General features: G+C 42.2%; 4 protein-coding genes across 6 annotated transcripts; 2 read left to right on the plus strand and 2 right to left on the minus strand.

The window, feature by feature from the left end:
* Nucleotides 1–6,160: 6,160 nt before the first annotated feature.
* Nucleotides 6,161–14,465, minus strand: Txndc9 (thioredoxin domain containing 9). The gene is made up of 5 exons (XM_051204431.1): nt 14,400–14,465; nt 13,410–13,618; nt 11,684–11,802; nt 7,702–7,956; nt 6,161–6,568 (listed from the first exon to the last, which is right to left on the minus strand). Exons 2-5 carry the CDS (start codon nt 13,596–13,598, stop codon nt 6,451–6,453), a joined length of 681 nt encoding a protein of 226 aa, XP_051060388.1. The 5' UTR covers nt 13,599–13,618; nt 14,400–14,465; the 3' UTR covers nt 6,161–6,450.
* Nucleotides 14,466–15,240: 775 nt separating this feature from the next.
* Nucleotides 15,241–57,983, plus strand: Eif5b (eukaryotic translation initiation factor 5B). The gene is made up of 24 exons (XM_051204460.1): nt 15,241–15,548; nt 25,414–25,539; nt 25,640–25,724; nt 26,426–27,089; nt 29,218–29,435; nt 29,741–29,891; nt 36,399–36,497; nt 37,177–37,266; nt 38,112–38,186; nt 40,464–40,756; nt 41,115–41,222; nt 42,145–42,255; nt 45,114–45,181; nt 45,985–46,126; nt 50,241–50,372; nt 50,917–51,099; nt 51,230–51,391; nt 52,243–52,374; nt 54,876–55,007; nt 55,098–55,174; nt 55,265–55,429; nt 56,407–56,545; nt 57,219–57,380; nt 57,594–57,983. Exons 1-24 carry the CDS (start codon nt 15,514–15,516, stop codon nt 57,699–57,701), a joined length of 3,657 nt encoding a protein of 1,218 aa, XP_051060417.1. The 5' UTR covers nt 15,241–15,513; the 3' UTR covers nt 57,702–57,983.
* Nucleotides 57,984–58,773: 790 nt separating this feature from the next.
* Nucleotides 58,774–120,306, minus strand: Rev1 (REV1 DNA directed polymerase). Of its 3 annotated transcripts, none has more exons than XM_051204457.1 (23): nt 120,212–120,306; nt 102,788–102,851; nt 101,581–101,707; nt 97,077–97,245; nt 91,561–91,713; nt 88,391–89,094; nt 85,806–85,913; nt 84,132–84,248; nt 79,642–79,750; nt 74,899–75,027; nt 74,240–74,394; nt 70,670–70,789; nt 65,480–65,700; nt 64,776–64,948; nt 62,826–62,928; nt 61,797–61,962; nt 61,500–61,618; nt 60,816–61,049; nt 60,435–60,555; nt 60,041–60,249; nt 59,801–59,957; nt 59,586–59,688; nt 58,774–59,184 (listed from the first exon to the last, which is right to left on the minus strand). In XM_051204457.1, the coding sequence occupies exons 2-23, from the start codon at nt 102,839–102,841 to the stop codon at nt 59,073–59,075; spliced, it is 3,663 nt and encodes a 1,220-aa protein (XP_051060414.1). In that variant the 5' UTR covers nt 102,842–102,851; nt 120,212–120,306; the 3' UTR covers nt 58,774–59,072. The 3 variants fall into 3 exon arrangements, with proteins under 3 accessions (XP_051060414.1, XP_051060413.1, XP_051060416.1); XM_051204456.1 differs by having other exon boundaries at nt 79,642–79,747; nt 120,212–120,303; XM_051204459.1 differs by having other exon boundaries at nt 61,500–61,702; nt 79,642–79,747; nt 120,212–120,303.
* On the plus strand, nt 119,539–120,528 carry LOC127236599 (basic proline-rich protein-like). Its single transcript, XM_051204305.1, has one exon. The coding sequence runs from the start codon at nt 119,539–119,541 to the stop codon at nt 120,526–120,528; it is 990 nt and encodes a 329-aa protein (XP_051060262.1).
* The last annotated feature ends 16,295 nt before the right edge of the window (nt 120,529–136,823 follow it).

The raw sequence follows: 136,823 nt of genomic DNA on the forward strand, positions 1-136,823 counted from the left end.
ATACCTGTCAAATAAGACACAGCTTCTGTCTTCAAGAAGTCCAGGGCCAGGTAGTGAATGGATGTTTATGATGTCTCCCAATTTCCGTGTTGGATTAAGTAGGGTTAAGTCGCTGGTTCTCACTAGAGCCAATGTCAAACCTTTATTGCAGGTCATAAAACTCCTGAGAATCTGGCTCGCAGCAAGAACTGATGAGGAAACACCATGGGAAGTTCTTCCTTGTCCACAGGCATGGAAGTGTGAGATTCACCCAGCAACCAATAAAGCTGTCTTTGATGCCGTGACTCATGTGGTTTGTCTAGAATGCCTTAGACATGGGAACCTGTTCTGGGGATTACCCCCATCATACCCCACAGCGGTTGGCTGCTTCCCAGGCTACCAAACACTTTCCCCGGGATGGGTGTAAGGCACACATAATGAATGCCCACACAGATGACTAAACTGTGATATTCAATAGGAGAGTGGATTTTCCAACTTTACTACATGTGGCCAATGGTTGGGTTGGGTAGGGTGGACCCGTTTGCCTTCAGTCATGTGTCCTGTAACACCTCAGAAAACGTAGAAAGCTCTTTCCCTAAATCTTTGAGGGAACATCATAACTTGGGAACTGCTATCAACCAAAGTCATAAAATTTGGTTATTGTGTGGGAGCCAATATGGCTGTGGGGGGGGGACTGTTCTCAAACGATGTGGGGTGTTTCACATGCATAAGGACACCAACACCTAATGAAGTCAGGACAAGGCTAGGAGCCGCCTCTAGAGTGCCAGGATGTGGGCATCACACGCCGGTTCTTGTTTTGTTTCATCTTAAGTCTGTAGTACTTACCAGTTACCCCATTTGATGTTTGACTGCTTTGCAATGAAGCAGAAGTGTTGTGTTGTCCTGCAGCCTTTCAGAAAAGACCAAGGGAGAGTAATTGGGCCACTTCTCATGGGTTTGCTCCGTAGGGCATAATGGGAGTTTTCCCTATAATTTTGAAGGTTGGGATCCTTGCTGTGTTTGGGCATGGGCAAGGACAGTAGCAGATCTAAAGGTTGTTATTAGTCAGAGTTCTCCAAACAAACAGAACCAGTAGGCTGTGTATATGGAAAGAAATCTTTATTTTATTATCATTGAAATATTTAATTTGTCTTGATCTAGTTGTTTCTTTTTATTTTCTTTCTTTTGAAATAAGAGCTTCCTATTTGGTTGTCCTTGAACTCATAATCCTGATTTAGCTTCCCAAGTAGCTGGAATTACAGACAAGCATTCGGATCAGACGTTTATTTTAAGACTTTGCTCACAATTATGGAGGCTAGCAAGTGTAAAGTCTACAAACCAGAGGCCAGGAAAAACCAGTGTTGAAGTTCAAGTTTAACACTTCCTGTTGCTTCTTGCTTAGAGAAGGACCAAGAGTTTTTTCTCGTAGGGCCTGAGTTTATAAGATGGCACTTCCCCCACATTGTGGGGTATGTTTTACACAGAGTCTACTGATGGAATATTAATTTTATCCCTAAACACCATCACAGAAACAGCCATAATAATGTTTGACCATTGTAGAGGTCGGTTTTTGTTATACATGACTTTCCTTGAAGCCAAACAAACCCCATCTTCTGGAGTTCAGTTGGGCCTGCTTGCAAAAGATCTTCCCATCTGGGCTTGTTGATGGAGGAGGGGTGGAGAAGGTCACAGAATCCTTGCCTGAGTATCCAGCCACTCTATACCACCTGCTATATGCATTTCTCCTCTTATTTTATGTATCCTTGGAGAGAGGCTAGACTTTATAGGCCAGAGGAGACTAGTGGAAGGGAGGTTCTAGTTATGTGTCTCTGGAAAAGGCATTATCCCTACTGAATGAAGGTTCTTCGATGCAGCTTTTGGAGAGGGATCATACACACTCCTGCAAGTAGCCCCTTGCTTATGTTCTATAAGTAAACCCAATAAACTCATGGGTTCCCTGAGTAACTTCTGGTGAATTGTGCCCTGCTGGTCACTGGGACGTTATGAAGAGGGATAGAGATTGCTTTTGTCTTCCCCTGGGAAGGGAGTTTAGCAATAGGTTTCTACGGCTGTGGTAAAATACTTGGGATAATCAACTAATAAGGAAAACAAAGCTTATTTTAGTTCACAGTTTCAGAGGTTTCAGTCTATAGTTCCTTGGCCCCATCACTCAGGTCTATAGTGAAATAGAACATTATGTCAGGGAGAGCATGTTGGAGCAAAGGAAAAAATAGGAAGAGGAGATTCCAATGACCTAACTCCTTTTAAATGGATGTCAGTGCCTAAAGTTTCCAACATCTGCCAAAACCATCACCATCTGGGGATTCAACTGATGAGGTGCATCCTTTTGTATATATGTTTCTATTATTGGTTGATGAATAAAACACTGGCCAATAAAGACAGGAGTAGGAGACGAGGAGAATTCTGGGAAAGATAGAGAGATTACAAAGAAATACAACATAGCCCCAATAAATAGTAACAGGTCCGGGCATTCCCCAGTAAGCCAAGACCACGTGGAAATGAGTTAATAATTAAGACAGAGCAAGCCAATAAGAAGCCCTAGTCATTGGCCAACAGTTTTATAATTTACATAGTGTCTTTGTATGTTTATTTGGGGCTGAAGCAGATGAGGGACCTAGCAGGACAAGAAAACTCCAGAAACATTTGACCTCCAATATATGAGGGTTTGAGAGACATTCCAGAACCCAACTATAGCAATCATATATCCGGGTACCATGACCCTTTATGTGGACATGTACAACCAACCATTACTGGGTACTAGTGAGGCTTCTGCATTTATGAGTCAAGAGCTTAGCATGCTGCAATGTTATGAGCAGTCTTATCATCATCTGATCCCAGAGTTGTGTCAGCCCCAAGTAACACACAGAGATGCTGTATTAGATATAATGCTGTTGGTCATTTGCTAGCATTTCTTATTGGCTAGCTCTGTCTTAAGTATTAACCCATTTCTATTAATCTAAGTGTTTCCAAGTGGTCTTATCTTATTGGAGAGAGGGTCCAGACCCTTTCCCTCCAGTCTCTACGTCTTGATTCTCCTCCACTACATCCCCCAGAATCCTCCTTGTCTCTTACAACCACCGATCTTGCCTTCTTATTGGCCAACAGGGCTTTATTCATTAACCAATAAGAGAAACATATTTACAGAATGGCATCTCCCGTCATCTCACTTGAGGCTTCTTCTTCTCAAATGACACTAACCTGTATTAAGGTGACAAAACAAAAACACTGACCAGCACAGAGGATGAATAAGATTTCAATATTTTATGATTTAGCACTGGCCCATTATACATCCCAACTTGCTTATCCATACGTCTATTGGTGGATAGTTGGGTTGGCACGGCAACATCGATTCTGGCAGCTTTGAATTTTCAGTATTTCGGGGGACTGAGGGATGGGTCATCACAGGTACTTTCGCTGGCAAGGACCATTAGTCTTAGTTTTATAGGTAAACATATTACACGATTCCAGAAATGTTATATTGGAATTTCTCTAGTTATTTCCTATTTGAACGTGCAGCCTGCTGCTCCTCTGTGTGGGAGTGAGGGATGCTGAACCGGAGGGCTCTTTTTTATGGTTAAGCCCTGTTGGGAGCGTCTGGAGCCCATAGGGCCTGTTCTACTTCAGTAGCTTCCCTTTTTTGTGTACTAGGATCCTCTACTGGCCACCCTTAGTTTTGCAGTCTGTGGTCTGGCTTTCACTCCCCAGAGACTATTCATTCACAGGTGGATGTCTCCCTGTGCACTGGGAGCACGGAAGCAACCAGGACCACACGTTGCACGTTTTTTGACTCGTACTTTCACTCACCTTACCGGAAGGGTGCGGTTGTCTGCTGGAGCTTTAGTCTCCAGGCATTGCATCTGTACCCACCTGCTGAACACCGGCATAGGGCTACAGTTGATGTGATCGGCTCCTCGCAACCGGGGTAGGACTTTTTATCCTGTGCACCGTACCACCCTAACTTCTGTCCTACATTAGCTGTCAGCATGCAGAGTCTCCCCCCCTCCCCATTCTACATACCTCCTCCCAGGGTTGTCTGATGGGAGATGCAAAATGGGTTAATGTTTAAGACAGAGCTAGCCAATTAAAAAACGCTAGTGACAGGCCGACAGCTTTATATGTAATACAGGTCTCCGTGTGTTATTTGGGGCTGACGCGGCTGTGGGACCAGACTGGCGGGAAAACTGCTCCTAACAGTTGCCTGTCATTCCTGAACTGAACCGCGCTGACTGAACTTGGGCTGGCCGTTGTGTGGTGGTTCTCCATTCTCAGGCTCCCAGTGCAGCTCAGTTCCCCGTCAAGCTGGTGCCAGCAGAGAGAGTCCCCTCTACCGCAGACCTGCCTGCCAGAGGAGTCAGGGTCGCATCAAAGCCCACAGCTGGGTCTGAGGGCTGTGGCTCCCCTGAAGGTGGTTGCGGGACTCTTCACCAGGACTCCTGGCTTAGCTGACATAACCCCTTGCCACTGAGTCACACATATGCTTGGGTTGGTTTTGTCGTTATACCTGCCTTTGTGGATTTCCGAATCGCTCCCCGTCTTTATCTTTAGAAGACAGACTACTTTTTTCTTCTCACTCTTCCTCGGTGGGTCAGAGGCAGCTTTGGGTCTACTGTCTACCCCAGAGCCTGTTGTGAAGCCTCCTGTCTCCGATTGTGCTTTAGGTCAGCTCTGTCAGGGAAGCTGTTCTTACTTGCTTCCCGATTGTAGCTACAGGATGAATGACATCGATTTAAAATGTGTCAGGCGGTAGTGGGGCAAGCCTTTAATTCCAAAACTAGGGAGGCAGATCTCCCAGTCTGAGTCCAGCCTGGTTTACTGAGCTAGTTACAGGACAGCCAGGTATACAGGAAGAAACCCTGTCTCAAAAAACCCTAAGACTCTGTGTGGTAAGACTTGTTTTAAATTATGTGTGTTTCTGTCTGTATTTGGGTATATGCGCACGCATGTGTGGCCATAAGATGCAGTCTTGTTTTCTTATGTTGCTGGGCTTTAGTTTGCTAGTATTTTTTGAGTTATTGGTCTCTATAATTTTGTGATGTTGCAGTCTGGCCTTGGTGTTAGCTTCATGCTAGCCCAATAGGAGGAAATAAAGTCATCTCATGCTTTAGTTTTAAAATTTGTGAAAACTGATGTTATTCTTTAATAATGTTTTGCTGAATTATCAGGATAGTCATTTGGTGTTAGACCTTTCCATTAGAAATTCTCTCTCTTTTACCTGCCTAAATTAAATAAATGAGTAAAGGCTTTCCTTCTTGTATATCTGAGTCTGCACTTGTGTGTACGGGTGCCTGCACAGGCCGGTAAAGGGCTCCAGGCCCCTTTGGCTTGAGTTACAAGCAGCTGTGAGCCACCACTGACATGGGCACTAGGTACCAAACCTGAGCTCTCTGCAAAAGCAGGTGCTGTGCTCTTAGCCATCGAGCCCTCTCCAGATATCTACGCCACTTTTTATTCCTTCTTGGGTACTTTTTTAGTTGGTCTTTCTGGGAATTTGTTTCTTTTTAATTTAATGGGATAGAGATGTTCATGATTAGCCATTTCACTAGGAATTTGTTTCCTTTTAATTTATTGGGATAGAGATGTTCATGATTAGCCATTTCACTAGGAATTTGTTTGCTTTTAATTTATTGGGATAGAGATGTTCATGATTAGCCATTTCAGTTTTACCTGAACCTTTTCTGCTATGCTTTCCTGCTCAGAACAGGGCTGTTGAAGCCCTAGGATCTTATGCATTTTAACAATTAGATCCACCTCAGTTTACATGTACACATGTACCTTGCCTGGATGTGTGTACATGTACATGTACACGTGTGCCTCGTGCTCGTAACTGCTGTGCCAACCACCAGCCCCGCTATGTCACTTTCAGTTTATTAATGCTTGCTCTGCACGTTCCTGTTCTTTCCTGCTCTGGATCGCCTCCAAATCCCAAGTCACCCTTTGACATTCAACTTGTGTTTACTGGACTTATGCGTGTACGTTGTTACACGACAACTTGCAGAAATTGCTTCCCTCCTTCCAAGTGGGTCCCTGGGGGTTGGACTCGGAACGGAGGTTCCTGAAGCACACTCCCCCCAGTGGGGTGAGGGGTCACTGACAAGTGCACGTGGCACACCACGAAACGTCACCCGACTTTCCTATAGGCAGCACGCACTACATCCTGGAATAGTTGGCTGAATTTTTATTTCTAATTCAATAGATTAAAAACACAAGTGTGAGTGGTATAAAGATAATAGAATTATGTTATGATAAAACTAATCACAAAAAATAGAATCCAGACCCTTTCCAGGTAACTTAAAATATCTGTTTCTTAAGTTACACACAATATAGTAATTAATGACGTCCTTCCATGTGGAAGTAGTGTGGGCACTGGACAGAAATCAAGGGACTGTAGAAATACACTTGACTCTGAAGTAAGTGGACAGACAGACAGACGGTTTACAAGTACAGCACAGTCTAGTCATCATCAGAATCAGAATCGTATTTCTTTCCTCGGATAGTTTTCTTTTCCAGCTTTGTGAAGTTTGTCCCAAATTTCTTTTGGCTCTGAAATGGTGGCTCCATTAAATTTCCACTAAAAGTGAAACAAAGTTCAAGAGCATTTTATTTTTTATGATTTAATACATTTGGGATGCTAGACTGTAAAATGCATTACTATTAAAGAGTAATAGTTTCACACCTTACTTAACTGTGTTAGATCAGCATTTGAGTTCCTTGTGTATCACGATCATAACCATTATAAACGTTTTAGGGGCGATGAGAGGGAGCCCTGCCCTCTGCACACTGAGCATTAACATTCCAAAGCAGACAGGATGTGCTGACCCCTGGCTAATGATGATGATAGGCCACACTGCTCTGTTTGTGCTCTTGCTGGGACTCAATGTGTGGCACAACAATGTTTACATTTTTGCACACACCGGTAAAACCCAAGGAATGCACTACCGTCAGCCTGGACTGGCATAAATGTTCAGATAGTTTTATATGTGTGTCTGGGGAGTATTCCTGGTATCCAGGCTGTAGTTACTGGCACATGCCTGTAATTCCAGTTGCCAGGAGGCTCAAGTAGGACTGTGAATGTGAGAACCATTTGGACTATAGAGTGAGAGCCTGCCCTAAATAAACAGTAAATAAATTAATCAATAAATGAAAAATACGAAAGAAAAAGCTACCATTTGCCACTGACAGGAAGCACAACTTCTTAGAAACCCAGCTAATTTTAGAGAGAAATGGACTTCCACAGTACAGGAAGGATTCATCCATGTTTGTGGGAACTCAGAGTAGTGAGCAGAAACAGGAGAGAAAGGGAGATTCTCTGCTTCCTTGTCTGTCTCTCTCTTTTCCGTTTCTCCCTTTAAAGCAAAAATAAGCACAAAACTCGGCGGTACTTTCTATATGGAAGGGACAAAGCTATGCACAAAAAATGGAAGGTGGATTTTAGACTGTCCCACAAGTAACACTCTGTGAGTCTGAGACCAGCCTGGTCTACAAGAGCTAGTTCCAGGACAGGCTCCAAACCACAGAGAAACCCTGTCTGGGGGGTGGGGGGGGGGAAGAGAAAGAAAGAAAAAAACCGGCTTTTCCTAAGCTGTCTACATCTTAGCCAACAGGATTTTATATCACAAAATAAAATAAATGTTAACATACAAATCAATCAATCAATCAATCTCAAAAAGGCCTATTTTTTGGTTTGTTTTTGCTCAAGGTTACCTGTAATTGATAACGTCAGAACAACCAAGTCTCCACTCCAACGTGTCCGTAGTGAAGTCATCTGTATTTCCTAGGTCGGTGAATCCCACAACATAGTCTTGTGTCTTGCCGTCTCTCAGGAGCGCTAGTGTGGGGATGACTTTGATCCGAAGTCTCTCGCAGAGGAATGGTGCCTTTTCCACATTTAGCTTCAAAAACTTGGTTTCCAGATGTTTTTTGGCCAGAATTGCCAAATGTCTGTCTAGTATTTTACACCTGGAAGTGAACAGCCGAGAGGTAAAAGCTGAAGGGATCGTCACAGGGCATCTCTATAGTTTCCGTTGACCCTCCATTTTAGGAGCCGCCGTATCTATGATTAAAAACTAAAGGTTCCCTTAGGATCCAATGTTTCCTGGTGTCTTTTTAAGGGTGAAGGGGGACAGCTCTGAAGCTGACAGAACTCACAGGAGGCAAAAGTTCAGCTGGTGTCAAATTTGGAATTTACGGTTAAAAGCTGGGGTCCCAGAGCTGGGCAGTGGTGGCTCACAACTTTAACTCAGTGCCCAGCAGGCAGAGGCAGGCCACTACAGCAGGCCAGTCTCTGAGGTGGAGGCAAGCATGGTCTACAGAGCAAATCCTAGGGCAGCCAGGGCCACACAGAGAAACACTATCTGGAAAAGCCAAAAACCAACTCCCCGCCCCCCAAAGACTGGAGTCACCAGGAACTTCCTGAATCATGGCACTCTTATCAGGGAAGCTTATCTGTTAAAGGTTATAATACTCTTAAGTATGGCTGTGTGAGGCGGGTGGTGGTGGCGCACACCTTCAGTCATAGCACTCTGGAGGCAGAGGCAGGTGGATCTCTGTGAGTTCGAGGCCAGCCTGGTCTACAGAGCGAGTCCCAAGACAGCTAGGGCTGTTACACAGAGAAATCCTGTCTTGAAAAACCAAAATAAATGAAACATATGGCTAGTGTGGCCTTAAGAAATGAGTGATTATCAGTGTGATTCCAACTCCTTTAACTTCCCAGTGCTAGAGACAGAGCCCAACAGTTCTGTACTGTACAGTGCAGTTCTATACTGATTTTTATTAAACCATCTACTGAAGAGAAAGTGATGCTTTCTTTACATTAAAGCTCCCAGTGTTTTTGAAACAGACTGTCAATCTTTTAGGGTCAGTGGCTCTTAAACACAGGTATTCATTATAGTCAAATCTTACTTATTTGTTTATTGAGATAGGGTTTTTCTGTGTAGCCCCAGCTGTCCTGGAACTCGCTCTGTAGAACAGGCTGACATCGACCTCAGATCTGCCTGCCTGTCTCCTCAGTGCAGGGATTAAGCGCATGCATCACTACCACCAGCTAATAGTTGATTACTTTTAAAACACACAGTGCGTCAGAGTCCTCTGTGGTGGGACTGGGTGTGCACGGGAGTTTCTTGAGCCTGGTGTTGCTCCATAACTAGTTTGGGTTCAGGAAGTTTCCTGACCCTCCATGCCCATTCTTGATCCTGGCTGGGTCTTTTCTGCCAGGAAGCTCAATAATCAGATTTCATAGCTAACATTTGGTGGTGATGGCACACACCTTTAATCCCAGCAACTGGGAGGCAGAGACAGGCACATCTCTTGAGTTTCTAGGGCAGTCTGGTCTACATTGTGAGTTCCAGGACAGCCAGGACTACAGAGAACAGTCTTGAAAAACCAAAATAGTAAACAAGACAAGATTTTAGAGATAAATGGTAAGAGAACAAAAAACAGGTTTGTTTGCTCTAAACAAACAGTAAATCTGTATGTAAGAAGTTTGCACATAAACCCATCCCACTGTAGGAGGAGTCTATTTCAATTAAGTCTCTGCATACCATTTGTCAGTGAACATGTTTTGCTGCTGTGCTGTAAAGATCTTACTAAGCAGCCCAGGCTGGCCTCAAAACTGCCCCTTCTTGCCTCAATCTCAAAAGAAATGAAATTACAGGTGTAGACCACATGACTGGGATCAACCCACGTAGATTACTAATTTTTAAGAAGTGTTACATCTGTTTATGCTGTAAAGGTGTGTTACATTCTTTTATGTTGCATTTGTTTAACTCTGTGCGGCTGTGTTACTGTGCCTGCCTAAAACACCTGATCGGTCTAATAAAGAGGAGAAACAGCTGAGGCTGGCAGGCTTCGAGAATAAATATGAGGAGAACATTCGAGGAGAGAAGAATCGAGAGAGGGAGGGCGAGGAGAGAAGGGCCAGGGGCAAAGGCAGACGGAACAATTTAAGTTGAAAAGCTGGCTAGAGATAAGCCAAACTAAAAACTACGGCCAGGCATTTGTAAGAAATAATAAGCCTCTGTGTCATGACTTTGGGAGGCTGAGTGGCAGGCCTCCCAAAAAATAAAGAGTAATAGAAAACTAACTACAAACCCATTTTTAAAAAAAATCTAGCACACCTTTAATTACAGCACTTGGGAGGCAGAAGCAGGTGAATGAATTTATCTGAGCTCCCTGCCAGACAGAGCTATACAGCAGACCCTGTCTTAAAAAATAAAAATAAAGATTGTGACATGCATGAAACCCTGGATTTGCTCTTTAACACCACAGAGAATACCACCAAAAAACAAAACAGTGAAAGCCTCCACAAACAAACAAGACACCACCAACAACACAAAGAAAACAGTTAAAGCCTCCAGAAAACAAAGAGCAAAGGAAAACATCCACAAAAACAAAACAGAAACCCAAAGCGTTTAAAAATGCAAAAGCGGGGCTGGAGCGGGAGAGGAGGCTCAGCAGGGAAGGGCTGCTCTTCCACAGGGCCCAGGTTGGGTTGCCAGCACCTACAGGGTGGTGGTTCCCAACCATCCGTGATTTTAGTTCCAGGGGATCTGATTTGGTCTTCTGATCTCTGTGGGCAGCAGGCTCGCAAATATGGACACGCTAGCAAGACATAGTTATACAATAGAGCAAAATAAGTAAATCTAAAAATTAAATATAGAAGCACTAGTAACGCTAGTCTCAGGGTTACACATGGATTCAGATCTCTTCTATTATTTAGTAGCTCAGTCACTTCATCTTTCCATACAGGAAACAGAGAATTAGAACCCACACCTCAAAGGGCTACATAAACATTTGATTAACAAAATGTATAGCCAGGAATGTAACAAATCCCCTCTCTCCTAGGACTCTGGGTGTTGTACACAAAAGGTAATGGGCCGTGTGAATTTTGCTCTTCCGGTTCTGCCTCGAGGTTGAGTACTGCAGTTGTTCAGTTTCCTGTCCGCCAGACACATTTACTCAGTCTTCACTTCCTGTCTGCGCTCTGCTCCAGAGCTAGTGACAGGCAAATGCTCTGCTTGTGTGGTCATAAGACAAACAAGTGAAAGCAACCTCAACCTTATCTGCTCTCAGCGGAACCCCTTAGGGAAAGTGTTCAATGCTCTGCTATGTCTCTAATTCTTCCCAGTATTTGCTCTCATTATCTTAGAGGAGGAATCTCAGGCACTCCACCTCTGAGGAGGTGTAGATAACGAAGAGGGTGGGTTCTGAGGCTAAGACAAAGGCCAGATGGGCACGGAGGCTCACAACCATCTGTAATAATCTGGTGTCCCTTCTGGCCTGTAGACAGAATACTGTATACATAACAAATAAATCAATCTCTAAAATAAGAAAAAAAAAATATCAGTCATTTGGGGGTGTGTGTGTGTGACTCCCCCTAAGGGGTTCCTTAGATTCACTGATTGAGGTGCCCTAAGGAAAACTACTCTTAGCCAAACCTGGCAGTTCCAGCTAAGGTTCCAATGAAACGATCAAGCTACTTACTATGTCCTCATCAAGAGGACAGAGTGAATGGATAAACACCATTTATGAAAGCTGCTGCTCCCCCTTCCCAGCAAACACAGCAGCACAGTGAGGGGGCAATCAGGGTTTGGGTTCTACGATGTCTCTAGAGCTACACCGTGGGAACATGGCTGAGGGGCACCATTCCCAGAGGAGCACGGACTTCAGGGAGGGAAAGCAAAGTTACCTGAATGTGGTGTCTCTGTAGAAATGGCAAACCACCTTTTCGCTCTCCTTGACTTCTTGAAAAAAGTCTCTCTCACTGGCAATCTCTCTGTACTCCCCATGTCCTTTAGAGAGCCACTCCTAATGTCAAAGGAAGCACACAACTCAGATGAAAAGTCTTTCGGTGATACTTGGTACTGTAAGTGTCTTAGTCACTGCGCTATCTTCTAAAGAAACCAATTCCATCTCATAGCAAAGAGCATTCCTTTCAGCAATGAACTTGTCAATGCAAAACCATTCTGTGGGCATGTATGACAGTTCTCCATAGCATGAGCTAAGATGATTCCATCTCAGTAATTCATTTGCTTCATTAGAAGCTTCACAGTAGGAATTTAGGTTTGAGGAACATAATACAAAAATACCCGCTTAACTTCCATGTGTGTGTTCTTTAAACCACTAAAATCAGGATCATTTGAGCCAAATTGTTACAAAAGGGTTTTTCTGTTTGTTTTCTAAGTTTTTTTTTTTTTTTTTTTTTTTTTTGTATGTTTCTTTCTGTGATGCTGGGGACTGAACCCAGGAGCAGGCTAGCAAGAGCTCTACCGCTGAGGACTGAGACACACAAACTCAGTTGAATATTCTTACAGGAAACTACGGAAGGCTGAGAATGGGAGCAGTCTTCTTCAGGGAAGAGCACACCAATCGTTACCCAGGACCAAGTGGTCAGCCTTTATATGAACGTAATAACAATCGATAGAAACAGAGGCCATGAATTTGAAAGGGAGCCTATGGGACGGAGGGTGAAATGATGTATTATAATCTCAAAAAATAAGACATAATTACAAACGGCAAAACAAACCATCCCATGAAAACAACCATCGATTTGGGGGGCAGTGTGGTTTCTGCAGCAGCTCAGCAGCCCACCCACTTCCTGGTAACAATCTCAAAAGCCAAGGGCTTCTAGACTAGCCATCGGTGAGCAGAGTCCTCAGGACTACTCACGTGGTGTTCAGAACCGAGGAAAACCTCACCTACAATTCAACTTCACAAGCCAAGGCACGAGCCTGAGAACTTTCAGCCTGTTCCACCTTTCTGGTGGCAGGGAGCTTGTCACCTCAACTAGACACTCACTGTGCCTTTCTGCCAGGTGATTAAAAATTAGAAAAAGAAAAGTTTCAATCCCCTTCACACCACTTACTCAACTAGAAAGAATTTTGATGATCTTTCTGAGCCTTCATGTTCTTTTGGAAGTGGGTATGATAAACCAATCATCTCACTGAGTTTTTGTTAAAAAAAAAAAAAAAAACACGAACTGGGGTGTGGTGGTACACACCTTCAATCCCAGCATTCCTGGAGGCAGAAGCAGGCCAGTCATGGCTGCACAGTGAGTTCCTGCCCGCCACCCCATCCCCCCAGAAAAAAGACAATTTAATAAAAACGTGCACATGCTTAAGCACTAAGAAACATCTTCTCCCCCTGGAACTACTGTGTGCTTTCAGTTAGATATGTGGACACTAAGCTTGGTCTGAAACAAGTTTTAGTCTCTCTTTTACACGTCAGCTCAACTAAACGTTACATCCTGGCTAAGTCTCCCCTCAAGTTATACTCCTGGGAAAACATTTAACGGTGACAGAGTTCAGTTCAGAACACCGTGAAGTGAGGCGGGGAGGTCACATGCCAGCACACTGTGGTCAGGGGTCAGGAGCACAGTGCCAAGGCGACCGCAGGGAGCGGGCGGAGAGGGTTACTTGTTTCTGCTGCTGGGCCTTCCTGAGTGCCGCCAGCCTTTTTTCTTTGAGGAGTTCGAGCTCATCTTCACCGATCTGATCCAGTTTCTGAATTTCAGAGTCCAAGTGACTTTCCACGAGCTTAGCAGCCTGGAGGAACTGGTTCTCTAGGACCTCTGAGAACATGTCGATCGACCCGTTACCTTCCATTGTTCTAACCGGTCCAGAAGCTGGGAGGGTCACAAGAAACGAGCATTATGTCTGCACTTTGGGGGTTTTGCTGTTGTTTAAACACAGGGTCTTGGACACTGCCCTAAGGAGTTTCATTTCTACACTTCCTCAGAAATATCCTAACAAAAGCAGCTTTACAGGGGACAGGTTTATCCCCGCCGGATTCCCGAAACCGAGGCAGGAACTCCATCCTAAGCAGCGGGAAACGGTGTGATGCCTGCCTGCCTGCCGGCCTGCGCACCCACACCCCATCTAGGATCCCAATTCGGGGGACGGAGCGGTGCTGCGCGAAGGGGCAGGGGTCTCCTCGCTTTCATTAACGCAACCAAGCCCGTGCGCACTGGCCCAGCCGATCTCAGGGACCCCACAACATCACGTCACAAACAAGCTCAGCCTGGGCATGGTGGCTGTGCGACCTCACTTCTCCAGGCAGGAGCGGGAGCGGGAGCAGGACCGGGAGTTCGAGCGCACCCTCGCCGCGCGGGGCGGGGCGGCCTAGCGCGCCCCGCCCGTGACTTCCATTCCTACCGGCGGACACCTAGCCCTCCACTGCCCCCCGACTCCTACCGGAAGCCGTAGCCCCGGGCCCCGGAGCGCCGGAGGCAGCTGGAGGAGTTCCGGGTGGGGATGGACCAGGCGATTCCGCACCCCCTCCTCGGCGCATGCGTCCCGGCCTCCGGCTGCGCCAGCCCCGCCCCACCCCGGCCCCACCCCGACCACGCCCGATCCAGCCGGAGGCGGCGGCGGCGGCGGCGCGCGTCTCAGCAGCCCCTGCCGTACCTGGGCTACGGGTGACGCCTCGGGACACAGGAAGCTGCCGATCAAGAATACCGACCGGGTCGCCGCACCTTCCAGCCTCGCAGCTCTGCCGGTCCTTCCTGTTCATTGGCTAACGTCCTCTCGCGAGACAGTGTGAGGCCCCGCCCCCTCCGCCCCCGCGGAAGGGGCGGCCGGCGAGTGACGGAAGTCCTCGGGGAGTGCGTCTCCCCTCCGCCACCCGGAACTACGAGAATCCGGGCCTGTACCTGTGGGCTAACGACTGGAGGGAATGCGCGCGGAGGACCCTGGGAATTGTAGTTTTTGTTCTCGTGCGCAGGCCGCGCGTCCGCGCCCGCTCTTGCTGCCTAGCGACCGCGGGCTTTGGTTGGCTTCGAGCCGAGTGGTTTCCAAAGTTGGAAGTGTAGCTCGCACTAGTAACATGGACCCCAGAACCCGACGGGCTAGCATCTTCCCTCCTGACTCCCCGGGACACACGAACTTTTAGGACGTGCGCACGTTCAGGGTGCATATTGCGGTGGCTGCGCCCTCGCGTCTTTCCCCGTTAATAAATGCACACAGTGTTACGGAGTGGGTGCGTGTCCCTCATCATCGGCTCCTCGCGGTGCCGTAACGAATGAACTAGCTGCAGCCTTGGTCGAGGAGACGCAGGCCGGGTCGAGGGACTTCTCAGCGCGGGCGGGGGGTGGGGGGGAGCGTGCAGCCGCGCGAAACGGAACCCCTCATTGTCCGCAGGGCCCCAGGTTCTAGAACGCGGGAGCCGAGCCGCCGGCCGTCGCCGCGCGGCGTGCAGCAGCCCCCCCCTTTGCCGCTAGGGGGCGCTCGGTCCCCCCAGCCGGCCGGCGGGGGTCGACGGGAGACGCTCTATCCGCCGCGCCGCTCTCGATGAGCCGCGCCCTGCGTCCCCACGCCGAGGCGGCGGGGCGATGCGCTTGCGTGCTGAGGGCTCACACCATATGTGCCGCGTCCCGGTGCGCGCGTCTGTGTGGAGCCGGGTGCGGGCGGCGGCGGCGGCTGCGGAGCGGAGCGGAGCGGGGCGGACGGGCGGCGCCGGGAGACGGCGGGCGTGTGACACACCGGAGCGGGACGCCGGGGCCGCGAGCGCCGCTGCCGAGCCATGGGGAAGAAACAGAAAAACAAGAGCGAAGACAGGTAGGCGGGCGGCGGGCGGGCGCGGGCCGGGCCGGGCTCCGCCGGGACGCGCGCAGGCCTGGTCGGGACGCGTCCCGCGGCCACCGCCCGCTCCTCGGGCGCCGTGGGCTCGGCCGTCGTGTGGGCGCCCGGCCCTCCGTCCCTCCGTCCCTCCGGCCGGCCGGCGTAGGGCCGCTCGGGCGCTGCTCAGCCAGGCCTGCGGCCCAGGCGGCCGGGTGCGCGCCGCCCTCCGAGCTCGGCTGCGGCCGGCGGGCTGGGGGCCGCTCGCTGCCCGGGGCCCTGCGGGCCGCCGCTGCCCGGGGCCGGGGACTCGCTCGCAGTTGCGGACGCGCGGCCCCGCGGCTCCCTCCCCTCCAGGGCCACCTTGGAAACTCTCCTGGGCTATTTAAAGCGCCGGTTGCGCGGACTCCATGCTCTGGGGCTCCGCATCTTCCGGCCCGGCTTCTCTGGCTCGCTTCTTGACTTCCTAGCGCTTCCCTCAGTAAAGGAGGAGGCGAGGAAAGCAATCAGGGTCGCCTTCTTAATAACAACTTGGAAAGCCTCTCCGGGGCAGGGAGTGTGAGAGTGTGTGTGTGTGTGTGTGTGTGTGTGTGTGTGTGTGTGTGTGTGTGTGTGTGTGTGTGTGTGTGTGTGTGTGTGTGTGTGTGTGTGTGTGTGTGTGTGTGTGTGTGTGAGAGATTCGGGGAGCAAGCCTGTGTGTCACCCTTTTCGGTTGAGTTTATTCCCTGGGAGTCAGCGACCATCTGTTTGCTCCTTTTCATCCCTACGCAGTAGCCGCTCAACTTAGCTTAAAACAGCACAGGGTTGTAAACACCGAGTAGGGAGCCAAGTCTGTGGCATGTGGCACTTGGTCGCCGTGGCTGTCACACACGATGCTTTCAAGCTGTAAAGTTGTTAACTGGAAGTTAGGATACTAAGTTTACTTCGCGGTTGGCCAGCTGACGGGTTGAAATAAAGGATGAGCCTTGTGTTTCGGTGTTAGGTCTGTCGGAAAATGTAAGCTGAGGTTTGGAGAACAGGATTTGGGCTTCTTGTGGCGAAGTTGGAGTTTGTGAAGAACGAGGTTTTTTTTTTTTTTTTTTTTTTTGTTTGTTTTTTTTTTTTTTTTTTTTTTTGGTAATGGAAGTACCGGAAGAGCAGAGAGGGAGCTGTAGAGCACGAAGCTGTCTGTGCTTCCTCTAGAATTCAGGCAAAGGTGCTTCTCAAGAGAGTGGCCTGAAAGTCACTGTTTAGCGGGCCAGGAGAATAGAAAAATGTAAGCGGAGTTCTGGGTGGTGTAGTGACACACACATTTCTGAACCTTTGGTAGGAGTTTTGAATACTTTTTTTCTCCTGAGAGAAAAATGTGGGTACTGTCTGTGTGTTTAAAGCCTCGCACATCCTTTACCTGTCTGCAAACGTTATCGTCTTGTGGCCAGTTCTGTTTTGCCCACTTGTTGAATACTCTGAACCAAATCTAAGAGGCCTTTCCTCTGAAAAGGCATCAGGTGTATCTGAAAGATAAACAGCACCAGGCCAGCCAGAAATGAACAGAATACAACCACAGCCGGGTTAGCCCTGGGAATAGGAGCTGGTTCCTCACCAATACCCAGCTAGCCTTTTCTAAGTTGTTAACGTTTCTCACAGCTTAGTCTGGCCTCTCCCCCTGTGCGAGTGGCGGACTGGCTACCTTGAATCTCTGCATTCTATTTTGCTTGTTAAACGCTGGACTTTCAAGGGTGGGCTAGACACATTTATATTATTCAGTTTCCAATTTTTACTTACTTTCCCGGCTCTTTAATTATGGAGATAATTTTTGTCTGTGGCTTTAGTGAAGATTGATTTCCGAAAGATTTCCACAGGTGGTGTGAAGACCCTGTTGTCAAAGGTTGGTTTGTTAGTGAACACACTGAGGAGCTGGATTGACCTCCCCCCTCCCCTTTTTTTTTTTGAGACCGGTTTCCTCTGTATTACTTTGGAGCCTGTCCTGGAACTCAAGAGAGCTGCCTGCCTCTGCCTCTGCCTCCCGAGGCTGGGACTAAAGGCGTGTCTCCCTCCCCTTTTAGTAGCCTGTACTTCACTTTTGGGTCATCTTGAAGGGAAATGTTAGCAGTGTAGTTTCAAAACATTAATTTCCCGGGTTCCATTAATTTCCTGAGCTATCTGGTTTTAGGTTCTTCTTGAGGAACCCTGGTTTAGAGAGTTTGTGTCATCACACCTGAGGCTTTTCCCAGTCTCTGCTAGGCGCATGCTTCTGTCCAGGCAGGAGTAGGTGAGGTGTCAACAGCTTCTGGGGAGATGACTTGATTGTCTTGCCCTTGGCCTTATGTTTAACCCTTATTCTAACTTTTTAGCCATTCAGCATTGGGTTTCAATTTACTCATCTGGTTTTTAGGTGTATGGCATATGTCTTATTCTATTAGCAGCTGAGGTGGTTAGACTATTTTATCTGTATTTTGAATTCTGTAATTCTATTTGGACTTGTGTCATTCTGAGAATGAGCTTTCCTATAAGGTGTTTAGCAAGTTTCTTTGGTTCTTTTTTATTGACTGAGGAAATATGACGAGACAAAACGTAGGATTTTGTGTTCACCAATGCAACAAAAGATGAGGCAGTGTTTCCATGTATCCCTGTAACCTTCCCTGTCATCCAGTTTTCATGTTGCTAGTGTATGGGGCAGTGCGTGCTTTAGTGATAGCCTGTTATTTCTGTGTACAGTACAGCAGATGGCCTCTCACTGATTATATGCTAAGGTAACAAGCATCCAGATTATCTGCCTTTCACAAAAGCTAGCTGGGAGTTGGTGTCCAACACCTTTAATCCCAGCACTCTCTGGAGGCAGAGGCAGAGAGGCAGGAGGATCTCTTGAGTTCGAGGCCAGCCTGGTCTGCAGAGCTAGTTCCAGGACAGGCTCCAAAGCAATACACAGAAACCCTGTCTTGAAAAACAAAGAAACAAAACAACAAAGAACCTATTAGTTTTTCCTCATCCCCCACAATGTCTTTAAAGGTAATAACCAAGTATTGTAGGTTTTCCAGTTTAGAATGAATCTTGTCTGTTTACCTTAATTAATGGAATCTAAACAACCTGTTCTAAAGCTCCCTAGTTACAACCCCCTCCGAAATACAGAGGGAAAGGAATTTTTTTTTTATCTCATTTACCCAGAAATCACTATCATGGAAGTCTGGGAAGTCAGGGTGTTGTTTAGGATGTTGTTTGGGAGCCAGTGTGTTAGAAAGCCATCCTTTGCTTTAACTACCAGCGTTGCTCTGTAATTACAGACAGATCCCTCCCTTGTGACTGTCACATACAGTACCTAACCTTATACCTTGCTTTAGTGCCAGGCATTCAGCCAGGTAGTCAGATGCACAGGATGTCTGTGGTACAAAGTGTGATTTGTGGGTCTAGAGAGATGGATGGCTCAGTGGTTAAGAGCACGTGGTGGTAAGCACCTTTAATCCCTACTTCAGGCCCATGTCTGAGTTGGAGGCCAGCCTGGTCTACAGAGCTTGTCCCAGGACAGCCAGGGCCACACAGAGTGTTGTGGCAGACAGCCTGAGTTCATTTCTCAGCACCCACGACAGGTGACTTCACTTCATCTACCTGCAGCTCCTGGGATCCGACCCTGTTCTGACCTCAGGTGGCCCTGTACGTCACTCAAGTGCATCCCCACATAAGACTAAAGTAGAAAATTGAAGGAATTGTTCCAGAAAGATTTGATTGTGGGGCATTATAGTACAAAGCCTTCTCTAAAAGAAGTTGAACATCTTTAATTGGAATCCAAAGTTTTCAGCACCAGTATGCCCACTACATGGAGAAAGTTCCATACTTGATCTCATGTAAGGTCTTATAGTCCAAACGAAGGTGTGCCCCAAACAGTGTATGATCTTGCCTTCATCCTGTGAGTTTCAGATACATATGAGACGTGAGTTTAGAGTTTAGATTTGTGCTGTGTCTCCATTTGTGTGTGTTCAGATACTGTGAAATCTGAAGTATAAAATTTTTCTGGTCCCTAGCCTTTGGATAAGGAGACAACTTGTAGCTTCAATAATATGATTCAGCAATCCTGGAACTCGCTCTGTACACCAGGCTGGCTTCGAACTCAGAGATCCACCTGCTTCTGCCCCCCCCCCCCACCAGGATTAAAGGCGTGCCCCTGGATCCATTCTTACTTGCCTATATTTTAACTGGTTTTTTTTTTTAATATATTTGTTTAGATGGTAATAAAAAGGGAAACATTAATCTAATGATTTTCTTGGCTTAGGTTTTCAAGTTTTTGTTTAAAATTTTATTTATGGGTGCATAAGTGACAGTGTATACCTCAGAGGCCAGAAATAGTGCATTGCCTCTGTCAGAGCTGGGGTCACAGGTGCCTGTGAGCTAGCCGACATTGGTGCTAGGAATTGTCTTAAACCTGAGCTTTCTCTTCAGCCTCTCAAGTGACATGCAAATGTCTTAACTTGTGCTTTGCAGCAGATAGGTTCTGTTATGAGATTACAGTAAAAATGTCTGGCATTGTGGCACATGCCTTAAATCCTAGCACTCCAGAGGCAGAGGCAGAGGCAGAGGCAGGCTGATCTCTGTGAGATAGAGAGCAGCCTGGTCTACAGAGCAGATTCCAGGCCAGTCAGTACCACACAGTGAGACCCTGTCTAAAAGAACAAGAATAGTGAATAAAAATAATAAAAAAGGATTATAGTAAAAATAAACACTGGATTTTATTAAGCAGTGTCTGTTGAAATTATCACTTACACTATTTGCCTTAGTAGTTTCCACAGTATAATTTTAAGAATTAACACTCAATGCAGAACCTATGGCGTAACTAGTTTGTGCGTTTGGGAGGAAGAGATAAGTGGCTGTAGGAACTATACTATCTATTACTCTCCTTTTATTGTGCTGGGATTTGAGCCTTGGACCTAACCATACCTTTAGCTCTATTTTCTTTATAATATTCTTTGTAACAATGAAGTTTCATGTAATTTTTTTTTGTATGCTGAGTTAGTCTTGCAATTATGAAATAGATTGATCTTACTTGATCGCGGTTGATAGAATTAGTTGATTCCATGTTACTGTCTTAGTTACTGTTCTGTTGCTGTGAAGAGACACCATGACCAAGGCAACTTATGAAAGGAAGCATTTAATTGGGGTCTTGCTTACAGTTTCAGGGGATGAGTCTGTGACCATCATGGTAAGGAGCATGGTGGCAGGCATGGTGCTGGAGTAGTAACTGAGAGCTTACATGTTAAGACAACTGTAAGCAGAGAAAGAGAGGAGGGAGGAAGGACACAGAGAGGGACAGGACAGTAAGGCAGGCAGGCAGACAGACAGACAAGACAAGACAAGGCCTGGTGTGAAACCTCAAAAGTCCATTCCCAGGAATAAACCTCCTTCCCAAAACAGTTCATCAACTAGGGCCAAGCATTCAAATGCGAGCCCTTGGGGGCCATGCTCATTGAAACCACCACACTGAAGACGACACATCTTTTACTTTTAGCCTTTATATAGTTGGCTTAAGTTTGTCATTTGGCAAATAAGTTGGATTAAAAAATAGTTTTGACACCGTGTCTCTTGTTGTTACTGTTTGTTTTGAGACAGGATCTTGCTATGTAGAGCTAGCCAAGTACTAGCTGGTTTTCCCTCAAGCTTGACTCTGATTTGCAGGTTCCTCCTGCCTCAGCCTTTTGGGTGTTGGGATTGTAGATCTGTATCACCACAGCTAGCTGATAACATGTAACTTTAGAGCTTATAGTCACCTAATGTTGCTTGTGATTGATGATTTTTGAAGTCATGATTCCTTCTGCATTTTGACCATCAGTATGCTTACTGCATCTGCAACTGTGGTCCTTTAAGATTGCAGTGGGACAGATAATTTTTTTTACCTCAAGGACTCTTAGTGTGTTTGTAAGTATCACTGGTACATACCGTAGCGCTGCCAGCCATACAGAAGGAGAACATGCACAGTTCTGTATGTGTATAATATTGCGTGATAAGTGCCTGCTACTGGGTTATATATTTATGTATTACAGGTTTTACTACTTTAACATGTATTCTTCCTTCCCCCTCCCCCAGTGTAGATCACTACTTACCTTTTATTAAGGTTGGATGTTATCTTCCTTAAAAGGCATTTGTAGGACTGAACTTAGAAATACAGGCATATATAAATGAATTTTCTGTTGTGTTAGAACTTAATTTGCTCTCATATAATAATAATGTTAAGTGATCTTTTCTTTTAGACTTATCAGACAACAAAAGTTGTAATATGAAATATTGGGATTCTGTTACCTTCTGACACTCTAGAAATTGAATCAAAAGTATCAGACTAATATTTGTTCTTGGATCTCTGAAGGATTTTTTTATTTTTAATGGTGGACATTAAACCCTAGGCCTCACACTGGCTAGGCAAGTGTGCTTGCTACCACTGAGCAACATCCCTAGCTCACATGTTTTCAAAAAAAAAAAAAAAATTGCATTCCATCATACAAAGAAAAAATATTCGAGCATGTTGGACAGTGGTGGGGTCGGTGTAATGGACTCCCTGTACAGGGCCTCGTTCTTTAGCTCTGCACTAAGAGCAGCATTCCTACCTCAGCTTGCCTAGTACTGGAACCCCAGGTGTGAGCCGCCAGAGCTGATATCTTTTTAAATGCTCTCCTGTGTAACACAGTACACTCACCCTACACTCACCCTGTCCAGTACAATGAACACATTACCTCTATGTGTGACATCCATTCCATATTCAGAATTTCTAGCTCATCTTGAGAGTAGCTTTTCATATTTGGTTTGTTTGAACGTGTAAATTGATTTATATTGCATTCTCTTGTGTAGCTTATAACTTTTAAAGGCTACCCTGGAATTATAGCAAGTGACTGAAATTATGACTGTTTTTTCCTATCCTAGCCTGTTAATAATGGAGGAAATAGTTCAGGAAGCCTCAGTGCACTGTGTTTAACACAGTGCAAACTCTGCTTCTATGTGCAAACCTACAAGCCCACTAGTCAGAGTGATGAGAAACTATTTCATTTATCCAAGTGGCATGAAATGTATACTTTTGTAGATATGTTTGATATGTTTAGGTTAGAAGTGTCAGTCTTAAATGTGTAGTCCAGCTTTTACTATATCCCCAGGGTTGTGTAATCATCTTCAGTGTACATCCATACAGTTGCCCTGAAAAGAGGCCTTTTGCTCATACACAGACATTCCCTCTTCTCTCCATTGATTTCTACCCTTTGATTATGTACTCTGGATATTTCATATTCATGGAATCATGCCATGTAGTGTGGCCTTTTTGGAATTTGGGTCATCTGGTAGAGTACATCAGTGCCTCCTTTATGGCTGAGTAATATTCCATTGCTTTGTGTATATATGGATTCCATCCATTGGTGGGCATTCTTTTGGTTAATCTACCTAATGTTAATAGGGACATTTGTTTATAGATGCTGTCTGAACACCTGGTTTCAGGTTGACTAGGCATCAATTTGATAAGTTATAGTAATAATTCTTTAAGTCTCCCATTGCTCTCTAAGTACCTGCACTGTCATGAGCTATGTTTAAGTGCTCCAGTCTCTTGATACCCTAGCCCTCTCTCCTCCCTTCCCTAAGTAGCCCACTTTAATGGCTGTGTGTGGTTAATTGTGTTTTTTATTGTGACAGGGTATAGCTCACAATGTCTTGGGGACTCCAGGTCCTCTTGCCTCAGCTTCCTGAATGCTGCGGTTACAGGTGTCTGTCACTGTGTCCACTTGATGATCATTCTCTAGTTACTCCATGTTCTGTTGGCCATTTTAGATCTTTGGACACAAGTCTGAGGCTGCTTTGCCCAGTTTTCAGTAGGCTGTCTTTTTATTGTCAAGTTGTAAGATAATATAATCATGTGTGCTTGTTTTCATTTATAATCTTGTGTGTTTGCTGTCACATACATTATCATTTGTGTATGTAGATTTGTATATCTATTACCACAGTTAAAGAGAGCATCACAGCTGGGATTGTTGGTATTCTCCATCTCTGCACTGAGACCCTGCCTCTGCCTCCCAAGTGTTGGGATTAAAGGCGTGTGCCATCACCACCTGGCCTAAAAATTTGTATATTAAAAGAATGTTCTATAAATGGAACAATGGATGGATTTAATTTATTTTGGGTAGGGATGGTTGTTTCTTTCAACTCATCCTGGTTGTCTTAAGGTCCATCTAACTTGTGGCATATATATATATATAGTTTGTTTTATTGCTGGCTAGTATTTCATATAATGTTAATGAACCATGGTTTGTTTAACCATTCACCTACTAAAGGACTTATATATCATTTGCATTTTTACACACACACACACACACTCCTCTAAGTGGCCATGGTACTCTGCCAGCTGTGCCCGAGCTGTCTAGTTCTTTCTATTCTTATTAGCATTGTTAGCACTTTTGGGTACACTGATTGGTGTACATGGGTTTAACTTTCATTTCACAAAATGACTAATATAGAGTGCCTTTAATTTGCCACCCTTAAATAAAATGTCTTTTTATACCTTTTGATTATTTTCTAATTGGATCATTTGGGTTTTTGCTGTTGTGTTTTGAGAGTTTTTGAACCACAGTCTAGAATTAGCCCCATTTCATATCATGTGCTTTGCAATCATCCCTACCCCCACGCCGACTCTGGAGCTTGTTTGCTTCATTACACTTTTATGGTCTTTCAAAGGCTTTAATTTTGATGAGTTTCATTTTTCCCCCCCTGTATTTTCCCCAGAGGCTCTGTGTTTTAAATCATAGCATGCTTACTCAGGCAGAGACTGAGACTGCAGTTCTTTTTGTTTGAGGATGTCCATTTGTACCAGCTCATTTTGGGGGAAGGTTAGCCTCGATTTAAATGGCTTTGCATCTTGTACATAGAGGGTAGCCGTACTTCTATGGAGACTATTGTTGTTTTTTCTCTTCTGTTCCAGCGATCAGTTTTATCAGTATACCAGTATAGTTTTGGTTATTTTAGCTATATTGTAAGCCCTGAAATTTGGTAAAGTGATGCCTCCCACCTTATTTTCTTACAAATAAACAAAAATGTTTTCTTAGTTATTCTAAGTCTTTGCCTTCACCTATCAATTTTATAGTTTTCTGTGCTAGCTGTGTCTTAAAATTCTTGCTGGGGTTTTCATTAACTCTGTATGTAATTTTGGAGAAAATTTTGCTAGTGTTGTTAAGTCTTCTATCAGTGAATATGATTCCTTGATCTTCATATTTCTTTCAGCATTTTATAGTTTTAACATACTAGTTATGTGCATACTTTGTTAAATTTAATGTTTTGTTTTGTTTTTTGAGACAGGGTTTCTCTGTATTGCTTTGGAGCCTGTTCTGGAACTAGCTCTGTAGACCAGGCTGGCTTCGAACTCACAGAGCTCTACCTGTCTCTGCCTCCCAAGTGTTGGGATTAAAGGCATGTGCCACCAACACCCAGCCTAAATTTAATATTTTTGTTTGCTTTGGAGTAGATATAAATGACATGATGGCTTTTCCCTTAAGTTTTTAAAAGTTAACTTTTAAGGAGCTGGAGAGATGGCTCAGGAGTTAAAGTATACTGCTATAAACACTATAGGTCCAGTACCCTCTTTTGGTTTCTGGGAGCGCGCGCACACACACACACACACACACACACACACACACACACACACACACACAGTTATTCCTTCATTGCCTAGGATTAGGAACTTGATTTACAATTCTGGTTTTGGTACACTGACCTTTGTGGAAGAAGACAGAGTTTGGTAAGTATGTGAGATTGCTGTTGTGATTGATTGAACTTGAGAGTTTCTCTGTGCTGCTAATTTGTGGAAAGGGTGCAGAAATACCAAGGGATCTGGTAGAGTACTTGCTGTTGAGTAACATTTTGGTTTTTGTTTTCATTTAAGTACCAAGGATGATATTGATTTTGGCGCCCTGGCTGCAGAGATAGAAGGAGCTGGTGCTGCCAAGGAACAGGAGTCTCAGAAACCAAAGGGGAAGAAGAGGAAGGAGAAAAAGAAGCAAGACTTCGAGTATGTTTTTAAAAGCATTCGATTGGTTTTTTTCATATCTTGAGTATTGGGGTCATCTTAAGAGTCCAGTGCCTCAGAATGTGTTTTACTCCTTCTCTAGTGAGAATGATATTCTGAAAGAACTGGAGGAACTGTCTCTGGAAGCCCAAGGCATCAGAACTGACAGAGAAGCTGCTGCAGGAAAGGTGAACGATGCTACCATTCATGTCTCCTGCTCTGTTCTGTGCCTTCTTCCTGGTGATGGTGTGGGAGTTGCATGACGAGCCCTGTGACTGCAGCTATGCTAATAGTTTCTATAAACAGGTCAAAGGGAGGAACCATGTTGTCTGGAAGAAGCAATATTTTTGTTATAACCTTCGACAGGTAGAAATATACTTGTTGGGAATCAAGAGGTAATTAATGTTGTATTGTCTGTTGATAAAATTGGTACATTTGGTGACAGTGACATTTCCCATCTCTACTTTCAGTTTTCTGCATAATTTTTCATTATTGTTGCAGGGCACATGGATTTTGAGATGTATGGTGAATGTGAATTGTGCAGCAGGCCTACACTAATTAATGTCTGTTGTGTAGTTGGGTTTTTTCTTTTTAGATTTATTATTTTATGTGTATTTTTTTGCCTGCATATATGTATATGCACCTTGTGTGTCCCTGGTGCCCAGAGAGGTCAGAAGAGAGGGCATCAGATCCCTCGGAGCTGGAGTTAGATGGTTGTGAATTGACATGTGGGAACCACGCCTGGATCCTTTGCAAGAGCAACAATTGCTCTTAATTGCTCAGCTGTCTCTCCAGCCCCATACTTTTATAGTTTTATAAAACAAGGAGGTCCTGATAATTTTTAAGGGTTGACAATCTGTTGATATTTCTAACAAGGGAAACTTTCTAGCTTACAGAAAACAATGAAGAAGAATCTGCCTCAAAACAAGATAAAAAGAAGAAAGGACAGAAGGGCAAAAAAACAAGCTTTGACGACAGTGATGGTGAAGACTTGGCAGATAAAGATTCAAAATCAAAAAAGACTGCAAAATCTAAAGTGGAGATACTCTCTGGGAGTGATGATGAGGACGACTCTAATAAACTTTCTAAAAAAGCTAAGAAAGCTCAAAAATCAAATAAAAAGTGGGATGGGTCAGAAGAGGACGAAGATAATAGTAAAAGAAGTAAAGAGCGTTCTAGAGTAAACTCTTCTGGGGAAAGTGGTGGTGAGTCAGATGAGTTTGTACAGTCTAGAAAAGGACAGAAAAAAAACCAGAAAAATAAGCCACTTCCTAACAGGGAGAGTGGGAATGAAGAAGATGACTCTTTCAAAATTAAGACGGTGGCCCAGAAGAAGGCAGAAAAGAAAGAACGCGAGAAAAAAAAGAGAGACGAAGAAAAAGCAAAGTTGCGGAAGCTGAAAGAAAAAGAAGAGCTAGAAAAAGGTAAACAGGACCAGAGTAGACAAAAGGAACCCCAGAAGAAATCCGAAGAGGAAGGCTTGAGGCTCAAAGTGACTCCTGATGCAGGAGCTGCCTCTGAAGAGAAAGGAGACATTTCTACAGCTGTGGAAGGTTGGTAATAACCACAAAAGCCTTTGCTTATGTATGTGTGGTCTAAGCTGTAATCATTATGCTGTGATATTATCTTGTGGCATGTATGTGTGGGTACATTCTCCTGTACGCTTGGATATGGAGGTCACAGTCTGATCTTCGGTCTCTGCCACCATCACTCTCCATCCTACGTTATATTTTTTTTTTTTTAGTTATTTTTCTTTTTAGATTATAATATTACCTCATTTTTCCCTTCCTCCTAAAATTTTCCATATGCCATACCTCTTTACTCTCTTAATATTTTATTTGTCTATTCATTTATCTATCCATCTATATCTGTCTGTCTTTTACTTATTTATTTTTTGGCAAAGGGTTTCTCTGTGTAGCCTTGGCTGTCCTGTAATTCACTCTATAGACCAGACTGGCCTTGAACTGAGAGTTTCTTCTGCCTCTGCCTACTGAGTGCTGGGATTAAAGGTGTGTACCACTGCTGGCCTCTCTTTCAAATTTATGGCCTCTTATTTTCATTAGTTGCTGTGAGATTGTCTCTTGCAAGAGTGTCAGAAACTACCCCCATAAAGTCTCATTAACATAGCTGCCTCATCATGAGTTGAATAAAGACAGCAACAAATAGGCATGCTACAGGGGATGGGACAAGCCCAGGCCTCAGCCCTGCACCGAGATCTAGAAGCAACTAAGGGATGCTGAGACCTCGATAAACCGTCTCCTGTCTTACTTTTCAGACTGGGTATCTCGCTGAACGTAGAGTTAGTGTTTCAACCTGGTTGACTGAGGATCCCTACCTTTCCCTTCCCTGTATTGCATTTACAAACGTGTACTGCCATGCCTCGCTTTTTTTAATGTAGTTGCTGGGGACAGGATCTGAATTCCTCATGTTTGCATGGCAAGCACTTTGTTCATTAAATCATTTCTCCAGGCTGTTTATTTATACATTAGAAATTTAGTTTTGTTATGACCATTTTTGCTGTTAATGATGCCCAAGTGGTCAACAGAAAATTTTCCTTCCCATAACTCATGGCTGATAATATCTCTAAATTCTTTCCTTTCTATTTAAAATCCAGTTTAATCTGTGAAATAGAAAAGTAAAAAGTAAATTAAAAGACTTAAATTAGTTAAATCATTTAAGTAACAGTAAAGATGTTTTTGTTTCTCTTTTCTTTTAAAAGGAAATTTATTTCATTTATTTGTTATTCTGTGTGGGTGTACATGTGCCACATTGTTTTGTTTTTTTTTTAGTTTTTCAAGACAAGGTAAGGTTTCTCTGTGTAGCCCTGGCTGTCCTGGAACTTAATCTGTAGACCAGGCTGGCCTTGATTGAACTCAAAGAAATCCACCTGCCTCTACCTCCTGAGTGCTGGGATTAAAGGCGTGTGCCGCTACCGCCCAGCTGTGTGTCACATTGAGTATGTAGAATTCAGAGGATAACTTTTAGAAGTCAATTCTCCTTTCAGTTACAGGGATTAAACAGGCTATTACTTCTACAGCTGAGCCACGGTATTGGCCTCACTTTGGTCTTTTTTTGGTAATTGAAATTAATTGATCAATAATTGAAATCTAAACATCCTAGCTAGTTGCTTATTTACCTAATAGGTGGTTTAAGATTTTTAAAAATAATAGTTTTTCCTTAGATTAGAAAGCTTTTAGTCACAAAAATTGACCTAAATTTTTAGCCACAGAAATTTTTGTCTGAATTTTGAACAGAAACATTGTCACAGGAACATCACCAATTTTATTTCTTTCATGTTTTTGAAGTATAATTATATTTTGGTATTTTGTTTCAATATCTGCATATTCTAGGCATCATCCCCATCTTACAGAAGTGAAATGGACATAAGTTAATTTGATTCCTTAGAATTTCAGACATGTGCTGTGATTACCAGACTGAGAGATACCTGAAATGCATTGTCTGTTGCCTTTTCCTGCTGGTAGGGTCTGTGTGTCACCTTGTCTTCATCTGGATGAACATAGCGCTTGCATTAGAGGGCCCCAGTGGGCCAGCTGTTAATGTCTGACTTTCACCACGATGCATGTCAGTAGAGCTGGTGTCGGAATTCTTGAATACTGGCTAGTGTTTACTCACTGACAGAGAAAACAACTTGAATGCTTTGACCTTTATTCTTTTTGGTAGATGACAATGAAGGGGACAAAAAGAAAAAAGATAAGAAGAAAAAGAAAACAGAAAAAGATGAAAAAGAGAAAGAGAAAAAGAAAGGCCCTAGCAAATCTACTGTTAAAGCTATACAAGAAGCTTTGGCTAAGCTTAAAGAGGAAGAGGAGAGACAAAAGAGGGAAGAGGAAGAACGCATTAAACGTCTTGAAGAACTAGAAGCCAAACGAAAAGAAGAGGTATGTTTTTTCATGAAATTGCAGAACCTGATAGTGAGTTTTACTTTCAACCTATTCTCTGTAAATAGTTCTCTAATGTGCATTTCAGTTATACCAACTGCTCTGACATAGGTAATAAGATGGGAGAGGGACAAGAAACCTTCCCGCTGTCTCCCTGTGTACAGACTAAATTGCATGTGTGTTATGACTAATAATATACCCCGGTGTTATTTAAGAATAACGTACAACATTTGAAGTTATATTGCTTTAAGTTTTATGGCTCATTTAGCTGGTGTAATTTGTATACACCATGTGCTCTTGCACAGGAACGATTAGAACAAGAAAAAAGAGAAAGGAAGAAGCAAAAAGAAAAAGAAAGAAAAGAGCGCTTGAAAAAAGAAGGGAAACTATTAACTAAATCCCAGAGAGAAGCCAGAGCCAGAGCTGAGGTGACTCTCAAACACCTGCAGGCTCAGGGTGAGTACTGATGCTTGTGTGCTTGTGTGTTTCTGAGATGGGGTTTCTCTGTGCTGTTTTGGAGCCTGTCCTGGAACTTGTTAGGTAGATCAGGCAGCCCCTGGAACTCCCAGAGATCCGCCTGCCTCTGCCTCCGCCTCCCGAGTGCTGGGGTAAAAGACGTGATACCACTGCCCAGCTAAGGCAAGTAATAGTATTAACAGCTTCTCTCGTGCAGTCAGACCCTTGATACAGGAGCATTACTAATTCAGGGATGTGGAGTCGAAGCTTTGGAAAAGCTGAGTAACAATGTTTGCAATAGGTGTATAGCTCCGTTGTTAGGAGTGATTTCTGAGCTATGATGGAAATTTGTGTGCAAATGATGAATTTCCATGAAATTTGCTCTGCATCCAAGAAACAACTAAAAATGAAAGATAGACCTTTTACCAGTCTCACCGATTAGCCACCCTTTTCTGTTTCTGTTTAATACCCCTTATCCGTTGGAGCACTGTTTGCTTGTTTTTTTTGTTTGTTTGTTTTTTGTTTTCTGAGGCTCTTTAAAATGAGTCATAAACTCCCATATTATTTGTATATGTAGCAAATCAGTGTTTTATTTAGCATAATTGGAATATATATTATCACTAACAATAATAAATTTTTTCAGAAGTTTTTTGTAGGTTCATGAGTGTGTACTCATGGAGGTTAGAGGCTGACACCATTTCCATGGCTTTTCCACCTTGTGTTTTTGAGACCAGGTCTTTGGCTGAGCCTGGAGCACACCAGTGGGTGCCCAGTGAGCTCGAGGAGTCTGCCTGCCTATAACTCCATTGCTGGGTTCCAGCAGGCTTGCATGGTTTGTGACTGGTGTTTTTGTTTGCTTGCTCTCTAGTGTAAGTGCTGGGGTCTGAACTCAAATTGTCATGATTGCCCTGTAAGCGTTTTCCCAATTGAGCCATCTATTCTGCCCCCAAATTATGGTTATACATCTGATTTTCTTTGTGTGTTCATTATTTCCCTCCTGTCTTTCAAAGATCTTACAGATGGGTTGGTCCCAGTGTGGGTGCAGATGTGAGTCACAGATTGCACTTGGTTGGCAGGGTTCTCTCTCAGTACCACCTGCCTCCATTTTGATACGCTATTTATTTATTGGCAGTGCTGAAGAGTTTACTGGAATGTCTCACATTCTGAATTTGTCTAAGTACGTTCTCTTGGTGTTTGTAATTTCTGAGACCCCACTGCTTGGCTGCTGCTTAGTGCTGCTGTGTATGTCTTCACATCAGGTGATATTGGTCTTTCTGGCTTGTAGTAATGTCAGGTCTGAGGAGCAGCTCTGTTAGAAACAAACCAGACCCCTCAATAATAGTTCTGATGTCTAGTCAGTGGTAACCTTTTATTCAGTATTCTTTACGAATTACAGCATTGGTAATAACGTAGTTTTGCCTTTTAGTCTGTATTCAATTAGCCAAGATCTCTAAATAAAAACTTTTCCCAAGACATAGCTTTCACACAGGAATATCACGATTAAGTGCTTACTTCTTTACCTCCTAAGGATTCAAAATAATCATTCAGTGTCTGACAAGCTTCAGAAGTGGCCCATGAGGTTACTTTTTGTTTGTTTCTGGGAGTATGTAATTTAGTGGACATAATTGATTTTTATTTCCTGAAGTCATAATGCTTTTGCTGCTCATAGTGTCCTTTATCCAATGGAAGCCCTTGTGATTTTTTTTTCACATGGCCGCACCGTTAATTGACTTCTTTCAGGTTCGCTGATTTTCTTGTTGTAGATCTGGAATTGGCTATTTATCCAAAGAGCCTTAGTTCCTGTCCTAGTTAAGGGTATTTAAAGATGACATATTGGTCGTATGCTTGTGTTTTTAACAGTAGGACTTAAAATGCTGCCCTTGCTCCATTGAGAAGACTTTACGTCTGGGTCTGCCCTAATTTCCCCTTTTGCTCAATACGTAAGAGACTTGTTTAGAAATATACCAGTGGCTCACTTATTGTGTACTTTGTAACTGGTGGTGTGCTGATCTTTGACATCACTTTTTCCTCATAGGAATCTAAGCATTTGAGTCTGTGTAGGAAATGGTGATGCACTGAGCTTAAGCAATTTGCTCAATGTTCAGAACTGAAATTTAATTTTTTGTGATGAATTCTTTATGATGATTGTACTTAGATTTCAGAAAATTTTTTCTTATTTGGGAGGTACATTTGTATATATAGTTAGTACCCAGACTTCAGATGTGACTGGTGACTGTCTAGAAAGGTAAAGGCCCTTAGGGGATATTTGAATAGAACAGGATGAGAATAATTTTCCGGGCTCAGAAATGCTGCTTTATGAGATGTAATTAGATGGAAATTAAGATTTAAATTAATTTGCTATCAGTCTTTAGAACCTGATTGGAAAAGATGGTTTGTCAACAGTCACCTTTGACCCTGGTCTCTTTTCTCAGTCTTTATAATGCTGCCTAGTGCCTAACAACTTCTGGTTCCCCATTGTCTAGAAATACAAAGTTGTAATTCTTTAGCTTGAGTAGGGAAGGTTGGGGAGAAAGCTGGAGAAAGAGGGTCTTAGTGGTGTTTCTACCTGCCATAGCTGTGGCACACCAGGGAGCCATGTGTGCTTAGAACAGGCTCGTGTGAAGCACAGCCACAGCTTCAAAAGCCGAGCTGATGTAACTAATTACAAGACTGTTTATCCCAAAGATACAAGGGGAAAAACTACTGACCCAAGTTGTCATGACCAAATTAATGAAAGCTATGTGTGTGGGCACCTAACTTCAGAGTTCATGACTAATTCATACCAAGGTGTAGACTGTGCTTTTTTGAACTTTAAAACAAATGCCATGTCATGTTTTATTGTACTAAAAACAGAATTAAGCTAAAAATTAGTAATAGAAATCTATTGGGAGCTTGTTATAGTGGTACAGACTTGTAACACACTCCATGAGTTGGGTGAAGGACAGTTCTGAGTTTTGAGTCCAGCCTGGACCACCATAGCAAGTTCTAGGTTAGTCTGAACTACACTATAGGACCCTATCTGAAAAAGAAAAAAAATCCCCCCAAAATAAATGTATGGGGAGAAGCTAAACTACATTCATTTCTCCTTACTCTAGATTCAAAGAGGAATGCTTACTGGAGATGAGGGACATTTTAAAAAGGGGGTAGGGGCTGTGTGCCACTACCCACTTTGTGACTTAAGAGCTAGTTCTTGGAAATGATCTTTGAAATAGATGATGAGCCGCTAGCTGCATTGACTAAGGAAAGCAAACATTAAAATCAGTGTTCTTAGTGAAATGGAAGGTGTTACTGTAAGCTGTTACATGCCTGCATATTAAAAACACAGACCCAAATAGAACAACTTAAAACACATAAAGTACCCATGAACACAAGATTTGCAGTTCTGTGGTCTATTTAAATTTTACGAAGTTAATTTCCAACAAAGAAATGGAGCTCTCAGGGAGTGCACTGGACTAGTGTACAGCTCCAGGCTGGCCTGAAACTTCCTTTCTGCTCTTCTCTCTCAGCATCTCGAGTGACTATTTACAAACTAAACGGAAAGTACTTAATATACCTATATATTTACACATATGGTGTATACAGATAATGTGCCATTATAAATTGGGTGAATCCAAGGCTGACTCAGTATTGGAAAGTCAATCACTGTATTTTCTCATATCAGCATTCTAAAGAATTGAAGTTACTTGATACATATCAGCAATCTAAAGCATAAAAATTACATGATACATATCAGTGAATTCAGAATAACCATTGTCATTCAATATAATATTTATAAACAGTATCAGTGAACTTGACATTCTAAGTCTCCTCCTGCTAGCCCCTCATCTCCCCAAAAGGGCACAGATGTTATATCAGTGATGAACAGTTGAAAAAGAAACCTTACCAGTAGGCTGAAAAGATGGCTTGATGGGTAAAGAAAACTTGCTGCCAAGCCTGACAACCCAAGTCTGACCCTGACACCATCCACAGGGTAGAAGGAAAAGAATAGATTCCCACAGACTGTCCCCTGACTGACTCACATATATACACTGTGGTGTGTGCCTGTGTGCACACACAGGACTAATATAATTTTAAAAATTAATAAATAAAAAGGGCCCCAACATAGTGGAAGAGGCGTGGTGTCTGTTCAGGGTTGTGCTGTTGCCCTGGCCTGTGGAATTAGGCTAAATAAATGAATGGCAGGCAGACTGGAAAGAGGCAGTGAGACGGAGGTTGTGATTATCAACATAGAAAAATCAACATAGAAAGACAGCTGTAGAACTAAGGATGAGGTTAACAAGGCTGTAAATGGCAGATCAATATGTATATGCCAGTTGTATATTCATATTATCAATTAGCTGTTGGAAAAAAAAGAGCAAAAGATGAGCAGTAACTTTTACTGAACCAATCTAAAAAAGAAGATGAAAGAATAACCAGCCTATTTTTTGTAGCATCTAAACTACAAAATACCAATGAGTAAATCAAAGGAAGGAACGCCTGTTAACTGTTTTTAAAATGCAGATGTGATACGATTGAGATAGAATAGCCAAAACTTTACTTTAAATCCCTTTTAGGTTTATTGAAGCTGGGCATAGTGGCGGACACCTTTAATTTTGTACTTTGAGAGGCAGAGGAAGGGGAAGGGGATGTCTGAGTTCAAGGCCCCATGCATGCACGCGCACGAACACACACAAATAGGTTTATTTGTTATTTGTATGTGTTCTTCCTAGTATCCACAGAGGTCAGGAGAGGGCATTGGGTCCTTTGGAACTAGGGTTGTAGATAGGTTGGTTGGTTATGTGCCCTCACGTGGGTACTGGGAAGCAGATCCTAGTCCTCTGCAAGAAGTGCTCGTAACCACTGAGCATCTCTCCAGTCCTACCAAAAATGCTTCTGAAAAAGGAGAGTAATTTGGAAGTCTCAAAATAACTCTTTCAAGATTTACTTTAAATAAAATTTTGTTGGCAAATGGGCAGACAAATAGATTAACAGAACAGCATCTGTATTTGACAAAGTGACATTACTTTCCCTGGTGTTGGGAAATTCAGTGGATGAAATATATATAACAAATGGTACTTGAACTATTGAATTTCATATGCAGAAACTTGTCTTTATCTCCACTTTTTATCTAAATATTAATTCAAAATGAATCATAGTTCTAAATATCGTAACCAGAAGCTTTTAGAGAAAATGTGTTAGGCAAAGAGTTTTCAGATAATAAGGGACTGGGAAGATAGCTCAGTGAGTAAAGGTACTTGTCACCAAACCTGATGAGCTAAGTCCAGCTCCCGGAAGCCAGAAGGAGAAGACAACAAGTTGTCCCCTGACCTCCACGTGTGCCCTTGGCATTGTTGACGCCTACATATACACAAATGTATATACAAGTAGCCCATAAAAGGAAGGAGAATTCACAAACACCTTCCATTTGAATATTTTACAAAGACTATCAGAGGTATGTAAAACTTTATCATTAAGTAGTTGAAAAACCAGCAGCTCCATATAAAAGATTTGAATGGCCACTTCAACAGTAACCGTGCACAAAGAAAGAATGTCCAGTCTTAGTGCGCTTTGAAGAACAACTGAGCGTTTAACTTCTGTCTCATCCAAGAGGAATACTCATGAAGAAGCCTGTGGAAATATTCACATCTGCTTTCCTCATTATTACTGTAGACTAAAAATGAGCAGAAACACTATAGCTATTAAATGGATTAATGGACTGGTGCGATACAATAGCTCAGCCATTAAAAGATGAAGTACTGGGCCAGGCATGGTGGGCTCACTTTTAACACCAGCATGCTGGAGGCAGAGGTGGTCAGAACTTTGTGCGTTCAAGGATAGCCTGATCTACATAGTGAGTCCCAAGTTATCCAGGGCTATACAGTGTGACTTTGTTCAAGATAAAACAAATGAAAAAGAAGTACTGATGATTTACATATCCATTATGATGTCAAAAGCCAGACCGAAGATGCCAGTTATTGCACATTTGCGGAGGTTTGGCTGCTTGAGATAGTGCATGGTAGCTGCTCTGCTCCCTCATGCCAGTGATGTCTGCAGGACCTGTGCAGTGTAAGCTCTCAGTGTGCTTAAATGTGAATGCACGGACACCCTGTGCAGAAGCCATAGGTTTCCCTCAGAATGATGCCCTTACTTTGGTTTCTCGAGACAGGGGCTCTTCTGTGTAGCCTGGCTTTCCTGGAACTCACTCTGTAGACCAGACTAGACTCAAACTCATGGAGACCCACCATTCTGTACCTCCCAAATGCTGGGATTAAAGGCATGTCCCACTACTGCCTGTCTTAAAATGTTGTCTTTTAAATTTGTTTTCCTTTTTTAGCAGTGTTGAGATGAAGCAGGGTCTTACATGTAGCCCACATTGACCTTGAATCTAATAGGATAGTGGTCCTCCTGCCTTTCCCTCCCAAATGCTGGGATTACAAGTATGCTACCATGCCCCACATTTTAAATACTTTACCTCCAGTATCAAGTAAGCCATATAACATTATAAGTCTTTAATTCTGCCCCTTCCAGGTGTTGAAGTGCCATCAAAAGACTCGTTGCCAAAGAAAAGGCCCATATATGAAGATAAAAAGAAGAAGAAAACACCACAGCAGCCAGAAAATAAAGAAGGTTTGTATATAAAGTAGCCTTTGGTTTAGAAACAATTACACATCTTTTTCTCTCAGCTTTCAGCAGAAAGTGTCTTTCTACATGATGCATGTATGTGGATTTTTGAGGCCAGAGCCTAGGACCCTGCTCAGCCAAAGGGTTGTATTACTTGGTTATATCCCCAGCCCCAACACTGCATTTTTTTCTACCGTCATTTTAATCATTCTCTCTTGATTCAAATGAGAGGCAAAAGGAAAAGTACTTTAGGGATTACAGAAGAGTGTTCAGTAGCTAAAGAGTGCTTGCTGCTCAATCATGAGGACCAGAATTAGGATGCTAGCACCCCGGTAACAAGCCAACATCCCACAAATGCCTAGAATTCCAACTCTCAGGGACCCAATGCCTTTTCTAGGCGAGTGTGCACTCACCTAAACCTTCAAAACAGTCACACACATAAATACACCTTCAAAAAGATGCTTCAGACCGAAATATCTGCAAAAATATAAATTATTTTTCTCCTTGCCCTGTGATTTTTATTTTCTGCTTGAACAGAAACAATGATTTCCTGTATAAGTGGTGTCAAATGTTTCCAAGACTTAGGGTTCTTACATCAGCGATTCTTATACTGTGCTGAACGGGATATTTGAAGAGAAATTACAGACTGCAAATGTGCCTAATACACTTTCTGCTCCTTTTTTAGTATCTGAAGCTTTGGAAATAAGTTCTCCTGTGGAAGTTGTGGAGCAAATAATACCAGAAAAAGAAGAGATAACCCCTTCAGTTGGACCAGGCCAGTAATACCAGCTTTTCATTAACTCATGTTATATAGTGTTCATGACTCATAAGCGACCATCATTAAGTAGTTCGGAGCCAAATATCTTACTAGCTTAGAAGGTTTTCTTCATCATTCTTTTCTTTTTTTCTTTCTTTTTTTTTTAAGTCCCCTTCTTTTCATTTCCACTTCGAGAAAATATCCAAGTGCTATTTGGTTTTGTTTCTCTTTAGTAATGTCTTTAAAATATATGTTAGAGACACCGAACAGTTTTGGAATGTCTTTATGGTTCAAAAATCTCTAAATCTGAAGTTTTAACCTTATGATGTAAAAGCAAATTGGAACCATCTTTAGTTAGAATGGTGTAAGAACCATAAAACAAGATCTTTTGAAACCTTAGAAGTTAACTTTTACATACTAATCCACATATGTTCAGCCTATTCATCTGTGTGTTTGTGTGTGTGTACATACAGCTTGCAAACAGTGGCAAAAATTTTTGCCTTTTTTTCTTTTTTAAACATTGTTCTGATAAGAGCAAAATAAAAATTCTGTGTACAGTGTATGAGTTGAAAGTTTTAAAGAACTGAGTTTATTCATCGTTTTAAAATCTAAACAATTTGTTGTTTAGGTTTCTACTTTATTCAAATACAAAATCTGGCTTAAACGTAATATGACATTGAAACTATATTAAGAAATTGTGAAACAGTGAGTCATAGTAAATTACAGCATGCTAGATAATACTGAAAAAATAATTCTAAAGAAAACAGTTGCATAAACATTTTTTCATAGTTGAAGCATAATTCAGTGTACAGCCTCTCACTCTCCAGTACTTTCTTGTCATAAATGGTACCTTGTCCTTACAGAGGAAGAAGAAGAAACTGAGGATGCTGGCTTAGATGACTGGGAGGCTATGGCCAGTGATGAGGAGAGAGAACAAGGTAGGTAACCACGAGGACATAGTGATAATCCATTGATGGGTCTCGTGTGATTCTCAATCCAAATGAATGTTTTTTCAGAAGGCCATCTTTAAGGTGACAGCTGCCAGCATGGTATGAGTAGCTTGTCTGAAGCGCACCTACACAAGTCTAGCAGCGTGAGGTGAAGATTGGCGCAGCCCTGCTCACTGAATAAGATGGAAATGTTTGTCTTCTGGTTGTTACACTTGCCTTGTTTGACTATCACCCCTTTCTTTGAATTTAATATTTTACAGTTTTCTTATATTCTTGAGAATGTTTGGCTCTTTGATTTTTAAGGTCCCTCCTCCTTTTTTTTTTTTTTTTTTTTTTTTTTTTTAAACGGAAAGTTTTAGTTAACCAAGGGTTTCACCAGGTTTGTAAGTTTTGATGTTAATATTTTCTAGTTTCCAGTCTTTTATCTATTTTATTTAGTGTGTTTCTTAACCTACATAATTTGGTGACCAGAGAATACCCATGATTCTCTGTGTCTATGCCTGTCTGTCTATGTGCTGAACATTGACCCCAGGACTTTGCCTTTAGTAGGCAGGTGTTGTCCCCTGAGGCATTTGTCAGTGACTCTTTGTTCTCTATGGAAGTGTGGCGGCTCTTGATTTACAGCCCAGTACACGCCCAGACATTTTATTTTCAAATGTGATTAGAAACTAGTTTGTACAAGTTGCCTTGGCTTTTGTATTGAGACCAAGTGTGGTGATTGTTTTATCCAACACTATAATTCTGAGTTTGTGTGTTTACATATGAGCCCACATATGTATGCACATTCTCTTACAAGCCCACATGTTGAAAAGGTCTTCCACTGTGATTATAGATTGTTTATTTTCAGAGTCTTTTAATTTTTGATACACACACACACACTTCTTTCCAATGAATTGGGCCTTTTATTGTAATTGTTTCCAAGTAATGGCCATTTTCATATTAAGCATCTCATATTTATCTAAATTACCCTTGACTTAAAAGGATGTTTTCTGTCTGCCCCAGGGAGACACTTTGCTGCTGCCCCCTTGGGGGGAAGAAGCACTAGTCTTACTGAGTGGAAAGGGTTAAAGAGCGAGTTGCATAAACTCTTCCAAAGATGTCTTAGGGATACAAAGCACGATGACTTCCGCTTCCCCAAGGCTCTATGGCTTTGTTTGCTTGTTTGTTTTATTGTTTTTTGAGATAGGGCTTCCTGCGTAACAGCTATGGCTGTCCTGGAACTTTCTTTGTAGTCCAGGCTGGCTTCGAACTCAGAGATCCGCCTGCCTCTGGCTCTGGAGTGCTGGGGTTAAAGGCGTGCACCACCACTTCTTAATAGCACCGGGGTGGAGGGGACAGCATAGTTTACCTGGAGTACTTGAAGCAGTGTGTTAACACCTAATATGATTTATGAAGTACATTTTCTTTTAAGCTTTTCATTTTCATTCCTATTTTGATCTGTTTCTGTTTTTCTCTTTTCGTTTGTTGAATTTTGTTATTCATATTAGTTCATTCTCCAGCCCTTTTACACAGTGTCTGAGATAGGATCTCATTATCCAGCTCAGGCTGTCCTAGAACTTGGTATTAGAGATTTTTAACTTGAACATTTCAACTAGCAGTGTCTAGTGTTACCTCTTTCCACTTAGACTACAGGCTACTTTAGGGTACTTAAGTGTTTATCCAACTCCCAGTTTATATACTATTCTCCCCCCACCCCCCATTTAATTTGATACCTTTTTTTTCCTATTTGATACTGGGTCTCAGTCTGTATGCACCAGTATTCTCAATCACAAGTGCATAGACTCTTTTCATTTAGATGATAATAACCTTTAGATGATAATACCATTTATTTCTCATCTGCTCTTATTTCTAGGGTTTATAATACAGGGTTTTAATCACACAGTAATAGTATTATAATCCAGCTATTGCCATCCTCTCTCTCCCTTCTGGTCTTGGTATGTCTGGACTCCTAATGTCTGCCAGTTAACCCTGAGGCAGCTTCAGATTTCATCAAAGCACCCAAGGGGAAGGTGTGCTCAGCATTACACTCAGCTGTCCCTGTTGTCCTGCCATGAGTCCTGGCATAGTAATGTTGCCTCCGTCCTTAGTGCTCGGTGGTGGTCTTCACTCTGTCAGGAAAATGTTTGGCATGAATTACATATGAAGTTAAGGTGACTGCCGTAATTATTGTACCCATTTTCCCCTTACGTTACAGTCTCTGTTCTTTTGACATAATCTATGATGTTAGCTTTCATTTATTTTCAAATCAATTCCTTTCCCTCAAAGAAGGAAATAAAATTCACATAGAAGTACAAGAGAACCCTGAGGAGGAGGAGGAGGAGGAGGATGAGGACGAGGAGGAGGACGAGGAGGACGAGGATGAGGAGAGTGAAGACGAGGACGAGGAAGGAGAAAGTGAAGGCGATGAAGACGATGAAAAGCTGTCAGATGAGAAAGACTCAGGGAAGACATTAGATAAAAAGCCAAGCAAGGACGCTAGCTCAGACTCTGAATCTGACTCTGATGACGACAGAACCAAAGAGGAGCGGGCTTACGACAAAGCGAAGCGGAGGATTGAGGTATTTCCTCCTTGTTGTTGCTGTCCGCCTCTTTAGCCCTTTGTGTCATTAGCATACATAGCTAAAGGACACCTGTGATTCCAGCACTGGGGAAGCAGAGGCCAGCCTGGTCTACAGAGAGTTCCAGGACAGCCAAATACACATAGAAACCCTGTCTTAAAAAACTTAGAAAAAGGAAAAGTATTGATGATGACCAGTATGTCTAGTTTTTGAAGTATTGGACCATGGTGTTTCTGACACCGGTCTAAACCAGGGAGCCCCCTCCCCCTTTTTTTAAAGTCAGGATGAAGCACAGAAAGGACTTGAAGCAGTACTTAATTTGTCCTTTTGTTTTGTTTTGTTTTGACCCCATATCTAGAAACGACGACTTGAACATAGTAAAAATGTAAATGCAGAAAAGTTAAGAGCTCCTATCATCTGTGTGCTTGGACATGTAGATACAGGGAAGACAAAAATTCTAGATAAGGTAAGAAAACATATACGTTAATAGTTCTTTGAAGCTGGGTGGTGGTGGTGCATGCCTTTAATTCCAGCAATCAGGAGGCAGAGGCAGGCAGATCTCTGTGAGTTCGAGACCAGCCTGGTCTACAAAGAGTGAGTTCCAGGACAGCTAGGGCTGTTACACAGAGAAACCCTGTCTTGAAGAAAACAAAAACAAAACAAACAGACAAAAATAGTAAGTACCTTTGAAAAGCTTTAATATCATTCAGCATGGCAGGTTCATAAATCTGCTGCCTGTTCCTTTATATTTCAAAGAAATTAAGACATAGGAATTGGTAAAGGAAAATGGATTATAGATTTATTTACAAGTTGACCAAATGGGATCATGGGGAGAAAAGTGGGATTAGTTTTTGAAATTTTTGCAAAGTATCGTAGGGATTTTGTGTAATGCTGTAATTCCCTTTTCCAGCCTTGAAGAGTTCTTTGTCCTTAGCCTCTTCCTTCGTTAGGTGTAGTGTGGTGTTGTGTGCGATAGGGTGGTGTCGTGTGTACTGTAGGGTAGTGTGGTGTGGTGTCGTGTAGTGTGGGGTGGTGTGTGTGTAGTGTGGGGTGATGTGTGGTAGTGTGGGGTGGCATGGAGCGGTATACTGTGGGATAGTGTGGAAAAGCAGGGGAAGCCTTTCGCTCCTTCTCAGAACCCAGCTTCAAGGTCAGGACTCCAGAGTGCCCAGAGTTTTGTAAATGAGTAAAGGTGACAGACAGCCTGGAGATTGGGGGGAGGGGTGTATGAGTGTCTCTTTTCTTGAAGCTTTAGTTTGGGGTCATTGTAATGCAGCACTGTGTACCCAAAAAAAAAAAAAAAAAAAGAGTTACCAATTTCTTACTGATCATGTTTTTTATCTTTTTCCATGCCAAAATACCAATGTTAATTTGCTGTCTTCTTATAGCTGCGTCACACACATGTCCAAGATGGTGAAGCAGGTGGTATTACACAACAGATTGGTGCCACAAATGTTCCACTTGAAGCTATTAATGAACAAACTAAGATGATTAAAAGTGTAAGTTACATTATGTTACTTATTTTGTTGATGTAAGAAACAGCTCTCACCTCAAAAGGCATATGATAGTTTATTTTGAAACCAGTTATTAGTGTGCATGGCTCAGAAACAGACTCAGAGGAACCAACATGGTATCAGTTTTATGAAGTTTTTATAGAACAAGTCATAAATCAACATGTTTTACAAATATGTTGGTGGAAATTCCTGGTATGAGAATTTCTCCTTTAAACTTCAGGTGTTTTCTGATGACATTCTAGCTTTGGGTAAATTCCCAGAGGACAGTCCCTTTGGTGGACACCACTGTCCGCCACTCTGAATTGACATCTTCATTATTTTGCTCTAGATCCCTTTCCATTTTTCCCTTTTCTCGAGGCATCATTGTTCTGAAAGTACTTCCTTTCACATTTCTCTACCATTACCCAGGATCTTCATATTTTAAAGCTGATCTCAGGTTTGGGGCTTAAAAAGGGACATTAACTTTTTTTGCCATGAGATTTATTAGAAGAGCTGTGGCTAAGTAAGGATACCTTGTCTGGGAAAGCAAGGGTGTTCAGTGAGGGAGTGTTTCGTTACTCAGGGCTCAAAAGCCGAGGGCACAGCAGCAAAAGTTTATATTCCAGCGTTTTGGTGTCATAGGCAGGATTACTGCATGTTGGAGCCCAGTCTGAGCTTCCTGGAAGTTCTAGACCAGCAAATTAAACTAACGGGTTGTTTTGTGGAATGTTTGGATGTCTTCAATATTTTAATGTTAAATATAATAAAGTATATAACACTTAATGGAGCTTATAGTACAAATCCTGTGAGTGACCTTGCTAGGACATAGAGCCTTGCTAATTAACGGAGCTACATAGAAAATCCTTAGTTCACTTTTTTTTTAAACTTGAATTTGACTTCCTTCTTGCAAGTTTGATCATGTGGCATGTGGCTGTTTTGTATCTTGGTGTTGGTTTCCCTGGCCAGTTTTCCAGTTAACTTAATGTGGTATTGTAATTTTGCAATTCATTGTTTTGAATCTTTAATTTATGACTTTTCCCCTAGTCCAGGTTGGACTTGTACTTGGCAAGTCCTAACCCTGCCTTCCGGTTGCTGGGATTGCAGACACAAAGCACCAATCCTCACTTAACTGTGTTTGTGTATGAGCTGCCTGTTCCATCTTCCTAGCTCTGGGATCACATATGCATGCCAGCACCCCAGGGTTAGGGCATCATAACGAGGGCCCTCATACTTGATACAGGCTCTTTCCAAAGTTACAGCTTCCAGTCTGGTTCACTGTCTTTTAAATAGTAGTTGCTTTTAATTAAAACAACAACAACAAAAATAAGTTGTGTGTGTGTGTGTTGCTTGTTGGCCTATATACGCTGTCTTATTTATGTACCCACAGAGGCTCGAAGAGGCAGTGGGGGTCACATGGAACTGTAGTTACAGGTGGTGGGAAACTATCCAGTCTGTGTGTGTGGCCCAAACCTGGGTCTCTAGAAGAGCAGCAGTGTTCTTGACTACTGAGCCATCTTTCTGGCACCCTTAAATAGTACTTGTGGACGTTGCTTGTTGGAGGGTTCCTAACAGTTTACTTTTGCTGCAGAACTTGAAACCTTCTGATTTTGGTACATAAAGACCAAACTCACCATTAGGCCTGTCCTGTAGCTCTCAGTATAACTCATACATTTGTGATTTAGTTTGTATTCAAGCACTGAAATGTGGAAATTCGGTTCCTAGTAAATGTTCATTTAAGGCAAACATGTGGACTTGAAACATTGTCCATTTCATTCAGTTTGACATAGAGAAGATAACATTTTGAAAAATGAAGAGTAGGAAAATGCACAAAACGATTTAAAATTTTGTTTGTGAGACTCTTGTTTATTGTTTCAAGATAAAAGGGTATGTGCGGGTTGGGTGTGGTAGGGTATGCTCTTACTTGTAGCACTTGAGAGGTTGAAAAAGGGCAGTTGCACATAGGAGGCCAGCCTGAGCTATAGGGCTGGGGATGTGCATCATTGCCAGAATGAGTTGCAGAGCCCTGGCTTGGATCCACCACCCACCCCTGTAGAATAAGTGAGTGAATGGACGGACATTGCATCATGCACTTTTTTGTCCAGATAATCAAATGCATATACTCTTAACAGTTTTCATCCAACTTTTTGATTACTTTGGTACTTTAGATTTGCTTAAAATTAAACCAGATATTTTTATGTTGTACTTATTGTGTGTCTGTGGGGGTGAGTACATGTTTTGGTGGGGATAACTTTCAGGAGTTGACTCTCTTGAGATCTGCTGATCCAGACACAGTAGTTTGTTCATCAGGCCTGTCTGCAAATGCCCCTAACCATTGAACCACTCCACCCCCAGATAATTCTGTAGATAGTCAGTTTTTGTAGATTACATACATACATATCAGTCATATATATGGTTTTTCTCTGCTTTTGTATCATTAAATTATTAATTAAACATTAAGATATTTACAGACTTATGTACAATTTCAAGAAGAAAACTTTTTTTCTATGAAACTTATTTTTATGTTTGTATCTGTATTTGTGTGGGCTGCCCCATGGGAGGCTAAGAGCAGGTGTTGGACCCTCTGGAACTGGTGTTACAGATGTTTTTGATTTGCTTGATGTGGCTGCTACGAATCACGTTTGTAAGTGATCTAAGACAGCAAGTACACCTCCAGCCTCTGTGAGACTTTTATTGATAATAAAGAAGATATTAACCATTGTACTATTTGACTCTTGTTTTAAGATGATTCCTTTGGGAAAAGGAAGTACTGGATTTTTCAAGGTTGGAGTAAATTGTTTTGTAATGAAGCTTTCATTGTTTTGACTTCCCTTGAATTCTACTACATCTTTCTCTACCATTTCTAGTTTGACAGAGAGAATGTCCGGATTCCAGGAATGCTGATTATTGATACTCCCGGACACGAGTCCTTCAGGTAAGACGAAGCCTATTGCCATCAAGGAAACCACTTAACTCAGTAAGCCTAATATTGGGATTTAGTGATAAACTTTGAGGAGTTCTTTCATATCTGCAATGCTGTAATCTTTTGATCATCATTGCTTTGTATAGTGTCATATGTTCTCTATGATTGGAAAGAACACCCTTAGTGTAGAAGGCACAGTGGTTCCTCATGAATTCCTGCATTAGCCCCCCCACCCCCCCCCACACACATATGCATTTCTCCGTGCCAGGTGATTGTTTGGTGAGTTAAGGACGATGGCATGATGGGACCCTTACAGCATACACAGACTCCCCTTTCTGTCAGCCCTCAACAGTGTGGTATAACAGCTGTTCATAGAGCACGCAAAGGGCTGCTATCCAGTTGTGTCCCCTTCCCTGATGTGCCTGGCAGTGGACATGTTGCACATTCCAGGCAGTTTCCATTTAAACTTTATGAAAGTCTGAAATTCAAAGTGCCCTCAAATTTGAAAGTGTACAGCGATCATCATATCTGTTCTTAGAAGGATTAGGATTTTTGCATCATGGATGGTTATCACATGTATGTAACCTAGAGGTGACACTGTGTGTATGAGGGTTGTGCAGTTTGTATGCAAACGCTATGCCATTTTATGACACCAGATCACTGTACATTTGGTGTCTGAGGTGATGAGCACCAGTCCATCCCTGCAGACCTAGAGACTTGTTTTCTTCTGTTTGTTCAGGCTTTACAAAGAGATATTCAGATATTCAGAAACGGTGAGAAGCTCTCCACTGACACCGCTCTTTCTTCTTTGACAGTAACCTGAGAAACAGAGGAAGCTCTCTTTGTGACATTGCGATTTTAGTTGTTGACATCATGCATGGTTTGGAGCCCCAGACAATTGAATCTATCAACCTCCTCAAATCTAAAAAATGTCCCTTCATTGTTGCACTTAATAAGGTAAGCAAGCCCTCGTTTGAAAATACTCTTTTCTAAGATTATGTTATTTTAGATTAACTTGTATGTTCTTGTGTGCATTTGTACACATGTGAATGCTGGCTTCCAAGGGGTCCAGAAGAGAGTCACTCCTGTGGAGCTGGCCCTACAGGTGCTTGTGAACTTCCAGACAAGGGTATCTTATTGCAAGATAGTGTGAGCTTCTAATTGCTGAGCAATTAGATTAGGTGGAATGCTCCTTAATTTTTTTTATTAAAAATTTTTTATTATATTCCTACGTGCCCACTCATGTTTTTATTATAGAACTATGTATAGTCAAATTATGGACTCAGCTTGTGTAACCATTAGTGGATAAAGAAAATATGCCATATGTATAAAATGAGATACTCTGCTATAAGGAAGAATGACCTGGGGGATATATGTAGCTCAGTGGTGAAATGCTTGCATAAGGTATACAAGGGCTGCAATCTGCAGTACAGCCAACCCATTATCAGTGAGAAGTTGTCATTTTCAGAAAAATGGATAGAGTTGGACAGCATCATGTTAGTAAGCAAGTTCATCATATTTTCTCTCATATAGACTCTAGATTTAATTTTTAGGAAGAGGAATGAAATCAGTCAAGCAAGTGGAGAGATAAGGAAGATTTGTGGTCAATTTGTTTAAAGTATAAACAAATGTATGAAAATCAGATACTTATTTTATACAGTTAACATGCTTATTTTTTAAAACAAATGTAGTGTAATGTGTTCAAAACCACTTGAGACTAGTTGTACTACTTAGTGAGCTTTGTCCATTTCATACATCTGTGTGTGAAACCATCACTACCCAAAATGTAGACGACCCTCCATCTGCAGAGGTCCTCACTCCTTTGAAGCCATCTAGTCTTGCACCTGGAGCCCCAGGCAAATGCTCAGTTTTGAAAGAAAAAAAAAATTATCAAATCTCCGTACTAGTTTTGATAGGACTTGTGTGTGTTGTATTCTCATTTGTCATTTTGTTGTTCCTGTTGCTATGGCTTTTTATTTTTTCCTGCTAGGTGAGTTGTAACTTTTACTTATAGAGTAATACTCCATTATTAGGTAATATCACACCCGATCAGTTCCTGCTGTAAGATATCTGAGTTCTAGTTTCTATTAGTAAGGTAGCTGTGGACATTGTATATAGTCATTTATTTTTGTTTTGAGTAAATAGCAATAGAATTATTGCATCATATGTATAGGTGGATGTTCAATTTTATGAGAAACAAATTTTTCAAAGAGTATCATTTTACATTTTTAACAGGATTGTATCTATATTCTGTACAACCTGGCCAGTATTATTTTGGTCTGGCTTTGGTTTTTTGGTTGTTTGGAGATATGCTCTCCCTATGGAGTCCAGATTGTACTTGAACTTGTTAATTCTCTTGCCTTAGTATCTGGGTGTGCCGTCACATATGGCTGTCAGTTTGTAAACTTGTGTCTTTTGTTGGCATTGGTAGTTTTCTTTTTCTAACACCCCCTCCGCTTTTAAAGATTTAATTTTAGGTGTGTGTGTGGCGGGGGTTAGGGGGAGGCACACGTGTTTACATGTGTTGGAAGGATCTGAAGACATTGGATAGATACCCTGGAGCTAGAGTTACTGAACTCACGTCCTCTGCAAGAGCAGCAGCTGCTCCTTACTACTGAGCTAGCATCCACCCAACTGGTTTTGTTTTGGGGGAGGGGAATTTTAAGGCAAGTATCCCTTGAGGTCTTGAACTGACTGTGACCCTCCTGCCTTTGCTTACAAGTGCCACTATGCCTAGCTTTCACTTTAAACATTGCTTAGACATCGTTTTTATTTGCAATTGTCCTTGATCTAGTTATCATTCAGAAGAATGCTAACATGCAAGTGCTTTGTAATTAGGAGTCATTAGGGCCTGTTTCCGTGGTCGTCTGTGACCAGTCTTGATGTGTAACGTTTCACTTGACTGTCTGTGCTGACTGAGTGTTCCCTGTGGTTACTCGTTTCTTCTGTATTCTTACTGGGCTTGCAGTGTTTGGTAAAGCCTTGCAGAGCGCTGTGGGTTTTCTGGTCATGCCTTTGCTTTTGTCTCCTTACAGTGCTGTGCATCTTTTCTGAGTGTGTTTTGAAGGTATATATATAATTATGGTACACACACAATTAATTAAGATGGATTCTTTATACACTGCTTTTATCTCTTCGTGAAGTTTTTTATCTCCAAGTCTTCTGCGATAGTATAGCTGCTCTCCTAAGCTTGCATGCATGGCATTTTTACTGCCCTCTTGGTTTTTGTATCTAAGATGGCTTTTTTTGTAGACAGTGTTTGTATTACTTGTCCAAAGTGTTAGTCTTTCGATTTCAGCCGTACCATCTTTGTCTCTGTACCCACTGCTCAGTGGCCTCTAGTTGCTTTACTTTATTGTCTCACATTTGGCTGTTTCTTAGTATTTCAGTCTTAGTGTCGATACTGCGATGTGAAAGAAAGCTTTACGTCTTTTGCCATGGTTGCCTTGGGTTTGCAGTCTGCACGTGTAACCTGTCCCGCACCTTTGGGGCTGTGAGAGCCTTAACAACAGTTCCGCTGCTCACTTTGTCTTCTCCTTTTTTGCTGTTGTTTCTCTCCCAGGGGACCTGGGTTCAGTTCCCTGCACGGGTGTCAGGTGGCTCACATGCACCTCCACACAGACAGAGACACAGCGAGAATAAATATCAAAGTGTCTTTGTGTTTTATCCCTACATTTACTATCGGGACCTTTCATATGCTCCTGAGGATATGCATCATTTTTGCTTCACTCTTAAAACTGTATTTTAAGCTTTAAAAAAGTGTAGCCCAACCAATAACAATTCCTGTTACCTTTTATGAAAAAAAGTGTTATTTCAAAACCTTCTGTTCTTGAAGGTATTTTCAGTTTTTTTTTTTTTTTTTGGTTGCTTTCTGCTTTTATCTTCTTTGTTCCTCATGGCTTTTATGTTGCTTACTTTAGAATTTAATCGGTGTGATTGCATAATAGTTTAGTTTTTAATCATATTTGAGTTTTATTGGATTTATTATGCTAAATTTATAGTCTTCATCTAATCTATCATTTTTGGTGATTAGCTAGCTATATTTTCTTGTTCTATTTAGCTGTTGGGCAAAATTACAGGACAATGTTGGTAATCGAGCTGCTTTTCTTAATCTTTTCACATCAAGGCAAGTGAGATTATTCCCACCCCCCTAATTTCCTGTATGCTTCAGTTTTGTTACGGTTTAATGCTCTGTCTTCAAGATCACTAATCTTTTTCAGTAAGATTGGGCTTTGAGTTTACTCTGTGGCTTTCTTTTCAGCTCTACAAATATTAGGCCTTTCTCTTTCTTTGCCCTTTTTCAAGGCTATAACTTTATGTTGAATGTATTTTTAGAAATTATTTTAAAGACCTCAAGCAGTGATTTGATGCTGCTGATCATCTCAGGTCTTTTCCTCTGTAACAGACTAACCGAACATGCCTTTTTACATTGTCAGCATAGGCTGAGCTCAGATGCCACACACTGCCATTGTTTTGGTGATTAATTCCCTCTTATTCCCACCACTCACGGGGGGAGATAGATTATAAAAAGTTAATATCTTTTAAATTGATGCATAATTATATAGATTATGATTCAGTATATTTTGATACGTTTGCAATTAGCACTTCAGTCACCTGAAACATCCCACAGTTTGAAAACTGAGGAGCAATAAATTCCTCATTTGATTTTCCTGACAACAGCACTTGCCATAAAGCCCTTGTTCTGTCTGCTGGTTTGCCAACTCATTTGGAACTTTGAAAACAAGACGTGTTAATGTTTACAGGATAATTCTAGGACCTTCCATTTTGCAAAGAATAGTTTTTCATGAACTCACTGGAGGCTAAAGTGGACATGTACTCTCAGCAATTTCTCTCTCAGTCAAGAGGTTCTGTTGCAGCTTCTACAGTGGTCTTTTGTACAATAAAATGTTTGAGTACTTTACACTGTGTGTGTATGTGAGACAGAGAAATGTATTAGGGATTTTTGTGTGTGATTATGCAAGTGCTTGTAAGAGACAGAAACATCAGGATTTTCTGGAGTTTACACCCTTTTGTGGTGCAGATTTGAAGTGTGTCTGATAAATGTTTCCAGATTGACAGATTATATGACTGGAAGAAGAGTCCTGATTCAGATGTGGCTGCCACTTTAAAAAAGCAGAAGAAGAATACAAAGGATGAATTTGAGGAACGTGCAAAGGCCATTATTGTAGAGTTTGCACAGCAGGTAGGAGAATTTCTTTCTAAATAACCTATTGGAATGTTTGCTTTTGATTTGTTACCTATTTAGGGAACTCGCCACTTTCATTAATGCAGATGTATTCTCCTGTCTAGGTACTTTTTTGTTCTTGTTGTTATTGCTGCTTTGGTTTCTTCTAAGATGTTGTTTTGCTGTTTCCAGACTGAGTGAAAACTCTAGGGTTCATAACCTTCCTCTCTGTCTTCTTTATAACTGGGTAGTGGGTCTGTAATTCTGTGCTGGATTCCTTTCCAACATGAGAAATTGGTAAACTGCACCTAGATGCTGCTCTTCCTTTCTGAACGTCACTGATTATTACTAGGCTGTGTTTGTTCAGGGTTCTTTGTTATGCAGGAAGATGGTCTCGTACTTGCTTAAATCAGCACATTACCACTGACCTACAATATCTCAGTTCTCTGGGGCTTTGTGCAGTTTTAGGATGATCAGTCATTTGTTCATCTGCTTTCTGTTTAGCCATCCTTTTTACATGCCTCTTCTCATACAGTGTTTTTGGACTGACTTTTGTTTCTAGGGTTTGAATGCTGCTTTGTTTTATGAGAATAAAGATCCCCGTACTTTTGTATCCTTGGTACCTACCTCTGCACATACTGGCGATGGCATGGGAAGTCTCATCTACCTTCTTGTGGAGTTAACTCAAACCATGTTGAGCAAGAGGCTTGCACACTGTGAAGAGCTAAGAGCACAAGTTATGGAGGTAATCGTCGGGCTTCCTTCCCTGCCCTAGATCCCTTTATTAGTTCCTTTGGTAGTAGATATGTGCTGCTTATATATTTGATGGTATGCCAACATAAATGCTTTGTTTCCTTTAAAAACATGTCTGTTAGGTTAAAGCTCTTCCAGGAATGGGCACCACAATAGATGTAATATTGATCAATGGACGTTTGAAGGAAGGGGATACAATCATTGTCCCTGGAGTAGAAGGACCCATTGTCACTCAGATTCGAGGCCTCCTTTTACCTCCTCCTATGAAGGAATTACGTGTGAAGGTAAGCCAAGATGGGGTGAGCTTGGCCAGGGGACTTCACAATGTTTGTTGATGATGATACCATTCTCTTTGAGCGCTGCTTAGCTTAATACATAGCACACATTTGTCCCTGTCCTTGTTTTATTGTAGAAGTATACATAGGTGACAGGATCTGTTTAATCAGACTAAGATTTCCCTAAGGACACACAGCCTTGGGTGTTACATGAATGTTATTGAATAACAGAATTTTAGGAGGTAACCAGATCAGATAGCATTGCTGAAATCCAGAAGCTCGCTACATGCTTTTTTCCTGATTGTAGCCTCAGCCTTTTCCCTAATGCTTAATTGTTGTATTTTTCTGATAGTAAACCACAGCCTACCTTTTCTTTATAATATCAATTTCTGGAAATGTCTTGCTAAAAATGGTGTAAAAGTAGAGTCATTCTTGGTGCTTGCTGTTACACCTAGGCCTTCTGAACTAAAGAAATAATTTCAGATTAATATTCCTCTGCGATTTTTGTTGTGCTGTCCATTCTTCTGGGCAAGAAATGGGTGGGCTTCCATGGCGTGCCATGGACGTGGTTTCTGCACCTTCTGCTGAACTTGTACATGTTTCCCCAGGGTGTGTGGGACCAGCTCAGTGATGCCTTGGCAGGAGTTACAGGTCACCCCTTTTACAGCAACTTTTCATTCTCTCACATCTGCCTGCTAGGTGACACCATCACTCGAGGAACTGAGTTATTTTGAGAACCACATACTTTAGTTGAATTTATCAGTTGGGTTATGTTGACCACTTTCTTTCTCCCAAGGTCACTACTGTATGTAGTGCCGGCACCATTGAGTTAACTTCAGTGACAACTCTTTTGTCTCTAGAACCAGTATGAAAAGCATAAAGAAGTGGAAGCAGCCCAGGGCGTGAAGATTCTTGGGAAAGACCTTGAGAAAACACTTGCTGGTTTACCTCTCCTCGTGGCTTATAAGGACGATGAAATCCCAGTTCTCAAAGTGAGTTCATCAAGTGTGATGCATGGGTTTTCTTCCAATGTTGTGTGGACTACTCAGTTTCTCTCCCAGTAACTTTGGAGTCATGATCTTCCTGCTTCAGCCCAAGTATAATTACATCCCTTTTCCCTTCCCTCCCTCTAGCTTAACCCTCAAGTATAGTTCTCACCCTTCATTCTCCCAAAGTGATGGCTTCTTTCTGTCTTACATGCACACAGAGCACCTCCTGAATTTATTTAATGTTGCATATATATATATATTAATATGATTTCAGGTGTGATCACTTTGTATTGCATAGCCAATTTGGGATTTGTCCCTGGAGGAGTAATTCCCCCTCAACAGTCATTAGTTGTCTGTATTTGATTATCTAGGATAGTACTCCTTTCTTGTTACCAAGTCTGTTGATATTGTGATTGTTGGGTCTTATTTTTGCAGCTATACTGTTGAGGTATTATGTATGGGTAGCTGGCTTGGTTTCTAGTATGAGACATGAGTTCCCTATTGTTGAGTGAGTAGGCCTTAAGTACACTTAGACAGCTTTTGTTTACCATCAACATATAGGATGCCACCATTGTAATCTCTTAAGAACATTTTCTTATGCTGGTCATTGTGGTTCGTGGGCATCAGGACATGACTCTGGGTTGCTTCCCTCCCTTGGTTGGTGCAATGGAAGCTAGATCTTGAGGTTTTCTGGTTAGATCCAGCTCGGTTTTTTCCAAGTCCTTTGTCTTTAATTGTGTGGCATCTTTGGCACCTTCAGCCTCAGAGAGACAACCAAGGGCAAAAAAACAGCCTGTACCTTTCGGGAAGTCTCTGTACTATCTTGACCAACAATCCATGCCTGAGACTAGTTTTTGTTAGTCTATTGCTCTTGTGGGGAGTATTGTCAGCCTATGGGGCATAGTTTCATGTGTATGCTCATATATTCAAATTCCTGTGGTGCTGTTACTGTTTGGGTCCTGTTTAGGCAGTCATACTATTGAGATATAACTTCTGCTGTACTGTTGAGGTATTATAAGAATGACTTGATTCTACCATTAAACATGGCCTACAGGTTAATCATGATTCAAAGCACTTTACTCTTGCAGAGGACCCTGGTTTGATTTCTAGCACCCATGTGATGACTCACAACCATCTGTAACTCTAGTTCAGGATATGGCACCTCTTCTGCCTTTCATGGGCAGCACACATGCATGTGGTGTACACATACACATATAAGCGAAGCATTCATTTTCATACCCTAACATGAATGTGATTTGTAAAAACACCCTCGTGTCCTTTCCTTCTGTACTGACCTCTCCAGCATCTCCTTCTGTTCTCCTTATTGAGTTTTGTTGTGCATCAACAGGGATGCTCACTAAGGATATCATCTGCTGTCCCTTTTCATGAAATTGCTTTCAAATTGTTTATACTAACATAGGAAGTTGCATACATTTTATCAATGACTGGTACTGTTCAGTTGTTACTAAGCTTGTGCACATGACGCCCTGGCTTGGATCTCAGCACTGGATAAAAATTGGTATATGATCTAGCATCTGGCAGGTCGAGGAAGTTAGATCAGCAGCTCATGGCTATCATTGATTGCATCAGTAATTCAGGGTGACCTTGGGCTTCATAAAACCCCTGTTTCAAAGATGGGGCGTGGGGTGCAGGGGTGCAAGCCTTTTAAAAAATCAAATGGGTTGAAGAGATGGCTCAGCAGTTAGCATATTGATTGGAGCCAAGAACCTCTGGGTGATCCACTGCCTCTGTCCTTGAAGGGACCAGCACTTTCATGTATGTATCCACACACAAGTATACACATACTTTTAAAGCCAGATGTCAGTAGGTTAGATATTGCTGGCCTCAAGCTTGTTGTGTTGCTTAATCTGGTCTTGAACTTGAGGTTTTCATGCGTCAACCTTGTATGTGCTGGGAATGTGCCATTGAGTTTTTATTTAAGTACTGTAATATATAGATCAAAAGAGGAATCATAAAGGAAATCTTAATTTGATACCAGTAGTCATTTTCAAGTCCAGTTGTCTGATTGAAAGATCAGTTGGCCCATATCCAACGAAAAGCAAGCTGCAGCCATAGCTTATGTTTTTGCTAAAGAGGAACTACAACTGTTGTAAGACGTAGCTGCTAGATATACTGTCTTGTAGACCACCTTTAATATTTAGGCGGGATCAGGCCATAGCATTAGAAAATACACTAGGCCTGAGTGTGGAGTGATTTATCTTTCGTGAAGTAATGAGTTAGGTGATTCACAGGTGAAGCAATTGAACTCTGGGGCTTCCCTCATCTCTGTGACCCTCAGGAAGGGTGTCGCTCTTTGCAGTCATCTGCTCTTTTTTCCAGTGCTGTAAAGCAGAGCGATGAAATGGGTTAGGATAGGGCTAGGTTATAGTCTGTCTTCTAGAACAGACCGCCATTCTATCATGAGTTATTAGCCAGAGGGAAACAGTTTAATTATAGGTTGCTGACAGCAACCTATAATTAGTCATGTGTGATTTCTTTTCAAGGACGAACTCATTCATGAGTTAAAGCAGACACTAAATGCTATCAAATTAGAAGAAAAAGGAGTTTATGTCCAGGCGTCTACACTGGGTTCTTTGGAAGCTCTTCTTGAATTTCTGAAAACATCAGAGGTGCCAGTAAGTAACACATGAGCTTGTAAGCATGTGGCCTTCAGGGTGTATTCCATTGCTTGCTGCATGCAGCTAAACCTGAAAACTTTTTTACAGTATGCGGGAATTAACATTGGCCCAGTTCATAAAAAAGATGTTATGAAGGCTTCAGTGATGTTGGAACATGATCCACAGTAAGTATTTTTTGCTTCTGATTGTCTTCAGGGTGTTTGATGTGACTTACTACTTTTCATTGAATGATCTTTGATGTTTTCATGTTTCAGGTATGCCGTGATTTTGGCCTTTGATGTAAGAATCGAACGGGATGCGCAAGAGATGGCTGATAGTTTGGGAGTTAGAATCTTTAGTGCAGAAATTATTTATCATTTATTTGATGCCTTTACAAAATACAGACAAGACTACAAGAAACAGAAACAGGAAGAATTTAAGTAAGTTACTGTTTTCCTTCGAATCTTTGGTAATAATGCAGGTCATGGAGGATTTCTGAATACTGACGGAATGCAGACAACAAAGAATGGTGTTTGTGTCACAGGTTTTGCATCCTGAAGTGGTGTTCAGGGATTGCGGTCTGGTGCCTTTCAGTTTATTACTTTTCATTCAGCGTGGTGGGCTTAGGTGTCTTATGTATAAACTGGGAAATAAGTCAAAAAGGGAGACAAAGCCATTCCTCTACAGACCTTTCAAGTTGGTTGTGTCCATACTTTCTGAGGAGTCTGCAGAGCCATAGGTAGGGCCTTTCATGCTGTCATTGAGGGAGATAGATGAGTGCTGTGATTGGGATGGGCATCTCTAGGCCTCTTATTGGGAGTAACAGTATATAAAACAGACTAAGTAGTCAGGAGTGTTTGGTATATACAGGCAGAACACTTAAGCACACTGGCAGTGAAAAACTTGGGGACAGCAGTTAGAAAGTTGGAGAAGTAACAGGGTCCTCATTATAGGAGTTAACCTCATAGATTGTGGGAAAGATTGAACTTTTTGGGGTTTATTTTTCCTAATAAATTGTGTAGTCATCACGCTGGGGGATGAACCTGATGTTAGGGAAAGATTACCAAGGTTGCCTAGGGGACAGTAGCTCAGCACTTATTGGCATAGTGTACTTCCAGGATGTGATAGATTAATAAGGACAGTCTCCTGTTGCTGGATGACTGCACACTCTCAAAGTAGATTATTGTCCCTATTCTAACTCCAGGATAGGACTGGCAGAAATGTTCATATTCAGGGGGTAGTCTCCATCCTTTAGTTTGAGCATAGAAATGTTCCTTGATGTGGCTTTGAGAGAAAATGAGGAAGGACATGGGCTTTTCTCCGTAGCTTCTGCAGAAGTGCACCCATGTAATAAATCTCATGGTCGTTTACATTTGCTTTCTGTTTTACGATTTTTGTGCTTTCTCTTTACTTTCAGGCACATAGCAGTATTTCCCTGCAAGATGAAAATCCTCCCTCAGTACATTTTCAATTCTAGAGATCCAATAGTAATAGGGGTCACGGTGGAGGCTGGTCAAGTGAAACAAGGAACACCTATGTGCGTTCCAAGCAAAAATGTAAGTTGCAGGCCTTCATCAATGTTCTTACTTCAACTGGGAAAAATATGGGACACTAAGTCTCATTTGCAACCTTCCTCCTTCCCTCATGTGTTTCCCATTGGAATTGCGGTGGAGAGTTCATTTGAAGACTTCCAGTCAAATGTTAACAATTTTACTCACTTGGATTTGCCTGTTCCCTCACTATGGAGACTTACTGAAAAGTTTTGCTACAGAGCTCTCACTGGCCTGGGTATGGTTAGTGCCCAGCTTGGCCAATGGTTTCTGGTGTTGGTGTTGGTGTTACCTATTGTTGTTGTTGTTGATACACAGCCTTTGGGTCTTCGTTTTGGGACAGTGACATGTTTTCTAAGCTCATGTAGTAGTCTTTCTGCCTATATATAAATCGATTGTTTTTCCACTCAGACCCCCCCCCTTTGTGTTTTCACCTTGACTTGTGACTGGGTGTATGCTGCTTTTCTATCCCAGCCCCAAGAGTTTTATATCAGGCAGGACCCTGATAGTGACACTGGATCAACACACATGTACATAGTCAGAACATGAAAGATCTTTCTCGGTGCAGGATAGATGGGTGTGGTTCTGCTGTGGAGACTATTTGGGTTTTATTAACAGTTCGTCTGTCATGGAGCCTCTGGAGAGCCTCAATCTGACACTGATCTTTCTGTTTTTGCAGTTTGTTGACATTGGGATAGTAACAAGTATTGAAATAAACCACAGGCAGGTGGATGTTGCAAAAAAAGGACAAGAGGTCTGTGTGAAAATAGAACCTATCCCTGGGGAATCTCCCAAAATGTTTGGGAGACACTTTGAAGCTACGGACATTCTTGTGAGCAAGGTGAGTATTAGCAAAAGTGCCTTTTATGTATTGATTTGGGAACATCAGGTGGCGCTGCTGATGGAGGGTAGTACAGTTGACAATCCCAGGGACTCACTCCATAGCCACAGCTCACAGATGTGGGTTCTGCCCCTAAAGCAGGCTCCTCTTTTGCTGAAGTGACTGGCACACCTTACCTTTGGCTTACCCTGCTTTGTGGCTTGGATATTGCAGATCAGCAGGCAGTCCATCGATGCTCTCAAAGACTGGTTCAGAGACGAAATGCAGAAGAGTGACTGGCAGCTCATTGTGGAGCTGAAGAAAGTATTTGAAATCATCTAATTTCCCACACGGGACAGAACTTGGAGTAAATGTGATGTATATGCTGTGATATTACCACCGGAACAGACATACTTGGACGCTGATGAACTTACGTGTATAAATGTTTTCCATGAGAAACCAAGCAACTTACACTGGTTTGACAGTGGTCAGTTCCCTGCCCCACAGCCCAGCGTGCCTGCACTCACCCTCCAACGTTTGCCCTTCCTCAAATTTGGATTTTTATTACAAATCTAAATCTTTCAATTTTATACTGATTAAATCAGTCCTACAGTATTTGATTAACCAAGCTTCTAAAGATTTTGTGATTCTTGGGACTTTTTTTGATCTAAGAAATACCCTTATTATCTTTCCACAGTAATGTCCCTCTACGTCCAGTTCCAGCTTTCCTCTGCCATATGCCCTTAGCAAGTTTTCTAAGTAGAAGACTTAGGCAGTCTGCTATTTCTTTATCTGCTTTTTGTGCAACCAAAAGTTGGCTGCGTTTTACTGCTTGTACTAGGCACGAGAGTTCATTGTAATCATCACAGTTCCAAACTGCCAATAAAGACCATGCAGCTCAGTAGCTCTGCTAGGCTCCATGCTAGTACAGCGCTCACCTGTCCTAGGAGGGCATTTCCGTACTCATTCCACTGTCTAACATTCTGTTAGAGTTGCAGTAAGTTATTGGAGGTAAGTGCTTCTCTGCATTGTTAGATCACATCATCTTCTCAAGAAACTGGTTGTAACAAAACTTGTTCACTACAATGTAATTTGAAGTGTTACCACATACATATGAGAGAGAAGCAAGATGTTTGGAAAACCCACTTTAGCCATTCAGTTTCCTCTCAAAACTGTTGTTGGGGAGCAAATCCCAGGCCAGGATTTTACTGGTTTTGGTGGCTCAAAAAAAAAAAAAAAAACTAGTAAAATCCTGGCTGGGGTGCCTCAGTGATGTGATAGCTTTCAAACACAACCTGCAGGAGGTTGGTCTGAAGCTTTTTAAGTATAACAAATTGTTTCTATTCTTAGTTCCTAGAGCTGAGGTTTTTATTTTAAGTATTCACAAAAAAAAAAAAAAAAAAAAAAGCCTGTACAAAATATACATACAGTTCTTTAATAAACAACTGTAAACACTTCACTGTAAAAATCCATAAAACTTTATAAACAAACATTTTGTAAATAGAATCTATGCTACAAGTAAAAGAAGTTAACACAATTATTTACATGCAATACTGACAAATTTGGCACTTTTTGAAAAGAAATGTACAAAACACTTGCTTAAAAAGAAATTTAAAATTATAAAAACTCAGAGTGTCACTATCATGCACTTTCCAAATACCTCACAAGCACTGCTGGTACAGCTAGCAGAAAGCCCCAGGCTCTCTGGAACGTTTAGGTAACTTTCAGTGTGCTCCCGTACGTCTGCTGTAAAACCACCTGAACATTGTCAAGAATAAAGTCAAAGGCCATGTTCCAAACTGACTCCACCGACTGCTGCATCAGCCTGAGGGGAGGAAGACCACCATTAATAAAAGAAAACTCCCGGCAGTTTCTTTTTTCGAGACAGCTTCATGCTTGCTGGTTGGTAATGTATTTTAAATTTTGGATTGGACAGGGTATGGCTCACTCCTACAATCTCAGCACTCATGAGACTGATACTGGGAAAGCTACTGAGAAAAGCTAGTAACCCTGAACGGGGTGGGGGTGGGGGCTACATATGACACTCAGAAGTATTTCATGTTCAACCTTGGGAGTGGTTATTGCAGGGATACAAAGTAAAATGTTTTTACGTCAATTAAAAAATTTATACAGGAAGCATAAAATTTGCTCCATCTCTAGACCCTCAAAAAACTGTTGGCATATGCTGTTTTACTTTTACTGAAAGAAAAAGTATTTAATAATTACCTTTTCATGTATTTTATAACTAGATCTAATTTTTCCAAATCCTTTTCCTCTATAAGATCAGTGCAGTATTTCACAACTTGTAGGATGTCTTCCTCCATTGGATCTAGAAAAGAAGGAAAACCTAATAGTCAGAAAATCTGTTGTTAACTATAGCCCCAATTCACAGCTTTCAGAGCTGTTGCAGTTGGTTCCTGTTAGAGATGGGCCACACCAACCTGAGATAGTAGTTATCCATTCTTTGAGCAGGGTCTTCACATCACCGAACTCAACAGCTCCAGCTAAATTGGGTGCCGCTGGTCTAACACAAGTGGACTGATTGAGCTGCAAACTGGCTGGGTTCTGTGCATCAGAGGTGGAAGCTGAGAATTCTTCCTGTTAAAGGAGAAATGCTGTGTTCAGCCAGTGTCGGGTACATCAAAACCTTATAAATAAAGGTTAGTACTTTTTCTAGTTACCAGGGGTCTCTCGGCAGCTACTCCTTCAGGTTTTAGAAAACTGTCCATTAACTTCTGTGGGCTCCCACAGGCCCCCGGCAGAGTTTTTGCAGGGCTGCTGAGCAGCTTATTTTTCAAAGGACTCTTTCTGGGAGAACCAATGGGATTCTTCTTGTTTCTCTTGTCTTTCACTGCTGGCGGCTTTAGCTGAAGTAAAGGGTTCTTCGGCACTAAAAGAGGAGGCATGAGATCCTCATTATTCCTTCCAATACACCCAATCAACAGGCCAGGAATGCAATGACTTTAGGCTCCATAATTCCTTTCAGCTCAGCTATACAACTTGGTACTTTGACTCTGGACAGGCTGTGTATCTATCTATAGTTGAGTGGGTCCTAGCCAGTGAAGGCAGTCTTACCAGATGCACTGGCTGTCTGCTGATGAGCAGGGTCCTCTCCCTGCCTTTGTCTTTGATCATACGCTGCTTTCAGCTCCCTTTGAAGCTCAGCAGGAAGGGCAGCGAAGACATCAGGGTCCACCTGGTAGGGAGAAAAGGTGCCGTGAGTTAACTCTACATGGTGGCTAGACTGTCATGTCCTCCTTTGTGCACCTCCACGCTGTTTATGTGATGCAGTGACCCTGCAAGGAAGCACACACCGTGCAGCCTCGCACTCGCCTTCCCTCGACTGCTAACTTGCTTGCTTTAGAAAAGGGTCAAGTGGCCACCCAGTGTTGCAGATAAGTGTGTGTGGTAGTGCGCACAGTAGGTGCAGAGGAAAGGCACCTAACATTAATTTACTTGTGAACATGCTGGAAGGGCTATGACGTTGATCCCACTGTCACTGTTGGCTTCCTGAGACGCTGGTATCTGTAACAGGACTGTGCCGACAGGGTGTGGCAATACCGCCGAACCGCAGCCGTTTACTGGTTCTTTCTTCTTGGTACCACGGGGCTCTCCTTGTTGAGCAGCATAAACTTGTTGTATTTGTTCCCGGAGATCAGGTGGTAGTGCTTCTAAAACAGACTGATCAACCTATAAAATAATACCAAATGTGAACCTGGTGCTCAGAATTGGAGATTTCAGGAACACCACAAGTGCAGACCAGCCGCCTCCTGCTGACTGACAGACACTGCTGTGAAGCCCGAGGTACAGAGTGAAGGTTAGTGTGCCTCAGGAGCCAGCGGCACATACACAAAAACAGAATACCTGGTGCTAAGAATTTGCTCATGGAAAGGGAGCAGGAAAATTGACTTTTCAGTTGGGAGACTGCCCCAAAGCTAAGTATCCTTGCTCTTTTTGCCAGCCCTCCCTCCCTCCCTTTCTTGTCACCATCAAGGGGATCTAATGTTAGTGTAGGAACTGCTCCTTTCATGAGCTCTGTCCCCATGTGAGCAGAAGCAGACAGGGAGCACACCTGTGACACAAGGCAGGGTTAACTAGCAAACCAGCAGAAGCGTAACCCACAGTTTCCCAAAGCCATACCTGGGATGGTGACGGAACCTCTATGCTCAGGTTAAGTCTTGACTGTCCACTGACAGGAGAATGCAGACCATTCCATTTCCTTGAACATTCACCTCTGCTAGTGTCATTGCTGACGCTTGCTGCCAGATGTGTAGAAAAGGGTGACAACACAGTACAAGCTTTAGCGGTGGAAGATACTCCCAGATCCACAGCAGCCAGAAATACTATCATTTCAGGAATAAAAAATCAAAGTCAAATGGCCTCTTTAGCTGACAGCCTCCCCATCACTCAATTCTTTGTTTCTTCCTGGCTACCCACCTTCCTTGTGTTGCTCCTCTGTGGGTTTCTTGGCTTTCTGAACTTGGAAGAGATCGTGGACAGAATGGGATCGACCAGGGACGAGGCTAGACTGAATTGATGGGCGACTTGAACATGTGGACGGATTTGGATTAGTAGGAATCAACTGATTCACTTGAATCCCAACCTAGAACCAAAAGAAAATAAGAATTCAATTAAGCAAAATTCTCAGTTAATATTTTGGTACTACCATCTAGATCCTGTTTCTAGAATAAAGGAGTAATTCAAACTATTTAAACCAACTTATTTATGAGTTATCCCATAAGATTTATTGGTGAGCAATTTAAATAGCTTTTCTTTATCCTGACAATATCTACCCTAATATGTTAAGACCTATAAAAACAAGTGGATTCTTGTATTCCACAGGTTTTCTGGTTGTCTAAGGTTTACAACATTATTTATTAGAGGGGAGGCTGGTACAGGGCCAGGTGGAGATCACAGAACAGGCTGCCAAGTAATGCTCAAGTAAGTATTGAAGCAGCCCCAGCTGAGGCTTTAAATAGCATCTGTGAAGTGGGCAGGCTGGATGCTGAGCGGCACAACATGTACTTAGCATAATCAAGCTAATAGGCCCCGTTCTCCCTAGTAACTTCATCAGGCTGGGTTAAAGAGCTCAGTGGTAGAGCTGCTTTCCCAGGGCTGTGCATGGAGAGGGCAGGAAGGAAAAATACAAGATTTGAATAACAAATCTCGCCTCTCACAACTAAGATGACCAGGTCTCCCTCTTTGGGCAGCACATAAGAAGCTAAAGGCCTGCACGTATGACTGCACTGTGCCCTGACGAAGCCTGGGCTTCAGTGTGCACTGGCTGCTCTTCCAGAGGCCCAGAGTTCAATTCCCAGCAACCACATAGTGGCTCACAACCATCTTTAAAGAGATCTGGTGCCAGCTTCTGGTAAGATGACATGTACAGACATGTACAGGCAGAACATCATGTACATAATAAATAAATCTTAAAAAAAAAAGGGGGGGGTTCAATGTGATACTCACCCCTCTCATATCCGATATATTTAGTTTCATCGTATGAAACATATTTAGGGTAGCCTTTCCAATTACTTTTGCACTATCTGTTGCCTGGTCCAGCGTTATAGTCCTGAAAGTATTAGAATTACTTTCCTAAGCAAATAAATGTACAGTCTATAAACATTCAGTAAAATAGTATGGAAACATTGCAGAGTCACTAAGTGCATAAAAGCAAATGAATAATGGTTACAAGTGGTTATAATCACCCTTCCACACCCACAACCATAGAAAACATACTTTAAATAAGCCATGGAAACTTGTTCAAAATTTGATTTAGGAGAAGGAAATTTTTAGTTACTGTACATAAAAATATACAATGTTAAAACAGACTATAAGGTAGGTTGCCTTAATATTTGGGAGTCCAAGGGAAATTTATTTGAAAAATTATGCTGAGAACAATGATACCGACAAAAGACATATCAACTGTTTTATTGGGGCTGAATGACTCAGTGGTTAAGGAGTTTAGTTACCAGCACCTAGACTGGTCAGCTCACAATGACCTGGTTGCCATAGCATCTATATTGCCTGTGTGCATATATGCACTAAGAATACATTATTTTCAAATTATGTACATAAGTACGGAACCATCTCAAACCTCTGGTATTTCCACTGAGTATTTCCAATATTTAAATATCTTTAATGTTACTTTCTCTAACAGCTTTTATGAATGCATAAAATATAAATGTATAAAAAATATATGCAGCTATTATGACAAACACTGTAGGCTGGCATAAGGCTAAAGACTAGAATGGACGACTCTGGACCTTAGGTGGTAGCAATGGTTTTAACTCATCCTAACAGAGTGTCATTGGGGATTACAATACCACATCACTCCCACTTCATCCAAGATACACTGTAAACTAGACAGACCTGCTTGTTGTTATCACCCTGTCTGGCTGCCACTAAAACCAGACATGTACATTACTGTTGCATTTCCATGTGATTTTATATATGTCAATTTATATAAATTATGTTGTTTGACTTTGCCTGTTTCCACAGTACGTAATGCTTTTAATATCCGTATTTGACATTTTACAAGATCACAATACAACTTATGAGAAAACCCTTGCATACAGCTTCGATGTTGATTATCTTACCACTTTGGTTTGTCAGAAGAACTGTAGTTTGCTGAATAGAGAGGATACATACACTCTGAAAAGTGATTTCACGTTGGTCACAGACCTCACATGAACTCTACCATTAAGTGATGTACAAGTCAAAGTGCATAAAGAAAAGCTTTCTACCAGTTTTCAGAGATGATTCTGATTTGATTGCTCATTTCACAAAGAGAAATGCTACCTATTTACTCATGGAAATTGGGAGAATCCTTAATCTTTCACAAACCATATTGGTCCCCGTGGCTTGCTAATGTGCAGCACTTTCTTATTTACACACTCATAACAGCTATGAGCCACAGACTGCCAACTGGCTTGGATGTGGTCTGTTCAGTCAGGTTGGAAACTTGATACTCAGTATGGTGGCAGTGATTTAGAGGACCTAAAGAGCCAGGGACAGAAACTGACTGGGTCATTGCTGTAGGAAATAACTGATGTTGTTATGGGCATTTGGTTAGGTGAGATGATTGAGAGCTTCCTGTCTCACTTTGTGACTCATCTGGCCTATGTTCCTGCCACTGGCCAACGGAGGCCTCAAAACAGGGCCAGCCTCTCGAATGGCCAGGAACTGTGAACTAATAAACCTTTTAAGAAGTATCCATCCCTTGACCTTTGGAATAGGTATGAAACCTAACTCCAATGACCATTGGCTATAGCCTGGATCAGTTTGTATTTTGTTTTAAAACTATAACTACTACTGACTTATATGACATAATAACTTGCACAGATTATTTTTCGTTTTCCCGAGACCCACCTGTCTCTGCCTCCCCAGTGCTGGGACTAAAGGTATAAAAAAGCTTACCTGGCAATGTTATCACAAATTCCATGACCTCCAAATTTTGCAGTTTCTACAGGGGCCCCTGTCTTCCGTACCATGATTTTCAGAGTAATCCGTTTTCCCTTCATGCCAACAGCTTCAAGTCGTCTTTGAATTTCTTCTGAAAGACTCAGAAGGAAAGCTTCTGCCTCTTTTGTCTACCAAAAGACGAAGATGAAAAAGAAAAGCCACTTCCATGTTATTTTCCTTAACCCAATAGTTTTTCTCTATATCTTATTTCCCTAGATAAGCATGCACCCTGAAATGTGTGCGCTTATGTACATACATGCTCATCGCCTTTCTTGCTTTTTGATGTTATTACTGACTTGCAATTCCCTAATAAAGTATGAATTCCAACGCAAAAGCAGATCCCTGCTGTTCTACGTGCTAGTTCAGAAGACCAAGCACTCTTCAGAATCCTTTTGGCACGCTGTGTTTACAAGACTGATTCCAGAGACATATATTCTTAAGGAAAACAAACACTACCAACATCTAGAGCAGTGATTCTTTGGGTTGTGACCCCTTTAAGTGTGGGACGAACCTTTCACAGTAGTAACAAAAATAACTATGGCTGGGTCACCACAGCCTTACAAGTCTCCAAGGTTCTGTGTCTACCAACAGTTTTAGTATTTATTTCAATCATCAAGAACTGTAGAGATTAGAAACAGGAGCATGTAAAGACATGTTACCTGGGTGAATCTTATTCCATAGTTGATCTCAGCTGACACAGACTTCCTTTCCTTCTCTGTTCTGACTGGTCTATCATCCAAACCACGGCAGAACCTATATAGCATCTGACCTGTTTTGGGGCCAAATTCTTTCTGGAGTTTTGCCATGGCCATATACTGCAGATCTCCACAAGTTTTAATTCCCAAAGATGCTAGCTTAGATTCCATTGAACGTCCAACCCCTAGGAAAAGGAACACATAAACAGTTGGTGACAAGCTATTACAGTTTTGGTCATTTGTTTATTTATGCATGTACGAAACAAAACAAGTTTTATATAAAAAGCAAATTCTGGGAACAATTCCAAGAGTACTGTCTTACTCACAAATCAATGAGTGAGCGGAGACGAATTTATGGTCTGAGTCTGTAGCCCAGACACAAGTACTATCCAGCACAGGCTAAGAAATGTGCTGTGACAACTCCAAGTATCCGTGATGGCTTCACCACATTTGCTCTGGCCGGGAACTAGAATGGGAACTGATGATAGACTCCTGTATCACATGACATGGGGACTACTGCTAAACAAGGAATGGTAGTGCAGCAAGGAAGACCATTGCTTTATCAAAAGCTAATTGACCACCTTGAAGAGGTGACATTAATCCTTCCTACAGCTGGGACAGCGGACAGCAGTCTCCTTGGCCTCTCATACCCTGTGCACAAAGTTTCAGTGCTAGCCAGGACACAGATGAGCTCTGCTGCCCGACAGCACATCCGAAGAAAATGTTAAAAAGAAATACACATTTGAGAAAGCAGTTTAGACTAACTCAGATAAACTGTAATTCTTATTTAAATGACAACATCATAGTTACTAGCAGTGAAAACCATGCATCTCTGTGCTTTATGTTATCAAAAAAGGAAAGTCAACTGCTATTCTTTGCTCAGTTATGTAACTTTCTTCTAGCCTGAGTGGTCTCCAATGGCAGGAAGAACCCAGTGCATGCTCTGCCAAGAGACCCCTGGGGACAGTAAAATAAGGTGCAGGTCAGGAGTTAATAAATTTTAAACGCATCTGTGGAATGGAAACATGAGGAACAGTTCCTCATGTTGTGATGATCCCTGGAATTTTGCTGTATGAACTGTAATGAGTATTTCTGGAAATAGGTGTGTCAAAGGGGTAGCAACCCACAGGTTGAAGTTGCTAATCCATATCTTATTGGATGCTGGATCCCACTTGGACCATTTACAGTCCAAGTCAGAAGCGAAGGCAACACTGACCCTGAACCGTGTGTGTGTGTGTATTCATGTAAATGTGATGGGGGAAACATCACTGAATTAAGCAATCAATCTGATCTAATGGAGTCATTGAGGAAGAGGTAATCTGGTGGAACGAAATGGTCCTATAATGGAGGAGCTGGGGAGAGAAAGATGGAATTCCAAGACAGGACCCAAAATGGCGCTAAATCAATGCAATACACCTCAAAGCTCATTAGGAAAACCCTGTATGGAGAAATGAACAGGGCTCAAGGCCAAACAATTGCACAGCCAACCAAGAAGGAATAAAAGATAAAAATGGAATGTGCTAGCTTAGAATCTAACAAGGAGAAAAGCCGTAGAAGCCCCTGTTCAAGAACCTGGGGCATGATCTGCACCTGCCCTCGAAGGGAAACACATTAAATATGGATAACGATTCCTACTCAGCCAGACCTCAGTGGCCCACTTGATACAGAGAAGAGAAATGGCAAAGAACAAAGTGTCTGTCCTCTATGTTAGGTGTGTTCAATGAGACGTCAATCGTGACAGACATGCTTGTGTCACTTGCTGAATGAAGTCTTCAGAGCACAAGACATATAGCAAAGCCAAAGGAGGAACTAACTCATCTGTGGGGACTGTAAATGTAAGGTTGCACATCTCTATGAACAGCTAATGATTATGTGCAGTTGGAAGGCACAAACTAGGTGCAAACCCCAGACCAAACCTTGTGTACAGGGCCCATAACCGAAGATTATACCCACAGGGTTAACAGCTTTGTAAAGATCCAAGAGTGCTCAGTACTGGCCTAGTGATTAGGGACAATCTTTTCTTTCACTACACACCTACATTGAACTAAGTAATACACTGTTCACATAACATGTCATCATCATGTTGTAGAGTCCCCAAAATAAATGCTGTCCTTTTCCTGCTTAATCAACTCTGAAATTTTCCTAGTCTACAGGGTATGTTATGTGAGTGCACAGGGCTGAAGAGAGGCTGGGGTGCTATCAATAAATTTATTCTCACTATCATCGGGATAGGAAGTTCTCCTGAAAGTATGAGCTACGAGATAGAAAACAGGTATTATATCCACTAACAACATTACTGGGAAATTACCTGCCACTAGCAAATTAAATATGAGTCTTTATTATTACAGTGTTCAGAATTTCTAATGCCCAGGGCCCTCAGTCCTTTATAAAAAGCCAGGCACAGGGCTGAAGCAAAGGTTCAGTAGGTAAGGGTACTTGCTCATCTTGCAAGAGGACTGGGGTTTGGTTCCCAACAGTCACAAGACCGCGCACAAGTCCACACCTCCCATTCCAGGGGACTCGATACCCTCTTCTCATCTCCATAGGAAGCACAGGTATTCAGGTGACACACACAAACACACAGGCAAGATATCACACAAATAAAACTTAATAACGCTAGGCATAGCCACACATTGCTGAAAATTCACACAGTGAGGAGGTGGTGGAGGAGGAAGACATGGGTCTTAGGAGCTCACCAGCTAACTAGCCTATCCAAACTGTTTTTCAGGTCCAGTGAGAGGCTATCTTAAAAACAAAAGAGAGATTGTTTTAACTGATACATACATCTGGACTCCACATTCACTCACACATATACTATTTCTGCCTCCCAAAGAATGCTTTATGTGCTTTCAAACATACTTTGGGAAAGATGAGTAAAATACCATCTTGAGAACAGGGTTGACATGCAGAAGACTGAGTAAGTACATACGAAATCTCAAAGTAAACATCAGAAATTGACCACACAAAGCTACAGTAAGCATTCAAAACTAGTCTACATAAAATGGCATTTGAGTCATTTAAAATTTGACGTAATTTCTAAGGTAGGTAGTTCATAGACATTTTCAGTAGGCGTAAATATACATCTGAAAATTCTACTAAGTCTACTTGTATACACACATCTCTAACACTGGTCTCCATCTCTAACAACTTCCTGCCAAGACAAAAATTTTTAAAACTAAAAAATATATACAAAAGCATTTAAAAAGCTGACAAGAAGAAGAAGAGGAAGAAGGAGGAGGAAGAAGGAGGAGGAAGAAAAGAAGAAGAAGAAAAGGAGAAGAAAAGAAGAAGAAGAAAAAAAGACCTTCCAGGTTTAACTTTCCCTAATAAGGCGCATCTATTTTCTACTTTTGAAACTCAGAAATCTATCACTCACCTGGAAGATTGAGTTAAATATATACATATTTTTCAAGACAGGGTTTCTCTGTATATCCCTTGCTGTCCTGAACTCTGTAGACCAGGCTGGCCTTGAACTCACCGTGATCCACCTGCCTCTGCCTCCTGAGTGCTGGGATTAAAGGCCTGTGCCACCATGCTCGGTGAGATTACATTTTTCTTTTCTTCCTCACTTCCTCCTCTTTTGTTTTGTTGAGATGGGGGCTCATGCAGGTCAAGCTGGATTTGAATTCCTAACCCTCTTACCTCAACTCCCAGGCACTCTTATTACAAACACACCCCAGTGTCCTTTTCTTTTCTGGAATTTTTCTTTTTTAAAACCAGTATACTAGGTGGGACTAGAGAGTGGCTACTTCTTGTAGAGGACCTGAGTTAAGTTCCCAGCACCCAAGGCAGTTAACGCCAAGACCTATGGCCTCCATGAGCAACTCACATCCCACCCAGACACACATTCATAAATACAATTAAAATAGAGAATACAAATCCATCTTTAATGTAAGCCAGAGCGTCACAGACACCTATTGAGTGCTCCGCTACTGAACTCCACCTGCATTTGAGAGGCTCTCAACCTGTCTTCAGCTTAGAAAGATACTGTTTGGATTATGGATTTAAAAGATGGAAGTTGGGCTGGTGAAAATGCAGGTTCACTGGGAAAAAAAGCCCTTGCCTGAGACAGCTGATGATGATGGGAGATGTCACTCTGTAAATACGTTTCTCTTATTGATTAATGAATAAACGCACTGTTGGCCGATAGGAAAAAGCAAGATATGCGGGACTAGGAGACAAGGAGGATTGGGGAAGTACTAGGAGGAGATTCAACATGGAGGATGGAGAAAGCAGAACGCTGGCCCTTGTCTCTGGTAAGACCACATGGAAATATTTAGAATAACAGAAATGGGTTAATATTTAAGACAGAGCTATCCAATAAGAAATGCTAGTAACTGGCCAACAGAATTTTATCTAATAGAGCGTCTCTGTGTATTATTTGGGGCTGGTGCAGCTGGGACCAGCCTGGCAGGGAAAAACTGCTATTAACACGATGACCTGAGTTTAACCCATAGTTAGAGAGCACTGGTTCCCCAAAGTTGTCCTCTTACGTCCATAAACCATGGCACATACACGAGCAAACACAGACACAACACAATAAAACAAATGTTTTTAAAGGACTGCGTTAATTTCACATTTCCTTCAAAACTATGTCTCAGAGTCCTTGCTGTTGTTACTTAAGAAATTTTTCCCGACTGTTTGCTTTTGCCTGGGTGGCCTGGTGGTGGCTGAGCCTCGAGATACTGACCATCAGTCTCCCAGCTTCCACCCCTGGAATGCCTGGGTTATGGGTCTCTGTGTTAACTGGTGGCTTTTATGACAGTGGTGCTGGGGATGGAACTGGGGCTCTGGCAGGCTAGGGCGCTCGCCTAACAACTTAGTTACATCAGTGAGAAATCTGTAAAGCAGAATCCACTAGGGAAAAACTAAAATGTGTAATTAAACAAAACAATTGATAGGATGTTCAATGTAGTACTTTGTTTTCTTTTTCATAACCCTTAATATTGTATTTAAAAAAGACAAGAGAGAAAGGAAGTTGAGCTCGTTAGCAAATGCATGGTATTGGGATGACTCCGATAGTCTAAGGCAACCTCAAGTCACGTACCAAGGCCCTGCCTAAAAACAAACAGCCCCACAAGAACAAAAACAAAGGCATGCAAAGTACTTATAAATGTCTGTAATAATCTCTCATAGCCAAAGGCCTTCACTTACCCGGCAGGCTAGTGACAAGCTGGCCTCTGATGAAGTCATCTACTTCGTCTGGTTGCAGGTGGTACTGTCCGTCTGGCTTTGCTTTTCTCGTTGCCATTCTAGCAAGAAGAATATTAGAACCTATGAAATTGAAAAGGGAAAAAATACTAATTAATATTCTGAAAAATTCATAGACAAATGTAGATTGTATCATTCATATCTTAAAATGATGATACTAATTCAGTTTTGATACATGTACACAAGGTATATATTTGGTAGTTTTTATTTATGACCAATATGGTTGCTGAATAGGGGTTTTAGTTTATTTTAAAGCAAGTATTAAATAATATCCTGATGTAGAACAGAGAAAACAGCTGTTATCTTACAGGAGAGGGGTTTAAGCTGGGTGTGGTGTGGCTCATGTAAATAATCTCAATACTCAGGAGGCTTAAGTAGTCCATTGGCTAAGAATCTGAAGCCAGCATGGGCCACAATGTGAGATCCTATCTCAAGTTCCCTCCCACTCAAAAGTGTGGTCGGTTTAGAGAACACCAAAGGCAAAATAAAAACCACTTAAATTTCTCAACCCCAGGATCAATGTGTGGGAAAACAGGCTAGCAGATAACAGGAACAAAGTTGACGAATCAGAGCACTGATATGAGAGGGCTTCTAAGGTCTTCAAAGTGCAGGTCTGGTGAATGCATGGCCCAGGGACCACTGGTAACACTTGACACAGACGTCAACACGGTTCCAGGCCGTGTTGATGAGGGTGGCCTGGCAGGCCGCCTGACTGAGGTCATGTTGGTGTGCATGCTCCGTGCTGCCTACAAGGACTGCGTGCGTGGGGACATGTGACGCCAGTGCAGGCTATTCGGGTGTCCTTGACCATACTGCTGGGTCAGTGACAAGTGCTGATGCCAGAGACCATGCATGGCGGGAGCCTCACACCTGGCTTTCTCTTCTTATGCGGGAGGGGATCACAAGGGGGGAGGACCCTGGAAGACAGGCAAGTGTAATGGGGGGCATAATGTGAAATTCTCAAAAAAAAAAAAAAAAAAAAAAAAAAACCAATAAAAACATGTTAGGGAAGTAAGGGAAAACTGTGGCGGGCACATGGCCAGGCACCATAAAAGCAGCGGGGCACGGGTCTACAGAGGAGGCCTGTTAGAGCTGGGTTGACTGACAGGCAAGCTTTCCCTGAGTGAGACACCAGGACACCAGGGAAGTCCTGCACTAACAGCGTAAACATACGCCTTCCTCGGCTACATCTACTCTCATAAGGACAGGAGAGTGAAAAGGCCAGGCCAATGTGCTCACCTGTTCTTCATGCTCGCTATTCTATGATGTCCCACACCTTAAAAAGATTGCTGGAAGATGTATTCAGCGCAACATTAGGAATGACTGCTCCAGAGGTTCAACCCTGCTGCTCCACAGGAGAAAATTCTAATCTTACTAAATCCCATAGCTGGGTAGGGCACAGGACAGAGGTGGGTTAAGACCGTGTAAGTAGGATTGTTTATTCCCTAAACTATCTGTGGTGGTATTCTCAACCCTGGTCAAAGAAGTTTCTTTCTAAAGGGGCAGCAGTGAACGAAGACACTTAATTGGTCAAAAGTACCAAGATGAGTGTGACTACCGAGTGCTTAGCCCTAAATGGGACATCTACAGCGCCAGCGCCACCCACCCCAAGGCTCTGGGAGCGTCTTGGAAAAGGTGAAGTTAGGAGCTGGGCAACAGAGAGGGGCACTGAGAAACGCCACCCTCTGCCCATGACGAGGCACAGTGCATGTAAGAGCTCACAGTAGCTGCACTTACTCTTGACCTACTTGGTCAGAATCCCAGAATGGATAGTCTCACCCCTAGCTGAGAAGCTACCGAGTTTGGGATGCTGATAGGTTGTCCACGTTCGGACGGATGGTCCCACAACCATGCAAATGTTGAGTCATGTACATGGAACCAGTAGATCATTTAAAACGCACACAAACACAGGACATAAAGATGGGAGGGAACGTGGTAGTGGGTATGATCAAGAGACATTGTATTTATGAAAATTGTCAAAGGATTAAACAAAGAATATTTCTCATTTAAAAACATACCGCTTGAGCGAGATGAAAATTGCCTTTTGAGCTACCTGATTTTCAAAAATATGTAAGGGAAAGGGAAGTAAATCTCCGGTGCACATAGGCATTCCTAACCACATCATTATCACAAATCTCACACCAGGTGTGGTGGTTTCATTAGATGCGCATCAGTCTCAGGCATTTGAGCATGTGGTCCTCAGCGGGTAGCACAGGAAGTGTTACCAGTAGGAGGAAGTATGTTACTGGGGTCAGGCTTTGAGATTCGTTCTCTCTGCTTCCTGTGTGTGACCCAGTGCTCAGCTCCCAGCTTTCAACTGTGTTGCCTGGAGTCGTGTCCCATTACGAACCCCTAACCATCTAGAAATGGAAGCTCAAAGTAAACTCTTGTGTAATCTGCCTTACTTTTAACCACAGCAATTAAAAAAACAAAACATACCAACAAAAGACCTAATATATATCAAGAAATTAGTGCAGCTTCTCTTCTTAAATCACCTCAGGGCCAGGCACCAGGCAAGTAAGACAGACAAGCCCTTCAATGCAATGCCTTTCCCACTGAAAGCTCCATCAGAGTTCGCCCAGTTTTCCCAAGCTTTTCCTCCTCACACACATGCCCACCCCAGTGCTTCCCCAGGCGTCAGCACCATGTTCGTCCCCATCTCCAGAAATGCAGACCACTGGTCCCTCCTTTCTCCCCCAAACCCCCATTTTGAGACAGGGTCGCACCATGCATTCAGGCTGGTCTGTACTTCCCTCTGCCTCGGCCTCCTAAACACTGGGATAGCAGGGTGTCATCACACCTGGCTTCTAGTTCTGAAATCAATGTAGTGCTGTTAACCCATCTAAGATGTCACTGAGTTACCAATCTTAATCCTATTGATTCAAAAATCAAGAATTTGAGGGGAAAGGTTTATGAATGAGAATTTGGAACAGGTGGAACCGCGAACATGCTTAGAGAGCCTGCAGAACAGAGTGTGAAGCAGGACAAACAAAGGGGCAGGGAAAGGGGACACAGAAACCCTGACTTCAGTTCTAAAAGCCACGGCATAAAGTCAACACGAGGAGGACGGCGGCGGCAACAGCTGAATACACAAAAGACAGAGCGGAGCGGAGAGGAGGAGTGGGAGCCTAGGCTTAGAGAACACTGTGACACCCACCTACCAGGAAAGCAAGGGGAGACTAAAGAGAAACTGCAAGTTCCATGCCATGCACCTGTTTATAAGGTATAATTTCTCTTCAAATTTGAGGAAAAAAATAGTTGAGATTGGATCTGTCCCCCTTTTTGAAGAACAAGAATTATTCTAACTCCTTTTCTGCAAAAAATAACCACTAACCATTATTTGCATTTCCAACATTTTTATCTTATTGCACATTTATTTGTAAGCAATGCTAAAGGGGGGAAAAAAAAACAATTCTGCAATATGTACTAAGTTACTAAAATTCCTTTAAATTAGGGGATTAAAGGATTCCAAGCTTTGAGTAAAAACGAGGACACGACAAGCCAGATACTAACCAATCCCCACAGAGGCGGTACATTTAGTCTTGTCTTTGATCTCCATTCGGAGGGCACTGGCAAATTCATCAGGAGTGAGTCGAGTCTCTGCAAGGATGTCCGTGATGTCCATCAGCGCTTCGTCACAGCTGACAGCCTCAATGCTGTGTGTATAGCTGTGGATACAGAGCAAAGGCAGTGAGTCACAGTACCGAAGGCCTGCTCTGGGAGACTCTGTTTCAAAACACACAAGGCATTTGTAAATACTGAAAAACAAACTTCTCATCTTAAATAACCCATCCAAAGTGACATTACCTCTGCCTCCTGAATGCTGGGACTAAAGGCAGAAAAAAGATTATCAAATGCCTCTCTGTTGCTGGCTCATCAATTACAATTACAATTCTTTGTCTATGTGGTTTCTTGGGAAACACACATGCATATACTGGCAGATTTCACACCACAGTCGGCAGCCACTGAACTATGCAACTTTCCCTTGAGACTAAACCCCCTGTTACTGAAGCTACATACAGAGAGGCAGTCAAACTGTCAGGCTGAGAAAAAGGGTATAGGAGACAAAATCCAGTGACTCTCGAAATGCTAAAGAAAACTGGACTCTATATATAGTACAACAAGAAGCAGAACAGAGGAACTTAACATGACAACATCGGAGGACACAGTACCTTGCCAATGTTTCATACATTGCTTGGGCAACTTCCTTGTATGCATGGAAATCATAAGGAACAGCTTGCAGGTTAGGACACAGCTGCTTAGCATGCCCAAAAAACATCCCATTTTTAATGCCAAATTGTCTAAAAAGAAGAGAAAATACAGTGGAGATTACATTAGGAAGTCTTAAGCTGACAACCAAATAGCATGTATGTGTGTCTCCCCATGCCACTAATATACAATTCCATGTGACTCCCCCTCTTGTTAGGGGTTAGCAGTAGGTGTTAGGCTACTTACAAGTCTGTCATTCCCCCCAACAGAAAATAATACAATTGTCTCACTATAGGAAATGACATCTCTTTTTTGTCTATAGCTAAACACTTCTAAAACTTGACCTCTGGCCCCTTTGCAGAGATGCCAGCATGCCATATGCTGGTGATATCACAACCACCACAGAGCAGGAATGTGCTGTCAAAATGGGTTTCTTCTCCTGATACATGGCACAGTTTAGCCAGGACTCATTCCCCAAAGACAAAGCATGTGAACAAAAGAACTACACAAAACAGTGCTATGTGACAGACAGACAAAATGTACTCATCCTATTACCACCCAATTCCCAATTGACCAATTCCAATGCTCCTCAAGTAGCTCCGCAGTGGTTGAGATGCCAACAGCATTGTATGGTAGGACATCACTCTGGGCAGGAGCCAGGGTTCCAGAACTTTGAGGGACCTAATTGAAAATGGTAAATTTTAAATCTACTGTGTGTCTCAATGCCCCACATTACCTTTGATATTTGGAGCATTCAGCATAAAACTACAATTATGGAATTATACATAATTAGTAAAATTCCATTTATCACTCTGTAAAGAATCAAGAAGAAAACATCACAGTAAAAACACAAGCAAAATAAAGCAATGTTTCACCAGATTATACAATATTGCATAGAATGAACATGGCTATTCCATTCATCCATTCAGGTGTGGCTGCTTAAAAAACAAATACAATTATTTGTTTTTTTTTTTTGTTTTTTTTTTTTTTTGCCTGCTGTCTAAGATCAAGTGAATACACAGTCTTCTATTGCTATCAGGGGCCTCTGGGACTCTCCTAACATTCAGATCACCACTGAGAACTATAATGAATTAAGAAACCTCTCAAGTTAGTTATTCAGAGGCAAATCCAAAACTACATGCATTGTTTTCCATGTGGAAAACAAAATAAACTATTTTAGTATGAAAAGTCAAGTGGACAGAGTATCTAGTAAGAACAAACAATGGCAGGAAAGGAAACGGTGACTGACAGCAAACGTGGAGCAGCTACGGAGTCACGTCATCAAGCGTTCTGTGGGTTGCCAGGTGGGTAGACCCTGCATCTACTCACTCTGATCTCATTAGTCAGCAGGCCTTAATAAGCCAATATGCTTATCCATACATGGAGAAGTATAAAAACAATAGTTTAGATAAGTATATAGAAACTGTAAAAATGTTTTTTCCCCTAATGCTTAGCTTTGAAAAAGGGTAAAACTTTGTAATAAGACTATAAAATATTTAAGTTCAACATTCAAATTGAAGGTAATAACCCAGTCTTTAAAGGCACATGTTACAGTGATCCTACAAATGCTTTCCAGGAGGAAAGAGTCTATGGTTAGCTGAAGGTGGGAGGTGGGACTTCTGGTCCCCTGCTTCCTTCCACCTGCCAGGTGCCGGGGAAGTGCAGGTGCAGCCACCACACCAGGTGTGGCTGTGTTTAAAGATCTAACCACGGTCTTGTGCATTCTGGGCAAGCATTCTTCCAACTGAGCTACATCTCCCACCACAGAGGAAAGTCTGAGGCCACTCTGGACACCATGAAGAAGTTATAAACAAAAGAAACAAATCCAGGAAGTTTCCCATCACTAAGGGAAACATACACTTTCCGTAAGTAGATGTATGTTCAAAAGATCAGGATTTGTTTCACAGAGAATAAACCCATACGGACAGTCAATCACAAAAGAGTCTGCCGGGCGTCACGGTGCATGTTGGAATTGCAGCACTACGTGGCAGCAGCAGGGGATTGAGTCTGAGAGCAAGCTGGGAGACAGAACATTTCCACACCAGCTGAACTATACAGTGATGACCTATCATAAAGCAACCAACCTTCAAGTGGCTAACAGAATGATAAATGTGGTCCTCGTAACTAAAATTCAAAGAGTAAGTTACCAAAGCTGCACTTTTAAACATGTAGTACAAAATAGAATGAATGTCCCATTTTAAAGTATACAGCACACATTCTTACTGCAATATGCTTGGCCTTTAGCGTTGAATTAAACTCTCTAGGGTTGAATTAAACAATATATAAAGAAAAAAAAAGCATCAAATCACTACTGACGATCATTCAATATATTATATAAATCCATAATCATTAAGTAACAGTGAAAGGTTCATAAAAAGCATTCATTCTGGAAACAGAGGATAAAAAATTCTATTTCACACTTTGAGGGATGTATTTGAGGTACAGCCTTGAATGTTGAGTTTTGTTTTGTTTTCTCTGTATGGCTTTGGAGGCTGTCCTGAAACTAGCTATTGTAGACAGGCTGGCCTTGAACTCAGAGATCTGCCTGCCTCTGCCTTGGGTGAATGCACTAAAGGTATGCGCCACCAGCACCTGGCTAAGGATACACACCGTCTTTAATACACAGAATGCAGCCTTGAAAGTAGCAGGAAAATGACCCTGACTCCTGCCTGATCCCCAAGGGTTAGAATGACCGTCTTGCACCATGTCCATCACTTCAGAATAAAAACCCAGTTTCCTTCAACACATCTACCTCCTCTTCATGCACAGCACTTATGCTTTAGTGCATACAGTAATCTCTGCACACACATTCCACCGTCCTGTCACGCTTTAGTCTCTGTTACTTCACTATTAGCCTGTGTCAAGGTCAACAATGCAAAGAACTAGACTGATCACCTCCATAATCTATCACTCCAACTCAAACACTTTCTGATAAAATTATTAAATTTCATTAGGAAAACAATGGGGAAGAAATTGTTCTGAAGACCTGCATTGGGAATAGCATTCTAGAAAATAGGAAATGGCGGTAAGTGATTTACAGATGTGGGTTTACTGGGCTTCGGTTTTCAAACTCTCCGTCACTTTTTAAGTCAAATCTGAAATAACTAGCACTTAGGTGCCCTGTCACGGACCACTCGGTGCTCATCCCCCGTAGCCCTATTTTGGTCTTCTGTGTGGTGATCACCACCTGTGGGTCAATACAAACATACCACCAAACAGAAGGCCGGTGAGTTCAGGGCCACCAGAGCTGAGAACACACCCACTCAGCATAAAGCATTGGGACTCCACCCAGCATTTGTCTCTGAGGCAGCTGATGCCGACCAAGTCCTTTTTATGAGAGCAAGTGAGGCAAGGCCCAAGACGGCCCTTTACCAACCTGCAAGGATGCACTCCTGGGCACCTTCACACTGTCTAGCTATTAGCAGCCAGGCTATATTTGATACACTATATACACTAAAAGCTCTGAATTGCCTGCTAGGAACCATTTCCAACAATCCTAAGGCATTTCTATTTCATTTTATTATCTTTAGTAAGGGAAGTTTCAAATTTTTGGCCACATTATCAATTGTCATCATAGTAAAACAGTCTTCTTCATGATGTAAGTAAACTTAGTAAGTTTAAGTTTGATACAGCAAATAAAGGGATAAGAACAGAATGTGCTTTGCATTTAAGCATGTTTGAATAATTTTAATAAAATAGCATTTTAATAAAACTCTGATTACATCATGTTGAGCTCATATATTTTATGATTAGATCAGACTTCCTTGAATAACCCTAAACTTGAAAAATCAAAGTAATTTAACACCTTTGCCCATAATTAGTAAATTCTTTAACATGTATCAGTGATATGATCGCTCACTATCATATGAAGTTGAAAGTGTCTGAATTCAATTAGTGAAAAAGAAAAGATTTCTCAAACGAATAATTATTATTCCTACTTTTATGATTATTATAATTATTTGTAATTTTTCATTCCTAACAATTATGCATATGATGTGTCTATGTAGGCACACAAAGCGTCGGTATGCCTATGGAGGCCAGAGGATAATTCTGTGGAGTCAAGTCTTTCTTCTTTATATGAATTTCTAGAGACTAAATTCAGATCATCATTCTTGGGTGTCCTCTTGAACCGCTGAGGCATCTCACTGGTCCTTACTAATTTTCTGACACATAAACATAAGGAACATGAATGTATCCCTCTCATATTAAAAAGGCAGCTTATGATTACAGTTCCAGTTTACTGTAAAGCGAGTGGTTTCCAAGGGCGAGAAGAACTGGATGCCCTGAACCTGGGGTCAAGCGGCTGTGACCTACCACGAGAGCACTGGGAAGTGAACCTTAGTCTTCTGCTCTTAACAGAGCCATCTTCCCAGCAATTATCAGTTTTATAATGAAGAGCCTTTCTTATTTGTGAAAAGGAAAGACTGAGTAAGTAAGGCCTGCCAACACCACTAAATATAAAAATGAAACTAACTTTCAGTTTTATGACTGGAAGACAATAAACATGAAAATGCCAAATGTCTTTTTGTTTTCACTGCAGAGCCTATCTGGACACACTGTTACATTATTCTAAATCATTCTCATTGTAGAGTAAACGATGGCACTCAGGCTGAAATCAGAGGCTTGACTCACAAGACTCAATCTTTCTAAAAGTACATAAGATTAACTATTCATTAAGAATTAGAACTCACTTAGCGTCTACATACCTGGCTTCATAACTACAAGAAGCAATTTCAGCTTTGGACAAAACAGAATCAATTCCATTTGTTTGTGTAGAATCTTGATTCTCCCATACTGATGAATCTGGTATATCTGCTTTAAAATAAAATTTAATTATTATGTTAAAAATGTATTATTTTCAAATGCAAATGTTTAAGTTCCAAACACCTATTTGAATTGGTATTATTTCTATATTTAGTACTATATTTAGAACTATTAAAATTCTTTTCCTATATTCTTCAGCAACAGTCAGGTAAAAATGTCATAATACATTCAAATTATCCTGTTTTAATAACTGTAAAATATCCTGTTACCCTATAACACATAGTTGTTCAGGGTGAATAAGGATTAAAGTGATCAGGGAGATGAATTTCCTCCCCTGCTTTAGGAGAATTTCGTACCTCACTGTAATGGGAAAAAGTTAACAGAAAACACAAGATTCTTGGAACATTTTTTTGTTACTTCCTAAAAGTACTCACTACAGAACTTAAAACTAATGTTTAAGGGAAATCAAATTTCTTCCAGCCATTTGATTAAACAATAAATTAGTACTCCTTTTTAGAAACTTTGATTTCTTGTTTCTCATATTCAGAAATTAAGCCAGGGTAACCAGATGATCTCATCTATATATGATATACATACGCACAGGTACACACATAAATAATATGTATGTATGTACATTATATAAAGATGTTCGTCTTCAAGGTTTTTCTTTTAAACACATCACAGCCTCACAGCATTATTTTCTACTTTTCATTTAACAATTGTACCCTCAACTTAAAAACGTGAGCTCAATTACAATCAATAGTAACTGCTTTACAGAACATAATTCTAGCCTCAACATAACAGCTCACCAACATTTCTAATATCCAAACCAAATTTACAATTTTACTGAAGCATATGAAAGTATATGGCCTAGAGAGGCTACTGGCTACATGAACCATACTGAGATTTACTAATAATTAAGAAATAGATTAAAGGAAAGTTTTGGTTATATATCTCTGGATAATACCAGGTTAAAGATAAAGTTTGCTTTTATTGAACTTTTTATCTAAAAAGAAAAGAAACCTGCATTCTTAAAATAAAATTTCAGCCATGTTTCTACTCTATAAACAACATGGTTCGTAAAGCAAGACCCAAACCTATCATCACTTTAGTAATTTCCAAACAACCTATACCATAATGGGACAAAGCTAACAAACACAGCACCTCTTTTCCATTTAAGAGACTCAATGTTCCATGAAAAAACAGCCACGCTATTTCACCACCAGGAAAAAACACAACACAATATCTGGTTTTATAGGCTACAATAATTCTTCCTTATATGACTAACAGCAACGAACATTTTTACCTAATACACAACCTATACAAGTATTTCCAGAATCTAGCACCCAATACATGAGCACCATGAATCAAGCCAAACTCAGAACTGATATCTTGTGGGAATTAACTGCTACTTGCATCTAAAAATAAAAACAGGAATATGCAAAGTGAGCTATGATTTCTGGTAAAAATGTAAATAATATATGCCACACGCTTACAAACTCAAGACAGAAAGTGGTAGATTATCAGTGTTTCTGCAACAGTTCATTATCCAATCTGTAAGAATTTAAGGATTGTCAGTAACAGACCAACAGAGGGTGCCACTAAACAAACGACCACAGCCACAATCTGCTTTCTTTCAAAGTTCTAACCACGAATTGTGCTTTAAAAGGAAGTTACATGACCTTTACATTGGAGGGCTACTTAACCTAGGAGTCTCATGTGGACATCACAGAGCTTAAGTCTGAGTGAGAACACAGTGTGGTCCATGCGCCCCCAATGCCCTGGCCTGAGAGGCAGCACCAAGGTGTTCCTCTTCACTGGGCTGGCTGACCTGTTCCACAGTGCAGCAGAGTGCGTGGGTCTCTCCACCAGCGGAGTGAGTTGCTTCATGTGAGACTCGGGGAAATGCAGGGACACACTGTCCTCACTGGAGGGCAAAGTAGAGAACTGCTGATCAAAACTTGACAAACTAGACGGGCACATGGAGAATGTGGAGGAACGGTTGGAGAAATCAGAGGCCAGGACACAAGTCTGTGAAAAAGAAATCGCTGAGAATAAATCTATGACTAAAACGGTTTTTAAACTGTTGCTCTTTAGAATGAAAACTGAAGTTGTTGAAGGGATAGAAAACATCTGCATCCTGGGAATCCAGGAAGGGGTAAAAGGCCCCAACCATGAAGTGCAGAGTTAAATGGCTCTGAATGAAATCATCAATGAGATGATTCAGGAAACAGCTTGCAAAGGAAGTTAAGTCATAGAGGGATGAAATGCCCTGGTTACATTGACTTAGTTTCTCAATATAAGGAACAAGAAATCACTTTCCAAAAGGCCAAAGATGCTTTTTTTTTTTTTTTTTTTTTTTTTTTTTTTTTTCCCTTTTGGTCACAGTATCTGGCTAACCTAACCAACCACACAAGTCAAAATATTAGAACTGATTTTTACAAAGCTGGTGTGTTGAAGCCCAAGAGTCTACCCTCTAAACTGAGCCTTAGTACTTTTACTTTTGGTGCTGCCTAATAATGATCCAGAGAAAGAGGTCAGGGAAAGTGGAACAAAAGCTTTGGAAAGCAAGTTCTGACTGGGCACAAGGCTTGACTATAAGCTTAATAAAAGACAATCCTTTTATGTATAGCAAATATTTTTATAGGCTCCAAATGAGTCAAAGTGCTTAAGATACAAAAATGAATGTCATCAAGTTAAAACAAGAATATCAAGGTATTATAGTAACTTTTTCTAAGGAGAGGAAAATTTCCAATGGCAAGTAGAACTTAAACATTTCCTCAATTATTTGGCTTCTGATGCACCACCGGCAGAAGTAAAAGAGTTATGAATTATAAGAGGCTGTTAAAATATAAAAATCCAGTCGCTACAAAGATGAAGATAATAAGTAAGTAACCAAAGAAAATATTCTGCTGCAAAATCATGTATGGCCAGACAGTGATGGTAAGCAAGAAAAGAAGACAAACTCTCTGCCACTTTCAAAGAACAAGTGCCTGCCAAGGTCAGAATCTAGATGCAGACTGCTCACATAAGCAGCAGGCTTTGATTCTACTCACGAGAATCTGAGCACAAAGGAACTTAGAGATGCCATCAAACATACACATCTGGTATGGTTTTTTTTATTTTGATAATTGTTCAGTAAGTATTCACATATGACAAGTACTGTGATTTCTTTCACATACATATTTCTTGCTTTCCAGAGCAAAGTTTTATCTTTTTAATAATACCACATAGAAAACACAGAAAAACAACCTTGTACAAAACTACACGTAAGAACCTAACCACAGACCATGAAGCAAAGTCTCAAGTAGTTCAGTAAGTTACCCTTCTATCTACTGACAAAAAACACAAGGAACTCAAAAATCTCTGAAAACATTTAACTAATAAAAGCCATAGAAAACTTGAGAAATGGAAACATTAAAAAAAAAAAAAAAAGAAAAAAAGAAAAAAAGGAAAACAAAAACAAAAAACAAATGGGTCTAAAGAACCCTTCCCAGTGTACACTGTGTGACCAGATGTTCACAACCAACGAAAAGACAAATTCCAGAAAAGAAGTTCAGAGGGCCAGACTGGACTCTTGCCTCATTGTGTGAACTGTTTGTATCTGACCAGGAAACCTAAGTGTCCGGATAATACCAAATGGGGCCTTTTCACCGAGCTGTAGGTCTTCCTTCCTAGGAACATTCTCCTAAAAGAATGTTTTGTTTTTTAACTGTGTTTTCACAAGACATTCCACAAGAAAACCAATAAACATGAAAGACTTTCTAAGTAAATACTCTTTGGAATTTTAAGGCAGGAGCAATAAAAGAAAAAAATTAAAAATGAAGATCTCATTGTGAATAGGGTAATTTTCCAAGATAGCTATGAAAACGTTTCTTCTAATAAAAAAGTTCCCTTAACATGAGAAATCATCCTGGCATTTAGATTACGATTCCAATGGAGGTTTGTCTGTTTTCTCTAGGTTTCCGGTGAAAGCATCGCTCCCCTGCTGCCATCTCCCAAACGCTAGTCTTAGAAACCACCACGCCTACCTTTAAATTCAAAGACTACTGAAGAACACAAACTTCAGTGTCTTCACTGGAACATAGCCAAATGGCTGATAACTCAAACCCAGGTCAATGCTTTTACAAAACAGTCATAATTTTCTCAATCTAAGTTTATAAAAACAGATTGATCACTATTTTAAAATCCACACCTCACTCAGTTCCAGGACAACACCACCATCCAGTTTCAGAAAGCGTAACAATAACCCTTCATCTGTTTTGATTCAGCTTTTGGTTTGCTTCAAGTTGTCACTAGCATCCTTAAAAACCTTCAAATTTGAAAAGAGCTAATTACTCTAATCACGCTTTCAGTTCTAAAACACCAATACCAACAGTAGTATCCAGAAGTCATCCATAGGAGCATATGGCTTCAGAGAACTCATTTGTACCTGCTTTTCCTTTCAGGATTTTATTCTGGTAATACTGCCACTCCAGCTGGGGGTTAGCACCAGGACGCAAAGGTGCCCTTCCTGTACCTCTGTTACTTGTAACAGCCACTGGTTTTCCTGTGAGAAAAAGATTATATTGTTTCTCCAAATTCAAAAGGATGTTAAGAGCATGTAATGGATTTTTCCCCCATGTGATTTTAATTATATAACATTTTTTCCCTTTGATCACGTAGGCTATTACATCCTAAGCTAATACACTCATTATCATCTAGCATCAGCTTAGGTTTTCAGAACAATTTTAGTAATTTTTATTTCTTTCCTTTCTTTCTTTCCTTTTTTTTTTTTTTTTTTTTAAAAAGGTCTAAGTAATTCTGGAATCCTCTACGTAGACCAGGCTGGCCATGGACTCACAAAGATCCACCTGCCTCTGGAGTGCTGGGATTAAAGGCTTGTGCCGCCTAGCCATGTCCCTAGTGATATTTCTTCTGATAAACTGACTCAACCTAAAAGCAACGTAGTCAGTTTTCCATGGCTTTTGATTTCTTACAATGAAAAACAGGTAACTCAGATCCCAGGTTCAGATTGTAGGGGTGGACAGTGACAGACAAACTATAGACATTTTATAGTTCCAGCATATATAGGCTCAACATCTATACTATCTGTTTAAATTTTACAGCATAAGAAATAATCAGAGATTCATGCATAGTCATCAAAATCTGATTTAACATGTAACAAATAGGGATTTTCAGTCCCCGGTTTTTCCTTTGGTTAAGTTAAGAACATTAATGTATCATTTCCTTTTATGTGTGTAGTAAGTTAACAAGACAGCTATAATGTTGTAAAGTGGTAATATAAGAAAAAGAAATTGATTTGCAGAGCACATGCTTAAAAGGCAGGAGACTCAGTACAAAGAAAAGCATAATATACACAGAATATCCCTGCCCTGCCCCTCCACACAAGCTAAACAAAACCTACAAAGTACTAGACAGTAACTTACCCATAGGCTATAATCAATCTTTCACATCCTAAAAACACCTTTCAGAACTGGACAAAAATAAAGCCCTGTTGGGAATATAGAACTTTCTAGAATTTTCAGTCCTAATTACTCTTTCTTTATATAAGAGAAAAACTGCTAATGTAGCTACCTCCTCCAGAAACAACTACTGAAAAACTCTGAATAAATATTTCCAATAGTAGTAAGCAGCGTGTAACCCTTGGTAGACAGACTGCCCAGATTACTTAATACTACAAAATTACCACCAACCAAAAGTTAGGATGTTTATCTACACCAAAGGAGGAGAGTTATTGAACAGGAGAAATAATAGAACTCTAAAAACACAGAATATCACAAATAACAATAAAAAAGGGGAAATACCTAGAAGTCCCCCCCACCCCTACGCAAGATAAAAGAGCCCTTAGTTTAAGATATTCTTCTCTGCAGATTTCAACTTACATCAAACAGGTTTTCTAATTTCCCTACACCTCTGATAATGGAGTCCAGACAACCTGAAGGAACTGATCTGACCAAGAAAAAAATAACAATACTTTCCAAAGAACACTTTGTTATCAATAAAGACATATGTGTGTATATTATGTACATAATATGCATATACATACATACACACACATTCATAGTCACGTATCAATTTCCTTAGAACAAACAGGAATACAGACCTTTGAGATCTGGTCTATCTCGTATACCCACTGATACAAAGAAGCAATCCATATCAACATGCATCACACAGCTCTGATGTCTGGGTGAGCTCATTACTGACATATTGCCTGGAAGGAAAAAGAGAGTATTCAAACCCAAAACTAACTCTTCACATTAAAAACAGGTCTAGTTAACTTCAGAGATCATATTTAAGAAAGAATGACATCTTAACATAATAGAGAATACATTATGGACTACCTCTGTACCACCTCAATAGTCAAGTTTCAGTTCCTTTTAGTTTCCTATTTAATTTTAAACCAAGTTTCACCATACCATGGTATCATTCTACTTTCTAGCAGTCTCATTTTAAATTTTTGATTTATTAGATAAATCTATGATCATTTTAACAACTTTGATGTCTACAGCTACTTAGTTACATGGAGCTAAGTACCCTTTGATAACAATATTTAATGAAACAACCATTACAGTGGCTACTATTACACAATGCGGCTGGTAGGTGTGAAGACATGAGAGGTTTACAGGGGTTAACCTAAACACTCACAGCACTATGTGGTAGAAGTTACTCTGATCCCAACCATTTAAGTTCCACAACCAGTGAGTGCCCAAGTTGGGATTTAACTCCAGTTAAGCATGATTTCCAAGCTCTTAAACTATTATGTTGCTGTTCTAAATAGACATGCTTCAAAGAGTAATCCACAAAACAAAAATCTGCATACTAATGGGATCTTTCTTATACCATTAGATGCTACTAGCTCTGCAACAAGTTTATTACATTTATATAATGAAAATTAAGTATTATTTCATGAGGACAATTAATAGTTTTGAGTAACCTAAAATGTATTTGTAAGGGTTATTATGACCCAACTAGTAGGACAAGGTTATCTATTTTTTTTTTGAGGGGGGGTTGACAGGGTTTCTCTGTGCACAGCCCTAGCTGTCCTGGAACTAGCTCTGAGACCAGGCTGGCCTCAAACTCTTTGAGATCCACCTGCCTCTGCCTCCTGAGTGCTGGGATTAAAGGCGTGCGCCACCACTACCTGGTTTGGGACAATATTACTTTAATAACAGTATTACTATTACTCCACCTGGTGCTTCAAAATGTAATAGTACTGTCCCGAAATTTAAGAAACACAGGCTCACAAGAAGTTCTGATGTCAAAGAATATTCTTGATTATCAGCTTTGATAGTTTAAAAAAAAAACTTACTCCCTAGTAATTGTGCTACTTCACGTATTAACTGTGAGACATTTCCTTCCTCTCACTATGTGCAAGGCACTGAATCTTTCTTCATGCTATCTCCAAGTGGACACTCCATAAACTGACATCACTGATTCTTATCACTCCTTTTGCAGAGAGGAAGCAGACAAGAAAGGCAAAAGCCAATGCATGCCCCTGTTACGTAAGCTATGTGATTCAAACCCTGCTGCCTCCTATGCCACCTTCAGAAAGACTTATCAGGTAAATTTAACCATCATAATCTTTCTTTCTTTGGCAGTGCTAGACATCAAGCTCAGGGTATTGCACATGTTGGGAAAATAGGAATCGCAATTCTACTGTATAAAAACATTACCAAACAAAATGTAAACAACCCAAAATAGTATTAAATACTCAAGGGACACAGAATGTATACGTAAACCAAATACCTACCAAATGCTTTCTTACAACATAAAAGATTATGAATTTATTCCCATCAATAGACCTAATTCATAAAAATATTTTAAAGCTTTCAAAATTAAGTAACCTTCAGGTTGTAAGGACCAAGACATAACATAATCTAACAACTATGACATTATTCTGAAATATTTCAGAAATACTGAAAAATAATTTTGGCTAAAAACATGTTGGAATATATCAAACAAATATAGCAGCAACAAAAACTCACATGGATCTAAAACACCATTTTCTTCTTTCTCTTTATGGACACCCCCTCCCAGAGTTATAAAGATTATCACATAATCTTGGAACTTTCTTAGTGCCATGCTCACAAAAGAAAAAAGCCAAACCCTTCGTCAAAAACAACTCAAACTTCAAACTAGGTCTAAACTAGACTCTAGTTTAAGTAATGACTGTCACAAATAGATTCCTGTTGGATTTGGATGACAACATTAAGCAGCAGACACAAATTATAAACCATCTGTACAGATGTGAAAAAAACCTCACTAAGTTCATCACTCGAAGTACAGTAGTTACGTCAGTGTTTAATTTTCTAAAAGTGAATTATGAAGTAAGCTTCAAGAACTTCAAAATTACCCTTACCAAACAACTTCACTCTCATAGGAGATTAGGCACGGAATAGAAAAGGTTATGTTTATACAGTTCAAAACTTGGACGATGTGTGGAGTCTGCATGAGGAAGGAATACTTGACATCCCAGTTCTGACAGCACTGGAAGGGCCTAACATTTCCAGTTAGCCACAGTTACATCTAACATAAAAGAGCAAAGTTCTCTGTTATACTTACTGCAGCTGACATAGCCTGGCATCTGGAGGCTTTTATATTAAGAAGTTTGTAATGATTAGAACACCAAGAAAGCATGAGAACAAAATCAAATGTAACTGTTTTGAAGAAAACAATTTTAGTATCTACCTGTGTCAGTTACAACAAGGGAAGACCTGCCTGCTTTCAGTTTTTTTAACTTTTCCCTTCCTGGAAAGATACCACTACTTTGTCTTTGTAGGGTATTGACAAACTCAGTCAGTTCACACTTCCATGTTGAGATGTGATGCAGTCTTGAATGAGAATAGAAATCTGAGATAAAGTTGCAGTCTGACGGTCTGGGCGGCACTGACGGCGCAGCCTTCCTAAGAGTCAGAACAGAAGTGCTTTTTGTGCTTGAAGGCCCCTGAACAGTGGAGTGGTGAGCACCATTGAGTTTAACGTTGCTGTGCAAAGATGGCGGGGGAGAATTAGTTCGGTGCGGGTTGCGCAAAGCATCTGTGTCTCTGCCGCTCTGCTGCACGTGCTGTCCTGTGCAGTCTCTGCAGTCAGTGCCGCCCCTCTCTGCCCTCTTCTCCTCCTGGGCAGAGTCTACAGAAAGCCTGCCAGCAACACTGGCGCCCACAGGCACCACGCTGTCCTGCGTCTTTAAGGCACCGTTAGGGCTGCGAGTGTGTCCATTACAAATGGCAGAGGTGTCTCTGGGATGCAGTATTCCGTTTTGTTTCCTTCCTGGAAATGTCTGCTCCAGATCCACAAAGCTAGGATCATCATTTGTGTCTTCTTCATTCCAGCTGCTCAGTCCGTTTGCTTTCACTTCATTTTCCGTCTCAATGGTCTTAATTATGTGATTTCTAAAGTAGAAGAAGAATTTAATATATTAACTTGAAAGCTTAAATTCAAATTCTCTTTGTGATTTACTGTTTCCCTCTTAAATACTGAAGTTAGACCACAAACACTATATTCTTAGTTGAACAAAGGATAATTTTGGCCAAACTAAAGAAACATGAACTTTTTCTTCTTCTTCTTTTTTTTTTTTTGTTACTCACTTTTTTTTTAAATTATGGTCTTAAGTTACTGACTACTTGCACAGCCTTTTACTGAAGTTTATCAAATACTGGAATTACAGGCGTGCACAGGCATGTCCACTAGTTTTCTGTACTTTTAACACAAAAACTAACTAGAACCTTCCACCTCTAAATTCCAAAGCACAGTAGTTGCCATTTATTTACTGTGAATAACATCTATTTTGCATAAAATGAACAGAAAGTTTCCCCCGAGTTACTGCCCCTGGTTTTACACTTAGTTTTCGTGTAAGCCATTCTCTAACACAGGAAACCCAACAAAACACGGGTTAGCACCCTGACTCAGTTAGCTTTTCAGTCAGGATGAGAGCTGACATGGCTGTACTGAACCACGCATTGGACTTACTACTATTCTAGATGATATAATGTAAGAATCAAGTGTAGAAAAGTGTATTTAGATGCCACAGACAACCAAAGGCAATCTAGATAAAATTTATAGTCACAGGGTTACTAAGAAATGCAGGCTCTAACACTTTATACTAAATTCATATTCTGGCTACTCTACATTTTTAATAATATTAATGAGGACAAAATTCATTTGTATTCATGACAACATTTAACAAAATCCAAAACTGCATTTTGCCAGTGATTCATTCTTTCAAATGTTTGCAGCATTACCCCATTAGTTCGGACTGTAGCTAATGGGGTAACACACACAAACCATACACAGGGGCAGATTCCCTCACCAGCAGATGCTGTCTCAGGGTCCTCCCCACAATGTCAATCTGACTTATTAGTAATGATGGGTCGACTACAGGAAAAGCCCATAAATGTTGTCTACTTGTCTCAGGTTCTGGCTGTATCTGTATCATGCATGGACTATGATAGTCAATTCTGAGTACACCCAACTCCCATAAAAGGCCAGTGAAAGACGAACACAAACTGAAAATAATTAAGAGACAGCTTATTCAGAAGAAGCCCACCCCTTAACATAAAGAGGGAGCAGGAAGTGAAGGATGACTTAAATTTATTTAAAATGCAAACTATAGCTAGTCCTCATCACACCCTCAGGAATTAACTAAATAGAAGTAACACAAAACAAACCGACAGCTACACACAGCTATGCGTTCTATATCAAAACATTATGACTCTTTACATGCTCAGAAGTAGTATATGCAACAAAAATGCATACATATTCTTTCTGTGCTGATATCCCAGACTAGACAAATGCACATTTGGAAAACAGTTGTGTAAAAAACACAGTAAAACAAATTAAAACAATTAAAATTATTTGTACTTGTACCAAGAAGTCAGATCTTAAAAGTAAATTCTATAACTATTAACAGAAATAAACAAGAAGAAATCTCTTTTCTACTTGTATTAATCTAAGGGGGGGGAAGTGTATTTTGTGGATTTTCTTCATGTTATTAGTGGGGATTTTTTGGACAGTATTTTGAAGACTAGTAGTTTGAAGCACATTAAAAAATGAATAGACAAATAAATAAATAAATAAATGGAGCCTGGTCTACAGAGCGAGCTACAGAACAGGGTCCTAGACAGAACAGAGAACCCCTGTCTTGAAAAACAAAAACAAATTGGGGTTAGAGTTCTGAATGAATGTAAGTTCAGTAACAGTGACAAGAACAAAAAAATCGTAGCAGGCAGCGATACTGGACCTCCCAGTTAAATTACGTGTCTTTTGGAAAAAATAAATCCAACTCCCAAAGCAAGCAATTAATAACAGAGAGAAGGCTAGTGAATGACGAACCAGTCAACACACCACTTTAACTGTGAAACCAATTAATGCAGGGTTACTGCATTTAAAACTTCTATTTCTGAAACCACACAATAAAGTCTAGATTCACTCCACATTTGTAAGTGAGACCCAATAGCCATATACTTACTTACATACTTAAAATTACAAATGCTTAATTTTTCAAAAGTAACCTGCAAATTTAAGCATTTTCATTATTCTTCTATGTATGTATGTTGGTACAATTAGTTGTTTTTTTTTTGAGAAAAGTAACAATATACAGAAAATTGCTTTTGAAGAAATACTTATTTTCATGAAAATTCACAAAGAAAGAAAGATCTAAGAAGAGAATGTAGTATAATTAGAAAAACTTGCAATGTACTTCTGAAACTTTATCACAAAACTGGTACGTTTATAAGAAAGGTAACCCTGAACGTATTCTAATGTTCATTGATGCTGAGTGCCCAGCCCTTAGAATGGCTTCTATCTTCTGTACAACAGGGACCACAGTCATTGCTACAATCGTCGTTACACAAACTTACACCCTGCTGTTGAGATGCTTGGCTATATTGCTTGGGCCTGGCACAGGCTCCTCAGGTCTGCACACGGGATGGAAGCTGAGACTCTTCTGCGCACTGGATGGCTTGGTGAACAGCTGATATGGGATGTAGGACAAGAGTCTCCCAGCTTTGATGCTGAAACAAAAAGGCAACACAGTCAGTTCCAGAGTAGGTGGGCATGAGCACGTCTGCCTTCAATGGCTCCCTTCCATGTAGTAAGATTATCTCTCAGCAAATGTTGTGTCTCAGTCTTCTGAATCATATCTATTCTTATCAACTGCCAGTAATTTTGAATTAGCAGTTATAAGCAGATTCTAAATTTTTTCAAAAATTAAAATAAGAAATATTCCTGCATCCGTAACAACAGTGCTTTCGCTACATGAAAGAATTCTGCAGAGTAAATGTTGTATAGATCGAGTCACTGCTGTAGTCATTCTCTACCAGAAAACTATCACTGATCACCTGCAGAGCCATTCAAGGTATGGACTTTTTCTAAAGGGGCTGCAGGTATCAAACAGTCTAAGTTACGTGTCAAAAAAAAATAACTATGGCCTTCTTTACTAACTACCTCACCACTAAGCAAACTCGTTTGCTCTTTTGAGACAGGATTTCTCTGTGTAGCCCTGGATATCCTAGAACTCACTCTGTAGACTGTGCTGACCTCAAGCTCACAGAGACACACCTGTCTCTACCTCTCAAGTACTGGGATTAAAGGTGTTCGCCGCTGCCGCCACCACCACCAGCTTATTAAGCAATCCAAAACTGAAATCCACTTTGCCCACCCTGAATTACCTAAACAAGAGAACAGTACAGGTATAGCTTCCTGCTCTTTCTCCTAAGTAGTCCACATTGTTTCCCTCATTCTTTATACTATGAAGAGAATGGATTTTATTTTACTTATTTTATTCACATTTTATGTGTATAAATGCTCTGCCTGCATGTGTCTGCATTGTATGGATTCTTGGTAACCACAGAGGACAGACATGCCGGTGCCTTGAACTGGAATTAGAGGCAGTTATGAGATGCCATGTGAATGCTGGAAACTGAATCTGGGTCTCTAAAAAGAACAATATTCTTAACTGCTGATACTCCAACCCCAAGAGCCTAATAATTAATAAGGTGCCACCTACAAATGGATGAGAGTTAGACACCCTAAAACGCCAGTGCTGGCTAGAGTTAGTCTACCAAAACTGGTATGGGAAGAGGGCTGAGTGCTGTCAGAGAGTGTAAACATCAAGACATGTGGGATGCCCATGTAACCCTGAGTAAGTGAGAAGCCCAAGTTTTGTCCATGTCAGACACAAAATCTACATCAATTATGAGTATATTATAAATAAGTTAATGCAGTAGTGTTTATTAGAGATTTATGGGGGGAAAAGGGATAAACCTTGGGAATCAGTCCTGCTAGCAAACTCCAGTGAGTTCGCGTAACTTGCAACAAACCAAACAACACCTTCACCTATTCCCACTCACACCCAATCTATGTATGACCTTAACCACAGGAGACCAATTCCCATGGCACAAAATTGAATACAAAGATCCTAGCTAAGAAAACCAAAACATAATCAATAAAAACTTAGGACAAAATTTTTGGATTGTGCTCCCATGGCAATGACCGGGTTCATGGGCCACTAGGATGGTGTTATAAAAGCATGTGTAAGCTACATTCAAAGTTTATATTAAGTCTGTCTCATGGAGACAACAAGACAAATATTTCAGTGGAAAAAAAATCTTGTACTTTAATGTACACAGGCTTCTCATTAAAGGACTCCCCTGCCTCTTGGAAGTCAAGGCATTATTATCATGCCTATATTAGCTTAGGTTTAATGGCACACTTAGGGGATTCTAATGAAAGCAACACTCTAAAAACTGCTCAAAGTTAAAGAGAAAAACCAATTACAGAATAGTATTACCAGCTATTAAATAACAAACAGTTTTAACAAAAATTTCCTTCAAATGCTGCTGAGATCAACGTGTCTGTGAGTAGTGTACAAAGGTCTTCTAATTTAACCAAAATGATTTCATGCAATAACGACATACATTTGGCATTTATTTTATGTAAGATTTATGACTCCACACAAAAGATATACGTAAAAAATGACCCAGTTACACTTGACTCTATCCCTCTATACCAAGCCCAGATAAATGGTATAGATTACACACACACAGGAGTCAGAAAATCTGAATTCTAAATCTAGCTCTATTTCTTGGGCAAGCCAGTTAAAGTTGAATGTATTTTTTCATCCAAAAACAAGGCCAATAGGCCACCTAAGTTACTTATAGTCATTTAAAAAGATGATTGAGCATTAATAACTTTAATAAAACCCTGCTTTGACATGTAGAACATGTCAGCTGCTTTACCTATTGTGCTATCTTCTTAGCTGTATTCGGTTAGGGCTGGTGAAAAGAATCGCTATAGTAATGAAAAATATCAGAATAAGCAGATAAAGCCCCACTCAGAAAGAGACATCTCTTCCCTGTTTCTTACTGTCCAGTTTCCCTCTATCTTTCAAACTCAGACCCAAATTATAGCTATGTGACAACGGAACTGTCCATGATAACATACTTCCTCTCTAGAGCAAAGCTAACTTCTTACCCTGAGAACTTTATAGAAGTCTTATAAGGAGACGCATGGGTAAAAGTCACCTAACAGAACGTAGCACAAGAGAAGGGATCAGTGAGGGTCTAGGGATGGGCCTTCACTGTTGAGTCTCTCTCAAAGTTTACAGACCTTTTAATCTACTAGATATGTCTCACTTTCTAGTAGTAAAGGCATTAGTAAACATTTACAATTTAAATACTAAGTTATTAGGGTTATAGAACAAAGAGTAGTGACAGTAGTTTCTTGTACAGTGAGCTTCGCAAACACCACTAACATTATGCTTGATCTGCACAAATGATTTCTAGTTTTCACATAACCCCAGAGACATAAATAGCATCGATTTTACATTTATTTGAGAGTAAGTGTATGCAGGTTTAAGTGTGTGTTTGTGTAGGTATAAGTGTGTGTAGTTATAAGTGTGTGTGTAGGTTTAAGTCTGTGTGTACATGTAAGTGTGTATGTGGGTGTGTAGGTGTAAGTGTGTATGTAGGTGTAAGTGTGTGTGTGTAGGTATAAATGTGTATGTAGGTATAAGTATGTGTATGTAGGTGTGGGTATTTAAATGTGTGTGTAGGTGTAAGTGTGTATAGGTGTGTGTGCATGTGTAAGTTCTAAGTGTGTGTGTGTGTGTGTGTGTGTGTGTGTGTGTGTGTGTAGGTATGAGCATGCCATAGAACAAACATAGAAGGTCCAAGAACACCTTGCAGGACTCAGTTCTTGCCTTCACCATGTAAATCCATGGGGACCAAACTTAAGTCCCTGACTTAGAAGTGAGTGACTATCTGACAAACCAACTCTCTGCCAAACCCACATTCTTTTATATAATAGGAAGCAAAGATTACAAATCCAGATTATATTGATAAAGAATTATTAAATTTGGAAATGAACCCAAACACAACCAACGCCCAGAGCACAAGGACAGCCTTTTCCACTATCAAGGTGCTTCATTTTTCAACAGTTTATGTGACTACTTTGACTATATAATGATGAATACTCTGTCAAGTAAGTTCATGGATTATGTTAGCATTAGTTAAAGATATAATTACAGGGGAAGGGGGGGGGTTGGAGCCTGGAGACGGCTTGGTGGTTAAGAGCATGTACTACTCTTGAAGAGGACCAGAGGGTCTAACGCCCTCTTCTGGCCTTTAGGGGACACCTGCATCCACCCGGTGCACATTAATTTATGTGCCCCCCCACACACATAGAGCAATGGACTTAGGTTTCTAAGTTTGCTTCATTAATACCCCATTACATGCACAAGCATTCATGTTGTGAGCAGTAGGCGGTCTCAAGTATCAACTCCTGGCTTTCCATCTTCTTTAAGGAAAGGTCTCTTTGTATACTGCTTCTGTATACATAAAACTGGGTGGTCCAGGCGCTTCTCAGGGTTTACATCCTCTACCTTCCATCACTTTACAGGGGTACTGTGATTACAGATGTGTGCTCAGATGAGACATGGTTTACCTCCATCACTTTACAGGGGTACTGTGATTACAGATGTGTGCTCAGAGGAGACATGGTTTTGGATACAGGAATGAAGGTTTTCACACTGCTGCTGCAAGCACATTGCTGAGCCATCTCTTAAGTACTTCACAAAACTGACTATAATTTATCCATGTATAAAGTTATGATTGTGTTCTTAATTCAAACTTACAAACTTGTATGTTTTAAATTGTGTTATTTACATACACACACACACACACACACACACACACACACACACACACAAAATTTTAAGTTTTGGTTCAAAGTTCCAGAAAACATACTTTAAATTACACAATAATTCTAACTACACTGGCTCACTAGTTACATTCTGTATTTTAAAGCAACAGCCAAGATAGGACAGTGTGATCACAACAAACTAACAGGAGCTAAACACGGTAGACTGGTATAGGAGGCTGAGGTGAGTACAAGGCCAGCTTGGGTCACTTTAAGACTCTAACTCAAAAATCCAAACCACAACATTTTTAGAAAGAAAAGCTGAGGGGGTGTAATTCAGTGCAGAGCTTCTACAATGTCCTAGGATCTACATTTTGTTTGTGGTACTTCTAAAACTAAACAAGGTGACAGTATTACAAACTCTTCTCTCTTGACCCTACTCTCAGAAACTCATGTCCACCTTAGCCTGCTATATTGCCATACTAAGGGTTTGTCTTTTAAAAAGCTGTACTACTTAGTTTGCTTTCTATTGCTTTAACAAACACCACGAACAGAAGCAATTTGGGGAGGAGGGTGTTATTTCACCTTACTCCATCATGAAGTTAAGTCAAGGCAAGAACTGAAGCAGAGGCTACACAGAAATGTTACTCAATGGCTTGCTTTGTTCCACATCCCAGGAGCAACAGCTCACACTAGACTGAACCATACCACAATCATTAGTAAGAAAATGTCCAGATTTGCCTATTGCCAATCTGATGGAGAGAATGTTTTGAGGTTCCCTGTTCACAAATGACTAGCATGTGTCAAGTTAAGAAACATTAACCAACATAAACATACTACAACAACAACAACGATACAATTTACTCTGTATGAAGCTGACTCTTCTGCCTCTCCTAAGAATGAAAGCTCCATGAGGGCAGTCAAAGGGTTTCTGTTAAGTACTATTTCCCAGGTACAAAGAACTCTATCTAGCACCTAAGTACACACAATACATTCTGTCAAGTCCTGCTTATAACTGCTTCCTGTGGCTTGTTTGTATCCTCCTCTGCTTTCTGACATCTAAGGCTGCAACGTTATTTGCCACATTTTTGTATTTAAAATGCCCTCTCCAAGGATTACCATGTGATTAGACTTAAAGGTAGAACCTTTAAGAGGTAAGACCAATGTTATAACAGAAATAAAAAGCAATGCAATTTTTAAAAAAACTTATTGAAATTTATCCAAAAGTTAAACTTACCTCTCCACAATCCATTCCGGTCGGATTACTTTTTCCCCCTTTAATTCTTTAATTTTGGCATTAGGAAGGTTTGTAGCAATAATGTGTGTTGTTTTGGATCTAGAATAATACACATGGTATTGACCTCCATGCAACATCATTAGATTTCTCAATTCCTCAGCAGAAGGATCTGGGGAAAAAAAAAGCATTAAAATACATTAATAGTTTAATGTACAAGGCACAAGAGTGTTGACAATCTCTAGAACACTGCTAGTTCGCTTTGTCCTTGGCTATGCTGTCATTTACCCAAGCTGGGAGATAAAAAGATAAAACCATGCTGCTTTTGCATAGGATTTCCTTCTGGCTGCAACAGACACCACAACAAAAACATTTACTGAGAAATGACATCCAGCAGAGCAAACAAGGACCTCAACCAAGAACCAAATGTATGAAACTTTTTAGAACATCTAACATTTTTTATACTAAGATTTCATGCTTGTAAAAACTAACTAGCACGGCCCCTCGCGGTCTTCCTTGCACTGGTAGTGAGTCCCCTGCCTTGACCTGAAAATGTGTGCCTGCTCCAAGTTCATCTCCACCTGCTCCTTTGTCTGCGGTCTGAAGCCATGTTGAACCGACCACAGGCCCCGACACAAGGCCCTCAGCAGCTTGGCAGCCCAGTGTGCTCTGACCTCAGTCATCCGCAGCTACAGCTTCCCCACAAGGGACATGGGAACAGCCACCGAGCTCCCTGGAGCTGGGGCTGCTACAGCTGGGGAGGCTGGCTCTGGCGCTGCAACTGTTTGGGGCCTCATCACTGGCTGTGCAGGAAGCCTCTCTGAAGCAACAGCTTCTCTCCACACTGCAGTCTTTCCTCTCCAATGGTGGCCTTTCTCGTCCTCCTCCACTGCCTACTCCCATATTCACACCCGCCTGCCCTGGGTGTCCCTCCGCCTGTGTCTCCCCGGAAGTCTGGGGAAGGGCTTGGCTCGGGGTTTGACAAAGAAGACAAACACTGTCTTAATACGAACATAACAAAAGTAACAGCTATGAATTCCTGCCCTACTTTCCAGGCTTTAATTCATTACCTACTTCAGAGGGATAAATACAAGACTTAGATAATTACTTATATTTACTATAAATAGACTCACCATATATTTTTCCTCTTGTGAAAGCTTAATCTTTAAAAATGTCTTAAAATATTTAAAAGTTATCAGTTAATATTATCCAGTTACCTAAAATTATGTCAAAGGCAAAAAAGTTCACCTTTTTGAAAATATGACTAAGAAATATTTAAAATTTTAAGTTATTATGTGTAATGTACATGATATGCGAGCATGATCTGAGCCCGTGTTACACAGAACTAGCCTACTTCCCATAGACAGCTGTGTATCAGCAGGCCTTGACAGGCCCATTTCTCTTCAATTTTCTCTTGTGTGTGTGTGGCTGCTGAGCATTTTACATTAAAGAAAATGGGGATGAGTGAAGCTGGATAAGTAAGTTTTACTAGACAGCCTGAGCCCTATTCCTGATATATAATTGATTAATATATTAATATCAAACAAGTCAGTCAAACTCTGGTCCCATCTTTCACGGTAAAGCCTCAATTTAAAAATAATGCAAAATGGTCACCTTAGGACAACAAAGTGTCTTAAATGACAATAATCAACATCAGTCATGGCACCTTTTGCATTTACCTAGAACGGAGATTTTTGAAATAACCAAGAGTTACCATTCTTGCTTTGTAGCTGTCGCTGCTGCCAGCCAGAACGCTTTGTGTGTCAAAAATGTCCATAAAGCTTCAAACAGGTTATTCCCACTGTCACAGAGTAATCTTCCAGGGCATTTCCCACACACGTGCACTAATGAAGGGTCTACTCCCTCAAGGCCCAGCTTCACTATAATAATATTTACCTTGTGGAACTGAATTCACCCTTACCATTTCCTTGTGGGCTTTCCTACAGGATCCTGGGAAGAAAAATCTTAAAGGCCTTAAAAACCTTATGAATGCCAAAATGGAAGCTCCACAATGAAGAATTACTGAAGTGCTCCCCACCCCTTCAAGGGGGCTGTCTCCAATCTCTTTTGAGAACGTATACTGCCTTGTTTCTTTTTCTTGGTTTCACGTTTCTTCCCTTGTTACATAACTCATATTGACACCATGTTTTTGTTTGTTATTTTTTGAGACAGGGTTTCTCTGTGTAGCCCTGGATGTCCTGGAACACACTCTGTAGACCAGGCTGGCCTTGAACTCAGATCAGCCTGCCTCTGCCTACCAAGTCCAGGGATAAATGGCATGCACCACCACAGCCCAGCCAAAAAACAAGTTTCAAAAATCACAGTATGATATTGTTTTGTAAAGGGTAATCTTAGAATGTTTGTACTACAGAATTTTAAAGTATGTGTCAACTACAATAAGTAAAAGGAACAGAGAATAAGAAAAAAAATGGCAATTCACATAAGCATATAACCAAAAATATCTTAACATTCTAATATAGAAATACAAAACAATTTTTTATCCATTTTTTCTCTCAACTAACACTAATTAAACATAAATGTTATGGTGACTATTGATGATCAACTTCATTGGATTAAGGGGCACCTAAGGAATTAATGAAGCACATTTCTAGGTGTTGTCTACAGCGGCCACTGCAGAGATAATTAGAACACAGGAGTCTACCTCATTAGTGGGGTTTATAGCGGGAGGTCATACTTAGGCAGAAGGTGGGGCTGTGTGGAGGGGCAGGACATGAGGGTAAGTCACTGGGGTGATGATCTTGCTGTACTCCATGCTTCTTCTGTGACGTGACGTAAACAGCTCTTCCGTTGTCATTATGACCTAGGTCCAGTCCAAACACAAACCGAGTCCTCTCAAACTGTGGGCTAAAACACCTGTGTCCCTATCTCCTTAGGTTGCTTCTACCAGGCACTCTGTCACAACAGCCCAAGAAACTCTAAGAAGCCGACTCAAGCCTGTGCCCTACATGAAGTCAGATAAACAAGTACAAGCCTACAACAAAACCCAGTGAACAGAGATAAAGCTCGGCTGGGCCTCAGCAGCTGGGAGGCAGAGTATGACATTCCTAAGGGATGGGCATGTAAAAACAAACAAACAAAACCCCAACAACTCAAAGGCTCTATAGTCTACCAATTCACAAAAAAGCCTTTCCTGGCAAAAAAAAAAAAAAAAAAAAAAAAAAAAAAGATGAAACTCAGGTTTTAAAGAAAATGTTTCTAGCAGTGATGACATACAATTAAATACTACAGACTGGCTTAGAGAAATGAAAAAGGAAAAATGTGATTTTATCTGGGTCTTCATGGATAACTCCCAAAACCAGTTCACAAGAAAAGGGGAGTAAAGGGAATTCTCATCAGAGGCGAAGAACAGAAACAAAGCTCTACAAACACAGACAGGTTAATAAAATCTGAGTAACACTACGGCGCCTTTAGTCATTACTAAGATGCTGGAGGTACCAAGGCTGTGTGACATCTGCCAGGAGAGGGTCAGCCTGTGAGAGACTTTACACAGGCAAAAAAGCTGGAGGGGTGGGGCCAGCTACGCCTTCTGAAATCAGATACAGGGTCTAGAGCAGTTCCGAACAGTCCTAATGCTGTGACCATTTAATACAGCTCCTCATGCTGTGGTGACCCCAACCACAAAGTTGATTTCCTTGCTACTCCCTAATTTGGTACTGTTACAAACTGTGATGTGCCTGCTTTCCGGTGGTCTTAGGTGACCCCTGTAAGGCTCTCCACCCACAGGTTGGGAACCACCAAGGTAGAAGATTTGGTGGTCAGCCCAGCACTTCTTTTGCATTCTTTCTTTTTTGGTTTTTGAGACAGGGTTTCTCAATGAAGCTTTGGCTGTCCTGGAACTAGAACTGTAGACCAGGCTGGACTCGAACTCACAGAGCTCTGCCTGCCTCTGCCTCCCAAGTGCTGGGACTAAAGGTGTGCGCCACCACCAACCAGTGACCCAGCATTACTCTTTTTAGGAATATCCTGTGCCACTGAATGTTGGAAATTATTTATCTTTTAAATTCACAGGGTTTTACTGGGACCGAGGAAGACTATGGGAGCTTTACAAGTCGGATTAAATGCACTTTGCATTATTATAATGGCCAAGCAGCCTTTGGGGGACAGGAATGTAACGTAGTGCTTTGAGTGAGAGTGCCTCCCATAGGCTCAGATACCCGAACACTTGTGGTTACAGGACACGCCTTGCTTGGGGCAGGCTGAGTATGGAGCCTAGCCTAATTTCAGTTCGGGGTTGAAAATGTGACCTCTCAGCTCCCTGAGCCTGCTGTGAGGTCTCATCCCTCTGGAGAGGTAAGCAATGTTAAACTCTACAGTATTTTATGAAGAAAAGTAAATAGATAAGTAATTGAAGTTAGAAAAGAAGAAGGAAGAAGGAGGAGGAGGAGAAGAAGAAGGAGGGAGGAGGAGGAGATCTCAATCCTAAAAGATTCATGATAAAACCGAGCATCAAAAAAAAAAAAAAAAAAAAAAAAAAAGAGTACTCAACCTGTGTATCCATTAACATAGATGGCAACTCCACTAAATATTGCAGATGGCGTCCCATCCTTCTGCTTAGCAGCATCTGACCGGAACTGCTCCTCCAGCTTCTGGACTTTGGCAGCCATGTACCCACCCTACAACCCAAGAAAAGGCAAACCGATCAAATATAGTTATAGTATTTCCCTGACACACATTTGTAAGCTAAACAAAAACCCCACCATGACAGATTTATGAATACAGTCTCTCTTTTAACCTTAAAATAACTAGGCTTGACTGCTTGATGACTGTTCTCAAAGCAAAGCTACAGGTGACATTAGTGGCACACGGTTTGTTCAAACTGCAAATGACTGCGTTTACTATTTATTAAAACTGCATATGCTCACTATATTTTTTTCAGACTATAAATATTTTTAAAAAGTTAAAACTGTTGTAACCCCATTTACTAGCATTTTGGGATGCTAATCTCAAGCCTTTCAATGTCTCACAACACTAAATTAAGAATCATATGTAATACTTTATTCACCACGTTTTAATCAAGACTATCGTCCTAGGTTAAAATATACAAAGCTAAGTAATAATTGCACAGTGTTTATTATGAACAAATGATTAACTGACAACACGCTGATGGGAGACGTCATTCTGTAAAGAGGTTTCTCATGCTGTTAATGAATAAAGCACTGCTGGCCAATAGGAAAGCAAGACAGGTGGGACTAGGAGACAAGGAGGAAGAGGAAGGAGGAGGGAGGAGATTCAAGATGGAGGACAGAGAGAGAAGAACACCAGGGCCTCTCTCCGGTAAGATGAGACCACGTGGACACGCTTGGATTAATAGAAATGGGTTAATATTTAAGACAGAGCCAGCCAATGAGAAACTAGTAACTGGCCAACAGCTGTATATCTAATACAGCGTCTGTGTGTTTTATTTGGGGCTGGCGCGGCAGTGGGTCCAGGCCGGCGGAAAAACACTCATAACAACACTCTACTTACTGGGTACCTACATGCCTTCCTGTATCTTAGTATTATTAGCAATGCCGAGATAAACTATATTAAATTGTTATGCCCAAGAATATTTACTTTCTAAGGACAAAATCCTTGACAGTGAAATAAAATTTGAAGGCTAAGGTTTTCAATGCATTATAGAAACACAAAGAGCTGGTATACAAAGTCACATATTATATCTAGACATTCAAATATCTATATTCACTAAAACATACCCATTTTTCCCAGCCATCATTTTCAGCTCGCTTCCTCCATCCACCTCGCCTCATAGTGGAGCTTCTATATTGGAGAGAGAGAGAGGGGAAAAGAAAGTCAATTTTATACCATAATGTTCTCTTCATAAATTATTTTATCAAGGAAAATAGGAAATAAAAAGTTCAAATGTCCAATTAATGCAAGACAAAGTATAATGCCAAGTAAACTTCAAACTTTTCAGAATGCTCTGGAAGTGAAATCTGTCCTTTGAACACACTCTCACAGGCTAAGCTTCATACTTAAACACTTTCAACTATGTGGAGGGTAGTCGGGGAAGGGTCTATGCACTACTAAATACCACTAACACAGCTCCACTCTCTCGTTACCACGTCTATGAGTGTCATCTGTCCTATAATGGCTCTTACGTGTGTCATACTAGACATTCCATAATGCACGCACAACTTACATCTGTCCTATAAAATGTCGCCAGTTCATTAAAAGAATACATCATAGGGGAATGATTATCCTGATAACAAATTAATAGACCTGGCTTTTGATAACTTGTTTTTATTTTACGTTCAGTGTTTTGCCTGCATGTATGACTGTTGTGAGGGGGTCAGAAGCCCTGGAAGTGGCGGCCATGTGGTTGCTGGGATTGAACCCTGGTCCCCTGGAAGAGCAGCCAGTGCTCTCGACCACTGAGCCATCTCTCCAAGCCCAGGATCTGGCGTTCTTAAGGCAGCACTTACTCAACTGTACCATACACCACACTAAGATTACCAAAAGACATCAAGCTTCAGGCCTAAGGAACAGCAAGACAGTTAAGTCAAAGCGCATTAAGTGAATCCGTACAAAGTCAAATTCCTGTAGTTACAAGTGGGACTATAGTCGGGAAGGGGTGGTGCAGGCCTTTAATCCCAGCACTCGGGAGGCAGAGGCAGGCGGCTCTCTTGTGAGTTCAAGGCCAGCCTGGTCTACAGAGTGAGTTCCAGGACAGCCAGAGCTGTTGCACAGAGAAACCCTGTCTCGAAAAAAATAACAAAAGAGTTGGCTGCATTATCTTTCACAAATACAATTTTTCCTACAATTACATAATTTTATATCAAAGATTATTATTATTATATAAAGATATATATATATATATAAAATCAAAGTAAAGCTTTATATATACCATCAAAGTAAATTAGTTTTGGTATGGTTTATGAGAATTTTTAACACTCAAAACATTTTATCCATACACATTAGCAGACACTTTGTTTCAAATATTCCTGGTTCTTGAAATGCCCTGTGATTGGTTTCTCTGATGTTTTTATTAAGAACATACTGCACTCATAAAAGATGACAAAAAGATGGACACAAGTTTGTCAGCTAAGTCCCAGTAGTGAGATACACAACATCATGTGTAAACTGCCGTGAGAATGAATTACTAACTCTGTGGACAGAAGAAGTTAGCCTTTAAGTTTACTGTAGGTAGGTGCATGAGTGTTTAATGCATTCATTAGCAGGCCCAAAGCTGCCAGGTTTCTCTTAAATGCTTGTTCTCCTTAAGTAGCTTACTTTGCCAGTCTTTAGGACTGGCACCCTTAAGAGTTCAAAATATTCATAATACAAAATTCCTAGTGTCAAGTTTCTCAATCTATACACCTGCTTTTACAAGCAAATAACTTGGGAATTCTGGCTCTCGTTTATATGCTAATATGTAGTCACAACAATTAAATGTACCTATTTGCAGTCATCTGAATGCGAATATACCCACAGGTTCAGATATCTGAACACTTAGTTCCCAGCTGGAGGTGCTGTTGGCCTTGCGGGCCAAAGTGCTTCCCTGGGGTGAGCTCACAGGTTAGACTTGCATTTTCAGATTGCTTTCTCTGCTTCGCGCACTCTGCCATGCCTGCGGCCTGCTGCTATGATCCCCATCACAATGGACAGTTATCCCCCTGGAATTACACGCCCAAATAAGCCTCTCCTTTGGTAAGTTGCCTTGGCCATGGTGTTTTCTCACAACAGAAAAGTAAGTAATACACTATTTCCCTGCTAAATGAAAGTAAATAAAGTAATAAAATACATCTTTAAATTTAAAGCCAGGCATGGTAGTACACACCTGTAATTTCATTGTCTGGGAAGTGGAAAGACAGCCTCAGTTACATGATGAGTTCTGGGCTAGCCTGGAGTACAGACACCCAAGTGCAGTCGAAAAGAAAAACAAAGAAATAAAATATTAATTTATGAGTTTACTTGTGTAAGAGTGCCTTATGACTGCTGAAGTTTCTGCTGTGAAAAGCCAGTAAGGAAACCCTTGCTGATGGTGTAAATAGGGCGAGGGCAGACAAGTGTGAAACTGAGGCCGATGGATGCTAAGTCCACGGCTGGGGTGTGCACCACTTGCCTGGTCTCAGTCTTGAATAAAAATACCCAACCAAGCAAAGCCCACAAGAGATGAAACAATACTGTTTCCTAAAGAAAACTGCCCCAAAGCAAAGAAGCCTACCAAACAGTGGCAATTAGACAAGAATCAGAAGAGAACAGACATTTACAAAGATCAGCTACTTTTCCACAAGTGGGATTCTGTCCCCTTCGAGACCACCTGTCAACTCCAGAGGAGTTGCTGAAGGGGGGGGCCAATACCATACTACAGTAAGAAGTAGACTCTAAGAGTCTAAGAATACTGATCTCTGTATCTGGGGTTAGGATCAGAAATAAGAACAGACTAAAGTAAAGCAGATAAATTCTCCAGAAACTGACTGCCCTCGCACATGATTTTATCTGTGAAGTAGGCTGAGGTAACCCGGCAGGAGCAACTGTAGCCCACTACGACAGCACTTTTGACATATACAACCAATTTACAAACACGACCGCAACACAAAGAAATAAACTACACAAATGAGAGCCAACGAAATAACACAAATTTTAGTAGGTACTTAACTTTAAACTTTTAAATAACCATGCTATGTTCAAGGAGATAAAACAAAGGAGGTTACAAAAGCTTTTAACTTTAGAACAAATTACAAACATAGTGGTTCATGCCTGTAGTTCAGGAAACTGAGACAGGAAGACAGCCAAGAGTTCAACACCAGCCTTGGCTAAATCGAGTTCTACATTACAGGCTAGCCTGGGCTACAGAACAGGAAATTTAACTTTATTATGGTGGGAGAAAACAAAGCAAGGGAATACTCATGCTATAAATGAACTCAAGGTAGAGATTTTTCAATCAAGGTGCTGCTTACTGGCTTGCTCCCCATAACTTGCTTAGCTGCTTTCACTAGAACCCATGACCACCACCCAGGGGAGACCACACACCACAATGGGCGGAGCCCTCCAGTCAATCACTAATTTTAATAGGCTTGTACAGCCTGATTTTATGGAAGCATGTTCTCAAACAAGGTTCCCTCCTCTCTGATGACTGTACTTTATGTCAAGCTGACATAAAACTAGCCAGCAGTTATATATACTTTATATTTCACTGAAACCAGCAAAAATTTTGTTTCACATACTCAATGGTTGTACATGTGATTGGGGGGGGTTGTCGTCAATGAATACCTATTGAGTAAAGACAATAAATTTACATGTAAGCTATAAAATATGGGAACAATAGGAATACAATCCAAATATATTGTGACCAAATATTGGGAAAGATACTATGAGGATTCATCACAACCACCTCGATCTCCAACTCCAAGAGATCTGACACTCCCGATGCCTCCAGCACCTGCATTTACATGTGCACATGCCACGCCCTCCCACCAAGCACACGCTACACACACACATAACTTAAATAAAACAAGGAATCTTTAACAAACAGTACTATCATTAAAAAATCTCTCCTTAAAGTGGTACAGGCAAACCTGGCAACTGGACCACACTTGATACCAACTAGAACTACATAGCAGATGAGAGTCCATTACCAACCATTTCCAGGGTTAGCAATACGGTATTAAATAACAAGAACGCTCCTTTTAAAAAGGACGGGGAAGCCTATTTTCATCCTCTCTGGTCCAAACAACACTCTGAATTACAGTGTGTCCTCTCTGTATGAACTATGCTTGTTCATAAAGAAGCAACATCCTGCGTCACTTATCAGTCAAGATTGGCAAATAGAAACCACCCTGTGTCCTGGTCAGACTCTTGCAGACTGGGCTTTCCAAGCTAATTGCACAGTCATGATCATCTCAGGTAAAGTGAGAGCAGTTTCTAAAACTTAATACAAACTAAAATAGCCTACAACTGCTCCATATCCTGCAACATTAACACAGAGAAGCTATCAATAACAGTGTCAAAAAAATTAAATTCCAAAGCAGATAAGGGATAAAGTCATGAATGCAAAATACCCCGGTTCCCAGCATTTGGGGTATGGTATGTCTTAGATAAACTTTAGTGTTACTTATTACAGCATTCTATCCTGCCAGTTCAGAGTGAAAACTAACTTACAACATACTTAGAAACTCTTTGAAAACTATAGAGTACACTACTTTAAACAAGCAGCTAATGTCTCGAACACAATGGAAAGGACTTGCTCAAAGGACAGTTCGAGGACTGCTGCCGAGTGATACAGGGTGAGCACAAGAGCACTAGTCTGACATCTCTTCCCCTACAAACAAGAAATGTGATCAGATTCCTTTATGGGGTTATAATCGACATAAGGTAGAGCTGTGCCCAAAGTACAGAGCTGGAGGCAAAAGCCAGCACGGAGTGTTGACTCCTAAAACAAGCTTTCAGTAGTCACTCATGGTTTGAGTTTAGGGTCTGAATAAAGAGTTTCCTCACAGGTTAAAAACAAACAAACAACCCTTGGGAGAGGTTGGACTAATTTAAACTAATCAATTAAAAATAAGTCTAAGGCTTCTCAGTTCTTGCTTCTTGTTTCCATGTGACTCTACAAAACAGGACGGAAACACCTCAAACTGAAACTGTAAGAAAATACTCAGGTAAAAAAAGACCAGTCAAATTAGTGATGTCAAATATAGCTGTCCCCGTGCCTTGTCAACACGCAGCAGCCTAACCGGGTGAGGCCAACAGAAGGGAGACGGCAGGGTGTCTGGGACTGAGTGCTCACAGCAGCTTCCCCTGACTTCCCCTGTCCTACAGTCTTACCAGAGCCTGCCTGCTTCTTCTCTGTAGCGTGTGCCCCTCTTGCTGGCCACACCAGTTAGCGCCTTGTTCTGATTTCAATGTGCATGTCAAGGGGCTGTTCACACACCATCAAAAAGCTTCATTTTGCTTGCTTCCCACAGTTATTGCTAAGTTTTATTTATTTTTGCTTTTCTGACACATAGAGTAAATAGCCCAGGATAGCCTGGAACTCACAGCTACCCTCCTGACATTAGCCAGTAAGTCCTGGTATTAGCCAACACATTTATTCTTAATTTTACTATTTACCAAAGAAATGATCTTCATCAAGAACAAAAATTTTCATGCAAAAGTTGTACTTCACTTATTTAATACCATTGTAACAATTCATCACATACTGGCAAAACTCTCCCAAATACATATGTACCATTAATCTGATGGTTACATATTTGTAACTTTAAATATGCAGACAATTAGTAAATAAACTGAAGCTTGATGGTGCACACCTAATTTTGACACTCGGACGATGCTGAAGGAGGGTAGGTGTTGATGGGGGTGGGGTGGGCAGAGAAGATGGAAAGGGCAAGCAGACCAGGTGTGGTGAACCATACCTGTAACCCAAACCTCAGAGAGCCAAGGCAGGAAAACTGAGTTCAAGCCAACAGAGGCTAGCTATGTAGCCAGATCACGTCTCGAACACAAATAACCAAGCTCAATGCAATTACCTTTGAGTGACTTTTAATCAGTCTCATTACTACAGTCATATCCACATTTAAAGTACTATCTTTCCTTTCCTTTCCTTAATGGTCTTAAGAAATATTTGTTGACTAAAACAAATATACAATGAATAAATGAATGTGCACAATCCAGTAATATGACATAATCATGATGTGACACAAATATAAAGAAAGTCACCTGTGCCACCCACTTCTAGAGAAGGCTAAAATAAGCTTGGCCTAGGCTCACTCCCGTCTCTACTCAATACCTTCTTTTCCCCTTGTGAACCCCAGGCAAGTGCTCTGCCACTTAGCTATGGTCTCAACCCTTGCTTTTATGGTCACTCTATGCAGCCCAGATAGCCAAGAACTCCTGATCCACTTGTTTTCATCTCCCAACAAGGAGAATAAATCATGAAAATGGAAGGTGGAACCCCTTGTGCACTGCAGGCAGGAATGTAAAATGATGTTTCGGCTGTGGGAAAAGAGTGGCAGGAATTCAAAGCATTGTAGCAGATTATATATCTCTGTGCACTTCTGAGTAGGGTAACAGATTTATCTATACACCCGTAATTCACAGCAGCAGCAATCACAGCAGCTAATTTAAGGTGCAAACAACCCCAAAAGTACACTGGCCTAAAACAACATAAAAAGTGGCATACATACATATGAAATATTATTTAGACTTAGGACATTTAAACATGATACAACAGTCATTAAAAAAAAAAAAAAAGCAAAAGAGCTAGAGGAAAAAGGTACTAACTCCACTCATAGCAGACACTAGTTACATTTAGAGACTGTAAGTAGGATGGTGGGTTTTTTTTTTGGGGGGGTGAGGGTAATAACAGGAAGCATCTTAGGTCAAGATCACAGGGAACCAGAGCTGAATGGTGATGGCTGTTGCACACTGCACTAAGGCTGCTGACCTTCACATTTAAAATTGGTTGGGGACTGAAGAGACGACTAAGCTGCTCTCTTGCAGAGCACAGGATGGATCACAATGGCCTTCAACTCCAGTCCCAGGGGTATCCTATGCTCTCTTCTGGCCTCTGAGGTTAAAGGGACAAATGTAATGCAGAGACATACAAGCAAAACAACTTTACTCATTAAAGTCAAAATTAAAAAAAAAAATCCATTAAAAATGTTCAGGTTTATGTAGTAAGTATTTTGCTGTAATTTAAAAACTTTTTAAGGACAGGAAGTCAGCACGCCACAGGAACAGAAAATGGCAAGTAGGAGGGTGGGGAGCAGGAGGGTGGGCGGAGTCACCCTCGCACAACCAGTGAGTGTGCAACAGTGACTATGACTTTCTTTCTTTGAATGGGGCAGAGCAAGACCAAATGCAAAGGCAATTTACAAAAACCAAGGACTGCCCTCAGGAGTGAGTAAATACATTGAATACAAACCCAAATGGAATACCGGCCCAAAACCACATCAACAGCCTGCTGTAGTGTTTAAATACAACAGTACAGCTGCTTTTTGAGGCTTTGTTTTGACTCAACTATACAGATCACCAATGTCTCACAGTTATATGGTTCTCAATAACCTAATTTTTTTTTTCTTCATTTTGTGTTTTCGAGACAGGGTTTGTTTCTCTGTGGTGTTGGAAGCTGTCCTGGAACTAGCTCTTGTAGACTAGGCTGGTCTTGAACTCAGAGATCCGCCTGCCTCTGCCTCCCTCTGCCTCCTGAGTACTGGGATCAAAGGCGTAGGCCACCACCACCTACCTAAATTCCTAAATTTTAAGAGCAGTACAGACATACTTCAATCCCATAATCCATGAAGCATAGCAGATACAATCCATATATGAACACTAGGTTGTAATTTGAAGTGATAACACATCAAGCTATTTAAAATGAAAACAAAAGCTATAAACCCAAGTGAAAGCCCAGTAACCAATGCTATAAAAGAAACACTAGCTTTATTTCTAGACTTGTCTTTAAGGACTCTCAACCAAGATATAATGCATTCTAAGCTAAGTGTTATGTGTAAGATGCCCGTTAGGAAAATATAAGCAGTACAATCAATGCTGGGATGTTTTAGTCAAGTTTTATACTGACTACCTCCCCCATTCTTTAATTATGGGTTTTCTTCCCCACCTTTAGTTTTCTGTGATTTTTCCCCTACTAAAATAAAGCAATTCCTATACTAGACGGAATATTTTTACTGTTCTAGGTCAGGGTCTCCTAACACCTTCCCCAGCCTCCTAAGCAGCAAAGACGGTTTCAAGTGCCACCACACAACAAAGCACCACGCTGACCAGCTGCACAAAAGTGTGGAGCTCTGAAGGCTTTATCCTAACAGTGGCTACAAGCACTCTCCAAAACCAAAGCACGGGAATGGGATTTCGGCCTTCTGGTATCCTTTTCTGAAAGTGAGTCTGAGCTATCCTTTCTTGTGCATATTATTAAGACTCCCCCCATTACTGACTGGTATCAATCCGTGCACTGTCACGTTGACAAAATACTCAGTCCTACTATGTCCTCCTTACTGAAAAGTTTTCCCTTTGTTTCACTTGTATAAAAGCTTACTTTGTAAAAAAATTAGAAAAGAAGCAGGAAGGGGCAGAGCAAATAACCATGTTTCTACCTTATAAAAAAATTCATTTTACACCTTTGTAGTTTCTTTTCAGTGTTCCTTAAATTATTAGGATTTAATTCTTTACATTTATAGCAACTACTAGTAAAGTTTTATTTCCATACCTTTTTCTAAGGATTCTATTATCTACACCTGATCTTTACAACAACTCTACAGAATAGACAGGCCAAGTACTATTGCCTTCTAGGATAGAGAAGCTACAATACTGATGAAGTTGAACTGCTAGCTTATGATACAAAACCATACTTTTATTTTTAAAACAGATCTCACTAACCTGGAAACTTGCCATGTAGACAAAGCTGCCCTAAAACGCAAGAGGTCCACCTGCCTCTGCTTCCTGGATGCTGGTTTAAATGGTCTGTGATGTCATGTCCAGTTATACTTATTTTCTTCATGTGTTTCCTTTAGTCCTGCATTACCCTGTCACAACTCTACCAAGAGAAAATAAAGATCTATGTACGCCATGCAACTCTTCCCTTGGCTAATTTTCATCTGTTTCCTTCACTCAATGAATCCAAGCTTTCATGAGTTCTGAGCTCATCCAGATTCTTACTGAACCACAGAGTGGTATGATGATCCCCAAACTTAAAGTTGGCATTACAAATAAATAAGACCAATCCACCCCACTCCCTACCAGACCAAAATACAAGGTATCTGAAAAAAAAAAAAAAATCTCTCATGTTTCCTGTATCTTTAATGGGATATAGCTGGCAACTATATAAATTACATTTCCTAGGCTCCTCTAAAGTCAAGAGTATGCATGCCAATAAGTTCTGGCCAGTAAGGTATATAATAACATGGGCAAAATTTTTGCCATATTCTTCATTTTTACTCTCCCTCATATTGGAGATCAAATGTCCTATACCCCCCCACCCCCTGCTTTGGAGACTGTCCTGGAACTCCATCTGTAGACCAGGCTGGCCTCGAACTCAGAATCCACCCGCCTCTGCCTCCCGAGTGCCGAGATTAAAGGTGTGGGCCACCAACGCCCTGCCAAATACCCTATATTCTTAAAGAAAACTGCTTAATTCTTTATCAAGAATGAATTTGTCAAGTAAAACAATTTCAAATGTAATCCTTAGAGAATGGCTAGCTACGCAGAAGCCTGAGAGTGGGCAACAGAGCAGGAGTAAAACATCGCAAAGTTTGAAGTCACATACAAGTCTAATGATAGGGACAGAACAGGTACGGAACAGAAGAAATATCTCTGGAGCAGTGGTTCTCATACCTGAGCATCAGAATCATATAGTAGGCCCACAAAACAAAACAGACCACTGAATTCCAACTTAAATGATTCAGACTCAAAAACTGGTTGGTTGGGTAGGGCTGGGAATTGTTATTTCTAAGAAGGTCCCAGGTAATTCAGAAACTGCGGGTCTGGGAGTGATTTTGCTGACATTTAAAATGTATGCAGAGGGGAAATGACCTGGAGAGTAGGGCGGAGTCAGAGGTAAGGAGGGTATAGAAAGAGAGAATGTTGCCACAGTCCTGCCTGGAAAAAATGCATGAGTAAACCGTATAGTCTCTCATAAGCCATATAGTCTCTCCTATACCATATAGTCTCTCATAAACCATATAGTCTCTCATAAACCATATAGTCTCTCATAAACCATATAGTCTCTCATAAACCATATAGTCTCTCATATACCATATAGTCTCTCATAAACCATATAGTCTCTCATAAACCATATAGTCTCTCATAAACCATATAGTCTCTCATAAACCATATAGTCTCTCATAAACCATATAGTCTCTCATAAACCATATAGTCTCTCATAAACCATATAGTCTCTCATATACCATATAGTCTCTCATAAACCATATAGTCTCTCATAAACCATATAGTCTCTCATAAACCATATAGTCTCTCATAAACCATATAGTCTCTCATAAACCATATAGTCTCTCATATACCATATAGTCTCTCATAAACCATATAGTCTCTCCCTCCTCCTCCCCCCAAATCCAGATCAGATTACAGTTTCCTTCATACTCATTGTCATTTGCAGTTTTCAAGGTAAGTAAACATGAACCACAAGGAAAGGGTTATCAGAGAATAAAGCTAAATACTAGGTCCTACATTAGGGGCACTGACAGACTACAAAGCACAGAGAGAGCAAGGAAACTCAGGTTGGAGAAGAAAACCAGCACAACAGCACCTCAAAGGCGATATAAGCGTCAGACAATGAAATAATGAAGTACTTTTAACGGTGGAGCAGGGCAGAGGTAGCAGTGATGTCAGAAAGAGAAACTCATAAACCTACAAAAAACTTACAGGGATGCTGAAGGCAACATTCTAGAATTACCTGGGATGGACACAGGGCCAGACATAGGAGATTAACAGGTAGCTGAGAAATGTAACAGAAGGCCTGGAGCATTAACCTCAGAGGCTCAAGTTTTACTTTAAGGAAACAATGCAGAATGGGGATAGCTCCTCATCTTGTGCATCCCACCGTACATTTTACTATCTTTCTAAGCCTCACAGGTAAATGAGCACGGACATTCAATGAAAAATAAATCCCACAGGACAACGGAAGTCCAAAAGCATGACCTCCCTTGGTGTTGGGGAGAGATGGCTCAGTAGCACAGTGAGTGTCCTTCAAACACGACACCCCGAGTCCACATAAAAACCAAGCATGGCAGCATGCACCTTTAATCCAGAACTGTGAAGTCAACCTCTGGAGCCAGAGGTTTCCTATCTGTCCCAATTTCCAAGTCTCTTTCCTCACTAATCTTTAGATTCAATGTAATTGCAAATGAACATAAGAAAATTTTCAGACAACTGAGTGTGTGTGTGTGTGTGTATATATATATATTTATATATATATTCTATAAACCCAACTTACAACTGAAACTATGTAAATAAAATGTTTGATTGAAGCAAACCATCTCGAGTTTTCTATTCAATCAATAGAAATGTTACAACCCTCAACAGAAGGCAATCCTTTCAGATTATGTAAGGCAGGGGACAGCAATTTCCTCTGTATTCAAACAGTCCCTTTTGGAGAGAGGAGAGGAAGCCCTTGAAACCCAGGAAGTAAAGCTGAAGCCTGGAAGTCCATGGGGTCTTCCCCACCGCTGCACAAGCAGTAAATGATGCATCAGAGCGTGGCTCAGAGCAGTTGCCTACTGTCTGCTTCATAGTTCAGATCCCAGCAGCACACAGATCCTGAGCACAAAGATTCAAAATCAATCCCAGCTACACATTCAGTCTAGTGCCTAAAACATAAAAGTGAAATTAAGTCCATTCTTAGTAAGCTCTCATGTAAGAACGATGGAGTTCAGAAAATAAAACGCCAAAGGGCGTGGTGCGCTGGGCTTTAATCCCAGCACTTGGGAGGCAGAGGCAGGGGCAGGGGGATCGCCCTGAGTTCCAGGCCAGCCAGAGCTGTTACACAGAGAAACTCTGTCTCGAAAAACAAAACAAAACAAAAAGAAAAAAGAAGAAAAAATACACAACCATTGTTTTATGACTAAACCTTCAAGAAGTTCCTCTTTTAAACTTTGAATGTGGTCAAGAAAGACTAAGTCAGAAAGCAGCATTCTGGTTTACTTTCTAACATCCACCACAGACCTTTTTTCCCACCCCACTCACATGGAAAGCCATGGGGCCAGATGATCAGACGGTAAACTTCGGTTCAAACATCAGAACCCACATTTAAAATAATAACAACAACACAACAACAACAAGTCTGGTTTGGTGGTACTCTCTTGCATTGGGGAGGAGACAGAGGACTCCATGTCCTCCCTAGCCAGCCAGCCTAGCCTACTCGTCCAATTCCAAGCCAGTGAAAAACCCTGTTTTATAAAAACGGTGGATGGTACCTGAAGGCTGTCCTCTGGGTTCCACATGTGTAAGCACACAAACATGGGGCCAAAGGGCCTTTCTAAAAGATCCCCATAGTGGGACAGCTCAGTGGAGAATGCCTGAGCCAAGCCTCCTGAGTAAGTCCGATACCTGGGAACCACACAGGAGAAACCTGACTCCTGCCAACTATCCTCTGACCTCCACACATACAGGCCCATCCATAACCGTACAAATAAATGTAAATTTTTAAAGAGGGAAGGGGGAGACAGCTCAGTGGGGTAAAGCACTTGCCATCAAGCATGATTATCCAAGTCTGACCAAGTATGATCCCCATAACCCACATGGTAGGAGGGCCAACTCCCCACAAACTGTCCTCGGACGTCCTAACCCATGCATTCACAGTGTAGACACGTGCACACAAATGAATAAATTAAAAAAGGGGGAGGGCTCTTATATCATCTCTACCTGGCCAGATAAGAAAACACAAAATTTAATATTATATGGCAAAAGTTTTAACTACTTCCTAGTGCCAATTTTCTAAGACTACAGTTCTCAGAACAACGTAAATTTAAAAGCCACAGCATTATCACCCATATAACCGTTAAGTCATTTAAAAGCTGACATTCTCTCTTGAGAAGCCCAGACTCTGAGGGTTACTAAGCTGGCTGGCATGAGTGCATGCTGGCTCTCCCTCTGACACTCCCTCAAGCCTATCGTGCTTTCCCTCCCTTAATGTCCACACCTGAATCTGTGCTAAACTCTATAAACTACAGCTCTGGGGGCCAGAGAGAAAGAACTTGCTGAGAGCTCATGAGGCCTGGAGTCTAAACCCCAGCACCCGGAGACACCTGCAACTAACTACAGCTACCCTCTTCTTAGGCAGAAATAATTTAAAAACACTGCCTGTAATTAGGAGGAACATAAACTTACAAAACACATGACAAAAAATACAAACCTTTGTCCTTTTTAAATGTAGCTCACAAAGAGTTAGGACCCTGGGTCACGAATCAGGTGTAAGTGAGTAAAAACCCGGGTTCCTCTTGTACCCTGTGACCCAGCCATGTAGTATCATCTCTACAAATCTGTTTCTTCATGAATATGCCTACTCTATATGGTACTTCTGAATATTGAATGAGAAACCACTTAGCAAAGAGCCCAGCAACATAGTCCACACTTAATAATTTTGGAACAAATGTTGAACAGACAAGTAGTATTTCATATTCTTTTTTAAGTTTCAGGCACAAAGCTTAGAATCTTATGACTTACAGTTGAGACTGAGATATAAAACAAATTATAAGAAGCCATTTTGCCAAGGACAAATGCTAAGTAAAAATGAACTAGTGTTATACAAGTGTAATTGTCATAGAATAACTCAAATGCATTAGCTCAAAGTATCATTACAAGGTCATGGTCTCATTTATTTCTCTAAACACTAACGTAAAAAACAATACATAAAAACAAAGTCAAAGGCAGGTATGTAGAATGTTGCTAGATTGCTTTAAACTTTGGTTTGTTAGAACCAAAGCACAGAATGCGGGGAAAACTTCTTGTGAAAGATGGGAGAAAAAAAAAAAAAAAAAAAAATCACACAAAGATGACAAAACACCTCTTTCCTAAACACTACAAAAACCAGACTTCCATGAGATCTTCAAGGGTTTCCTCTCAGGAGACAAGACGCCTCTAGGGATTCCTTTCATCACCACAATCATATTTCTAGCAGAACCTCAAAGCAAAAGCAATGAAAACCACACTGTAGGTTAGGTGGCTGTTGGCAATAGTCACTCTTAGACAGATTTAGATTGGAAAAAAACCTTACATACACAGTGAGAGAAAAGAGGCCACTCCGTCTCAACAGTTTTACTTTTTATCTTATTCCAGATACAGAGAAGCTATTTAAAAGTCAAATTCTGGCACACACACACACACACACAGACACACACCCACACCCACCCACCCCTAGGAGCCAGCCAGTCTAGTCCAAATGGCAAGCCAGCTCCAGGTTCAGTGAGAGACTTGCCTCAAAACTAAGATAGAAACTGGACAAAGACCTCTGATCTCCACACAAAGTATAGAAACTTCAGACCTGTTCTGTACATGCATTAACTCAATTACTCACTGTAATGCTTAAGGCAGGTGATATTATAGTCAACCTGTCCAATCATGCAGTCAGTAAGTGGTAGCAGGCAAGATCCTGACTCCTGACACAAGCTGTCAAATGTTCAAATCAACTACAACATTCATTTATTTAACAATCTTTACTAAGAGGTTATTAGGTACTAAGTACTGGAGATAAAATTACAAATAAATTTATTAAGGTCTCTAACTTGTTAGGAAGAGTGAGTCCAAAAAGTCTAATGGAAAAAGCATATCTGTGTAAAACATATCTGGTAAGTACAATAGGGAAAATAAAATTAAAAATAAAGTTAATTTAAAAGGAAACAAAGTCATCAAACAGGAAGAGAGGCACCTGCTTCTATTTTAGGGACCAGGAGAAGGTTCCCTGAAGAAAGAACAGAAGACAAACAACTGACTTCACCCACAAGAGGTACCCAGTGTTAATTGCCTGGGTAGCATCCTGGCCAGGTAGTGAAAAGTCACAGGGTTAGGTTAAGCTGGCAGCTGGCAAATCATTCAGTGCCCTGATGGCGGGGATAAGGGACTTACATTCAATTCTGTATGTAACCCAGACCTTTGGGGAGATTTTTAAGAAAAGATCAACCCAAGTTATTTTTTCAAAAAGATCATTCTGTTATGTGAGGAATAGCAAGCTAAATAAGGACGCCAGTGAAGGCACCAACCAATCAATCCCACAATCCAGGGAAGGTAACACTGAAACTTAAAGACTTGTGTTTGCATGTAGTTTACGAGTAGATGACATACTAAAGTCTCTAAAGACTTGAATTATCATACTCTCCTATTGTGTTCCAAGACAAATTTGTAAAATATTCACTAGTATCCACATTAATGTTTCAGCTGGCGGTTATTACAAGAAAGAACAGTACCCTGTAGGTCTTTTCTTCATATTTCAATATTGGTTTAACCTGCCCTGTGATTTTTTTTTTTTTTTTTTTTTTTTTTTTTGTTTGAGAATGAATCTCACTATGAAGGCCATAACTGATCTGGACCTCACTCTGTAGACCAGGCTGGCCTCAAACTCTGAGAGATCCAGCTGCCTCTGCCTCCCTAGTGCTGGGATTAAAGGTGTGCATCACCACCAGCCAGTTCATGCTATGATCTACAATCCCTTGCATTCTAAAGCAGAGTCACACCAACCTTCAGGGTCTTCCCTGGTAGACAGGTGCCTGGGGTCTCCTGTGCTTGGGTTTATCTCTAGCACAGCAGACCCTACTTAGGACACAGCTACAAGAGCATACCACAGGACACACTGAGTACATTGTGTACACAGACTCATGGGCGTATGAAATGCCTTTCATTTAAGAACTAACGTACTAGTCAGCTACCCAACCGGAAAGTAGTGTCTTCAAACTAAGACTGAGAAGCTGTCCTGGATCATACGGCTGGCAGACAAAAATTCAAACCCCCATCTAAATGCTTTGACCTCTCCACTTCAGAAGCCATGAAAGGTAATCTGTAATCACTGCAACTTATTAGAGGCAACATAGAAACTCTGACAGTGATTCCCACCAGGGCGCTGGTGGTGGCACACCTTTACTCCCAAGCACTGGGAAGGCAGAGGCAGACAGATCTCTGTGAGTTCGAGGCCAGCCTGCTCTACAGAGCAAGTTCTAGGACAGGCTCCAAAGCCACACAGAGAAACCCTATCTCGAACCCCCCCACACACACACCAAAAAAAAAAAAAAAAGTGACTCTGGTATTTTAAAACGTAAATAATCTTAAGTGATTCCCTACATATTAAAGTGAACAAATAAGCATGATTTACCATAAAAAGCAGTAGTGTACAGACTGACCTGAAAGAGGCTAAAAGACGCGAGAAATCACAGTAACTCAAGAAAAATGACAAATAACTAGCCTAAGCAGTGAACGAAGTGCGTTTTTGTGGGCGGTATGGCTGGGTGGAGAGCTTAGTAAGATTTCCAAGTGTCCAGCACAGGAAAATTTGGGAGAGAGGGAGTGGTACTCTATCAGCTAGCCTGGGCAAGCCCTGCCAATGTGGGAACTACGTTTGAAGGTAACTTCATGCTGAGCTAATGAGAACTCCTCACTGTGCTATTCTACCTAAGGGACATGCTCGGAAGTCTAGAGAAGTCAGAGAGCAGACTAGATAATGTAAGAGTTGTCACATAGCCCTTAGTAGTTACAAACCCTTCCCGTGATGTGCTTCTATGTTTACCTACATATACACTATTCCTAGTCGTATGCACTGGAGTGTATCACCTGTAATGTTTTCTAAACAATTAGCTACTACAGAGACGTGGGAGCCGTCCAAAGAGCGGGCACGGGAAGGGGGCTCCCGCCAGACAAGTGACCGTCGTCTGGGTGAACAGTGTGGCGGGAGCGCCCGTAAAGCCCCTGGGGGACAGGTGTCCCGAATACGATAGGAACAGATAGATACACAAGGGGGAAAACCGCCAAGAGGGAACCGCCGCCTGCCGGATGCCGGATGCCCAGGCCGGGGAGCCGCGGCGGCGCCGGCGGAGCGAGCACTCCAACGCGCGAGCGAGCGAATGAATGGATGGACGGACGGACGGACCGAGGGGACTCGCGAGCTGGGCCGCGGGCGCCCGGGGATCGGCGGGCGACGGAGCCGGGGTGGCTGCGCCGAGGCCGAGAGGGAACGACGGGAGGCCACGCGTTACATAACCCGGCGGCCCGAGGCGCAAGGGCGGCGCGGCGGGGCGGGCTGCAGGCCTCGGAGCGGCCCGGCCCCGGCCTCCCTGCTCCCCAGCCCCGGCCTCCCCGCTCCCCTGCTCCCCCGGCCCCGGCGGCCCCGGCCCCGGCCCCGGCATCCCTGCTCCCCTGCTCCCCCGGCCCGGGCATCCCCGCTCCTGTCTCCCCGGCCCCGGCCTCCCCGGCATCCCCGCTCCCCGGCCCGGGCCTCCCCGCTCCCGGCCTCCCCGGCCCCGGGGCTCCCGTCTCCCCGCTCCCGTCTCCCCGTCTCCCGTCCCCCCGGCCCCGGCCTCCCCGCTCCCGTCCCCCCGGCCCCGGCCTCCCCGGCCCCGGCCCCGCGGCTCCCCGCTCCCCGGCCTCCCCGCTCCCGTCCCCCCGGCCCCGGCCTCCCCGGCGAGCGGATGCCCGGCGCCCCTCCCCCCACCCGCCGGCCCGGGGTCGCTCACCTCCCGCGCCGCCGCGGGCCACCATGCCCGGGCCCAGCCGCTTCCTCGGGCCTCGTCGCGGGCGCCGCCGCCACACAGCGTCCTCCGAGCCGCGCCGCGCCGATCCCCGCCGCCCGCGCCGCCCGCACTCACCGGGCGCGGCGCACGCGCGCTGCTCGCGCCCGGCCCGAGGCGACCCCGGCCCCGCCCTCCGCTCGCCCGCAGGGGCAGCGCCTGGGCCGCACGTGACCCGCGTCGCTGGCTGGCTGGGCGGGGGCAGCGCGGCGACGCACGGCGACGCACGGCGACGCACAGCCGCGCCCCGGCGCCCGGACTAACCCGCTTTACGGCCGGCCGCCCCGGGTCCGCCTGTGCGGGCGCGAAGCGCGAGCCCCGCGCTAGCGATTGGTTTGCAGCGCCACCTAGCGGCGCCAAGGACGCACGCGGCTAGCACAGGCCCCGTCCCGGAGAGCGCGCCGCGCCGCGGGGTCGCTTGCAGGCAGCCGTCCCTGGCACTCGCAGCCCAGACCCGACCACAACGCCGCATCTTTCCTTCCCACACGCGGCACACAGACCGCCACAAAAGTCGCCTTTCCGTGCAATGTTAAGAACACCCATGTGCACGCGCGCGCGCGCGCACACACACACACACACACACACACACACACACACACACACACACACACACACACACACACACACACACATTTAACAAGCCCACTTTCTAGCCAAAACCAGTCGTCTCATAAGGATCATTTCCCCCGCCTCGATGGTGTCTGCTCAATGGGATAAAATCAGTCTCTCTCTCCCTCTGTGTGTGTGTGTGTGTGTGTGTATGGTTTTTTTTTTTTCTCAATTTCAGTCTACCTCCCTCTGCTCTCCTTTGCAAATTCAACTTCAGTATTCTCCACCTTCCCATAGAAAGTTGTGTGTTTCTCTGGGTCCACAACGTAGAAGATACAGTAAAGCTCCTAGATGCAACACCTGCCTCAGGGTGACACCTCACCAACTATCCATCAAGGAATGCCCCACAGACTTGCCCACAGGCCTGTCTGACTGATGAAGGCATTTCTCAGCTGAGGGTCCCTCTTCCCAAACGACCCTACTTTGTGTCAAGGCGACAAGCAGTAACCAGCGCATGAGCCTTGGCAGTGTCTTCATAGACTACAGAAGAACAGTATAAACTGTCCCTCAGAGAGTACTAGTTTGCAGCCTCTTAGGAAAGAAAAAAAAATGTTTCTTTTACAGAGAAAGACATAACAAAAGAGAGACAAACAGAAATAAAATGTAGACAAACTCTGGAGTCCTTGTTATTAACGAGTTTGCCCAGGGGTTATTCTTACCTATTGCAAAATGTTCTTATTTTTCAACTTATTTACTCAGCCATTTAATTATTCTTATCAAGACTATTCTCTAAGGTGAGCCAGGCACTGGAGACAGCCACTAAGATGGCCAATCTGGACACCCCCACACTTGGCGTCCTTTGGAGAATTGTCCTTTTACCTCTCTCCTTTCTAAGCTTCATTAAAATAGTTTTTTGTTTTGTTTTGTTTTGTTTTTTTTTTAACGCCAGTCATTACTAACACCTTAAGAGGACCGTGGGCACGCAGGCCAGTGGCCTTTCAGGGACAGGGATGCAAGGACATCCTGCTACTCAATCACCTTGGTCTACTGCAGCAAATCCCTTGGAAAATTCACATCTCACCTCTACTCTTTTAAGTTTGTACTCAAGCCCCTGGGGTGGTCTGCTCACAGCCACAGGTTGTGATGATTATTACAAAACATTCTATCCATTATGCTGAAGATGAACTAACAAGGGGGCACCAGCTCAAGCCCACCTGCGCTGAGGATGTTGGAAGCAGGGTTGAGTTGCCTGGGTATAGTTCAAAATTTTACTCTTTGGCCTTTTTGAGGGGCCCACCACCCCCCAGATCCCAAATAAATTGCACACAGAGGCTTACTCTTAGTTGTGAATGTCTGGCCTTAGCTTGGCTTGTTTCTTGCCAGCTTTTCTTAAGTTCTTTCATCTATCTTGGGCCCTGAGGCTTTTATCTATTCCTGTACACCTTTTCTTTCCTTCTTCCTCAGGACGTGGCCGGGTAGGTGACATCCTCATTTTCTTGCTGCTCCTCAGTCCTCCTTCTATTTATCCTCTGCCCATCAGCCCCGCCCATCCTAACTCCAGCCTCACTGCTGGCCACTCAGCTCTTTATTAGGCCACCAGGTGTTACAGACAGGCAAAGCATCACAGCTTCACAGAGTTAAACAAATGCAGCGTAGACAAAACTCACACACCTTAAAGCAATATTCCCCAACAGCCAGGGCTTAATTCTTTCACACACACACACACACACACACACACACACACACACACACACACACACACACGTTCGTATTTAACCAACACACGTCACAAAATTCATTGAAACCCAGCAGCTTGTCATAGTGTGCATTCTGTATGCAGCCTACCGTACACCATCTCTTGTGCCAGCGAACAAACGCACTGATTTCCTGTCTTGGAAAAGCTGTTGGAGTGGCGAGAGAGGTAGCAGCTGCAGGGTAGGTTCAGGGCTACCACCTGAGGGCAAGCTGTGGGGCACGGTGGGCAGCTGTCATTCGGGAACAGTGAAGCCTGAGGGGGAGAGGAAGCGAGGGAGCTAAATGAGAGATAGGAGAACGAAGGGCCCCGCAAAGTGTGGCCGTGTGTTTTACCGATGCTCAGGGCAGGGAGTCAATGCTAGGGTTAAGCAAGGAAAGCAGCTCTCGGAAGTCACCCGAGCTGCAGCCAGGAGAGGAAGCTGGTCGCTGCAAGCCAGATGATTGGATGTGGCCAGGACGTGGGATTTGGCAGAGCACTATAACGTGATTCCCTCCCCTGCATGAAGCAATGCATTTTATTTATTGCCACCTTGGAAAAGCCAAAGTTTGTCATAATCGTTTTAAACTGCAAGGTCCCAGCACGGGGAGATAGCTCAGTATTTCCCACACAAATAGGAGAGCTGAGTCCACTGCAGGGCAATGGGGGTACAGGTCTTTAATCCCAGCACTCGGGAGGCAGAGGCAGGCAGATCTCTGTGAGTTCGAGGCCAGCCTGGTCTACAGAGCGAGTTCCAGGACAGACTCCAAAGCAATATAGAGAAACTCTGTCTTGAAAAGCAAAAAAAGAAAAAAGAAAAAAAAAGAAAAAAAGATCTGAGTCCAGTCTGAGTCCAGTCCAGTCTCCAGAACCATATAAGAACTAGGCACAGAAGGCTGAGTCTGGAAGCTTTAGGTTCAATTAGAGCCTCTACCTTAAAAATTATGTAGAGATATTGAGGGAAAACACCTGACATCAACCTTCTGGCTTCCACATGTGCATGTGAGAACATACACACACACACACACACACACACACACTTCAAGGACTGTTACTTAGACCTTATGAGTACATACAAATGTTTGTAGGTTTGGGCATGTTTGAATTCGAGCCAATAATCTTATAAAACTTATTGATGAGAGTCACATGCACATACGCACACATCTATATGCACTTGTCATCATTCTGCCGCCATTTATCTTGAATCTCAGTTGGATGGGTACCTGACTCACTTAGGAATCCCTTAGGACCTCTTTAGGAAATTTTAGGCTTAGGTGTGGGCAGAGAGGTGTGGGGGTGAACCTAAGAAACCCATTCTTGCAATGTCTTGCAGCAAAGCAACTAAAGGGAGGAAATCCCTCTTGATTTCCTACTGAGCATCCTAGGTCTGGTCCTTTATCTTCGTTCAGATTTGTGTCTGTCTGGGTCTATGCCAGGCCTAAGTCTTTGCCTGTCTCCCCCTTCCTGTCTGACTCAAGTTGGCTTCAGCTACTTCAAGCCAAGACAGACTTAGAGCAAGGATGTGCCTATCAACATTTCAGCATTTCAGGGTTCAGGAAGGCTGAGCAAACTTTATGTAGAGAGCTGACGTGACTCCTCGTTCTCTACTGACCAACAGCTCTCATCACAGCTTTCCCTGGGGACAAGCACATCCGTGGTCCTGGACCACTCACTGGATCTCAGAGTCTGGCTGCCCCACCTCACAGAGAAAAGCCACATAAGTTTTCAGAGGCCTTGCTTATCAGCATTTTTCTTTTCATTTCTTCGTCAAAACTATAGACAGGAAGTGAGGGAAGCAGAGAGGGAGGGAGGGAGGGAGAGACTACAGTTCTCTAAGTCTGGAGGAGATTGATGAGGTTTAGAAATCCACCATTAACATGAAAGGAATAAGGATCAAATTTGTAGATTAAAAATAAGTGCATTTGCCTACACTGAATGTCCTAATGATGCTGAATGCCTGCTTCAGATACAAGGGGTCTTTCATAGACTCTTCCTATAACTGCAATCCAACACAGGAGAAAAGCCCAAGGGGCAAATATCCCCGAAGTTATGCACCAGATGAAGGAAGGACTGGAAATAAAACCCAGGGACTTTTACTGCCCATGCTGCCAATAACAACTCCAGGGGCCTGTAGCAACATTGAAGGATGGAGTCTATTTCTGGTTTTTATTGGGAGATCTTTCTTTTGTGGGTATTTCAAGCTCAAATACTAAAGGAGAGAAGGGAGGGATGCACACAGTATGAAAATGGCACACAGATGGCCAGCAAAGACAAACAGCACTTTAAATGGAGAGCGGCCCCGTTGCGGGAAGAGCACCAGGGAAAGCAGGGTTCCAGTCCTGACCCTGCCACTAATACACTACTTGCTTTTTGAACAAATACCTCGGTTGACTTCTTGGGCCTTGAGGTCATGTTCTGTAAAATGAAAGCACCGGTCATAAACAATGTCTCCTCCAGTTACAAAATTCTATGAGAGTTTAAAGTTGTTTTTAAGTGGATTAAATTAAATCAAAGAGATGGTTATATCACGTGGAACAGAAATTGCCAAAATAATATATTTAATGCAATTTCAGAGAGCTGAAACGGCCACAGGAAAATATATTTAATTAAAAAACAGAACAATAGAGGGATTTTTGTTTCTGGCCTAAAAAAAAAAAAAAAAAAAAAAACCTGGGAACCTAGTAAGAATAAAGATAAGGGAACTGTAAAAGACAAGCAGAATTAATCATTATATGAATTTAATCAGGGGAAGATTAAAAAAATCAAGAGACTCAATATTGCAGGCAGCATCCATAATCACAAGCTTTTTAGCCACATACACAAGACATCAAAGACATCACATAGGAGAAAAAAAGGGTTCCGAGGACAAAAGGCATAAAGAAAGGAAGGTTTTGAAAAGGCAGTCTCATTACTCACACAGGGAGAGAGGGTGCTGGCTAGCCAGATGAAGACCCTGGCGTTGGGAAGCTTAGCTGACACTCAGGTGGCAGAATTAAAGGGGTGTGGTGGTAGAAGAGAGTATTAACAGGCAGAAGGCATTCCAGCTAAGCCACGCACGGTGCTCAGATGTTATTGTCTCAAGAGCATACGACACATAAGCAGCATGATAGGAGAAGAAATTGTGACACAAGAAGGTAACAGGAAAAGGAGGCCAACACAGTGCAAAGTAACATTAAAAGGGGGGGAAAAAACCAACAAAAACCAAACAATGCCAAAGGAGCCAACAGCCTAACAATGCAGAGGGACTGTAGAAAAATGGCCAGAAAGAAAGGAGTGTCAACGGAAACTTCTGGAAGTATTATTTGTTCTCATTTTTTAGGCATGGGCTAGTTGCATTATCCCAAACTTCATATGCTCCCAGATGTCACTGCTGTCATTACCGAAGGGGACATTTTGCACACGGTGGTTTGGGGCAAGGAGAGGGGAAAGCAAGGATTACTGGGAAATTGCTACATGGGAGCCAGAAGGAGCTGACATCAGAGCCAATCCAAGACCCAGGAAGGCGGAGAAAGGTGTCTTCATCAGTAACTCTAGGGTGAAGACCCTGCAGCTCAGAAAGCCTCCTGACACCAAGGAGAGGGCATGGAGAGAAGACTGAAAGTTGAGAAGAGAGGTTTCTCAGAGGAATCGCTTCAATCTAGGTATCAGGTTTCTCTTCCTTAGCAACCAGCATCCCATGGGCCCTGGCTCTAAGGCATCAGGTTTCTCTTCCTTAGCAACCAGCATCCCATGGTCCCGCCCCTCATCCCGTGTCCTCTTCCCTTGCCTTGTGCCTTTCCATGACTCCATGGCTGGGCTTTAGGGTTTTGCACCTGTCACAACGATTTCCTACCCTGGCTAGGCCATAGCTCACCGTGTAAGAACGACCTGACACCATGATCACTTTTCCATTGCTCTGATGAAACACCACAACGAAGGCGATTTAGAAGGGGTCGGGAGAAACGGGTTCCTGTGGGCTTACGGTTCTACAAGGTTCCATAATGGCAGAGGCAGCATGACAGGTGGGCGGCAGAGATGGCAGCTGCAACTGCGAGCTGTATGCCGAGCCAGAGCTCCTGTCCTGAACAGCAAGCAGGAAGCAGAGAGGACACACAGTAGTGGCAGGAGGTTTGAGACTCTTGAGGCCTGTCTCTAGCGCACCTTCCCCCAGCAAGGCCACACGCCTCCTCAACTATCCATACAGATCTACCAACTGGGGACCAACGGTTCAAATGCCCAAGCCTACGGGGACATCTCATTCAAACCATGCTGCGGGACATCTCAAACCATGCTGCGGGGACATCTCATTCAAACCATGCTGCGGGACATCTCATTCAAACCATGCTGCGGGACATCTCATTCAAACCATGCTGCAGGGACATCTCATTCAAACCATGCTGCGGGACATCTCATTCAAACCATGCTGCGGGACATCTCAAACCATGCTTCAGGACATCTCATTCAAGCCATGCTGCAGGGACATCTCATTCAAACCATGTTGCGGGGACATCTCATTCAAACCATGCTGCGGGACACCTCAAACCATGCTGCGGGACATCTCATTCAAACCATGCTGCGGGACATCTCATTCAAGCCATGCTGCGGGACATCTCATTCAAACCATGCTGCAGGGACATCTCATTCAAACCATGCTGCAGGGACATCTCATTCAAACCATGCTGCGGGACATCTCATTCAAACCATGCTGCGGGGACATCTCATTCAAGCCATGCTGCGGGACATCTCATTCAAACCATGCTTGACCGCCGTGTCTGCAGTTACCACTGCCCTGTTTACCTTTGACATTATGAACTCTCTGTCCTCACACTTACACAGATAGGCTTTACCTTCGGCCCCCACCGGTGTGTGACGCCCCCCAGAGAAACTTGCCATTTTTCTTTTTTAAAACATAATTTTGTGTCGATTCTTTGGGAATTTCACATTATGTGCCCCAATCCCGCTCATTTCCCAGCCCCTCGTTATCCACCCCTTACCCCCATAGCGTCCCCACAAAAGGCAATTTTTAAAAATATTAATTAAAAAGAACCAACCACTTCACCCCCCCCGTCTCACCCCTGCCTCCCCGACACCCCTTCATTCATCCTGGTGGCACTGGGAGCTGCAGTGTGTCGCCCAGTACGCCCTTTGTCCACTCAGCTTTCCTTGCAAATGTTCATTTCGATGAGCGTGGTTCAAGGCCTCTGGCTTCTGGTACACCGTCACTGAAACCCCTCTCGGACAACCCCAAGTCATGGAGACGCTGTGCTACGGTCCCACAGGCCGGTCCCTTCATGCACCCCTGCAGGTCCGAAGATGGGGTAGATGTTGAGAGCCCTGGGGGTGGTTTCTGGTGGGTCTGGGCCACTGGGACCGCCCCTCAGGTGAGGGGCGGAGCCGAGGGTGGGGCAACCCTCCCAGGGTCCAACTCTGCAGTGCCCTCAGATTTCAACACTTGAGGTTGCTATGACTCTAGTGGAAACACAGACCGTGGACAGAGACGTGCCCCCCCCCACCCTGCAGCAGCCCAGGCCAGATGCCACCATGGGCGCAGGTGGCAAGCAGGCCACCCACGTAAACATTTCCCTCACCAGCGTGCCTTCTCCACAGCACATGAACCGGTCGGCTTCTCTCTCTCCCATCTCTCCAACATGTATTTGCTCATGACACTGGAGCCTACCTGCCTGGTGCCTTGTGGCCTGTAGCCGCCGACAGCCAGTCCAGGATGCAAGAAGCCAGGAAGGCCTGTGGGTGTCTTCACCCTAGCTGGGTATGAAAACGGTCATTCTTAACGCAAACCCTCAGCTCCTCGCTCTTAGATAAACACAATTGTTTCCTAAAGCATTGTCCTGCCCCTTTGCTGGTCCTTTTTGCAAAGATTCGTCCCGTGCACTCTGCTACAAGTCTCCCTTCTATGGCGTTGTAAATGCCCACTGTTCAGAGCTCACCAGGGACATGCCTAGAGATGGGCAAGCTGGTTTTTTTGTTTGTTTGTTTGTTTAATACTGCAGAGAGGGAGAGCACGTGCCATGGAGGATTGTGGGTTGTCGAAGCCAAAGAGAGAAAGAGGGAACGTGCTTAGTTTGTCTTCGGGTAATTTTAGGGAGGAGCCTAAAGAACTGGGTTACACCCCAGAGTGGGTGTTGACACAAACCAGGCCCTTCTGTGACTACATGCCATCCACAGGGAGAGGAGACTAGGGTGAAGAGCCTGTCTCTTTGGCTTGTAAAGAGGTGCCTGGCATTTTGTGAGTGACAGAGCAACTGTGTGTGTGTGTGTGTTTAATTTATTTAATTTTATATGCATTGTTGGTGTGAAGGTGTCAGATCCTCTGGAACTGGAGTTACAGATGGTTATGAGCCACCATATGATTGCTGGGAATTGAACTCAGGACCTCGGGAAGAGCAGTCAGTGTTCTTAGTCACTGAGCTATCTCTCTAGCCCCTGTGTTTCTTTCTATGCTTAGAAAGCATTATGAAATGGCCTTGATTGTTCACGTTTCATTACTGTCCTATGGCGTGGCATGTCTCTCTGTAAGCTAAGAGCATGTGTTGCTCTCACTGGTTGATAAATAAAGCTGCTTTGGCTTATGGCAAGACAGGATAGAGCCAGGTGGGAAATGCAAGCAGAGCTAGCTAATAATAAGCCTGAGCCACTGGCCAAGCATATGTAAGTAATATTAAGCCACTGAGTGGTTATTTGGGAACTGGTGGGTGGGAGAGAAACCTCCAATTACAGTCCTAGAGTACCTTGCCTGAGATTGGGATCCTGTGAGATGGTTTGTATCCAATTAAAGAATGGTGTGCCTTCCTGTGAGAGTCTGGCCACCTCCTGAGTTCTGGGTGCTTGTTCTCCCCAACCCCAATTTCTTCTCTTTCTTATTTCTCCCATTTTGGTCATTGGATATTAAGCATGATATACATATTTATTCTACTCTCAATATGCTATTGATTTGTGTATGTGTGTGTGTGTGTTTATGTGGTTTTTGTTGATTTTTTTTTTAACATAAGGTTTTCCTATACAGCCCCAGGCTGACCTGAATGTCATGGGTCTTCTGCCTTTGTATTCCAAATGGGGGAAGCTGAGGTGCTATTGCTTGACATGGGGAAAACTGTCCCCCTCAGCCCATGCTCAATCCAGCATTTATCTTCCTTTCTTCTGCTGTTGTAGTAACAGTTGTTGAAACTCTGATGTAACAATGACTGCAAAGAAACATTTAGGATTGGTTGGGACACATCAGCCAAGTGCAACGCGGATGATTATCAGGAGTGAAATGACAATTAGTCGTTATGATAGAGCTTGAAGCCATCTGTCCAGACTGTGAAACCCAGGCAATAAGAACGTGGCCCATCCTCCCCCTGAGAGGGACAGATGGCTTTCCTCCAGTGTTATCGTAGGTACTCTGTACCGCCTAGTACTCGTGTTGGTGATGGGAGTGTTTGCTACCTCCCATCAAGCCTCCTGCTTGGTCGCTTAAGAAAACAAAACCAAGGATTACACAAGTGCCAGTGACAACCAACGGATTTAGACTGATTTCCACCCAATACCTCATTGCTCTGTTCCCATGGTGGGAATCACGGCGGACACAATCTGTCTGAGGAAGGAATGTTCTATTCCTCCCCAAGTTCTCCCAGCTGACTTAAACTTCTTTGGGGACAGGGGGGCTACTGGGTACTCCAGCTGAGGAATCGTGGAAGAATAGTAGTTTAGATACTGAAAACACCAACAGTTGCTCCAAATACACAGGATCCATGAGGACACAGTGGAGAAGAAGAAACAATGTCCTACCAATGGACAGATGCCACAACATGGGACCATGCAGGCCCCTCAAAGCACGCAGAGGTATCCGTGAGCAACACACTGTCATAGGCAGGTGGCCGCTGCCCAGTTCTTACTCCTGATCATATAGGCTGGGCTGATCAAACTGTGAGGATTTCAGGGCCAATGCCTGTGAACTGAGTAGATGGAATTAATGATCTGAAGGAAACTTGAGTACCAGAAAGAGTTTTAAAATAAGAATTTTCCTGGGTTGGGGGGCTGGCAGGTGGTGACACGCACCTTTAATTCCAGCACTCAGGAAGCAGAGGCAGGTGGGATCTCTGTGAGTTCAAGGCCAGCCTGGTTTACAGAGTAAGTTCTAGGACAGCCAGGGCTATTTCACAGAGAAACCCTGTCTTGAAAAACCGAGAGAGATTTTTCTTTTTGGAATATTTTAAAGAAACAAGTTTTGTCTGTTGTTTTGGTCATCATAGTCAATTAAGGGATTACAGATCCACAGATCCACTGGTATCAGAGCAGCAGCTGCAGTCTGGGAAAAAAAAAAAAAAACATGCAGGAGAATTTTGTTTTGCTGTAGGGACAGGAGACCAGTGACCAGTGGTATCCAAAATAAAAGGATGAAGAGAGGCGTGTATTAAGAGGTCTCAGTGTTAACAGAGAGGTCATGGAGGAGTATTGTTAAGTTCCAGACCTGGGCTGCATAAAAGATCCTGTCTATCAAAAAACAAAACAAAAAACAAAACAAAAACAAAAAAACAAAAAACAAAACGAAACAAACAAACAAACAAAAAAACCCAACCAAACAAAACATCGACTGTGTTCTGTTCCTCTTCCCTGATTGGTGTATCTAGTCAGGCCCAACTCATTTAGCTTTTCAAGTTGACTTGACTTCTAGAAATACTTTGGATTACAAAGGTAAATTCAAGTCTGTGTCTGCTTAACCTGCCCGATAACTTCCAAGTTCTATTTTTAAAAAGGAACCATTTACAGATAAAAGTAGGTCAGGTTTGTCTGGGGACATGGCAACAAGTCTGCATAAGATGTAGGGCAGAGGTGACTAGAACACAGTCTGAAGGAAGGGGAACGGCGGGGTGTTGGGGTGTTGCGTATTGCTGGGACAGTGATGTCTGATAGAGAATCAAGCTACTGCATGGGCCGTGGGCAGCTAGTTGAGAACTGTTTCATTCCCTCCATCAGCAAAAGCAAGCGAGGCCCCATTCAACCGAGTGGAGAACCTGGGCTCAGCCCGCGAGGCCGCCAGAGCTTCACTGTCGTTCCCAGTCTGAAGTGGGGTGACCACGTCTAAGTTTCCGAACCAGAGGAAAAGACGGAAGGTTGCAATGAGCCCTTGAGAAAAGGCTGATTCCATATGAGTAGGACAGAGGTATCCAGACGCTGGGGAGAACACGGGGGAGAGGGGGAGGGGGGAGGGGGGAGGGGGAGGGGAACAGAATGACCAGTGCATACAAAGAAACAGTTCAGAGAGGTGAGTGCTGGGGTTTTATCACAGTTGCAACCTAGAGGGGATATCCACACTGTAATCAGAATTCCGAAATAACCAGGAGAGTGAATTTCAGATGTCCCCATCACCGAGAATTTATAAGTGGAGGGCGGAGGGAGGACCGTGCAGCTGAGAGCAAGTACTTACTGCTGCTGCAAAGGACCTGAGTTTAGTTCCCACACGGCAGCTCATGACTGCCTGTCCCTTCCGCTCCCTCCAGGAGGCCCTGATGCTTTCTTCTCTAGGCTACCTGCAATCAGTGCATATACCCATGCCACACACCTACACATAATTAATTCTTTTTTAATTAAAAAAGAAATGATAAATGTCTGAGGTGACGGACTGCTAAATACGCAGTCTTGATCATTTCACAATGTGCACACACATGCAAATATCATGCTGCACATCATTGATATCTGTAATTGTGCCAATTAAAACAAACTAAAAGAAAAGCAGATGAGTCTCATGTAACTGATCAATACTCCCCGAGTAAGGACCATTCATGAACAACTAGGGGAAAGGGCTTATGTTAATTAGGTACCCCTGTTTGGGTGCCCAGGCAGAGTTGTATTTAGGTCCCAGAAGGGTTCATGTTCATCTTCCTAGTATAGAGGTCCAGGAACTAAGGACATAATTCATAGAAGGGGGATTCGCTGTAAGAAAAGCTTAGTACCAATTTCCTGTGGCATAGAGCCCCACCCTATGACTGCTCAAAGTCATCTGTCCATCTGGGAAATACTGAACATTTGTCCTTTTTACATCACAGGTTAACCTTCTTGAGGTATGGCATGCCACGGACAAGGAGACTTCTGTTGTTACTGTAGCAGATTTTAATTTCTCTTTGAAGACTTTATGTCTCTCCTGAACTCAGGTCTTTAATAAAATGCAAAGTCAGTCTTAAACCTTTACTCATTAATAAAAAAAAAAAAAATAGCAAAGCATCATCTACACATATTAGAATAGACTCACGAGGAAATCTCAACTCCTTGCATTCCCAGTTAAGAACCTGAGAAAACTTGAAAGGAGCCTTAATAAATGCCTGAGCAAAGCAGGCCAGGTGCCTCGTTGATTTCCTATGAGAAGGGAAATAAATATTGACTACCTGGTGAAGAAAGTGGCTCCTGGTACCATTGAAGACCAAATGGAATTTGGATTAAGGGCCATTGGAAAAATTGAATCACAGCCGTTTGTATGGCCTGTGGTTTTGCCTGAATCAGTATCTATGCCCGTGAGGTTTTTTTTTTTTTTTTTTTTTTTTCTGGACATCTCCAGAGGATTACAAGGGCAGGTGCAAGTGATAACGAGTCCCTGGTTTATAGAATCCACAGTGGGCTGCTGCCCTTTCTGAACTCTGTCTTAAAGGGTACTGTACAGGACAGTTAGGATTTAGAGAAGTCAGCTCATACCTTCAGGGGTTTGGTCCTTAGGATTCTTCAGCAGTGGGACTCTTGTCCGGAGGTAATCAAAGGCCTGACATAACTCCTGAGTCTGAGATTGGGTAAACTTTTCTTGACTAGCAAAGTACTGTCTAAATTATACCACTGGAAGAGTGAGGATGTGGCTCAGTGAGAAGCACTTGCCTAGCATGCATGGAATCCTGGGTTCCACCCTCTTCGAGGTAAACACACCATGTTACTGGAGGGGCTGGGGCGATGTAGCTTGGTGCCGAAGCCTTGCCTAGCACGTGCGCATACTTGGCTTTGGTTTCATCTCTACCAAATGCATAAACAAATTCATAAATAAGTAAGCAAGAGATAAAAAAGGATGCACTAAGGAAGGACCATGCATGGGAGAGTTTCCAGCTATTTTCAGAAATAGTTCCTGTCCGAGCGTTTGATGTCGCCAGCCCGTTTCCATGAAGGATCCCACCTAATGAAGTCTAGCAGTGTGATGGCATAGAGAAGCTTGTGTTGCCCTGCGAAGGGTCAGGAGTTACAGCCACAGATGAGAAGGGAGAGTCTGAGCATGCTTTGGAACCCTTGAACAGTTTCGTGGCTCCGAGGAAGGTGGGTGAAGATCATGGTAGAATTGAGAACACAACAGAGCTAGCACCTACCGGAAAGGTCTGCCTCTGTTGTCGCTTTGTTACTGCAGCCATTTGTCCTTAAGGGAATCACTGGGAATTAACCCCAGGGTCTCTTTCTTCTACTCTGGAGTTACGAGAAGAGAGTGGTACCTTCATTTCCCTTTTCTTTATTTTCCTTTCCCTTTCTTCCCCCCCACTTCCTCCTTCCAGTCCTTTCTTTTAATAAAGTCTCACTGTATACAAACTAGACTAGCCTCAAACTCATGATCCTCCTGCCTCAGCTTCCTCAACATTGCCAGCACTACAGTTTTTATCCCACCACGCCCAACACTTTTTTTCATTTTAGTTTGGATGAGCTTGTTATTTTGCCAGCACATTCCCTAAATACCAAAGGGGAGGAACTAGTAAATGTCTGTGTCAAAGCGGAAGTTTACAGTATCTCCTAGCCTCTGGCAACAATTAGCTCCCCATTTCTAAAACTTAGTCTTTAAGAAATTACAAATGGAGTCATGTATGTGCAAATGTTCTAGATCAATGGCTCTTCATTCAGCATGATTATCTGGAGCCTTAGCAGCTCTAGCGTGCATCAGTGATTGGTTCTTTCCTATTGATTAGTACATGTTTTTTTAAAATTGATTTATTTTTTGAGATTATGTAATTACATCACTTCCTCCCTCTTCTGTTTCCTCCTTCCAAACCCTACCACCCCTTGAGTAACAGCTTCCTCTGAGGTTGAAGCATTAACAACTCAAAATAGCTTCAGGAAGTCCCTGAAACTGACTAGATTACTTCCCAGTCAGAGGAAGCCGTAAAAGCTCAGAGAAACAGAGGGGCAAAAAAGAGTCTGGGACCAGACCAACTGCCTGGAAGTGTTATACTCGGTCCACAAGACCTCCAGAGAGACCACCAAGAAGCTGACTTCCGGAGCCGACTCCCTGGATGCAACCGCACACGGTTTCTTTATTCATCCCACAGACTGTCTCAGCAGCTGCAGGAGAAAGTCCCAAGCCTCAGAAGTGTGTCATTTATAAAGGCAAGGCTCACAGAACAGGGTTAGGAGTATGGGCTTGAAGCTGACTGGTTGCAGAGTTCAGGGGGATGTGGGGACTTCCCAGGGGTTTATCTCTTCTCCCATTTGTGCCTGTAAACATTGTTTCAGCTTTTCCAGCCATGGCCTATTATCTGCCCTTCCCGCCTGTCAGGGCCACTTGGAGTTATTTGTTGGGGCCATTTATAATTATCCTCCTAGCTCTTAACTGAGTTATGAGGAGCCTGTCATGGTATGTGCCTGGTACTCTCAGAGACTCGCTTGGAAGGGACCCTCTCCAACCTGCAGGCAGTGCAGCGTGCTCCAGGCCCACAGCTTCGTGAGCTGTCACCCCACCCATGCGGGGGTGGCTTTGGTGATGCGTCTGTCTCTGAGTCATTGCTGCTCCTGTATGTAACTCCTCACCCACATTCCTGTAGGTAGCCCCAATAAAACTCATCCGGTCACCAAGCTGGACTTTGGTGGTATTTGTCATGGTGGCATTTGGTCTGGCATGGGTTCCCTGTATCATGCATGCATGTATGTACGTATGTACATATGTATGTATTCCTCAGTACATACACAGAACCTGCTCAGTCTGTACTATGCAGCTTGAATGTTTGTTTTCAGGGCTGGCCATATGGTATTGGACAACCATTTGGAGTGCTCATCCTTGGGAAGACCATTTCTCCTGGACCCTGCAGTTCTCTGTCTAAGGTTGAAACCTAATTTTCTTTGTTTAGTCATTCATTTATTGAAGGGTATCTAGGATGTTTCCAGTTATTTGCTACCCTGAAAAAATGGATATGAGTAATCATATATAGGTACTGAAGGGACACTAGCCCACTTGAGCTTACCCTTCCCCCATTCCTCTGCTTAAAAAAAACAAAACAAAACAAAAAAAAAACAAAAAAAAAAAAAAAACCATTAGATTACATCCCTAAAGCTGCCACCAAGGTCCAATGACTACCACAGTTCAGCTATCAAAACCCCCCTTGGGCTCACCTAATTAACATGCCCAATTAAAATTAAACACCTCATCCTAACACAGGGTTTCCCTTTTATTTTTATGAACTGCCTTTTGCCTAGCTGACATGTCTGTCTCCCTTCTGTCCAGAGGCAGTCCTTTGACACCGTGTCCCCTATCTCCTTTACCACCAACCACATCCTAGCCCAGTCTAACACAGACCTCCCCTTTTTCTCCTCTTAAAAACGACACCTGCAAAGTCATTTGCTGCTGTTTTTCTGCCCGAGTCAGAAAGCAGCCACTTTTACATTCCTTCCCTGTCTAATAAAGGATCTCTCTGTGAAAACAGGTGTTTGGGTGTGGTCTGTGCCTAACCTGGGGATGCGTGTGTGGGGGGGTCTCCTTCAGATTCTCCTGTAAACATGTTTTCACTTAACAAGAGCAATGCCCAAGGGTGCAACTGAGAATCTTGTGTCTCCTGCATGTCTAGTTTTTAAGTGAACTAGTGTGTGTGTGTGTGTGTGTGTGTGTGTGTGTGTGTGTGTGTGTGCGCTCGCATGCAAATGTTCTTGGGAACAAGCATGCTACATCGTGCATGCAGAGCTCAGAAGACAACCTTGTGAAGTTGATTCTTTTCTTACACGTTTACATGGAATCGAGGGATGGAGTCATCTCTTCACACATCTAGTTTTATAAGAACCTACCAAGCTGTTGTCTAGATTTGCTGGGCTATTTTCTGTTGCCATCAGCAGTATGTGTGTAATGTTTCTTCGCGTTTGGGCTCACATTTGTGTCACATTTGATGTTTATTTCAGTCTTTTGATATGTGTGCAGTTGTACTGTGATTTTGATTTTCCAGGGAGACTGCTGGAGATTTCTAGAGCCTTACACATATCAAGCATTCCTTTATCCCTAAGCTAAGCACCCACCCCTTCAAATGATGCCGAACTTTATGTTTTTACTAGGCTGATATTGTTCTATTCCTATCTTTTGCTAAGATT

This window comes from Phodopus roborovskii, unplaced genomic scaffold, assembly GCF_943737965.1.
Source record: "Phodopus roborovskii unplaced genomic scaffold, PHOROB, whole genome shotgun sequence".
In the NCBI taxonomy this organism is placed as follows: domain Eukaryota; kingdom Metazoa; phylum Chordata; class Mammalia; order Rodentia; family Cricetidae; genus Phodopus; species Phodopus roborovskii.

Excerpts from the sequence above, each read along its gene's own strand:
- Txndc9 (XM_051204431.1), bottom strand. The coding sequence starts at position 13,598 with ATGGAAGGTAACGGGTCGATCGACATGTTCTCAGAGGTCCTAGAGAAC. Across the intron at positions 7,957-11,683 it reads TACAGAGACACCACATTCAG|GTGTAAAATACTAGACAGAC; the intron begins GTAACTTTGCTT and ends GTTCACTTCCAG. Across the intron at positions 6,569-7,701 it reads TCTGACGTTATCAATTACAG|TGGAAATTTAATGGAGCCAC; the intron begins GTAACCTTGAGC and ends TTTCACTTTTAG.
- Eif5b (XM_051204460.1), top strand. The coding sequence starts at position 15,514 with ATGGGGAAGAAACAGAAAAACAAGAGCGAAGACAG. Across the intron at positions 29,892-36,398 it reads CAAACACCTGCAGGCTCAGG|GTGTTGAAGTGCCATCAAAA; the intron begins GTGAGTACTGAT and ends TGCCCCTTCCAG. Across the intron at positions 46,127-50,240 it reads TCATTGTTGCACTTAATAAG|ATTGACAGATTATATGACTG; the intron begins GTAAGCAAGCCC and ends AAATGTTTCCAG.
- Rev1 (XM_051204459.1), bottom strand. The coding sequence starts at position 102,841 with ATGAGGCGAGGTGGATGGAGGAAGCGAGCTGAAAATGATGGCTGGGAA. Across the intron at positions 62,929-64,775 it reads ATTTGTGATAACATTGCCAG|GACTATAACGCTGGACCAGG; the intron begins GTAAGCTTTTTT and ends TAATACTTTCAG. Across the intron at positions 59,185-59,585 it reads GTTATAAAATACATGAAAAG|GCTGATGCAGCAGTCGGTGG; the intron begins GTAATTATTAAA and ends TCCTCCCCTCAG.
- LOC127236599 (XM_051204305.1), top strand. The coding sequence starts at position 119,539 with ATGCCCAGGCCGGGGAGCCGCGGCGGCGCCGGCGGAGCGAGCACTCCA.